Raw genomic sequence first — 113,211 nt, forward strand, 5'->3', positions numbered from 1 at the left:
CCTCTGACCCACTGGGCTATAGATGATGCGAGGTTCCCAGGACCCCACCTTACCCTCCAGTCAGATTGATTTGCTGTAGAGAGTCAGGGAAACATTTGCGTACTAGGTCACCAGTTTATTATAAAACACAGATGAAACAGATGCATAGGGCAAGGTTATGTGGGAATCGTCCATGCCTTATCTAGTAGTACTGATGAAGTTCTAGAACCTAGGTGAGGTTCGGTAGGCTGAAGTCCGGAGCCGATGACCAAGAAAGAATTCTTGAGACGTCTTTGGTGCAAAATGGTGGTTTACTAAAGCACGGGGACAGGACCCATGGGCAGGAACAGCTGCTGCCCCGGGTTGTGAGAGATGGCAGGTTATGTACTTTGCGGTTGGGGGAAGGTGAGGGGAAGGGAGGTTTCAACGGAACTTTCATATGTTAAAGAGGGCCTACAAGAAACTGAGGCCTTGCGGCTTGTAGCTTGATCAATGTTGTCTTTTGGCAAGCCATTCACATTTCTGCTATCAAGCGTCTTTGTTAGTGAGATTTGGTTTTAGAAGAAATTTAACTTTATTTAGGGCTTGAGGAACTGAGTTATTTGCCTCTGGAAATTGTGCTATTGATAAGGTAACTTCTTTGTAGATCTAGGACATTTGTAAACCAAGGGAGACTCTTGTCTTACAGGATTGTGATCTCTGCAAGTTAACTATTTGTTTTTCGCTTATGGCAGTCAGGGGTGCCTGAGGAATGTCACACACGTTACCGAGGGGAGCGGGTGGAGAGGGGGTGCGAGGTGCCAGCTTTTGCTTTGTCTTCAGCCAGCCTCCTGCTCCGTCATCAGTACCACTCTCCCAGGACCTGCATGCATTCACTAACAGAAGATCTCTGAACCCACTACTCCTGGGGTTTTACTGAAGTTTCATTATGCAGTCATGATTGATTAAATTATTGCCATTGGTGATTGAATATTTTTATCTCCAGGCCTTCTCTCTTCCCAGGAGGTCTGAGGGTGGGACTAAAGTTCCAACCTTTTAATCTCTTGGTTGGTTCCCCTGGCAACCAAGCTCCATCCTTTGGTTACCTAGGGGCCTTCCAAAAATCACTACATTAACATAACACGCCTCCATCTATCTCAGTAAATTCCAAGGATCTTAGGAGTTCTGTGCTAGGAATGGGGACAAATACCAAATACATATTTATTACCACAATATCACAGAATTATCCTAAGAAATGATAAAGGAGACATTTTATACTAAGTGCTTCTGCAGAATGACATAGGTAATTGGTGTGATGTCCCAGCAGGATCAAGGGATTTTAGGGATAGTTTGCTAAAATTTGAAGGCAAGGCTTTCAGGAAGAGGAATGAGTGTTAAAAACTGCATAAATCATAAAAGTTAAAAACTGCATAAAAGTGGGAGTTTATAAAAGGTTATTCTGATGTCGGAAAGAACATTCAGGTTCGAAGCCCACGCCAAGAAAGAATTATTGAGACATCTTTGGTGCAAAAAGGTGATTTTATTAAAGCATGGGGACAGGACCTGGGGGCAGAAAGAGCTTCAGTGGAGTCATGAGGAGTGGCCCATTATATTCTTTTAAGCTGGAAGGGGACTAGGGATAATGGAAGTCTCTAAGGAATTTTGAAAGTGAGGTTTACAGGACCTTGAGGGGGCTGGCTATTGTTGGGAAAAAGTCATTTATTACTGTCTAGCAAAACCTTAGGGGTCACCTGGGTGGCTCAGTGGGTTAAAGCATCTGCCTTCGACTCAGGTCATGATCCCAGGGTCCTGGGATAGAGCCCCACATTGGGCTCTCTGCTTGGAGGGGAGCCTGTTTCCCCCTCTTTCTCTGCCTGCCTCTCTGCCTACTTGTGATCTGTCTGTCAAATAAATAAATAAAATCTTAAAAAAAAAAAAAAAAAAAAAAACCTTAGTCATGAACCCCTTTAGTTGCATATCGGTGGGCCATATGCTTGGGGGATGATGGCCAACATGTATCTTGGGGGGGTTAGAGATAAAGGAAGTTTCCAAAGGAATTTTTATATGTTAAAGAAGGCTTACAGGATTTGGGGGTGGGGGACAGCTAAGATTGTCTTTTGCCCTTAGCAAAGAGTCAATATGGAGGCAGTTGAGTCCCTAGAGAAATGTCACTCTTCCTGTTTCAGGACTTGTCAATGGACCATAGGTAGTAAGGAAACTTAATAATTTTCCTTCTTCGTTTCCCACATCAATTCCGGTGTCAGTTATTTTGGAGTACTTCTGACTACTAGTGACTGGGGGTAGTTCGAAGTTACTAAGAAAGTAATAGGGTATTGAGATGTGGCCCACCAAAATCCCAAAAAGGTCTCTGATGCCCTGCTTTTAGCTTTAAAGTTGATGTAATATTGTACTCTATAGCATGTTTAAGAAAAAATAAAACTTTTTTAGAGTAACTGTCATCTGGTAAACTTGACTCTTAGAGATAATGCTCACTAGGTTTTGGCCCTATTGCTTCTAAACTCCCTCTGTCTCTAGCCACACACACACACTCCTAGGGAATTGAAGCCTCTGATTTAAGAAGCACCATTGAAGGAATTAGAGAGGATAAGACTCATGAAGGTAAGTCAGGGTCTGGTTGCAGAAGACTTTAAATAGCAAGGTGATACATTTAGACTTCATACTTGTAAAAAACAAAACAAAATTCAAATAAGTAAATTTGAAGATCTAATTGGCTTTTTTAAACAATTCACTCATCCCATCTAGGAAGCCAAGAGGAGCTCCACTGATTTAAACAGAAGTAAGGTTTTTGAAGAAAAAGAGGGCATTTAAAAGGAAGAAAGGAATTTGTTAGGGAGGAATGAATTGTTTAGGCAAGGTTGACCCCTACCCCAACCTCAAAGGGAGTGGAAGGGATATATCAGTAAATTTCCTGGTCATTGACCAGCAAATTCCCTGTTGACTGATTGGTTAAAGGTTAAATTCTTAGGGGTTCAAACTGCAACTAGATTAGATATTGATTCTTGGTTTACCGATTTGGCCTAAGTGACAACATTTTGGACCTATCGTCTCCTTTTTAACGTACTGTAAGCAATTCGCAAGTCACTGAAATATTTTTGAATGGAGGGACAAAATTGAAAAAGCAATGTCTTGGAAATATTAAGCCGGAAGCAATGTGGAAGTGATGCCAACAGACTAGATCCCGGGACTCAGAGGGGGATCCTGCTGGACCAGCCAGGAGGCCCCCTGGCTGCACATAGGATAGTAATCAAATGTGAGCCCAAGAGGAGGTGAAAGCCAAGTTTATTGGAGATATTAAAAGAGTACAGATACAGAGTGTCTGGGAGACTCAGAAAGGAAAAGAGAGGGTCTTGTCTATGTTTGGGGTCTGGGTTAAGTATTCTCTCAGGCATCCAGGAACCAGTTAAAACAAAGATGAGGGCCCAGTTGTTATTCCTTGGAGGCAGGGGATCTTGGTGTCAAGATGTCTAGCACCCATGGTCTGGAACACACATAGGATTGATGAAATCCCAGAACCTAAGTCAGGTTCGGTGGGGTAAGGAGGTTCGGAGCTGACGACTAAAGAAAGAATTCTTAAGACGTCGTTGGTGCAAAATGGTATTAAAGCACGGGGACAGGACCCGTGGGCAGGAAGAGCTGCTGCCCCGGGTTATGAGGGTTGGCATGTTATATACCCCACGGTTGGGGGAAGGTGGTGAAGGGATGGGAGGTTTCAACAGAGTTCTCACATGTTAGGGAGGGCCTACAAGGTGCTGGGGTGAGGTCTTGCCTTTATGGCCTGATCAATGTCGTCTTTAGGTCAGGCATTAACATCAAGATAATTGGGAGATTCTTGGTGGGGTATAATGATCCTGCTGTCATTTACATTCCCTTCTACCTCAGTCTCCTCCAGTTTATGGTGGGAGGGAGACATTAGGGCTTCAGGAACCGAGAGTTATTTGCCTCTGGAAATTTGTGCTATTGATAAGGTAACCTCCCTGTTTAGGTCTCTGGGACATCTATAGAGCAAGGGAGATTCCTGTTCTACAGGATTGCAATCCCTGCAAGTTAACTATTTATCGTTTTATGGCAGTCAGGGGTGCCTGAGGAATGCTACACATATGGAGGGGAGCGGGTGAAGAGGGGGTGCAAGGCGCCCGCTTTTGCTTTGTCCTCAGCCAGCCTCCTGCTCCCTCATCAGGATGACTTCTTCCGGTCATGTGCACCTGCTCCTTCCTTAGATGTTAATTACTCTAAAGAAGTCATAAACTCCCTGTCTCTTCCAAAGGAGGACCTACATTATTTGCACTATGAGGCGAGGGTATACTTTACCTTATACTTTAGGCCTTTACCCTACTTGCGTGCTGGTTCTAGCAAAGATAGAAGCCAGAGAAGACGCAAAAAGTAGGTTTTTTAATCAAGTCCTTCAGTTTCTCCATCTCAAATGGTGTTTTGGAAGGGAAAGAGACCAGAAACAAGCACACAAGCCAGGCTGTGCAGTAAACCTGACCATGCAATAGGGATCTGCACTTCCAAGGGTGGCAGCAATAGAAATGAGAGGATGGAGGCAGTTACTATGAGGCTATAAACCTGCAGGTCACCCTCTATCCTCCCCTCATCCCCACCCCATAGATCATCTATAAAATACACACCCCTAACATTAGACCTTGGGCTTTGTCCTGAGGGTAAAATCAAAACTGTTAGACCTATGTGATCCACCTCTGCATTTCTTATTAAACAGCCTCAGATAATGTCATTCATTGAATTAGCGCAAAGACTTTCTTAACAAACTCCTCCCTAAACTCAAGGCCAGGGAGAAAAAAAAAATATCATGTACAAATGTGCTTTCTATAACTCAACAGTGAGAGCTATTGTGATGGGTTCCAGGAGCAAACGGTCACGGAAAAATTCTTGAGATGGTTTTGGTGCAAAAAAAGGTGGGTTTTTTAAAGCACAGGGACCAGGACTTGTGCGGAGAAAAGGGGCACTGGGGTTATGAGGAGTGATGGATTGTATACTTTTAAATTGGGGTCGGGGGAAGGGGTAGAGACAAAGGAAGTCTCTAAAAGGATTTTCATTATGTTAAAGAAGATTAATGAAGATTTAGGATCCTGCAGGCCTAGCTATTGTCAAGCTAAGGTAGTTTTCCTCTCTAGGAAGGCATTAACATTAAGAGTTGGGGGTTGCTGCAAGAGTGTTAATTTCTGCCTGTCTCAAATATTTGTCAATGGGCAGCAAGTTAGAAGGAAATTTAATTGTATCTATATTTCCTTTTGCCTATGTTCTCTGCATCAAGAGCTCCTTAAGCCCATTATATGTTCCTCTTTGACTTTGCTAATAATCTCAAAACTAAATGTGTGTTGTTTTAGTTTTTCATTGGCTAGTGTTTTTTTTTTTAATTTATTGATTTATTTGAGAGAGAGAGAGAGCACAAGCTCACGTGCCCACCCATCCAAGTAGGGGGAGGGGCGAAGGGAGACAGAATCTCAAGCAGACTGCTGAGCACCCAGCCTGATGCAGGCTTGATCTCAGGACTCCTGAAATCATGACCTGAGCTGAAACAAAAAATCAGAGACAACTGACTGAGCCACCCAGCTGTCACCCCATTGGCCAGTGTTTTTTGATGCTTATTTTTTTTCCTTATTACTTCTTGATCATTTTAAGTACACGCTGTAGTAGTCAGACCATCTGGATTCAGATCCACAGTTAACAATCTCGGTGACTCTGGCAAGCTGTTTAAGGCCTATGGGCCTCAGTTTTCTCGGTTATATAATGGAGATAATAGCAAGACCAACCTTCCAGGAGTCTTCTGAGATAAATGAGATCATCTTGGTAACATTGAGGGCTTAGCTCCAGGCATCCCATGTTATAAAAGCTCAACAAAGATTAACACTAATATGAATTGGGTTTGGTTTTATTATAAGTTTTTATTTATAAAATATAAAATATAAAATGCTTTTATTATAAGTTTTCTTAGATTCCCCTTTAGATAGAGCTGTAACATAAATCTAACAAAAATAAATAAAATCTAATAATAAGTAAAGCTGGGTTCTAGCTGTGAATCAAATTTTGAGATTTAGGCCTTTAGCCATTGCAAGAGCAGAAATGAGGTCAGGAGGAATAATGCATTTTGAAGGGGGATAGGGATATTCTACCTCTGAGATATCTGAAGTTATGCAGCTTGATGGGGTACACATGAGTTACATGCCGTGTTACAAGCAGGACCAGGGCATCTCAAAGGCAACTTTTTCCAGGGTAAAGCCTGGTCATCCTATTCATTCTGATGAAATTCTAGAACCTAGGTGAGGTTCAGTGGGCTGAGGTCCGGAGCCGACGACCAAGAAAGAATTCTTGAGACCTCTTTGGTGCAAAATGGTGGTTTATTAAAGCAAGGGGAAAGGACCTGTGGGCAGGAAGAGCTACTGCCCCTGGTTGTGAGGGATGGCAGGTTATGTAACATGCAGTTGGGGGAAGGTGAGGGGAAGGGAGGTTTCAGCGGAGTTTTCATATGCTAAAGAGGGCCTACAAGGTGCCAGGATGTCCCAGGCCTACCGGAGGCCTTGCTCTTGAGACTGGATCAATGTTGTCTTTAGGCCAGCCATTAACATTAAGATACTTGGGAGACTTTTTGTTGGGTTGTCACAATCCTGCTATATCAATTGCCTTTGTTAGTGAGATTTAGAACATTTGTAAGCCAAGGGAGACTCCTATCTAGGAGGATTGTGAGCTCTGCAAGTTAACTATTTGCTTATTGTTTTTGGCAGTCAGGGCTGCCTGAGGGATGCTACACATATGACAGAGGGGGCCAGCTTTTACTTGGTCTTCAGCCAGCCCCGTGCTCCCTCATCAATTCATTCAATGGATACCAATGGAGCCTCACTCCAGCAGCTGAATTCTCTTAGTAAACTCAGAAAGTTCTTATCATACAAATGCACAATCACTAAATTTACATCCCTGTCATTGGATTCATTTATAAAGGAGCCACTTCCAGTGAGGGGAAAAAAAAAATTCATGTCTTCCTATTTGGAAAGCCAATGTGAACTGGAAGATTGCTTGGTAAGAATAGAATCAGAACAAGGAAATCGTAGGAATCTGAGTGAAATATCACCACCTAGGCACTAGGAAGCTCCATGAAATGCACCTGTCATATAAGAGAAAACCTCCAGGGGCACCATGGTGGCTCAATCCATGAAGTCCCTGAGTCTTGATTTCAGCACAGGTCTTGACCTCAAGGTTGCGAGTTCAAGCCCCATGCTGGGCTCCATAGCCAGTGTGGAGGCTACTTACAAAAAAGAGAGAGAGAGAGAGGACCTCCAGAGAGCAGATTGGTCCCATCCCCCCGACTCCATGTGCCACTCCCTGGAACAGTGCAGGATGCACTCTAGTAATACTTCTCCGAGCCCTGGTGTCTTTGAGTACTAGGTTTGGTATATATCTAGGTATAAAACTTTTCCTCACTAAGCCACACTCTAGTGAGCATAGAATACATTCTATTTCCTCATATAATAGGTTGGTCTCAGGGATACTGGGGTGGCTCAGTTGCTAAGCATCTGCTTTCAGCTCAGGCCATGATCCCAGGGTCCTGAGATTGAGCCCCACATCGGGCTCCTTGCTCAGTGGGGAGCCTGCTTCTCCCTCTGCCTGCCGCTCTCCCTGCATGTGTGCTCACTCACTCTCTTTCTGACAAATAAATAAATTAAATATTTTTATTTATTTTTTAAAGATTTTATTTATTTGACAGAGATCACAAGTAGGCAGAGAAGCAGGCAGAGAGGGGTGGGGAATCAGGCTCCCCGCTGAGCAAGGAGCCCAATGTGGGGCTCGATCCCAGGACCCTGAGATCATGACCTGAGCTGAAGACAGAGTCTTTAACCCACTGGAGCTATCCAGGCACCCATAAATGAAATATTTTTAAAAACAAAATAGGTCAATCTCATTTGTCAGACTGAATTTGCAGGCTGCCCCCCTCCCCAGTGTTTCTATGAGGTCTTCAGTGGTATTTGAAAATGGAGGACTAGAGTTCAGGAAAAAGGCAGAGGCTGGGTATATGAATTTGATCACCTCTGGGTTAAAGAATTAAAGCCATGATGAGTGATAAAATTTCTGAAGATGTGAACAATTTTTAAAAAGAGGGAGACATGCAAAAAATGAAGTCAGACCCTTACCTTATACCAAATAAAAAATTAACCTGGGGCACCTGGGTGGCTCAGTCAGTTGAGTTATCGATCTCAGCTCAGGTCTTGATCTCAGGGTCATGAGTTCAAGCCCCACATTGGACTCCATGGTGGGGATGGAGCCCACTTAAAAAAAAAAAAAGAAGAAGAAGATTAATCTAAAATGATTTAAATGTAAAAACTAAAAGTACAAAACTCTTAGAAGAAAACATAGGGGATTTGGATTTGGCAATGATTTCTTGGATAAGATTCCAAACGCATAAATGTAACAAAGGTAAAATGGATAAATTGGACAACAATAAACTTTAAAACTTCTCTGCATCAAAAGACACAATCAACTGTGAAAAAGCCTCTTAATGAATGGGAGAAAATACTGGCAAATCCTACATCTGATAAAAGGCTAATATTTAGAATACGTAAAGGTCTCCTACAACTCAACAGCATCAACAACAAAACCAGCCCAATTAAAGAATGGGCCAAGTGTCTGAATAGACATTTCTCTGAACAAAGCTATTCGCATGGCCCAAATAGCCAACAAGCCCATGAAAAGTTGCTCAGCATCACTGACATCACTCATCACTAGGGAAATGCAGCCAAAACTGCAATGAGATACCACCTTATACCCACTGGGATGGCTACTGCGAGGACATACAGAAAATAATGAGGGTTAGTAAGTACGTGGAGAAATTGGAACCTTATACACTGCTGGTGGGAAAGAAAATGGTGTAGCTACTATGGAACAGTATGATGGTTTCCGAGACAATTAGATACAGAATTACCATATGATCCAGCAATTCCACTTCTGGGTATCCACCCAAAAGCAGTGAACACAGGGACCTGAGTAGGTGTTTGTACACACATGTTTGTGGGCACATTATTCACAATAGCCGAAAGGTGGAAGGGACCCAAGTGTCCATCAATAGATGAATGAATGAACAAAATGGGATATTTACATACAACAGAATATTTTCCAGCCTTTGAATGAAAGGATATTGTGACATATGTTTCAACATGGGTGAACGAGGACATGATAGGGTTATCCAGAAAGACAGGTTCAATAGGATGTAGAGAGAGAGAGAGAGAGATTTATTTTAAGGAATTGGCTCACATAGTGGAGGTTTGGCAAGGCCAAAATATGATGAGGTAAGCAGGCAGGCTGGAGACTCAGGGAAGGGGAGAATTTCAAGTTCAAAGGCTGTGGGCTGGTACAATCTCTTCTTGCTCTGAGGAATCTCCCCTTGTCTTGTTAAAGGACCTTCACCTGATTAAATGCCGCCGACCCACATTAGGGAGCATAATCTGTTCTACTCAGAGTCCACGCATTGCAATGTCAATCACATCCAAAAACCACCTTCATGGTGCACCTAGGTGGTTCAGTCAGTTAAATATCCGACTCTTGGTCTCAGCTCAGCTAATGATCTCAAGGTTGTGAGATCGAACCCAAGTCATGCTCTGTGTGGAGTTTGCTTAAGAGTCTTTTCCACTCCCTCTTCTTTCCCCTCTACTCCTCCCACCTCTTGCACATGCTCTCTCTCAACTAAATAAATAAATAAATAAAATCTATTTTTAAAAAATCTTCATGGAAACATCCAGAAAATGTTTGACCAAATATTTGGACACCATAGCCTACTCCAATTGACACGAAAAATTAACCATCACATTGTGATAAGCAAAATAAGCCAGTCACAAAAAGACAAATACTGTAGGATTCTACTTACATGAGGTACCCAGAGTAGTCAAATTCATAGAGACAGAAAGTAGAATGGAAGTTACTAAGGGCTGAGTTGAATGGGAAATTGGGAACTGTTGTTTAATGAGCAGCGTGTTTCAGTGTTGTGAGAGGAAGGGATTCTGGACATCAGTTGCACAACAAAGTAAACACAGTTAACACTAAGCTGTACACTTAAAAATGGTTAATAGAGTTAATCTTACATCATGTATATTTTAACACAATTTAAAAAAAAAAGAGGATAAAAGCAAGGAATGACCTTTAAGAAATGACCCCAACCAGGGAAAGGAAGTGAGGAATTGACTAATTAGAGCAGCAGAGGGCAAATTAGAGTCCTCATGAGAGCAAAAGAGAAAATGATAAAAAATACTGCATATGAGGACGCCTGGTTGGCTCAGGTGGTTGAGCAGCTGCCTTCGGCTCAGGTCATGATCCCAGCGTCCTGGGATCAAGTGCCACATCAGGCTCCTTGCTCCGCAGGGAGCCTGCTTCTCCCTTTGACTCTGCCTGCCTGTGCTCTCTCTCTGACAAATAAATAAATAAAATCTTAAAAAATATTAAAAAAATAAAAAATAATAATGCATATGGCAAGGTCAGGGAGAATAATAACTAGAAAAAAATTCCCCTGGTAACTTAAGGCAGGAGAGTTGGTACAGTAGTTGGAACAAAATCACTTAGCATGGTTTAAGAAGAGCCTAAATAATGAAGAGGTTGGAGGAGCAGAAGTACTGCGTCCATTTCAAGGACCTGGAGAGGAGAAGGGGAACAAGGGAGGGATTCATGCTAGAAGGCAGGAGGAGGGGAACTGGGCAAATGAAGACAGGATGCTGACATTGGACCAAGTGAGCATGCAACTTCTCCCCCTGCCGTTGACCACTTCTTCAGCTGGGTAGCCTGATTTGGTCAAGGCCCTCCCCAAATACAAGACTAGGGGCCCTACGAGAACCTGGATCTGGAGAGGGCAGCTATCTTCGCACAGAATGTACAGCCAGGGAGCAGTGACAAGAATTAGAGGTCATGACAAGGTTGGGGGTATCCTGAGAAGTCCACGTTTGAAGGAAATTGAAGAGAAAGTCAGAAAGTCAAAGATGGAGCGTACAGCTAGGCTGAAGGCCAGTGGAGCAAATGCCAATATACAAAGCACTGGAAGTCTCAGTGCTTTGGTTTGGAAGCTGGGTCACAGTAGTGTTTCTCCTTTAAAGTTCAGCTTTCCTACCAATGCCCACCAACTCTCCCCTTTGTCATCCCAAAGAAATGACACTTCTCTGTTGACTCAGAGGAAGCAGCCTTATACCTACTGTATTAGTCAAGATTCTCCAGAGAAACAGAACCAATAGTGTGTGTGTGTGTGTGTGTGTGTGTGTGTGTGTATAGAAAGGGTAAGGGAGAAAGAGATTGATTTAAGGAATTGCCGATTATGGAGGTCAGCAAGTCCAAAATCTGCAGGTTGGACCATCAGACTAAAGACACAGGGAAGAGCTCATGTTGCAGTTCAAGTCCAAAGGTCATCTGCTGGCAGAATTCCTTCTTGCTCTCAGGAGGTCAGTTTTTTCATTCCACTCATGTCTTCAACTGATTGAATGAGGCCCACCCACATTATAGAGGGCAATCTGATCTACTTATTTATAATTGCAATGTTAATCTCATCCAAAGGCATCCCCATAGAAACATCCAGAATAAAGTTTAACCAACTATGTGGGCACTGTGGCCCATCCACCATGACACAAAATTAACTGTCATACCCAGGTAATAATGAGAGCCATTTATTAAGCCATATCTCATTTCATTCCATAAAGCCTATAAAGTGAGTTCAAACATTCTCATTTTTAAATATGAGGAAAACAGTTTTAGAAGGATTTTATATAAAAGTTCATAAAATTTAGAAGCAATCAAAACCATCCTGATCATGGTTAACTTCAAAGTTAACTTTCAAAGTTAACTTCAAAGTCAAATTAATCAGTTTGACCAAAGTGGGAACTAGTTCTTTGGTCTTTCCATCCCTTTCCCCCCATCCCAAACCTATTATGTTTTTAAGTAGGCACCATGCCCAGTGTGGAACCCAGGGTGGGGCCTGAACTCATGACCCTGAGATCAAGACCTAGGCTAAGATCAAGAGTCAGAGTTTTAACCAGCTGAGCCACCCACATCCCCCTTTCCATATCTTTCAAACTTTTCAGAATTGAGTTCCCATAGCCTAAATGTCAGGACCCTTGGGGAAAAAAAAAAAATTATTTCCCTCAGGGCACCTGAGTAGCTCAGTCCGTTGAGCGCCTGACTCTTGATTTACACTTGGGTCACATCCCTGGGACATGGGATTGAGCCCTGCACCAGGTTCCTTGCTCAGCAGAGAGTCTACTTCAGGATTCTCTCTCCCTCTCCTTCTCCCCCTTCCTCTAGAGGCTCCTTCCCTCTCTCTCTCTCTCAAATAAATAAATAAATATTTAAACATTTTTTTTAAAAAATTAGAATGGACTCAAAGTTATCTCATCAAGAATGTCATCCATCACCATCCAAATGCACTTTCTTCAGTGAGAGAGATCAGGCTGGAGTTATTGCCACTCCAGTGTTTACACCCACAGTCTGCCTTTTTCTGCTTGGACCTGAAATCTGAACGTAATGTGTCAGGCCTGGGAATTTCATCCAGTGTGTGTGTGGGAGGAGAAAAAAAGAGATTGGACACTAGGGGCCACACTGTTCTGGCACCCAATTCTGCCTCCCTCTTATCATTCAAAACTTTACCTGAAGGTTGAAGGAGATAGTTCCAGAGCTGAACCTGTCACTTGAGTTTCTCCTCAGCCCCCCAAAACCAAGATGAACATCAACTTGTCTTAGGATGAGAAAATAAGTTTTATTGACAAATGAATATGCTGGTGGCCAGAAATCCCCAAGGGAGACAAAGGACCAGAAACACACTGTTGTCTTCTAAGATCAAAAGTGCCTCCTTGGGTGTAATCCTAAAGTAGCCCATCCAGTGGGACTATGGTCGGAGAGCTACTGGGAGGCAAAGTCCTGACATCTGGACAAACAAATGGAAAAGGCTTTAGTCCCAGAGCAGTTGGAGCAACTTAGTTTAGGCGGCCCCGGCCTCTGCAGATGGACTTCCAGACATCGGGACCTGTGACCATACTGACTATTTCTCTGAATTGCCTATTATGACTGGACTATTTTTCACCCTCCTATTGGACCGCTTGCGCAGTAGATTCAGAGGGCTTTGAAGCCACTTCCAGATTTTCTGATTGTCATCTCTTTCCCGTTTGACACTCTTAAACAGCCTCTTCTTTCTTTTTGGGGTTTTCATGCCTGTGACTTTGAAGATGTTATTACTCAGCTGACTCAACCTGGAAGTAGCGACAAACCCGGGGTTAACATATTCATCAATTTTTTTCAGAGTTGTATTGACCAAAGACTGCACAGACTCCACAGGATCATTCCTCAGACTTCCAACAGCTGAAACCAGAAAGGAGGTCAACTCAGACTCTTGATCTCCAAGGACTACCTATCCAAACCCCATTATTTTCCACCCCACATACCAGGATATTCTTATATAACTTCATTTAGAATAACTTTTGTCACCGTTAAAGTAATACTTATTTTACTCTAGAAAACTGTTTACATAAAAATCATTCCAAAAGGAATGAGAGAAAAATCACTTAGCTGTCCCCCTGAGATAATATTATTAATATTTTCATACCAATCCCTGCAGTATATATATTTTTAAGTCATCTCTGTGCCCAACATAGGGCTTGAACTCACAGCCCCGAGATCAAGAGTCTCATGCTCTACTGACTGAGCCAGCCAGATGCACCTGTTGTAGTTTTTTTTAAATACCAAATATGGATACTTCTTTTTACAAAAATAAGATTTCCATTTTTTCGTCACATAAAATATTCCTCTATAGAAGGTGCTATCCAGTCATGTGATCCTATCATAATCTCTGTGATGAACCCTCTATTAGTGAATAATGAGGTTGTTTGCAGTTTTTCACTGTTAGAAACCATAACCATTAATTCATTTGACTGTGGTTATGGAGTACTTGCTAGGTGCTGGGGTTGCAGTGGTGACCAAGAAAGTTTCCCCACCCTCGAGAACTTGACATTCCAGTGGAGGAAAGTCAAAACAAACAAGGAGGGGCACTGGGTGGCTCAGTGGGTTAAGCCTCTGCCTTCAGTTCAAGTCATGATCTCAGGGTCCTGGGACCGAGCCCCACATCCGGTTCTCTGCTCGGCGGGGAGCCTGCTTCCCCCTCTCCCTCTGCCTACCTCTCTGCCTATTTGTGATCTCTTTCTCTCTGTCAAATAAATAAATAAAATCTTTAAGAAAACAAACAAACAAACAAGGAAACACAAATGAAGTACAAAGAAGGACATTTAACAGAGTAATGAGAATGAACAACCAGGAAGGACCTCCTTAGGCCGGTCAGGGAATTGCTCTCTGAGAAGGAGACATGTGAGCTAAGAGGTAAGAAGCCACGAGAAGAGCTTGGGCAGAAGCATTCCCAAAGGTCAGGGAGGAGGTTACCTACTCACAGTGTAAAAAGTAACCAGTGGGGCTACAGCTTCTCGTGAGAAGGGAGGTGTTACAGGCTCAGGGTGGAGAGAGAGTCAGAAGCTGGCTCAATCAGGGCCTTGAGGCCAAACATAAGGGACCAGACTTTGACCCAAAGAGCAGTGGAAAGCTACTGAAGGGATTTAAGTCCAGGGGTGACATGATTCAGTGTACACATTTCAAAGAGAATATGGCTGCTGTGTAGAGAAGTATAGAGAAGCAGGGCATGTAGGGATTGTTCAAGCCATCGGATTAGGGAATGGCAGCCAGGGGCTGAGATTCCGGTGGGAACAAAGGCTGCTAAATTGCTTGACATCCAAAGGATGAAGAGAAAAGGAAGAACCTTGGCTCAAAAGGGCCTTCAAGCCCATCAAAGTCTACAGTTCCATGCTGATCTCATTTATACTGATAACAGGAGAAAGCACCTGGCTTTGGCTACGCAGTGAATATGGAAATCCCACGAAGAACTATTTCTTGACCACAAGGCTTGTTAGGCACTGGATACGGATATAAACGTAACTAGAATTACCTTCCTTGGGAAAAAGTCCCTCCTGTCTAGGTAAGGTAGGCAGTCTTTCTTAGAGGCTGGGTGGGATGAGGAAGGCAAGGTGAATTCTCTGATACACTGAGGAGCCTAGGGTTTTCGTTCTAAAATACTTTTGCTGAAATTCTCTGGTTGCTGGGAACAGGGGTTCCTTACCCTGTAGAGACTTCAATTGGAAAAAATGAGGAGAAGGCAGCACAGGTACAAAATGTCAGGGTCAGAAGCAAGGATTAGAACCCCAAAGGGACAGAGGCTACTACCTAGTCACTAGAGGACTGGAGAGAGCACACCTACACTCAGCAGCAGCTAACAAATTCATTCTCCACTGACCAGAGCACCAGGTGCCCTCCCTACCTGCCACTGCCAGCACCTTGCCCCATCTTGGCCCCGAAGCTGGGTCAACTCAACACAAAGGGTTGGTGGGACACACCCATTTGTAATCGATACTTAAACAATGTTTAAGGTCAGCACTGTTATGCCCATTTTATAGACAAAGAAACTGAAGCGCGCAGAGGCAGTGATGTGCCCAAGTTCACACAGCTCATTGCGGAGAGAGCTAGTATTTCAGACCGGGCTGGCTGACACTGGAGCCCATGCTCGTCATTACACACTGACTTGGAAGAAAGGACCCTTTAAAGTCATTCACCTCTTTTTCTTTTCAAGATAAAAAGCTGTAACAAAGCATAAAGGAAACAAGAACATGTCCATCTCCAGGTGTCTGCTGGGCATTTCCTTTGAAATATGACGCCACCATTCCTTCAAAGGCAGCGTATCCAGCTTTTTAGCTTGAAGCAGGCGCCAGGAAATGAAGTGGGCTCCAACCAGAGGGTAAGTGCCTGAGGACAAGCTCGTGCAGGACCAGAACAGCCCCAACAGCGAAGCTGGAGCGTGGGCATTCTGACATACACGCCCGCTCTTTTGCCCAAAAGCACAGGCACCCACCAGCAGGGCGATAAAAGCCAGCATTCTCTCCATCATATCTCTCTATCAAAGGAAGCAAACTGTGGAGATGGTAAACAACAAATAACTCAAACATCATTTCTATTGGGCACTGGAATGAGTCACCTATCCAGCACCTATCACAGACACCCCTAACCCTTCCTGCCACCGCCCTTTAGAGAAGTGATAAGCTCTGTTTCACCAAGTACCCCTACCACCCACAGCAAAATCCTCAATCTTCACCACAGCTGAAAAGCCCAGTAGTATCCTGGCCCCACTGTGATCCTCTGAGTCGTTATCCTCCTCTTCCTTTGGTTCACTCCATGCCAATCACATTGACTTCTTGTTCTTCCTTGAACTGCTGAGTGCTCTTGTCTCAGATAATCAGCTGGTTCAAGCCCTCACTGCATCCAGGTCTCTGCTCCTGCACCCCTTCTCAGAGGGGCACCCCTTCCCTGCCCTCCGACCCCCAACCATTGGCCGTGTCTTACTTTCTCCATTGTGCCTGCTTACATATATGTACTTGGTTAGGGCCCTTTCCCTCCCCCGCTGGAAGGGGTGGAGGTGGTGGGAACGGACAACATCAGTTTTGTTTGCTGTGGTATCCCAGTGCTTAGGAGTGTGCCTGGTATACAGTAGGTTTTCAATAATTAAGAAACTCGGTTAATTGAGAGCAAGGGCAGAATTACCAAGAATAACAAACATAGGTGTGGCTGTTCGTCTCTTTGAGGGACCAAAGGGTTCTGAAGGGGAAGCAAAATTTCTCTTCTGATATACACTAGGAACACCAGCTCTTCTTCTGCCACACCCCCGATTCCCATTCCCTTTTTCTCAGGACTTTGGTCAAATTAAAGGACAATGGAGTGAGCATGAGTTAGTGCAAAGACCCCTGAAGTGGCAAGTCTAGCTCTGGCTCGCCCAGTAATTCACTTCTGTGACCTTGGACAAATGACTCAGCCTCGGAAATGAGGAGGGTTATAGTTCAGGAGGAGGAAATGCTTCTCTGAGGGACCCCTAACTTCAGAGGCAGAAGAGAGTGAATGGACAACCTCAGGGGTCTAGATGAGTTACCTCAAGTGCCATATAGTCTACAAATCCTTAGGCTCTCTTTTATCTTAAAAATTCATGCATCATTTGCCTTGTACTCCAAAACATGTCTATTATTAAAACACTTCTAATGTTTTAATTTAATTATTTTTTAATTTTATTTCTTGAAAGTAGTCTTGCCATCCACTGTGGGGCTGGAACTCACAATCCTGAGATCAAGAGTTCATGCTCTACTGACTGGCTGGCTGGCTCAGTTTTAATATTAAAGGAGTTTTAATATTTTATGTTTTAATATTAAAAGGAGTAGCATTTAGAAATGCATACTAAAATTTTATAGATGAATAATATGAAGTCTGAAGTTTGGTTCAGAATAATCTGGCAGGGAGGGGTGCAGGTAAAGAAATAGAGAAAATAAGGTAACCATTAGTTGATCCTTGTTGAATCTAGGGGGCGGGGGGAGGGGTTATTAGGTTTCTAGACTTTTATTTTTATTTATTTTTTTAAAGATTTTATTTCTTTATTTGACAGAGAGACACAGTGAGAGGGAACACAAGCAGGGGGAGCAGAAGAGGGAGAAGCAGACTTCCCGCCGAGCAGAGACCCCAACCCGATCGGGTCTCCAACCCTGACCTGAGCCAAAGACAGCTGCTTAACCAACTGACCCACCCAGGTGCCTGATATTCTAGACTTCTAACGAATGCTACAAATGAAAAATATTAAAACAGCCAGCGAAAAGGGCTAGATTACCTGCAATGGAAAAAAAAAAATAGAATGATGCAGGCTTCCTTTTAGCAACAAAGAGAACCAGAAGACAGTAGCATGGTATCTTCGAAGTGCTCGAAAAGAAATTGTGGTCTAGAATTATGTCACTAGTAGGGGCCCCTGCTGGCTCAGTCAGGGGAGCATGCGACCCTTGATCTCGGGGTTTTGGGTTTGAGTCCTACCTTGGGTGTACAGATTACTCTAAAAATACATATAAGATCTAAAAAAAAAAAAAAAAGAATTGTGTGACTAATAAAGCTACCTTGCAAGAATAGGCTTAAGAAAAAGTCATTACAAAGGAACAAAAACCAAGAGAGCATAATAGGAAGATACCCACACTAAAGAGACTTTCAAAAAGTGTACTTAAGGATGAAAAAAAAGAAGGATGGTCAGAGATACAACAAGGAATGGGGAGCATATGACATGGCAAGTAAATCTACATTGTTTGTATAAAGTAACAACAATAATCATAGTATCTAAATTGTGGGTTTAAAAAAGAGAATTGAAATATTCACTAACAAAAGCCTGTTAAGTGAGAGGGGTGGGCATCAGAATTCATGTCAATACTGGAGAGAAAGTTAAAATGTTTCCTTTAAACCCTGTTAAGCTCAAAGTGCATGATGAGGAGTCTACTTTCTGGACAGATACCATATGATGTCACTCCTGTGTGGGATTGAAGAAACAGAACAGATGAAAAGAGGGGAAGGGAAGGAAAAATAAAATAAGACAAAAACAAAGAGGGAAACAAACCAGAAGAGACTCTTAACTCTGGGAAACAAACCGAGGGTTGCTGGAGGGGTGCGGGGTGGGGAATGGGGTAACTAGGCAATGGGCATTAAGGAAGCCCCTTGATGGAATGAGTACCAGGTGCAACTGATGAATCACTAAATTCTACCCCTGAAACTAATAATACACCATGCATTAATTAAATTGAATTTAAATTTTAAATGTTTTTTAAAAGTCTACTTTCTGGCTAACTCGCCTGAAGAAATACTTACACTTATATTCTTACATACAAAGAGACATACATAAGAATGCTCACGTAGCAGTTTTTGAATAGCAAAAAACTGGAGATGATTTAAATAATGATCTACCAAGATTGTAGCAGATCTGTATGTACCAACATACGGAGTGGGGAAAAAAAGCAAGTTGCAAAAACCGTGTATCTATATCTATATATCTATCCATATGATAAATATCACAAATTATATATTACATAACATATATTCTATGTGTACAACAAAAGAATACAAGACTAGAGCAAACAGATAGGAGGAATTGGGGAGAAGAACCAGACTTGGGGGTGAATAGAACTTTACTCTAAAACCAAAAACTTTATCAATAATGTTTCTACGTTTTTTGCACAGACTATATTCATGTACTTTTTCTATAAATATAAACAAATTTTAAAATATTTTACTGCAATAAAAGAGAACACAAAACTACAAGTTCTTCAGGGGACATGAATACCATTATAGGTAGCAGCTGACAACACATGATAAATGTTGAGTGACTAGAGCATTTTTGTAAGCTGTGTTTTTCTCTAACTAGCATGATAATAGATAACTCATTTTCTTCCTCTGACTTAGTCCCATTTTCTACTTTTTAAAATTTAGTCTTTCAAGGTTTAATTTTATTTATTTTTTAAAAGATTATTTATTTATTTATTTATTTGACAGGCAGAGATCACAAGTAGGCAGAAATGCAGGCAGAGAGAGGGGTAGAGGGAGGCAGGCTCCCCGCTGAGCAGAGAGCCCGATGTGGGGCTCAATCCCAGGATCCTGAGATCATGACCTGAGCCAAAGGCAGAGTCTTAATCCACTGAGCCACTCAGGCACCCTTCAAGATTTTGTTTTTTTAAGTGATCTCTACACCCAACATGAGGGTTGAACTCAAAACCCCAAGATCAAGAGTCACACGTTCCTCCAAATGAGCAAGGAAGGTGCCCGATTTTTTACTTTTATATATAACATTTATAATAGTAAAAATATACTTTATTTGAAGTAACAAAATAGGTCCTTAAGGAATTCTTTCCCCCACTTTCTGTCTTGCCCTTTTGCCTCATGTCACCCAGATCTCAGAGACAAGGCTCAGACTCACCATTCTGTATGACCTCCACATCATCATCATATATTTGAGTCATGTTTAGCTTCTTAGTTGTTAATCCTAAAGATAGGACAGATGCAAAGTCATTCCAGAATTCCTGGGTCTTTGGGCCACCTTTACCCCTTGGTCCCAAACACGGAAGCTTGTAAACCAGTTCTAGCAAAAAACGTTTCTATGAGATGCCTTGTAGCCTACATGTCAGTGTTCTAGTTGAACAACCCTCAGAGCAGCGGTGACCCAGAAAACTGTTGTTGACAGGTGACAAGTAGGGCATGAACCCAGGACGTCAAACTCCATAGGGTTCTCACACCAACAGAAAAATGGACAAAAGGCATGAGGCAATTTATTTGCAAAAATAAAATATGCTTTGCCAATAAACGTAGGAAAAAAATATTTCACCTCACTTCCGATAAAAAAAATATATATTAATCCAAACAACAACTCTTTTCGCCTATCAAATCGGTAATGATTTTTAAACTATCACCGAGAGTTGGCAAATATCCACAAAATGGATACTTGCATATAATACTGGTTAACAATGGAAAATGATTCACTTTTTTAAAAAAGATTTATTATATTTATTTTGAAAGAGAGAGCATAGGGGAGAGAGGCAGAGGGAGACGGAGAGAGACAAGCAAGCAGATTCTGTACTGAGCATGGAGCCCGACATGGGGCTCGATCTCACAACCCAGAGATCAGATCTGAGCTGAAACCAAGAGTTGGATCCTCAACCAACTTTGCCACCCAGGGGTCCCATGACTCAAACTTTTTAGAGGGCAGCTGAAGCACCAAAATCCTTAAAATTTTACATATCCTTTGGTCCCAGCAATTCTAGTTAAGAAATTTATCTTAAAATAATCATGATGGCAGGTAGAGATTTTATCCCTGTTTATAAAAACAAAAGATGAGGTGGCCTACTTTAAAAAAAATGACACAGTCTCAATATTCAAAAATAAACACAGGTTATATAATTCCGAAATCCACCCATAGTGGAATTAATATTACACAGTGGTGAAAAGCAATGCTGGAGGGCACGTAAGGGCATGTATTTGTGACCTAGCAAAGGAAAGCAACAGTATACCAAGCCTCATGTTTTTAAAATGGCTGTATGTGTGTGAGTGTACGTGTGTGTAGAAATTCTAGAATGTTAACAGTGGTTAAATCCAAATGCTTAGAATTTCTGGCATTATTTAATTTCATCTTTTTTGCCAACCTGAATCTTTTACATCAACATCTAACATCAACACATCAATACATACTGTACTACTACCCTAGTTTAAAAGAAAAATATTTTTGTTTTAAAAATTTTTGTTTTATTTTAAAATGCACAGGATTCCCATGGAAGCAATAGTTTTTCCCCTTTCAAATGAATACGGTTCCCTTCTGAACGCTGCAAAGTGCAGACAGCTGGGGTGGACTTTCCCAGAGTGCGGCAAAGGCACATAGCCTTCTCTTACTCTTCTGGCCTAACAGGGACTCTTGAGCCTGGCCCCAGGACAACCTCTCTAATTACATCAGAGCTAAGGAAGGAGGTGACCCAGTTCACAGTACCATGTTTTTGGCTCAGTCCTTGAAGAAGGTTAAGGAGGGCTCCCCTGTTGAAGAGGGAAGGGTTGCCAGGAGGAAGCATCTTACCTATTAAGTTGATGGCAGCTGCCCTTAGGAAGGACTGAGGGCTCTTCAGGAAGTCAAAGCTCTGGGACAATAAGTCCCCCACCAGCTGGGTTTTGCTTGTGCTCACCTGTAAGGCCAAAGAGGGGGTGGTGCTGACCAGGAGCTGGGGGTGGGGAGCCCTGGGAATGCTCCTAATCCTCTCACCCTGTCCACAGTCCCCACTGTTCTGTCTTCACCCAGTGGAAGGTGCTTGAACCTATAGCCTCAGACACCCACACCCCAGCAACAAGGCAGACTTAGTAGGAAGGTCACAGAGAGAATTTTGCTCCTTCATACCTACATGGTAAGGGAAGAAACGACAGATGTGGAACCAGGAGACCCAGGATTGAATCCTGGCCCTGACACTGGCTTCAGTTTTCTGAAATAAAACCTGTCCAACCTCTTTCACCTAATTGTAAGGCTCCCATGGGATAATGGATATAGAACTGCTTTGTGAACTCTAAAGTGCTCTACCTGTGGAAGGTAATAAGCATCAAAATCCATAGTATTAAAATTATTAATGGTGGTTCCTAACCTACTTGCTTAGCCCTGAAATATTTACTTTTCCACCAGGATTCCTGATCCTGCCCTATCCTCAGCATCATAGGAGCCACAGACCCTTAATGCCATGACTGATGTAAAGCCTCAGTGACTCCTGCCACCATCTTTTCCTACCAGCTGTAACCAGAAAACCTCTGTTCCATTGCATTCTGCTCTCCTCGCTTGACCTTCCTCACCGCTGAAGGCAGAGACTGGGCTACTGCTAAGAGAATCAGATATGAAGAACGAGGGACTGGCCCAATCCATGTGCATTCCAAGAGTTTGCTGATGATAAAGAATGAGAATCAAGGAACAGAAAGAATGTATCTTCTGTCAGCCCTCCCATATTTAGCCTCTCAGCCTGCCTTTGAGCCCCTAACATGAGTACGGTGGAACTGGCTTCTCAGAGACACTCACCAGGTACTTGCACGTCTCTTCCAACACCTGGATGTGATCGCTGAGGGTGGCATGCTTGAATATCTGGGTGAGTGAGGACCAGCCGATCACAGTGGTCCACTCTGTCAGGGCCCCTCCGCAGGCCTACAGGATGGAGGGAACAGACTTCCCGAAGCCTCCTTCCTATGGCTCTACAGAGCCAGGCCATGAGGCTAAGGGGAAGACCATGAAACTAGCCCCCAAGGGCTTGGGTGAGGGTTTGAAGCTGGGATCAGGTGAAACACGGGACCTTGGGCATGACATGGGACATAAACAGTTTCAGGGAGGAGAACTGTATCAGGATACGGTGAGGGGGAAAGTGCTCAGAGCTAGCCTGGAGGATGACACCAAAGCAGTGGGTGTATAATGTACAGCCAAGGCTGGGCTCATGAAAAGAGCCCAAGGCGATGCTCTACCAGCAAGAGAAATGAATCAGGCTGATTTGCGGGACCGAGGTCATCAATACCTTGACTACCTCAGGGTTGTTATCCTGAAAGCTAAGTAGCAGCGGGACTAGGAAACTGTAGATCTCTCTTCTGGTGGAGAGTCCAGGCTTGAATTTGTAAATGTGACGCAACATGTAGCCCAGGGCAGAGGTGGCCGAGATCTTCACCTGGTCCCTCTCCTGCCATACAGAGTGACATGGAGCTAAGTCGGCTGTGGTTTCCCTCTAGCCCCGCCTGGCCTGGTTTCCATACTCCCACATCACACTCCTACGTCCAAACTACATGGATGGCATCGCGTTACGTAATGTAAAGGCATCATGGTTTGTGTATCTCCTTAGAGCCGCAGAGCTAACAAGTCCCTCTCTGTTAAGGCCCAGAGCTAGGGAAACCAAGACTGTAGTTTCAGCTCTGCCCTAGACTGTATCTACAGCTTGTAACTTAATCTATTCCTAGGGATTTAGCTTTACAATCTATGTATTTTAAAAATACATACAGTTATCCTAGTTATGCTATGCTACTGGTTTGTATTAATTATCAATGATCATGAACAGCTAAATTAGACGCTTTCAAGAGTGCATTATATAGGGGCACCTGGGTGGCTCAGGTGATAACAGTTGCCTTTGGGTCAGGTCATGATCCCAGCGTCCTGGGATCAAGCCCCACATCAGACTCCCTGCTCAGCAGGAAGCCTGCTTCTCCCTCTCCCACTCCCCCTGCTCGTGTTTCCTCTCTCTGTCTCTCTCTGTCAAATAAATAAATAAAATCTTTAGTAAACCAGAGTGTATTATATACTAATTGAACAAACGTTTACTGAGTAGCTGTCATGAGCTAGGTGTAGTGTCAAGTAACAGAGACATGGTGGGACAAACAGTTGCTGAAATTGTAGGATTTGGGAAGCAGACATTTTAACAAACTGGAGGCACACATATTTTGCCCAGTGAACATAACAACCAAACAGAGAGATGATTCAAAGTTAGTACATTAAAAAGTATCAATAGGCAGATCAGCTCAAGATCAACGATTATCACTTCAGTTATCCCTCCCTGCTCCAAATCCCTGAAAGAAATAGTAGAGATACAGTTTTTGTTTTTTTTTTAATCTGTTATGGATCTGAAATAGTAGAAGGGATACCCCTACAGAGAACTAGAATATCCCTGAAAGACAAACAGCAGACAGGATTGGAATTAAAGTTGAAACCACAGCCTGAAGTGTGGGCAAGAACAGACTGCTGGAGGAGGCAGGTGTGTTCTGGGAACGTTCCAAGCCTAACAGCTGTGAACACCGGGAGCAGAAGAGGAGGCTGGGCAACTGACAGGGTGGTCACTCGGAGTGCCGTAGCTCCTGCATATACTCTCCTTCCATCTTCTCCGTGCACTCGCCTTCCCAGGGTCCTCCTTACTGAATAGCAAGCAGCAGAGGAAGGTATCCCCCCAACAAAGCAGGGAGCATGCTCTCTAGACCAGAGAGATTGGATGGTGCCCTGGGTTTCTGGCAATACCCAGAAAGAGCAGGGAGCCCTATAGTCAAAATATTGGCTATTGGCACATCCAGCTGTCCACATAGCTCTGGCTGCTTCCCCACAGTTACTGAAGTCAGACTGCAGGAATAGGCATTACTTTCACAGAGGACTGGCCAAGAGTCAGTAGTGCAAAATCTCCAGAACTCTACCAAGACTCACCAAACATTTAGGAAATTCAGCACCATGAGAGAAACGAAAGACCCCCACCCCCACCCCGCAACATCCAAGGGAGCAATTAGTAATATAATACAAACAAGACTTTAGAGAAAGTATAATTGAATCCTAGGGAAGATTATGTAAAAAAAAGTTACCGAGTCAGAAAGTTGAAAATAGAGCTACCCTACGACCAGGCAATTGCACTACTGGGTATTTACCCTAAAGATACAAGTGTAATGATCCGAATGGGCACATGCACCCAAATGTATATAGCAGCAATGTTCACACAGTAGCCAGACTGTGGAAAGAACCTAGATGCCCATCAACAGATGAATGAATGAAGAAGGTGTGATATATAAATAAATAAATATATATATATATAGTGTGTGTGTGTGTGTGTGTATATATAGTGTGTATATACAGTGTATATATATAATATATTACATATATTATATATATAGTGTGTGTGTGTGTACACACACACAATGGAATACTATGCAGCCATCAAAACCCCCAGATAAATAATAAATAAATAAATAAATATATATATATATATATAGTGTGTGTATATATAGTGTGTATATACAGTGTATATATAATATATTATATATATTAAATATATTGTGTGTATATATAGTGTATATATACAGTGTATATATAAAATATATTATATATCATATATATGAAATATATTATATATTGTATATATATATATAGTGTGTGTGTATATACAGTGTATATATATAATATATTATATATATTATATATATATAGTGTGTGTGTGTACACACACACACACACACACACACAATGGAATACTATGCAGCCATCAAAACCCCCAGAATTCTTGCCATTTGCAATGACGTGGATGGAACTAGAGGGTATTATGCTGAGTGAAATAAGTCAATCAGAGGAAGATAATTATCATATAATCTCTCTGATATGAGGAATTTGAGAGGCAGGGCAGAAGGTCGTGGGAGGTAGGGAGGAAAATATGAAACAAGAAGTGACCGGGGAGGGAGAGAAACCATAAGAGACTCTCAATCTCACAAAACAAACTGAGGGTTGCTGGCGGGGGGGGTGTGGAGAGGGTGGTGGGGTTATGTACATTGGGGAGGTTATGTGCTATGGTGAATGCTGTGAAGTGTGTAAACCTGATGATTCACAGACTTGTACCCCTGGGGAAAATAATACCTTATATGCTAATAAAATTAATTAATTAATTAATTAAAAAGAAGTTACTGAGGACACTTTTTAAAATGGTTGAAAATCCGGGGAGGAGTCAAGATGGCGGAGAAGTAGCAGGCCGAGACTACTTCAGCTAGCCGGAGATCAGCTAGATAGCTTATCTAAAGATTGCAAACACCTGAAAATCCATCGGCAGATCGAAGAGAAGAAGAACAGCAATTCTGGAAACAGAAAACAACCAGTTCTGAAAGGTGTTTTCTTTTTTTTTAAATTCTTTTCTTTCTTTTTTTTTTCTTTCTTTCTTTTTTCTTTTTTTTTTTCTTTTTTTTTCTTTCTTCCTTTTTGAACCTCTTTTTATCCCCTTTCTCCCCCCTCACGATTTGGGATCTCTTCTAATTTGGTTAAAGCATATTTTCCTGGGGTTGTTGCCACCCTTTTAGTATTTTACTTGCCCCCTCATATACTCTTCTCTGGACAAAATGACAAGACAGAAAAATTCAACACAAAAAAAAGAACAAGAGGCAGTACCGAAGGCTAGGGACCTAATCAATACAGACATTGGTAATATGTCAGATCTAGACTTCAGAATGACAATTCTCAAGGTTCTAGCTGGGCTCGAAAAAGGCATGGAAGATATTAGAGAAACCCTCTCGAGAGATATAAAAGCCCTTTCTGGAGAAATAAAAGAACTAAAATCTAACCAAGTTGAAATCAAAAAAGCTATTAATGAGGTGCAATCAAAAATGGAGGCTCTCACTGCTAGGATAAATGAGGCAGAAGAAAGAATTAGTGATATAGAAGACCAAATGACAGAGAATAAAGAAGCTGAGCAAAAGAGGGACAAACAGATACTGGACCACGAGGGGAGAATTCGAGAGATAAGTGATACCATAAGACGAAACAACATTAGAATAATTGGGATTCCAGAAGAAGAAGAAAGAGAGAAGGGAGCAGAAAGTATACTAGAGAGAATTATTGGGGAGAATTTCCCCAATATGGCAAAGGGAACGAGCATCAAAATTCAGGAGGTTCAGAGAACACCCCTCAAAATCAATAAGAATAGGCCCACACCCCATCACCTAATAGTAAAATTTACAAGTCTCAGTGACAAAGAGAAAATCCTGAAAGCAGCCTGGGAAAAGAAGTCTGTAAAATACAATGGTAAAAATATTAGATTGGCAGCTGACTTATCCACAGAGACCTGGCAGGCCAGAAAGAGCTGGCATGATATTTTCAGAGCACTAAATGAGAAAAACATGCAGCCCAGAATACTATATCCAGCTAGGCTATCATTGAAAATAGAAGGAGAGATTAAAAGCTTTCAGGACAAACAACAACTGAAAGAATTTGCAAACACCAAACCAGCTCTACAGGAAATCTTGAAAGGGGTCCTCTAAGCAAAGAGAGAGCCTACAAGTGGTAGATCAGAAAGGAACAGAGACCATATACAGTAACAGTCACCTTACAGGCAAAACAATGGCACTAAATTCATATCTCTCAATAGTTACCCTGAATGTTAATGGGCTAAATGCCCCTGTCAAAAGACACAGGGTATCAGAATGGATAAAAAAACAAAACCCATCTATATGTTGCCTCCAAGAAACTCATTTTAAACCCGAAGACACCTCCAGATTTAAAGTGAGGGGGTGGAAAAGAATTTACCATGCTAATGGACATCAGAAGAAAGCAGGAGTGGCAATCCTTATATCAGATCAATTAGATTTTAAGCCAAAGACTATAATAAGAGATGAGGAAGGACACTATATCATACTCAAAGGGTGTGTCCAACAAGAAGATTTAACAATTTTAAATATCTATGCCCCCAACGTGGGAGCAGCCAATATATAAACCATTTAATAACAAAATCAAAGAAACACATCAACAATAATACAATAATAGTAGGGGACTTTAACACTCCCCTCACTGAAATGGACAGATCATCCAAGCAAAAGAACAGCAAGGAAATAAAGGCCTTAAACGACACACTGGACCAGATGGACATTACAGATATATTCAGAACCTTTCATCCCAAGGCAACAGCAACAGAATACACATTCTTCTCTAGTGCACATGGAACATTCTCCAGAATAGATCACATCCTGGGTCCTAAATCAGGACTCAACCGGTATCAAAAGATTGGGATCATTCCCTGCATATTTTCAGACCACAATGCTCTAAAGCTAGAACTCAACCACAAAAGGAAGTTTGAAAAGAACCAAAATACATGGAGACTAAACAGTATCCTTCTAAAGAATGAATGGGTCAACCGGGAAATTAAAGAAGAATTGAAAAAAATCATGGAATCAAATGATAATGAAAATACAACGGTTCAAAATCTGTGGGACACAACAAAGGCAGTCCTGAGAGGAAAATATATAGCGGTACAAGCCTTTCTCAAGAAACAAGAAAGGTCTCAGGTACACAATCTAACCCTACACCTAAAGGAGCTGGAGAAAGAACAAGAAAGAAACCCTAAGCCTAGCAGGAGAAGAGAAATCATAAAGATCAGAGCAGAAATCAATGAAATAGAAACCAAAAAAACAATAGAACAAATCAACGAAAGTAGGAGCTGGTTCTTTGAAAGAATTAATAAAATTGATAAACCCCTGGCCAGACTTATCAAAAAGAAAAGAGAAAGGACCCAAATAAATGAAATCATGAATGAAAGAGGAGAGATCACAACAAACACCAAAGAAATACAAACTATTATAAGAACATACTATGAGCAATTCTACGGCAATAAATTTGACAATCTGGAAGAAATGGATGCATTCCTAGAAACATATAAACTACCACAACTGAACCAGGAAGAAATAGAAAGCCTGAACAGACCCATAACCAGTAAGGAGATTGAAACAGTCATTAAAAATCTCCAAACAAACAAAAGCCCAGGGCCAGACGGCTTCCCAGGGGAATTCTACCAAACATTTAAAGAAGAACTAATTCCTATTCTCCTAAAACTGTTCCAAAAAATAGAAATGGAAGGAAAACTTCCAAACTCATTTTATGAGGCCAGCATCACCTTGATCCCCAAACCAGACAAGGATCCTACCAAAAAAGAGAGCTATAGACCAATATCCTTGATGAACACAGATGCGAAAATACTCAACAAAATACTATCCAATAGGATTCAACAGTACATTAAAAAGATTATTCACCACGACCAAGTGGGATTTATTCCAGGGCTGCAAGGTTGGTTCAACATCCGCAAATCAGTCAATGTGATACAACACATCAATAAAAGAAAGAACAAGAACCATTTGATACTCTCAATAGATGCTGAAAAAGCATTTGACAAAGTACAGCATCCCTTCCTGATCAAAACTCTTCAAAGTGTAGGGATAGAGGGCACATACCTCAATATCATCAAAGCCATCTATGAAAAACCCACCGCAAATATCATTCTCAATGGAGAAAAACTGAAAGCTTTTCCGCTAAGGTCAGGAACACGGCAGGGATGTCCATTATCACCACTGCTATTCAACATAGTACTAGAGGTCCTAGCCTCAGCAATCAGACAACAAAAGGAAATTAAAGGCATCCAAATCGGCAAAGAAGAAGTCAAATTATCACTCTTCGCAGATGACATGATACTATATGTGGAAAACCCAAAAGATTCCACTCCAAAACTGCTAGAACTTATACAGGAATTCAGTAAAGTGTCAAGATATAAAATCAATGCACAGAAATCAGTTGCATTTCTCTACACCAACAGCAAGACAGAAGAAAGGGAAATTAAGGAGTCAATCCCATTTACAATTGCACCCAAAACCATAAGATACCTAGGAATAAACCTAACCAAAGAGACACAGAATCTATACTCAGAAAACTATAAAGTACTCATAAAAGAAATTGAGGAAGACACAAAGAAATGGAAAAATGTTCCATGCTCCTGGATTGGAAGAATAAATATTGTGAAAATGTCTATGCTACCTAAAGCAATCTACACATTTAATGCAATTCCTATCAAAGTACCATCCATCTTTTTCAAAGAAATGGAACAAATAATTCTAAAATTTATATGGAACCAGAAAAGACCTCGAATAGCTAAAGGGATATTGAAGAAGAAAGCCAACGTTGGTGGCATCACAATCCCGGACTTCAAGCTCTATTACAAAGCTGTCATCATCAAGACAGCATGGTATTGGCACAAAAACAGACCCATAGTTCAATGGAACAGAATAGAGAGCCCAGAAATAGACTCTCAACTCTATGGTCAAATAATCTTTGACAAAGCAGGAAAGAATGTCCAATGGAAAAAAAGACAGCCTCTTCAATAAATGGTGCTGGGAAAATTGGACAGCCACATGCAGAAAAATGAAATTGGACCATTTCCTTACACCACACACAAAAATAGACTCAAAATGGATGAAGGACCTCAATGTGCGAAAGGAATCCATCAAAATCCTTGAGGAGAACACAGGCAGCAACCTCTTCGACCTCAGCCGCAGCAACATCTTCCTAGGAACAACGCCAAAGGCAAGGGAAGCAAGGGCAAAAATGAACTATTGGGATTTCATCAAGATCAAAAGCTTTTGCACAGCAAAGGAAACAGTTCACAAAATCAAAAGACAACTGACAGAATGGGAGAAGATATTTGCAAACGACATATCAGATAAAGGACTAGTGTCCAGAATCTATAAAGAACTTAGCAAACTCAACACCCAAAGAACAAATAATCCAATCAAGAAATGGGCAGAGGACATGAGCAGACATTTCTGCAAAGAAGACATCCAGATGGCCAACAGACACATGAAAAAGTGCTCCATATCACTCGGCATCAGGGAAATACAAATCAAAACCACAATGCGATATCACCTCACACCAGTCAGAATGGCTAAAATCAACAAGTCAGGAAATGACAGATGCTGGCGAGGATGCGGAGAAAGGGGAACCCTCCTACACTGTTGGTGGGAATGCAAGCTGGTGCAGCCACTCTGGAAAACAGCATGGAGGTTCCTCAAAATGTTGAAAATAGAACTGCCCTATGACCCAGCAATTGCACTATTGGGCATTTACCCTAAAGATACAAACGTAGTGATCCAAAGGGGCACGTGTACTCGAATGTTTATAGCAGCAATGTCCACAATAGCCAAACTATGGAAAGAACCTAGATGTCCATCAACAGATGAATGGATCAAGAAGAAGTGGTATATATACACAATGGAATACTATGCAGCCATCAAAAGAAATGAAATCTTGCCATTTGCAACAACATGGATGGAACTAGAGCGTATCATGCTTAGCGAAATAAGTCAAGCGGAGAAAGACAACTATCATATGATCTCCCTGATATGAGGAAGTGGTGATGCAACATGGGGGCTTAAGTGGGTACGAGAAGAATAAATGAAAGAAGATGGGATTGGGAGGGAGACAAACCATAAGTGACTCTTAATCTCACAAAACAAACTGAGGGTTGTTGGGGGGAGGGGATTTGGGAGAAGAGGGTGGTATTATGGACATTGGGGAGGGTATGTGTTTTGGTGAGTGCTGTGAAGTGTGTAAACCTGGTGATTCACAGACCTGTACCCCTGGGGATAAAAATATATGTTTATAAAAAATAAAAAATTATATTAAAAAAATTATAAAATGGTTGAAAATCCAAACTTTGAAATTATAGATAAATAAGTAAATAAATAACTACAGGTAAGGTAAGGCACTGTCCCTATAGAATAATGTAATAGCTATTCAGATATCACACCATCAACCAGAAGAAAAAAAAAGAGAACCTGTGTCTTTAAAAAAACCAGAAAACAAAAACCCACAAACAAGCAACAGCAAAAAAAAATCCCCTAAAAATTCAATAGGTGTGTTGAATAGCAGAATAGCCACAGCTAAAGTAAGAGGAGAATCAGCCCAGAAAATTTTCCAAGGTAGACAAAGAATGGGAGATAGAAAATAAAAATTAAGAAATACATAGAATAAATCTAAAGGCATTCCAAAGAATAGAACAGAAAGAAGAGAGAAAAGAGGATACACTAAGAAAATAGTAGAAGAAAATTTTACAAATGATAAAACTACTAAGATTTGCTTAAGTAAGTTCCTATGAGTAGGTGAGTGGTAAAGCAGAACCAGGAACCTGGAAGACTAATATCTTCTTTTCATTCAGCCAGGTTAGCATTGTGTAGATGACATTTTACTATTTCTTGATTAGAATTTCCATTCTAGCAGTATGGAAGAAAAGAAAACCTGACAACTTTCCCACTATAAATAACTTTGAATGCTAGATAAAATATACAAAATCCTTTTTCAATGCATAGCCGAGCTTTAAGAAAGTAAGATCCCCAGAGGCCAAAGACAAAGAGGTTGCTGACCCTCAGCTACTGTGGGGGCAGGCAGACGCCACTGGTCTCAGTAACCCGGATCACACGGATCTCCCCTGCTTGTCTTACAAGGCAACCAGAAGCTGAGAAGCAAGCACCATGGACAGACAGACAGCTCCAAGAGAAGCCTTATTGGGCTCCCTGCTCAGTGGAGAGACTGATTCTCCTTCTGCCCCTCCCCCAACTTGTGCACACACTCATATGCTCACTCTCTCTCAAATAAAGTCTTTAAAAAAAAAAAAGAAAGAAAGTGGAGAAATACCTCATTTCTTTTTTCTTCCCTCTATTCTCTCATATCACAGTTCCAAAAGAAGACACTGGGGAGTGTACAGAAGCCAAAACTCTTACTCTCCATTTCAAGGAGCTGAGGTCCCAAGAGGATGGACAAACCCCATTGCTCTATTTCCTCTGCCCTCATGCCACTTGGCCCAGTTGTGGGCATAGTCACAGAAGTGCCTGACATTGCAGAGTAACTAAAGCACCAGCTTTTTTGGTGGACAGTAAAACAGTAAACAGTAAAACCAGGAAAGCAATGGAGAGGGAGAAGCCAGGGAAAGTGACCCTCTAAAGTTGTTTATGAACTCCTGTGCTCACTCCATGCATATCTGACCCTAAACCACATACCACCAACTTTGAAAACTGAACTACAGCAGAGACAATGGTTCAGATCTCAGACTGGCCAGTGGGTGGCTCAAACTCAGAATGGCAAAGGCTAAGAATTCAAGACTGACATTGAAATCACAGTCCACACACAGAGAAGGCTAGTCAGGACTTGCAGCCTGAAGTTAAACAGGTCAATGGTTACTAATGCTATTTATATCAACATTCTTCATAGGATTTAGGTGACACCGGGAGTCAATACTCATAGTGTCCATGATACAATCCAAAATTACTCAGCATGCAAAGACCAAAAGCAGTTACTGTACAAAATACTCCTAAAAAGCAACAATGGGCTCTCTTGAAATAAATACAGAAATAAACATTTTCAGAAAAGAAACAGAATATATCAAAAAGAAACTTGAGAACTGAGAAATACAAGACTGGGTACATTCATTGGCAAAACAGATGTCACAGGAAATAATCAGTGAACTTGAAGACAGAGCAATAAAAAGTATCCAGTCTGAACAAAAAAAGAAAAAGTGATTGAAAATGCATACAACCTTGGGACCTATGGATGAATAACAAAAAGCCTAAACATCTGTGCTATCAGATTTCTAAAAAGAGAAGAAAAAGTATAGTGCTGAAAAAAACTTGGAAGAAATAATGGCTGAAAACCTTCCAAGTTTGGTGAAAAACATAAACAGAGATGTCAAGAAACTCAGAGAACCCCAACCAGGGTAAACCCAAAGTAGTCCACGCCAGCACCTACTAAACTACTTAAAGCTAAAGACACTTGTGAGGCAAAATAAAGACATTTCCAGACAAAGACTGAGAGTGTTTCCGATTAACAGAGCCTTGAGAAAGAAAATACAAAGGAAGAAGGAAAAAATGTATCCAGAAGGGAAGAGAGCTGGGAGAAGAAAAGGACAGCAAAGACGTTTGTCCATGTTTATAAATCAAAATAAATATTGACTGTATAAGACAATAATGATGATGCTGGTAATGACATAAAGCCCAAATCTGGGGATTTTAAAAGACTGTGGAAATGGGGTGCCTGGGTGGATCAGTGGGTTAAAGCCTCTGCCTTTGGTTCAGGTCATGATCCCAGGGTCCTGGGATCGAGCCCCACATCGGCTTCTCTGCTCACCGGGGAACCTGTTCCCCACCCCCCACCCCACTCTCTCCCTACTTGTGATCTCTGTCAAATAAATAAATAAATAAATAAATAAACAAACAAATAAATAAACTTAAAAAAAAAGACTGTGGAACTAAAATCCTAGACAATGTTAGTCTATGATATGGGAGGGTATCAGAGTTAAATCATTCTTTTTAAAAAAAACATCAGGGGGGTCTGGGTGGCTCAGTGGGTTAAAGCCTCTGCCTTCTGCTCAGGTCATGATCCCAGGGTCCTGGGATCAAGCCCCACATCGGACTCTCTGCTCAGCAGGGAGTCTGCTTCCTCCTCTCTCTCTGCCTGCCTCTCTGCCTACTTGTGATCTCTGTCTGTCAAATAAATAAATAAAATCTTAAAAAAAAAAAAAAAGACTCTGCCTTTCGCTTGGATCATGATCTCAGGGTCCTGGGATCTAGGCCCAAATCGGCTCTCTGCTCAATGGGGAGCCTGCTTCCCCTTCTCTCTCTGCCTGCCTCTCTGCCTACTTGTGACTTCTCTCTCTCTCTCTGTGAAATAAATAAGTTAAAATAAAAATAATAAAAAAATTTTTTTAAAAGAATCATTTATTTATTTTAAAGAGCTAGAGAGAGCATGTGAAATGGGGGGAAGAGTCAGGGGAGAGGGAGAGAGAGAATCTCAAGCAGACACCCATTGAGCAGAAAGCCTGACACAGGGCATGATCCCACAGTGCTGAGATCATGACTGGAGCTGAAGACAAGAGCTGGACACTTAGTGGATGAAGCTACCCAGGCACCCCAGAGTTAAATCATTCTAAGGTCCTTTAATTGTTTGGGTGGAAGATAAAGATATTATCTTCAGGCTTTGTTAAGTATACATGGTGAACTTTAAAACATGTAAAAATGGATAAATCAGGTGTTGCCTGGGCAGCTAAGTCAGGTAAGCATCTGACTCTTGGTTTTGGCCCAGGTCATGATCTCAGGGCTGTGAGATTGACTCTGGCATCCGGCTCCACTCTCAGAGGGGTGTCTGCTTGAGATTCTTTCTCTCTCCCTCTGACCCCCCCCACCTCAAATATACATATAAAATCTTTTTAAAAAAAGAAAAAAACTAGATGAATCAGACATTGACCCTGCCATCATGGAATGTCCAGGCTCACAGAAGATAAGAGACCCATACAAAACTAATTCAGATCCCAAATTAAAAAATGGAAGATGCCAGAATAGGAGCATTGAAAGCATGCATGTCTGTTGTCAAGTCTATTTTGGCTCTAAAATTCCACCATCTGTAGGGAGACCAAGACACAAGGTGGTATTGCTCTGGGCAGTTCAGATTCCTGAACCTTTGGGTCCTTTCCACAAGGCTGCTAGCCTTCTGGGGCTCCTGTGTTGTCTGGAAAGAGGGTAGAGCTGTGAGTTGTCTCCCCACTCTTTACTCCAGAACCAGTTTCACAGCAGCATGTCATTTTTTTTTCCTCCAGTGGTTCCTAGTGGGAGAATAGGTAGATGAGTGTGTCTGGGTCTGTAATAGGGAATGCATTGGGGACAATCCTATACACGGCTTCCAGTAGCCAAGTCTCCTTCTGGCTGCCCTTCCATGACCTCAGCCTTCCACCACTGCTCCACAGCCCTGCCCAGTGCCCTTGGCTCAGTTTCCAGGATTCCTCTTCAGCCCCAGCCCATACGTTCCCAAATGATGCTAGGGATTTAGGCCCATACGTCATTGATGAGTGGACGAAGTTGCTTGGAGATGCTGCAAAAAACCACCTTCGTGTCCTCTCCTTTCCCATGACAGATGATGTTCCGTAGGCTCTTGACTGCCTGCACTGTTACTCGTGCTTCATTCTTCAGCAAGTCTCGCAAAAATGGAACCTGGCTCTTCAGCGATTCTGACTGTTTGGAAGAAGCAGAGATCACTCACCCTGGGGATCGTGCAACCCTCTGGGAACAGAGTTTTGAGAAAACAGATGGGTGTTGAAGAGAAACAGATATGGGCAATCCGGGGGCTGGATGTGCCCAGGAAGTAGGAGGCCAGTGTTCACGGGGTTTTGGAGGCCCAATGACCAGTCTATGTAAGTCTTTAGGCCAGATGTTGTGCTGCCCTAGGATGAGAGGTTGGGGAACATGCTAAGCCCAAGGTCACTAAGAGACCCCAGGGAGGTAAATTAAGTGCTTCAAGGACTCAAACTTGACTCCCATTTGGTCCTCCCCACTCTTACTTGTCCTGGGTGCAGTGCCAGGTTACTGATTCCACGAAGCCCAACTTCTTTCATAATGAGGTTGGGGTCTTTGACCCACTTGATCAGATTGCTCAGAAAGTCTTGTCCCAGAGTCTGAGCCACTGACCGGTGCCAGAGGAGCTGTGGGTATGAGGAGACAACTGCTATGGATAGTGAAAGATTCATGATACCCGGCACCCACCTCAGCCCTCCCTCGGTACCCCACTCAGGTAAGGAGTATGTCCGGTTGAGAGCAATGGAAGATCTGTATAAATGGGCTGGAGACTAAGATAAGGAGGGAGGATAATGCTGGTAAAGTTTGAATCTTGAGTCAGATGCTAGGATCCACAGATCATTCTGGAGGCTGAGCTACTGGCTCCCTCCTCAGGCTTTCTTTTGCCTCCTTTAACCAAGCACCTGAAGTGCCAGAGAAGGAAATCTCAGTTTAAATGGCTCAGTCTTATTCTGTCCTCTTTCGGGGACTACTTATTTAACATTTCTGTTAAGTAGTCCTCAGCCCAGGAAATGAATGGCCCAGGCTGTGGGCCCTTCCCCAGGCTTCACCTGTGCATAGAAAGTCCTGGCCAGGATCTTCCGATGGTAGCTGGAGCTATAGAGGTAGTTCCTGACAAGGTTGAGGACCCGGTGCAGGACGGCAGGCTCACAGGTCTTCACAATGCCGCTGGGGTGGGACACAGGAAGCCAGCAGTTGCTGGGGGGCAGGGAGGTAGCAAGGGACCAGTGGGCATGAATAAGGAAGACGTGAGGGCTGAGGAATCAGGAAACCAGAGGGCTGGGAGGTGGGGAAGGGACAGCTGAAGGCTGGGACTCGGGATCTTGGGGCCAGGAGACTAGAGTGGTGCCAGGGTCACTGGGGAAATAGCCTCACCTTGTCAGGTCCATGATCCCTATGTAGTAAAACCTGGGGCAGGACAGAAGGTCCCAGCAGTGATGCTGATTTGCATAGGTCACCACTCCATCATATGCAGCAGCCAAGAACACCAACTTCACGACTTCCAGGGCACAACTGAAGGTCACAACCATTGGTGAAGAAAAGAAAGGGACAAAAGGGTGGACAAGGCATTATGCCCTCATTTGTATCCTGTGCTGGGAAGTCAGGAGACAGTTTCCGTTCTGGTTGCTATGGTCTGCTCTCCTGCTGACAAAAATCCATGGTTCTTGTGAAACCCTTCTCTGACTGCCCATCCACTCCTTCAGCTTTGGCCCTCATCCAACCACAGAGTCCTACAAAGAAAACTATAGAAAAATCTCAGTGCTTTGGTTTTCCACTTCTGCTCTCCAAGGGCAAAGAATGGGGTTAGGATATAGATTTACCTCCACACCCATCTCATCAGAAAATCTCTGCTTATTGGGTCTATTTGTTTTCATTTAACATAAGATTCCATTTGAGTAGAATATCCTGAGGTTTAATAAAAATTTTAAAAAGTGACAACCACACATTTAAGAGTCAACCCCCATTTTCGAGATGAGAAAATGGAATCCTGCTCGTTGACTTGTGCAAGGCAGCAGAACTAGTGACAAAGCCAAGCCAGAGGTCAATGAGATTCAAGTGGCCCCAACCACATGGAGAAAATGACCTAGATATGGGCTTGCCCTGCTGCCCACCATCTAGTTGACTCTCTTCCTGTGCAGTTACAAACAGGGGCATTATATGTCCAGTGAGTCAGCTGAAGTGTGCATACAACAAGAGAAATGAGAAGCTTGAATATAGGTGAGAATATTCTAGCACACGGGTTGCCCAGGACCCTCTGGAACTGGCTAGTCCCAGCCATCCATCACGAGGGGATTAGGCTTACCTCGTGGAGTCAAAGGGCTTGCTCTTGCTGCCTGGGCCCCCCTCCTTGCTATAGACCACCATCTTCTGGGGGACATTTTGCTCAATCACCCAGCAGAGATGACATAATATAGCCATCAAGAGCCGGGGGTAGAGCTCCTGGACGGCCTCCTGGCAGAGGGACCCTGAGAGCATCTCACACAGGGCACATGTCACCTGGGAGACAGCAGAGGAAGACGTAAGATGGTACCATGGCCCCATACACTGAGTCCCACCTTACCCTCCCTATCACTGCCCAAATGGCACAGTCACTCTGACTCAGGCTTGTAAGAAGCTCTCAGAGACTGAAAGCCCACCACACTTCCTTAGGGAAATGAGATTGCACACGGGCAGCCTGCTTTCTCTTCACTCTCCCGACATCAAAGAGAGAATGGGAAGCAACTCGAACTTTTTAGCCGAAAAAGTATATCCTAAGCAAAATCTCTTTTGCTTCCAACCCTCGTGCTACCCCCCCAGGCCCTGGAAAAAGGAGTGCCAGCCCCAGAATCAGGAGACAGAGAAAGCTGCTTAGCTCTAACCATCAGTTTCCTTGTCCAAAAATGGGATCAATCCTTGTTCTCTCTACATCACTCAGTTCTTAGATATACAGGCAGAAAAAGGAAGTAAAGTATAGCACTTCCTTAAAGGTTTATCTATTTATTTTAGAGACAGAGAGAAAGCATGAGCAGGAGGAGGGCCAGAGAGAGCGGAAGAGAGAGAATCCAAAGCAGATTCCCTGCAGGACATGCAGCCCAACAGGGAGCTGGATACCATAGCCCTGAAACCAGGACCTGAGCTGAAATCAAGAGTGGGACGCTCAACCAACTGAGCCACCCAGGACCCCTCGAATGTACAGTATTAGTGAATGCTCCTCTAAGACCTGCTCCCACCCTGCGGCCCTTGACCTTCAGCTCTGCCCCTGAGTCCCAGAACAGTAAGTTGTTGGGTCCCCCCTTCCCTCATGCTGACCGCCACAGGTTGGAAGGCCATCTCCTCAGTCTCCTCTCTGGAGTGGGGTTTTTCCAGGATGCCTATGAGCAGCTGCAGGACGCTGATTGTGGTCTCTCGCTGAGTGCCAAATGCCTTCCATAGGGCCAGACTGGTTCTGCAGGAACCGGGGACAGCTATGTCATGGGCCCTGGTGACCAACCTCCTAGGGCTAGTCTGGTCTTGGGCCCATGAAGGGCTGGTTCTCAGGGTCTAGACTTGGCCAGAGAACACAGAGATCAAGTTCAATTGGTGTCAGAGGGAAAGCATCCCAGAGGAAAAGTCATTTTTGTGTAGAGCTCAGGTAAGGGAGGGGAGGGTTTGCTGGGCTGGAGAATGTATTCCCAAGCCCTGGGAGAGGTACCTATCCCAAGGCAGGGACTTGCTGAGAAGCAAAGGCACAACACTCTGGGTGTTGTTGCCGGCCAGCAAGCACATGCCCCGCACAACCTCCTCCTTTGTGCTGGGCTCCAGCTGGGAGTTGAGCCGGTCCAGGATCCCCTCCACGATTTCCTCGATCTATAGGGAGGAGCCACAGGAGTCTCAGTGAGCCTACCCGCCTCCTCCCTATCTACCAACTCCCAGACTCAAGGCATCCTTGTAATCCTGCCAGTGATACTCTTCTTAAGGCTGAGTTCTAGGGTGCCAGAGGCCAGACCAGCAGGGGTCACCAAAAGAACTCCAGAAGCTCATGGAGGCCCGCTATGATGAAGGCCTGCCCACAGCCCAGAGTTCAGAGAGTCGCTCCAAGCTTACTTGGGAGACACAGGAGACTCCAGGAAGGAAGGCAAAGTCCCTGGGGACACTTCAGGTCTTTGTCTCCCCACTGAGATCAAGTTTCAACCCATGAAACTGTAGGGGCAGTTAGCACTGGAGGTGGGTGTACCACAGGACTCTGACTTGGCCCTCAAATTCCTGATATATGGGTCTCCAGGAAGTCCATTTTATTCTACTACTTCAAGGACACACCTCCATTTCTGGTACCTAGACCAGGCAAGTCATATAAATGAGTGAAGGCAATGGGTGTCTGGAGATTCAGAGAGAGGAAAGCCTGGAGAGCCCATGCCACATATAAAAGGGACCTTGGCTGCCCATAGAGTTGCCCTATGTGGCCTCATTTAAAAAAGTTTTTCAGTGGAGTGGGAAATGTGGACTTCTATATGCTATTCTGGAAGAAATTTTACTCAGCGCTCAGTCATTCCATGAGCTTACTGGTTTGTAATCCGCAGCCTTACCCTTCCCAGAAATTGAAGCCCCCTGACACCCCTAGGCAATCAGGGTGAATCCCCCCACAACGTTTTCTTGTGCTCTGGCACTAGGCCTCACAGGGCTCATACCCCCACATGTGGTGGTAGTTAATTGATGAGCCAGCCCTCCAGAGCTGTTCCAAGTACTCAAGAGTACAGCTGTCAGAGCTCAGGGAACCCCAGAGAAAATGTAGCCCAACCCTATGTTTTCTTTTTTTTTTAAAGATTTTATTTGTTTATCTGAGAGAGAAAGAGAGAGTACAAGCAAGGGAGTGGCAGAGGCAGAAGGAGAGCAGACTCCCTACTGAGCAGCGAGCCTGACAGGGGGGCTCGGTCCCAGAACTCCGGAACCATGACTTGAGCCAAAGGCAGACACTTAGCTGACTGAGCCGCCCAGGCGCCCCCCAAGTCTACATTTTAAAAGAGAGTGAGGGACTGCCCAGGACTCTTTGGCTGGTTAGGGACAGAACCAGGGGAGAGCCCAGATGGGTGTGCTGGTCAGAGCTCCCACCACAGCCCCACACTACCTTAATCATGTCTCGGCCCCGCTCTTTCATGACCGCGCTCATCAGCTGGGCCGTCGCCAGAGACACTTTGGCCCTGCTGTCGGTCAGGCCCTCCATGGCCGTCAGCACCAGGGTGGTGAGCTGCACCTGTGTGAAGTACTCTGCAAAGGCCTGCAACAGGGTGATGTCAGGCTACCTGCCCTGGGGCCTCCTGCCAGAGATAGCCTGCCCCACCTTCCTGTTAGCACAGGTGGAGAAAGCCTCTCCTGGGAACCTGGAGTGCTTTGTCCCAGGCCTGTGCCATCTGCCTAGCACCTAGAAGACCCTTTTCCTGGGAACAGAGTCTTTGGGGCTGGGAGGGAGAGAACACTGACCTCAGCTGCTCTGAGGGGCTCACAGATCAGAGGCCCCAGGGGCAGAGTGCTGGGAGAGAAGGGCTGAGACCAGGATCGGGGTGATGGGATCTTTGAGGCAGGGGCTGAATCTACACATCACTCACAAAGCATTGTTAGCATGAAGTAGATGCTTCTAGGGGAGAATGGGTAAGAAAGGCGCATTAGGGCCCAGGATGCTTAGGGGGAGGGTGGTGGGAACAAGCGGAAAACATCCCCCAAGGCAAGAGTTCACAGGCCAGGCGGCAAAAGAATAGAAAGGAAGTTGGGCTGGAAAGGACCACCACCCTCCCCACCTCGGGGTCTAGAACCTGACGCAGATGAGAGGCCCAGGCTCTTCCCACTTAGTCTCTGGCACCGCCCTCTCACCTTGGCAATCTCAAAGGTGTTGTTATAGAACACGTTGGGGCTATAGACTTCACTCGTGCCCTCTTCTTCCCACAAGCCCTGTTTTTTCCTTTCCATCTCTGAAACAAAGACACCCGACCCCACCCCTCAGACACTCAGAAGTTGTCTCAGGTTGCCCGCTTTCCCATCTGCCCAACCCAAACCACCCACTGAACTGAGTCAGCTTGGCGTAACGTACGGCCCATGGGGAAGGGGGTAGAGAAATGGGTAGCAAGATCACAAGGAACAGTGAGAGCCAGTGTCAAAGGAGCCCCCGTGTTGCCTGCCTCAGGGCAGAGACAGAGTGGGGTCAGGGTATACGGCTCAGCCAGAGGAGGACAAACTAATTCAAAAGAACTGTTTGTTTAGTAGCTATTTTGTCCCAGGAGGGAATATGCTGGGGCCTAGAGGCAGGTTCCTCGTTGGAAGGAAGATGCTCAGGGAACCACTTAGCTCTCACTCTTCTAGGACAGCGTGTGAGAGAATGACCAAACAGAGGTGGGAGGCGGGAGCAGAAGTGAAAAGAGGAGATTCTCCCTACGCTTTTGCAGCAGGAGGATACAGTAGAGGTTGTAGACAGCCTGTGCAGACAGGAAGCAGATGTTGTCCACTGGGTCCTGGCAGCGCATGGCCAGCAGCCTTACCAAACGCCCCAGCCGAGTGAACTCAATGTCCATCTGGGGAGGAGAGCTGGAAGTTACAGGTTACCCCAGCCACTCTCTCTGGCCGAGTCAAAGCAAGAAGAGAGGAAGAGGGAATGCATGAGAGATAGGAGAGGTGAGACTAGGTGAGGTTAATGGAAATGGACTTAGAGAGGTATGTTGGGTCATAGTTTTGGAATGACCTTACACTGTCCCTCTTTTTTGCCTCTGGCACGGCACTCGTTCTTGGAGCCTAGCTCAAATGTCCCCTCCTCTAGGAAGATTTCCTTTCACTTGTACTTCATTTGTGTTGTGATATTTTATTCCTACTGTATTTGGAGTTTTCGCCTTCTATTTAAGTTTATCATTATCGCCTCCTATTTAAGTTTGTTCTATGCATGCCTCTCTCCCCAGTTGGACCGTAAATGTCTCGGTCATCTATGCATCCTCTGTAACACCTGGCATGGTACCTGGCACAAGGTGAGTATTCAGTAACTGCTTGTTGAGACGAATGGAATTAAACTGAACCCAGTGGAATGGAACCAAATTGGTGAGTAGGGAAAAAGTCCAAGGGAGAAAAGAGACAATAGGATGAACAAAAGAAAATAGAGGGTGGGGCCAAGGAAATGGAGGGTAGGATGAGTAATTGAGGCTAGGTGATATGTGATGAAGTTTGAGGTAAGGGTAGGAATGAGGCCTAGACTGCAGGGCAGGCTCACACTTACTCCAATGTTATTCATTTTTGCAGTGAAGCCAAGAATATGGGCAGCACACCACATGGCCCGTTCCCTCTCATTGTCCTTTTGGGAATTCAGCCATGTGTCCAGAACCTAAAGGAAGAAGAGAATGAAATGAGGGGTGAGGGGTCTGTTCAGCTGTATTCCAGAGGGTAGAAATGTAACCTGAACTTCTGCAAAGGATCAGGACAACACTTCTGAGAATAGGATTTCTTTTGCTTATAGGCTGGTTATATATGGCTTTGACACCAGAAGCTTCATTCTTCTAGCTCCCAATTTTGCCTTATCTAGGTGCTAGAAACATCTTCAATTAGTATCTCCTTTCAAATGAAGGAAGTGGCTCTGAAATTATGTTGACTGTAATTCATTTTAATAGGTCAACATACCCCAATGCCTACCCTACTAATGTTTCCAATTCTTCAGTAGAAAGGGAACTTGGTAATAACAAATTACAAAAATAACAAATAACAAAAAAGAATCACTGTATTCACAGACTTCTGGCTGAATTATGTATAAATATGTTTAAGAAATATAATTATGGATGATTTCTATTTGGAACACAATCTGTAAGTATCTCACCATTGGTAAATTATGGGCCCTAAATACCACTGATCCAAAGATGCACTAATATGTCCACTTACAGCAATCCATCTGGCAATGACTCGTCTAACCAAACAGCAATTCATAATTGAAAAAGAAGAGGAGCAGATGAAAAGTCTACAACAAATGGAAGAGAAGACTAATGCTGCATTGATAAGAAAACACATTCTTCCTGAAGATATAAGCAATTCTAGTGGGAGGGCTGCAAGTCTTCCTCATAGCCAGACTCTGACGAAATGTCCCAATGCCAAGATTGTGATCTCTAAATGCCATTTTTCTCTAAGAGCAATCATTGCTCCTTGGAGTAAGAGTTCGTTCCAGGACTGAGACAGGAAATATACAAGATATTAAACTGGAGAACAAGTCTATGGAAGACTATGGAAGTCATGTTAAAGGGATTCAGGAGCCAACCTGAAGAGTCTCTCATTGACCAAAGATGGGATCATTAAGAATAATAGTTGTAATTGATCAAAATATATGAAGCATTTCAAAATTCATTTTAAATTCAAATGATACTAGAGAAACAACCGTTGGTAGTCATCCTTGGAGAATATTAGGAATTACTTCATTACTTTGACAAATGATAAAGAAAAATGATCCAGCATTTATCTTGTCTTTCTTAGATGAGCTATACCTCAAACTAAACAAATAACTTATAAAGGCAATTTCTCTTTATAGAAGAATTCCCGATAAAAATGAGTAAGGAGTGAAAGAACTACAATGTCATCATTTTGCAAAAATAAGTAGAGGTATGTTCATTCAACAGAATACTACATAGAAACAAAAAATGATCTGATGCTACATGTAACAACATGGGTGAGTCTCACAGATAAAATATTAAAGGGAAATAATACAGGCACAAGAAAGTACATATTATAAAATTCTATGTATGTGAAGTTTAAGAACAAGCTAAATTAATCTATGTGATAGAAGTCAGAATACTGGTTATCAGTGGTTATTCAGTGGAAGAGGAACCTTTTGAGGTATTGGAAATGTCCTATATCCTGATCTGATATTTATACATATGTAAAAATGTATCTAAGTATACACACAAGATTTTTACACTTTACGGTAGCAAGTAATATCTCAATAACAAGGTCTTTCTTTAAAAAGAATATCCCCAATTTTCAGCCATTAATGAACAAATGAATCAAAGCAGTGATCACCAAAAGTAATGAACAGTAATGATGTGATACTTTATGTGGAAAACCCAAAAGACCCCCCTCTCTCTCGCTGCGTCCTCTCTGCCTACTTCTGATCTATCTGTTAAATAAATTAATAAATTAATAAAATCTCTGGAGTGCCTAGGTAGCTCAGTGGGTTAAAGCATCTGCCTTCGGCTCAGGTCATGATCCCGGGGTCCTGGGATCGAGTCCCACATGGGGCTCTCTGCTCAGCAGGGAGCCTGCTTCCTCCTCTCTCTCTCTCTGCCTGCCTCTCTGCCTACTTGTGATCTCTGTCAAATAAATAAACAAAATCTTAAAAAAAAAAACAAAAAACAAAAGACTCAGTCCCAAAACTGTTAAAATTCATACAGGAATTCAGTAAACTGGCAGGATATAAAATCAATGCACAGAAATTAGCTGCATTTCTATACAACACCATCAAGACAGAAAAAAGAGAAATTAAGGAGTCAATGCCATTTACAGTTGCACCCAAACCCATAAGATACCTAGGAATAAATCTAACCGAAGAGGAAAAGGATCTGTACTCAGAAAACTACAGAATACTCATGAAAGAAATTGAGGAAGACACAAAGAAATGGAAAAACATTCCATGATCATAGATTGGAAGAACCAATATTGTTAAAATGTCTATGTACCTAGAGCAATTTACACATTCAATGAAATCCCTATCAAAATACCATCAACTTTTTTTCACAGGAATGGAACAAATAATCTTAAAATTTATATAAAACCAGAAAAGATCCTGAATAGCCAAAGGAATGTTGGAAAAGAAAACCAAAGCTGGAGGGATCACAATCCTGGATTTCAAGCTCTATTAGAAAGCTGTTATCATCAAGACAGTATGGTACTGCTTCAAAAACAGACAAATAGATCAATGGAACAGAACAGAAAGCCCAGAAGTGGACCTTCAACTCTATGGTCAACTCACCTTCAACAAAGCATGAAAGAATATCCAATGGAGAAAAGACAGTCTCTTAAACAAATGGTGTTGGGAAAATTGGATAGCCATGTGCAGAAGAATGAAACCAGACCTTTTCCTTATACCATATACAAAAATAGACTCAACATGGATGAAAGACCTAAATGTGAGACAGGAATCCATCAAAATCCTTCAGGAGAACACAGGCAGCAACCTCTTTGACCTCAGCGGCAGCAACTTCTTCCTAGACACATCACCAAAGGCAAGGGAGGCAAGGGCAAAAGTGAACTATTGCGACTTCTTCAGTATAAAAAGCTTTTGCACAGCAAAGGAAACAGTCGACAAAAGATAACCAATAGATAATCAATGGAATGGGAGAAGACACTTGAAATGACATATCAGATAAAGGGCTAGTGTCCAAAATCTATAAAGAACTTAGCAAACTCAATGTCCAAAGAACAAATAATCCGATCAATAAATGGGCAGAGGGAGGTCCCTGGGTGGCTCAGTGGGTTAAAACCTCTGCTTTTAGCTCAGGTCATGATCTTAGAGTCCTGGGATCGAGCCCCACATCGGCCTCTCTGCTCAGCAGGGAGCCTGCTTCCCCCTCCCTCTCTGCCTGTCTTTCTGCCTACTTGTGATCTCTGTCTCTCAAATAAATAAATAAAATCTTTTAAAAAAGAAAATTAATATTAATTATAAATATATTTTTTTAAAAGAAATGGGCAGAGACATGAATAGACATTTCCACAAGGAAGACATCCAAATGACCAACAAACACATGAAAAAGTGCTCAACACCACTCAGCATCAGGGAAACACAAATCAGGACCACAATGAGATACCACATCAAACCAGCCAGAATGGCTAAAATGAACAAGTCAGGAAATGACAGATGTTGTGAGGATGAGGGGCAAGGGGAACCCTCCTACACTGTTGGTGGGAATGCAAGCTGGTGCAGCCACTCTGGAAAACAGTTCCTCAAAAAGTTGAAAATAGAGCTATCCTATGACCTACTGAATATTTACCCAAAGATACAAATGCAGTAATTTGAAGGGGTACCTGTACCCGAATGTTTATAGCAATAATGTTCACAATAGCCAAACTATGGAAAGAGCCCAGATGTCTACTGACAGACGAACGGATGAAGATGTGGTGTATATATACAATGGAATATTATGCAGCCATCAAAAATTGAAATCTTGCCATTTGCAAAGATGTGGATGGAACTAGAGGGTATTATGCTAAGCAAAATAAGTCAATCAGGGAAAGACAATTATCTTATGATGTCACTGATAAGTGGAATTTGAGAAACAAGGCAGAGGATCATAGGGGAAGAGAGGAAAAAAACTGAATCAAGATGAAACCAGAGAGGGAGACAAACCATAAGAGACTTTTAATCTCAGCAAACAAACTGAGGGTTACTGGAGGGGAGGGGGGGGATAGGGTGACTGGGTGATGGACATTGGAGAGGGTATGTGCTATGGTGAGTGCTGTGAATTGTATAAGACTGATGAAACACAGACCTGTACCCCTGAAACAAATAATACATTACATGTTAATTCTTTTTAAAAAGTCTGAATACCACCAGAAGACAACCAGACATTGTGTGCCTCTTAAAAGAAGACAAGACTACTTCTGAAGTAATCTTGCCAAAAATTCATCAGATTCATGATCTAGGTCTGAGAATCAGAATCAGAATCTAACATATCCTAGATTTAGCAATTTATAGGAAAGATTTGGGCAGAGGAATTTGTTATGTGGCCCCTAAAGAATGTAATCAGCACATTCCAGAATGTGGAAAATTCAGAGAACAAATGTCTAGGTTTCTTCAACAAATAAATTTCAAGGAAAAAATGATAGAAGGACAATCTATAGATTAAGAGAATTAAGAGAAAAACCAATCAACTGGAATGTCTGAATAATGACATTTAGAAATGAAATTAGTTTCTTTCTTCCATGTTTTATAGTTTTCAGAGTACAAGTCTTTTTACTTCATTTGTTGTTATTTTATCATTTTTTGGTGCAATTGTAAATGAGATTGTTTTCTTAATTTCTCTTCCTGCTACTTAATTATTAGTATATAATAATGCAACAGATTTCTGTATATTAGTGCATCCTAAGACTTTACTGAATTCATTTATCTGTTCTGTAGGGTTTTTTTTTTTAAATGAAATCTTCAGGGTTTTCTATATATAGTATTATGTCACCTACAAATAGTGAAAGCTTTACTTCTTCCTTACCAATTTGGATGTCTTTTATTTATTTTTATTGTCTGATTGCTGTGGTTAGGACTTCCAATAATATGTTGAATACATGTGGTGAAAGTGGATATCCTTGGATTATATCTCACAGATACAATCAGATAACACTGACTTCATTGTAAATAACCCTGAAAATGACCCAAAGGCTGGCAGAACTACTCCACAACTACCTGTAAAGAACAGCCAGATCAAAGAGGATAGGAAAGGGAGACATATGGTGGGGACTGTCTGGGGGACTGTCTACTGGAGGAAGGGATTCCTGGACAGAGGAGGGAAAGGAATAGACTATCACACCAGGAAGCCCACACAGAGAAGGCAAATGGCATAACATTTGGGTTTGAAAACCAGAGAAGCCAAATTTCCTCAGTTCTTACAACCAGCAGACCTAAAACCTGGAATTTTAAGCATCAGCAGGACTTGCCTATGGGAGAGCTAGAAGGGTGCTCTTAAAGGGACAGCACAAAAAACTGTCCTGCAGAGATGGAGCTAGAAGCAGCAGTTTGAAAAATGCCTGGGGCACTTGGGAGGGAGCATTTACTAATCTCAGAGTGGGTCCTAGAGGGACAGAGATTGTTGGGAAATTTCTCCAGGAACAAAGGAGTGGACAGGTGCCATTTCTCTCCCCTGCCTCCCCCCACCCCAATAAACACACAGCCGTCTGTGAAAACCAGTAAGGCACCACTACCTACCTCACTTGCTAAAGTCACACATTCTGCCCCCTCCCCAATGGGTCTGCAGATCCATTATCTCCAGCCAGGCCTGCCCCAGTCCCAGTGCTGTGGGTCCCCTCCCCCAGAGGACCAGTTCACAAAATCTGTGAACACTGCACTTCCTGCCCTGAGCACATTTCAGACCCACCTCCTCCAATGTACTCTTGGCCTGACCCCATCCAAAGTAGTGACGCAAGCTTGGCAGTGTAAAAGCAGCTATGACAGGGGCCAGCACTACTCCAAAGTGACTTCAGCCCTGAGAAGAGGGAAAGATCAGCACACACACCAGTCAAACTGTTGCCCCAGCTGTGGGTGGCAGGCGGGCAGCTGGTGGGACTATAGGCCCTACCCATCAACGAAAACTTCTTAGGGACAACACAGGGAATGTACCTTGAAGTTTTATGCTATTGCATGTCTGAAAAATGGCTGGTCTGATTCAGTTCAAGGCCAAGGTGGTGCCAGACTGGTGTACTAACCACACAGGGGCCAAACCCCACCCACAACAGGCAAATACCTATCTGCCATTGCAGAGGACTGGATTGAAGGCAAAAGCAACTCAGCCACGACAAACAGGTACACACATCACACATAGGCATCTCCTATGTGTGATGTGTGCCAAACATTTATCACCAGATTCTGGTGAACAGGGGACTACAGGGCACTGCAAAACACTGCAGGACCTTTTATTCATAAGACCATTACTTTCAAGAGTAGGGGACATAGCTGACTTTCCTAACTCACAGAAACAGACATAGCAAGTTACACAAAAGGAGGGGATAGAGAAATATGTCCCAAATGAAAGAACAGGAACAATCACAGCAAGAGACCAAAGTGAAATGGTGATAAGTAATATGTCTGATAGAGAATTTAAAGTAATGCTCATGGAGCACCTGCCTGGGTGTTTCAGTCATTGGGCATCTGCCTTTGGCTCAGGTCATGATCCTAGGGTCCTGGGATTGAGCCCCACATTGGGCTCCCTGCTCAGTAGGAGGCCTGCTTCTTTCTCCCTATCCCACTCCCTCTGCTTGTGTTCTTTCTCTCACTGTTTCTCTCTCTGTCACAAAACAAATAAAATCTTTCAAAAAATGATACTAATAAAAATAAAGTAATGTTCCTAAAGATAGACTTGATGAAAGAGTGGAGGACATCAGTGAGACTCTTAACAAAGAAATAAAAAAGAATGAATTAGAGATGAATAATACAATAGATGAAATTAAAAATACACTAGATGGAATTAATAGCAGACTAGAGGAAGCAGAAGAACAAATCCATGACCTGGAGGACAGACTATTGAAAAGCAATCAAGATAACCAGGTGAAAGAAAAAAAAAATTATACAAAATGAAAGTATACTAAGGGAACTCAGTGACAATACCTAGTATAATAACATTTGCATTATAGTGATTTCAGAAGAAGAGAGAGAAAAGGGGGCAGAAAATTCGTCTGAATAAATAATAACTGAAAACTTACCAATTTGAGGAAGGAAACAGAAATCCAGATCTAGGAGGCACAAAATCAAAATCAATCCACGGAGGTCCACACCAAGAAACATGGTAATTAAAATGGCAAAAGTAGTGATAAAGAGAGAATTTTAAACACAACAATAGAAAAGTTAGATACAAGGGAAATCCCTTACGGTTCTCAGCAGACTTTTTATCTGAAACATTGCAGGCCAGAAGAGAGTGAGAGGCATGATAGACTTAAAAACGCTGAAAGGAAAAAATCTGCAGCCAATAAGAATACTCTATCTAGCAATGCTACCATCCAGATTAGAAGGAGAGATAATTTCCCAGACAAATAAGTGTTAAAGGAATTCATGGCCCCTAAATCAGTTCTATGAGAAATGTTAAAGGAAACTCTTTGAGTATAAAGGAAAAACCATAAATAAGAGCAAGAAAAGTAGGATACACAAAAGCAGTACAAATAAGCATATGTGGGAGTGCCTGGGTGGCTCAGTGGGTTAAAGCCTCTGCCTTCAGCTCAGGTCATGATCTCAGGGTCCTGGGATCAAATCCCACATCAGGAGCCTGCTTCCTCCTCTCTCTCTCTGCCTGACTCTCTGCCTACTTGTGATCTCTGTCTGTCAAATAAATAAAATCTTTTTTAAAAAAGTATATATGAAAAAAAGTATATCTGTAAAACTCAGTCAAGGGTCTCATAAAGTAAAAGGATAGAGGAGTTCAAACTTAAGCGACCATCAACTTAATATAGACTGTTATATGCAGAAGATTTTATATACAAACCTAATGGTAAACAAAAATAAAAAACCAATAATAGGCATGCAAAAATAAGGAGAGAAGAATACAAGTATATCATGAAAGAAACCCAATTTATTATGAGAGAAGAAAGGAATAGAGAACTACAAAAACAACCATTAAAAATAGTAAGTACATAACAGTCAATAATTACTTTGTATGTAAATAAACTAAATACTCCAATCAAAGACATAAGGTGATAGAACGGTTAAAAAATAAGACCCACCTATAGGCTATCCACAAGACACTCATTTCAGACCTGAAGACACATGCAGATTATAAGTGAAGAGATGGAGAAACATTTATCATGCAAATGGATGTGAGAAGAAAGCTAGACTAGCAATGCTTACATTGTACAAACGGACTTTAAAACAAAGACTGTAACAAGAGGCCAAGAAGGACCTTTTATAATCATAAAGAGGACAATCCAACAAGAGGATATAACAATTGTAAACATTTATGCACCCAACATGGCAGCACCCACATACATAAAACAATAACAAATATAAAGGAAGTAATCACTAGAGATACAATAATAGTAGGGAACTTTAACACCCCACTTATATCAATGAACAGATCATCCAAACCCAAAATCAACAGGAAACAATGGCTTTGAATAACATATTGGGCCAGATGGATTTAATAGATCTATTCAGAACATTCCATCCTAATACAGCACAATATGCACTCTTTTTAAGTGCACATGGAACATTCCCTAGAATAGATAACATTAGGCCACAGAACAAGAATCAACAAATTAAAAAAGACTGAAGTCGTACCATGCATCTTTATTTTTTTTCTTAAAGATTTTATTTATTTATCTGAAAGAGAAAGACAGAGAGAGGGTGCACAGGCCGTAGCAGGGGCAGAGGGAAAAGGAGAAGCAGACTCTCTGCTGAGCAGGAAGCCTGACATGGGGCTTGATCCCAGAACTCTGGGATAAGGCAGATGCCCAACTGAGCCACCCAGGCATCCCCCATGTATCGTTTCTGACCACAATGCTGTGAAACTAGAAATCAGTTACAAAAAAAAAATCGAAAAAGAACACAAATACATGGAGGTTAAATAACATGCTACTGGGGCACCTAGCTGGCTCAGTCGGTTAAGCATCTGCCTTCTGCTCAGGTCATGATCCCAGGGTCCTGGGATTGAGCCCCACCTTGGGCTCACTGCTCAGCAGTGAACCTGTTTCTTCCTTTCTGCCTTGCTTGTGTGCTTGCTCTCTCTCTCTCAAATAAATAAATAAAATCTTAAAAAAAAAATAACATGCTACTATGTATGACCCAATGAAAGGGTCAACCAACAAATCAAAGAAGAAATCAGAAAACACAGGGGAACAAATGAAAATGAAAACACAATGGCCCAAAATCTTTGGGATGCAGCAAAAGCTATTTTAAGAGGGAAATTTATAGCAATACAGACCTACCCCAAGAAGCAAGAAAAATCTAAAATAAACAAACAACGTAAACTCATACCTAAAGAAGTTTGAAAAAGAACAAAAAAAACCCCAAAACAGTAGAGGGAAGGAAATAATAAAGACTAGAGCAGAAATAAATGAAATAGAAATAAGAGATAGTAGAACAGATCAATGAAACCAAGTGCCAGCTTTTGACAAGATTAACAAAATTGATAAACCTTTAACCAGACTCATCAAAAATTTTTTAAGTGAGAGGATTCAAATAAACAAAATCAGAAATGAAAGAGGAGAAATACCAACCAACACCACAGAAATACAAAGGACTGTAAAAGAACATTATGAAAAATTATATGCCAATAAATTGGGACAACCTAGGAGAAAAAGGTAAATTCCTAGAAACATATAACCTCCCAAAACTGAATCAGGAAGAAATAGAAAATCTGGACAGACTGAATGCCAGCAATGATATTGAATCTGTGAAAAAACAAACAAACAAAAACAAAAACAACAACAAAAAGTCCCAACAAATGAAAGTCCGTGACCAAATGGCTTCATAGGTGAATCCTACCAAACATTTAAAGAAACTATTTTTAAAAATAGAAGAGGAAGGAAAACTTCCAAATTGATTCCCTGAGGTCAGCATTACCCTGATACCAAAACCAAGAAGGACATTACAAATACAGAGAATTACAGGCCAGAGTCACTGAACATAGATGTAAAGATCCTCAACAAATATTAGCAAATGGAATCCAACAATACCTTAAAAAAAATAATTCACCATGATCAAGTGGGATTTATTTTGGGGATGCAAGAGTGGTTCAATATTTGCAAATTAATCAACATGATATATCACATCAATAAGAAGAAGGATAAAAACTATATGATCATTTCAACAGATTCAGACAAAGCATCTGACAAAGTACAACATCGATTCATGATAAAAACCCTTCACAAAGCAGGTTTAGAGGGAACATACATCAATATAATAAAGACCATATATGAAAAACCCATAGCTAACATCATACTTAATAGTGAAAAACTGAGAGCTTTTCCCCTAAGGTCAGGAATAAGACAAGCATGTTTGCACTCACCACTTTTATTCAACATACCACTGGAAGTCATAATCACTGCAATCAGATTAGAAAAGAGAATAAAAAGCATCCAAAAAGGTAAGGAAGAAGTAAAGCTTTCACTATTTGCAGATGACATGATACTATATATAGACAAACCAAAAGACTCTACCAAAAAACAAAACAAAACAAAAAAACCTACTAGAACTGATAAATCCATTCAGTAATATTGCAGGATACAAAATCAATGTACAGAAATCTGTTGCATTTCTATACACTAACAATGAAACATCAGAAAGAGAAATTAAGAAAACAACTTAATTGATAATTGTACCAAAAAATAATTAAAAAATAGAAATAAACTTAACCAAGGAGGTTAAAGATCTGTACTCTGAAAACTATAAAACACTGATGAAAGAAATTAAAATAACACAAACAAATGGAAAGATAGTCCATACTCATGGATTGGAAAAACCAATATTGTTAAAACGTCCATATTACCCAAAGCAATCTATAGATTTTATGCAAGTATTTTTCACAGAACTAAAACGAAAGATCCTAAAATTTGTATGGAACTGCGAAAGACCATGAATACCCAAAGCAAATTTTAAAAAGAAAAAGATTGAAGTATTATAATACCAGATTTCAAGTTATACTGCAAAGCTTTAGTTATCAAAACAGTATGGTTCTGGCACAAAAACAGACACACAGATCAAAAGAACAGAATAGAAAGCCCGAAAATAAGTCCATGATCATACAGTCAGTTAATCTTCTACAAAGGAAGCAAGAATACGAATGAGGAAAAGATAGCCTCTTCAACAAATGATATTGGGAAAACTGGACAGCTACATGTGAAAGAATGAAACTGGACCACTTTATTACACCACATAGAAAAATACACTCAAAATGGATTAAGAACCTAATGTGAGACCTGAAACCATAAAAATCCTAGAAGAGAACACAAGCAGTAATGTCTCTTATATTACCCATAACAATATTCTTCTAGATATATCTCCTGAGGCAAGGGAAGCAAAAGCAGAATTAAAATATTGGAATGACATTAACAAAACAGAACAAAAAAACAAGCTTCCACACAGCAAAGGAGACAACAAAAGGAAAAGGCAACCTGTGGAATGGGAGAAGATACATGTAAATGACATATTCCATAAAGGATTAGTATCCAAATTTTATAAAGAACCTATACAACTTGACATACACAAAACAAATAATTCAATTAAAAATGGGCAGAAGAGGGGCGCCTGGGTGGCTCAGTCATTAAGCATCTGCCTTAGGTCATGATGCTCTGGTCATGATCCCAGGGTCCTGGGATCGAACCCCACATCAGAGTCTCTTCTTGGTGGGGAGCCTGCTTCTCCCTCTGCCTGCTGCTCCCCCTGCTGTGTTCCCTCTCTGGCTGTCTCTCTCTGTCAAATAAATAAATAAAATCTTAAAAAAAAAAAAAAAAGGAGGAGGGAGGAGTCAAGATGGCGGAGAAGTAGCAAGCTGAGACTGCTTCAGCTAGCCGGAGATCAGCTAGATAGCTTATCTAAAGATTGCAAACACCTGAAAATCCATCGGCAGATCGAAGAGAAGAAGAACAGCAATTCTGGAAACAGAAAAACAACCACTTTCTGAAAGGTAGGACCGGCGGAGAAGTGAATCCAAAGCGACGGGAAGATAGACCCCGGGGGGAGGGGCCGGCTCCCGAGAAGACATGAACAGACATTTCTCCAAAGAAAACATGCATATGACCAAAACAAATACAAAAAGATGCTAAAATCACTCATCAGGGAAATGCAAATTAAAACAATAATAAGATATCACCTCACACCTGTCAGAATATCTAAAATAAAAAGATAAGACACAACAAAGTGTTGGTGAGGATGTAGAGCAAAAGGAACCCTCAAGGACAGTTGGTGGGAATGCAGACTGGTGCAGTCACTTGGAAAACAGTATGAAGGTTCCTCAAAAGAATTAAAAATAGAACTACCTTATAATCCGGTATATATACTGGGTATATACCCCCCAAATACAAAAACACTAGTTGGAAAGGTTATATGGCACCCTATATTTATTGCAGCATTATTTATACTAGCCAAATTATGGAAGCAACCCAAGTGTCCACTTTTAGATGAATGGATAAAGAAAATGTGAGATACACACACACACAAACACATGCACACATGCACAGTGAAATATTCGGCTATAAAAGAGAATGAAATTTTGCTATTGGCTATTTGCTATTTGTAACAACATGGAAGGATCTAGGGCATATAACACTACGGAAAATAAGTCAGCCAAAGACAAATACCACATGATTTCACTCACATGTAGAATGGTATGTCTATAAACCAAGGGACACCAGGGGCTGCCAGGAATAACCAGAGTCTAGGAGAGAAGCTCCTTCACAGCTTCCAGTAGGAAGAAACCCTGCTGTTACCTTGATTTTGGACTTCCATCCTTTACAGCTGTTAGAAAATAGATTTTTGTTGTTTGAAGCCTCTCAGTTGTGATACTTTGTTACGGCAGCCCTAGGAAACCAATATACCGGTTTCAAGGGCTTCTTCTCACTGACCTCCAAGGAGTTCTGGATCCGAGAAGGCATCTCAAAAATAAGTGTCTCCATTAGCTTTAGAAGGGATTGCAGGGTCTCCCTGTACAAATCCTGAGGGGAGAAGAGAGAACTCAAAGAATAGTGGAGATGTCAGCCCCACCCCTCCTCCTAAACTTAGCTCAGTGCTTTAGCTCTCCCAGGAAGCTTTTCCTTGAGAAATTCTGCTCCACAGTTTCCCCTAAAATTTAAAGTGCCATTTGCCTCCTATTAACTTGAACCAATTCTTCTGTTGTTTTCAGCAGAGCACAAATGTCTACCTGATGTGCAGTTTGTCCTAGTGGACTGGGAGTTCCCAGCTTAACCCAAACATGGGCAAATCCTGTCAAAATACCTTCCCTCTCTATACCTACACTGAGGAAGGCTTCATGGGAATACAACCAGAGGAAACCCACCTCAGCCTTCTCTGTATGTACCATACAGAGAATAGTACATAATATAAATAATATAATATAAATAAATACAAACTTCATAATATAAATAAATATGAACTGACAAAGAAGGATCACCAGACAGCTGAAGAAGAGGCCCAAACAGACCAACTGACCCTCAAAAAAGCTATCCTAATTCAGAAAATAGAAACTTTTATTTTTAAAGATTCTTACTAATACCCTCAAAAAAATCAAGGGTTTGTAGCATCAATAAAACAAGTACAACCAATCAAGATAAAGGAGTAATCAGAGAACATGAAAGAATTCCTAAGAATTAAACATACAAATGCAAATTAGTAAAGTGAATTGTTCTTCCTTCCCTCAAGGAAACACTAGAGGCTCTGTGGGAAATGGATTCAGCTCTCTTGCACCTGGGATTCTCTAAACTTATTTATCCATGCACCTTTAGTAAAATCATGTCTGAACCTTTCAAACTGGTTTCAACTGTATAACAGTTAAAAATTAGATATGAGTGTCCACTTCTGGGTCAGAATTTTAAAGTATGACAGCAGTAATCAATGAGTGCTCTCAAGAAAGAAGTATATATCATGACGAACATTCAGACTATATGACCTGGTAACCTCTTCAGATGATCGCATTTTTATCAAAGAAGGTAGAAGAGTCTTATGTGTAACTGCCAAACCTATATTTCTCATCCTCTCGATAAAACAACAACAACAACAAACCACACAACCTACAAAGAGACAAACATCAAAGAGATCATTACCACAGTGCCTTCGGCCTCCTGGGAACTGGACTCCTCCTTCAGCAAAACTTCTGTGGGTGGCAGGCAGAGCACACTCTTACAGCATGTTCGAAGAAGATCTGTTCTTTCTTCCACCTCTGTGAGGGGACTGAGGTTCCTACAATCCAGGAGGAAGTAGTAAAAATGTAATGAAACAGTAATGCCCAGGAATAGCAGCTGAGGAAGGTTCAGAGAGGGACAGGTGGCAGTAAGAAGTTACCAGAAGAAAAAGAAACAAAAGAAAAAGGAAACAGTAAACAAAGTTTATCAATGCCAGAAACAGCCCTGAAAGCAGAAGAAAGCCTGAACCAGAAGCAACAGCAAATGCCTGTGAAGATGAGAGAGGTGGTCTCTGCCAGGAGCTCCAAAATCCCATCTAAAAAAAATCTTGGTGAAAGGAGGTGGCAGATATTGTACGGTGGATGTATACTACTGCCTGGGGCCCCCTGTGACTAGAAGCAGAAGCAGAAAATAAGCTGGGGACAGACTAGGGAATAAAGGACTGAAATCCACTCAAAGCACGAAGACAGAGTGGCTGGAACACCCATTACCTGAAGTCAGTGATGATATTCATCGCCCTCAGCCTAACGGAGCTGGAGATGGAATTCAATGGCTCCTCCTTGATTAACTCCTGTAATACACCCACCCAACCCCCCCACCCCAGAGACCAAGAGGATATGAACATATTTTTGTTGCCTTCTTCCCCCTCCTCTCACCCCACACTGTATTCACAAGAAACTAGAACCTAGAATTTTCAGGGACTTCCAAAAACTCAGGAGGATAGCCCTTCTCTCCTACTCCCAAGCATACCTTCCCCACAATACTCACACCCACCCTGAGGATAGGAAAGGGAACAATAAAGTAGGAAAAGGACACTAGAAAATCTGGACTTTTCTCCTCCAGGCCAAGCCCAGGAACACTGCCCATGGTTTCCCTGAGGACCCACCCTCCCTCCTCTGTGCATTTCCACCATCATTCTCCTGAGTTGTACTTACCACCATGAAAGTTACAATTTCTAGTTTCTGAACGAACTTGAACTGAAAGGCCATAGGCTGGTTGCTAATGATGTTTGTTAGCTTGCTCAAGGCGCCCAGGTACTCCAGCTTCAGGTTCTTATCCTGAATCAATCGGTATGCTCAGGGGTTTCCAAGGTAGGAATGATCTTGGGTTAAGGGAAAACTACCTACACAAAATCTGGGAGACAAGAAGCTGAGGCTTCCATAGCTTTCTCTAGGCTGAGATCTTGACTCTTCCCTCTGAGGACCGCTTAGGAAAGCAAAGCCTGTGGCCTCTTTATGGAAGAAGAGGCCACCCCTCTTACCAACCTCTTTCTGGAACTTCATACTTACTCTTAAGTTAGGACCGACCTAGCTAGATTTCTTGTCACTCAAGTTATTGTCTTTTTACCAAGTAAGTTCTCCTGAAGGATGTCTAGTTGGATGGTAAATGAACAGGAGTTGGGAAAGGCTTCTTCTCCTACCCTAGGGGCACATTCTCTGGACAAATGAAAGAGGTAGGAAAATTCTTTAGGGACTCCTTCTTACCTCCCCTAAAGGAACTGCAATAGTCCCACCCCCCCTTGTTCCATCCAAGGCCAGGCATTTTCTCGGAGGGGAAGGCTAAAGAAGGCAGGGAGGGGACACTGGAGAAGTAGAGTAAACAGGAAGTACCTTTTCAACAATGCAGTTGCGGTAGTGTTGGAGGGCCAAAGCCAGGATGTTGTCCAAATGCATGACGATGCCTCCCTTGCTCTTGAAAATAATCTTGCTATAGCTTAAGTAGATGATGTTACAGACCAACCCCCATTCCCTTTGCTGATGTTCCTGTAGGAGGAAGGGGGAAACTTGCCTTCTCTTCCTCTTAACCTCCTTGCCTGATGGGGAAATGGAGGTTCAGAGGAATGGATTGGCTAGATGGTCCAGAAGGGAAGATGGGGTTGTGGAATGGTGAACAGCTGGGAGGAAGGTGGTGCCTCTGGTGATACCAGGGCCTGAAGCATGGGCATAAGGGAGCACAGGAAAGGGAGAAGAAGATGAAACTTCCCCATGGTTGATCAGAGGGAAATACAAGCATTTATAGGTGAGTCACAAGGCCTCAGAGAAGTGGGAAGTCTGGAGTGATGGGGATGCTTCAGAAGGCTCTGTGTGGGAGGATGGCAGAGTTTCCAGGAATGCCATCACCTTCATTAGTTTGAGGATGAATGATGAGCCCTTGTCCATGAGGATAGCACTGTACTCTTGAAGTTGGTCCAGGACTATCTTCAGATACTTCATGGACACGATACTCAGTGCTGTAGCAATGCCCTGTAATGGGGATAGCCTCAACCTCATGCCACAGCTAAGAGTTAGCCAGGCACCCTTTATGCTCTCCCAAGGGATTTAGAGAGAGGAAGGGAGAGAGAGGGGAAAGAAAAGAAATGGAAGGAAAATTGGTTCCCCTGACTTGAACTACTTAAAATCCAGATGGAGAACAAAATATCCTTTCAAGAAATAATTCAAGAAGAAAATTACAAGAAACAGACTCTTAAATACAGAGAACAAACTGATGACGACCAGAGTGGAGGTTGGTGAGGCAATGGGGGAAATAGGAGATGGGGATTAAAGATCAGACTTATAATATTTTTAAAAAACCTCCAGAAAATAGATGATTAGATAGATAGACAGACAGATAAAGAGGCACAGGGTATGTCAAAATTAAAGAGTCTGATTTTTTTTATTTTTCATACTAACTGACAACAACCAGAAAAGCCTTTCCTGAGTATCATGGACCAGAGGAGAACCATACCCTGCATAACGTTTGTGAACAGTGGGTCCTCATGTATATGAATTCATCTGTGAATTCAGTAGAGATTTGTTTGGTACTTAATGCCTGGGGGTGGGAAGAAGCAAATTATCACAGACTATGAAAAATTAGAGTCACAGATTTGCAAAACCTTAGGAGTATCAAATCAAACACTGCAGAATACAGAAGATTTATATGCACTAGTAATTCAGAGAAGGGTTTTGAGGATGGGAGAGAAGGGAAGAACAAAACCAAGGCACGTTACGAACAGGATTGGATGGATAATCAGAGGAAATGGAAAAGAGAGAAGACATACAGATAATGCCAATATTTCTAACTCAGGAGAACAAGAAATAGCAGTAACTGACCAAATGGGGCAGGTGGAAAGGGCACCTGTCCAGGGCTGGGGAGAGAGGAAGGAGGGAGTTCCTGCATTTGTCTTGTGGGACATAGTAGAAGGACAACTAAGTGAAAAATACTGTAGGTGGATACTGAGCATCTCCACCTGGCTCCCTACCAGGGGCACCCTGATATCTCCCCATCAAAATCTGAATGCATCATCTTCCTCCCCATTATGTCTTCCTTTCCTGATCTCAGTGAAGGGCACCACCTCCCAGCTGAGCATGCCAGAAACCGGGGAACTATCCTGAACATCCTCTGCCCTCTTAATCATTACCCTCTGTATCCAATCTGTCCCCAGGTGTTGGCAGAGATGTCATTTGTACTTCCCTGGTATAGTCCCATTATATCACTGACTATTCTGTAGACATGCTCCCAAAAGTTCTTGTCTTGGAATATTATGTCAAGTAGAAATACCCACTTCCCTTCTCCTAATCTAGACCCAACTCGCCCAAGTCCTCACCCTTCCATACATCAGCCACTATATATCTCTGTTACCACTCATGTTGCCTTTAGTAAGGCTATTCTGTGTAGCCAGTTCTCTTCTTCCTATATAAGTCTGTCTCCTCAGTGATACTGTTCCAACCTTGGGCTTGGAATATAACTGATGATAGTCATGATGGTGATGGGTGCTTCTGTGAGAATTCTGTGAGAATCTGGCAGGGAAGGGGCTTTGGAGAGGGGATGCTTGAGAGGACAGCCACCAATTCTACCAGTAAGCAACACTTAGAGAGGGCTTGTGTCCCAGGCATTGTTCTCGGAGCTTGTATATTTTTAATACCGAAAAACACCCCATGACACACAGATTCCATAGTATTCCCACACGAAATAGATCATCTAAACCTAATCATGAAGCAATAGGAGACAAACAAAAAAATGAGCTACATTCTTCAAAACAAATGGTCCATACATTTTTAAATGTCAAGATCATGAAAAGTAAATGTTGAGTGGTCCCAGATTAAAAATATTAAAGCTAGCCAATGAGGTTTATCCGAGGCGCGATTATTGCTAATTGAAAAATATTAAAGCTAAATGATAAATTGATTCTAATTTGGATCCCAGACCAGAGGAAAAAAAAATGTCTTTCTTTTGCTCTAAAAAAACATGGGCAGGACAATTGGCCATTTTCAGATAAGGTCTATAAATTAGATAATAGTACTGTAGCAATGTTAACTTCTTAATTTTGATCACTGTGCTTTGATTATGTAAGAGAATATCATTATTTTTAGGTAGTACACCCTGAAAATGGGTAAATGCGCATAACTGCAACTTCCTGAAAATAAAATAATAATAGTAAATAGCTTGCCCAAGGGCACACAGTGAGAAAGTGGCAGACCTAGGATTCCAACAGATTTTCTAGCTTGCCAGATCTCAGCTTTTAACTACTTCGTCATCCTGCCTTTTAAAGGAAAAATGTTTCTTTCCCCTTTGTCAGTTCCTCCACCTCACCTCCCTCTCCTGCAGGTCTTCATGGACACTTTGTAGGATAGAGGAAAGCATCATCTTCACCAGTTTCATATTCCTTGAGGTCCGCAAGGTAAATCCAAAGAATTTATACAGGAAATCCTAGGAGGGGTGAAAAGGCAGGGTCATGCATAGCTTGGAATGAAGTTAGGGTAGCTTGGGGAATAGCCATTACCCAAACTGGTTTTGAAATGGTCAACCAGCATCTTCCCCACTGCCCTATCCTCCACACTGGCCCTCTGTTCTTTGGGGGTCATCTGGATAAGACAGTAACCCTAGACAGCAGGGGCTAAAGCTAGAGATAAGAGAAAGCTGTATTTATTTTTTTTTTAAGATTTTATTTATTTATTTGACAGACAGAGATCACAAGTAGGTAGAGAGGCAGGCAGAGAGAGAGAGGAAGGGAAACAGGCTCCCTGCTGAGTGGAGAGCCTGATGCGGGGCTCGATCTCAGTACTCCGGGATCATGACCTGAGCTGAAGGCAGAGGCTTTAACCCACTGAGCCACCCAAGTGCCCCGAAAGCTGTATTTCTAATTTCTCAGCATCTTAGGGTACAGATCATCCCTTTAGGAACTTTCCCTGATTCATATAATTCCTATTTCCAGCTAGGAAATAAAACGTTCCTTACATCAATGTTTTACCATTTTCAGAGTACAGATCTTTCACCTTCTTGGTGAAGTTTATTTATACGTATTTTACAAATTTTGGTGCAATTGTAAAGGAGATTATTTTTTTAATTTCTCTTTCTGATGTTTCATTAAGTGTAAAGAAATGCAACAGATTTCTGTATATTACTGTTGTATCCTTCACTGAATTCATTTATCAGTTTCATGGAGTTTTTAGGATATTCTGTATATAACATCATGTCATCTGCAAATAGTGGAAGTTTTATTTCTTCCTTGCCAATTTGAATGACTTTTCTTTCTTTTTCTTGTCTGAATGCTATGGCTAGGATTGCCACTACTATGTTGAATAAAAGTGGTGAGAATGGACCCCCTTACGTTGTTTTTTGATCTTAGGGGGAAAGCTCTCACTTTTTCTCTATTGAGTATGGTGTTAGCTCTGGGTTTTTCATGTATGGCTTTTCTTATGTTGAAGTATGTTCTCTCTAAACTTACTCAGCTGAGAGTTTTTATCATGAATGGATATTGTACTTTGTCAAATGCTTTGTCTGCATCTATTGAGATGATCATATGGTTTTTATCCTTTCTCTTGCTAATGTGACCTATCATGTTGATGAATTTGTGAATACTGAACCACCCTCACATCCCTGGATTAAATCCCACTTGTTTATGGCGAATTATTTTGGATTCTGTTTGTTAATATTTTGCCGAGCATCTTTGCATCTATGTTCATCAGAGATCTTGGCCTGTGGTTTTCTTTCTTTATAATGCCTTTATCTGACTTTGATCAGGGTCAGATACTAAAAATGACACTAAAAAATGACACTAAAAAATGGAAAGATAGTCCATGCTCATGAATTGGAACAATCAATATTGTTAAAATGTCCATATTACTCAAAGTAATCTACAAACTAAGGCAACTCCCATCAAAATACCAACAACATTTTTCACAGAACTAGAATAATCCTAAAATTTGTCTGGAATACAAAAAACAGACAAATAAAAAAACAAAAAAGTAAACAAACAAAAAATCCAAATAGCCAAAGCAGTCTTGGATAAGAAGAACAAGGCTAGAGGTATCACAGTCCCAGATTTCAAACTTTATTACAAAGCTGTAGTAATCAAAACAGTATGGTACTGGCCAAAAACAGACACATAAATCAATGTAACAGAATAGAAAGTCCATAAGCAAACCCATGCTTTTTATGGTGGGTCAATTAATCTATGACAAAGGAGGCAAGAATATATAATGGGAAAAAGACAGTCTTTTCAACAAATTGTGTTGTAAAATCTGGATAGCCACATGCAAAAAAAAAAATGAAACTAAACCACTTTCTCACACCATACACGAAACTAAACTCAAAGTGGATTGAAGACAAACATAACTGTCTCCATTTGATCCATAAATTCTTTTTTTTTTCAAGATTTTTATTTATTTGACAGACAGATCACAAGTAGTCAGAGAGGCAGGCAGAGAGAGAGAGGAGGAAGCAGGCTCCCCGCTGAGCAGAGAGCCCGATGCAGGGCTCCATCCCAGGTCCCTGAGACCATGACCAGAGATGAAGGCAGAGGCCTTAACCCACTGAGCCACCCAGGTGCCCCTGGAACCATAAATTCTTAAAAGAAAACATAGGCAGTAATTTCTTTGACTTCAGCCATAGGAACATTTTTTTTTTTTTTTTTTTTTTTTTTTTAGCTATGTCTCCTCAGGCAAGCAGAAATACACCAAAATAAAAAGCTTCTACACAGTGAAGGAAACCTCCAACAAAACAAAAATATAACCTATTGAATGGGAGAAGTATTTGAAAATGTTATATTTGATACGGAGCTAATATCCAAAATATATTTAAAAAAACAAACTTGTACAACTTGACACCAAAAAAGCAAATAATCCAATTAAAAAATGGTCAAAGGACCTGAATAGACATCTTTCCAAAGGGGACGTATAGATTGCTAGTAGACACACGAAAAGATCCCCAACATCATTAATTATCAGGAAAATGCAAATCAAAACCACAATGACATATTATTTTACACCTGTCAAAAATGGCTAAAGATAAAAACGCAAGAAATAACAAGAGTTTGTGGAGATGGAGAGAAAAAGGAAACCTGTGTCCTGTTGGTGGGAATGCAAGCTGGTACAGCCACTGTGGAAAATAGTACAAATGTTCCTCGAAAAACTAAAGATAGACTAACCACATAGTCCAGCAATTTCACTACTGGGTATTCACCCAAAGAAAATGAACACACTAATTCAAAAAGATATATGCCCTCGGTTTATTGCAGAATTATTTATTTACAATAGCCAAGAAATGGAACCAACCCAGTCCATTGACAGAGGAATGGATAAAGATATGGAATGGAATATTATCAGCCATGAAAAGAATGAAGTCTTGCTGTTTGCAACCACACGGGTCAATCTAGAGAGTATAATGCTAAGTGAAATAGAAAAAGACAAATACGACACGATTTCACTCAGATGTGGAATTTCAGATATGAAACAAACAAACAGAGAAAAAAAGAGGCCAACAACAAAAAAAAGTCTTAAACACAGAGAATAAATTGGTGGTTGCCAGAAGGAAGGTGGGTATGGGGACTTAAGAGTACACTTACTTTGATGAGTACCAAGAAATATATAAAATTGTTGAGTTACCATATTGTACATCTGAAACTAATATAACATTGTTGGTTATACTTGAATGAAAAAATAAGTTAAAACAAACAAATAAATAAATAAATAAATTTTAAGAGCAAAGATTTCACTTGAAAAAATTAAAAATAAAAAGTTCCGGGTGCCTGGGTGGCTCAATGCATTAAGCCTCTGCCTTTGGCTCAGGTCATGATCTCAAGGTCCTGGGATCAAGTCCCTCATTGGCCTCTCTGATTGGCAGGGAGCCTACTTCTTCCTCTCTCCTTCTGCCTGCCTCTCTGCCTACTTGTGATCTCTGTCAAATAAATAAATAAAATCTTTTTTTAAAAAAAAGTTCCTTAAATTTGCATAATTTAAAAATCAAAATAGCATAATCAAAAAAAGTATTTTTATGTAGTCTTTCTGTCTCCCTCTTCTGAATTTTAGCAGCCTTGATTCTTGCTTACTGTGCATTGCCCTGTCTACCTTGTAATATCCATATTTATGCACTCAAACACTTTCCTGCCTCACGATTTCCATATTTCCCATTTCCCCTGTCTGGAATCTTCCCTGGGTTCTTCAAAATGCTGTCTCACTCTCATCTTTCTGATCCTGGCTCAGTGAACCTTCCTTGACCTCCTAAATCCTCTCTAAGCTCACCATCCTGATACTTTCATTCAAGGCTTCATCACAATCACTAGTCATCTTATTTATGCATTTGTTTGGTTAATTCTTAACTCGCCCCAACCTCTCATCTCCAGTGATAAAGCAGGCTCAGGAGCAGTGTACGTCTTGTTCTTTGCTCTACTCCAGTACTTACAGAGTGCCTGACACAGTAGACAAAAAGGGTATACCACATGTTCAAGGAACGTTTCAGCTCTCGCCCTAGAACCCCCTCTCGACGGGCACTTTTTCTTCCTCTAGCAGATGCTCTTCAAGCCTTATCCAGAGTTGAAGTTTCCTTCCCTTCCCTGGCTGTGGGCACCATTGTGAGCTGTTCCCACCTGCAGTCTTTTTGGATCCCTTTGTCTGGAGACGCCTGAGAGTTATATTCTTCTCTCTCCCATCCCTGCCCCTTAACAACCATAGAAGCCTGGCACTGGTGACAGAGAGGTGGAGGGGTGGGGAGGTACAAAAGCCATCCCTTCTCACTTGTCTCTAAGCAGGATAGACTCTACAGTGTAGTTTCCATCCAGTTCTCCCCACGTCCTTTCTTGGCCTCTCCTCTTCTATCCTGCGTTCTTTACCTGACCACAGCTTCTTTCTTGCCAAATCACTTGACAAGGACCCTCACCTTAGGCTCTGCTTCTATGAAACCTGACCTGAGGCACCTGGCTCTCTGCTTAGCTGGCACATTACTCATCTTCCCAGACTTAATCATTTGTCTGTAGAGTGACAAATCTTCCCAGTTTGCCCAGTACTGAGGCATTTCCTAGTATGCTGGACTTCTGCATCTGCTTCTTCTTCTTCTTTTTTTTTTTTTTAAGATTTTATTTGTTTGACAGACAGAGATCACAAGTAGACAGAGAGGCAGACGGGGGGGCACGGTGGAAGCAGGTTGCCTGATGAGCAGACAGCCCAATGGAGGGCTCGATCCCAGGACCCTGAGATCATGATCTGAGTCAAAGGCAGACGCTTTAACCCACTGAGCCACCCAGGCGCCCCAGTATGCTGGACTTTTAAAGCTAAAACCAGGACAGTCCTAAGTGAAATGAGATGGTAGACCATCTTTGAGAAAGTTTTTCTGGCCAGCCCGATCGGGCCAAGAAAATAGCTCTCCCCTCTGCTCCCAAGCATACAGTGCACATTCCAATCTCGACAATTACCGCACTTATAATAATCCACTCTCTTCTCTGTTCACTGAAGCAGTGATTTCCTGAAGGCAGAGTCTGTGCCTTTTATGTGAGTACCCTGTGCCTAGTTCATGCCTGCTATGCCATAAGCATTTGTACATATTTTTAATAACTTAATTAATAAGATCAGGATCCCTGCTTGCTTCATTCTTCCATCCACAAAGCTTTGCACATAGCAGGTGCTTCATAAATATTTGTTAATAATTAAAGAGCTAATATTCAGTCTTGGAAATAAGGCCTCTTCTCTGGTGGTCCCTCAAAGCCCAAATAAAATGTTGCTTGGCAACAGGAAAACAAGATTAAAAATGAAGAAACCTGGATTCAGGTGCCAATTTTACCAATAAATTGCTTATCTAAATCCCTCTAGATTATGTCTCTCCATCTGGGAGTCAGGATAATGAGTTGTCTGTTACTTGGTCTTTTGACTTTTACAAAGCAACTGCACAGGTGTCTTTGTCTATCCTCACCCACTCTCCTGTGATCAGAAGTCATTTCTGCCACTGCCCAAGTGAGGTGACTAAAATCTCACAAAGGCTAAGACAGTTGACCCAGACTGCACCAGGAGTGCAGGAAAAGCCAGGACAGGAACGAGGCCTTCACCAGAACAGACCTTGAGGTCTGTGAGCAAAGGAGCCCCTTTCCTAGTCAGCTCTGCAACCCCAACATCACATATACTTCTGAATCCATAGTATGACCTCAAATATTACTTGAACTAACTTGCTTCAATCTGACCCTTAGGTCAATGATCTTTCCACTGCACCAAAATACCAGCTCTATTCTTTGACCTCTGAATGACTGGGAGGTTCAGTTAAGACAACAGATGGCAAAGCTCTTGATAAAACCTTAAATAGGGGATGCCTGGGTGGCTCAGTTGGTTGGGCAGCTGCCTTCAGCTCAGGTCATAATCCCGGCGCCCTGGGATTGAGTCCCACATTGGACTCCTTGCTCAGCAGGGAGCCTGCTTCTCCCTCTGCCTCTGCCTGCCATTCTGTCTGCCTGTGCTCACTCTCTCTCTCTCTGACAAATAAAATCTTAAAAAACAAAAACAAAAACAAAACAAGACACCTTAAACACTAAGCAAATGTTAAGATATTGATTATTTTTGCTGTTTCTGTGTGACTGCCAGCTCCTGGTACGCTCCATCCTTCCATTCCCCGGGGCCCAGAAACATGGGCTGGCTTTTCCCACAAGGCCTGTCCTTCGTGTACATTTCTGTATTCCTTCCCCACCAAACTCCTCCACACCAGCCTCCACCCCCACTTCCCTCCTTGCAACTACCACCAGCTGCCTGATATGCCCACCTGCGCACGTGCACGCACATACACACACCTTCTCCTCACCATCGCTGAAATAATTTATCCTCTCCAAGACAACCTTGATGAGTTGCTCCAGCCAGCTGTCATCATTGATGGCCACTAACGACCGACTTGAAAACTAAGAGGAAGGGAGAAGAGGACCACACAGAGCAGTGGCTGGGCTTTTCTGCCTCATGGAAGTGGGTCAGAAAGAAGCAAGAGACAAGGGGGCATGGTCTGTGAATATGAAAAAAGAGCTCAAGAAATGGGGAAGAGCTGAAATACATAGGGGGGGTTAGTTAGGGCTGGAGAATAACAATATAGGGACAATGATGGTGTTACCAACTCTATGTGTGAAACCCTTTACAGTTTGCAAGGCTCTCCTTTTCCTGTATTATCCTATTTAATTCTGGGAGATGGAAGTTATTTCCATTTTGCAGATGAAGGAGCTGAGGCTGGCAAAGGCTAAATTACTTGCCCAAGGACACAAAGCTAGGGCCCCGTTCCCATACTCTCTCCGGACAGTACAATTTTGAGGGTGTGGAATGTAAGATAAGGTCCAATGTAGAGGCCGGGAGTCCTCTCAGAACCTCAGAAAGAGGTCCTCTTGAGTAGGGAGGTCCCTTGATCATGTCTCTAGCTCAGGGGGTCTGGGGCCTCTTCTCCTTAAGGATCCTAAAGAGGGGAAGGAAGGCAAGTGTGGAGAATGGTATGTCTCTTAGAGTGCGTACCTGGAGCAGCCTGTCCTCCCACTCCTCCTGATCCAGATTCTTCTCAGTGTGATCTAGGAAAGAAGAGAGTTATAGGGACCTGCCGACCAGAAGGCCCCAGCCAGGGAAAAAGAACCAACATTGGAATACCATTCCAACGGGTTTTTGCCCATCATCTCATTTAATTTGGATTGCGATCCTACAAGATAATTGTTCCCCCTTCTTTACAGAGGCTCCAGGAAATGTATGACTTTTCAAAGGTCAAACATACCCCGCTGGCAAACGTTAGAGCAAGGATAGGAACCTGGGTCTCTGGTTCCAAAGCCCACACTCTTTCCCGATCCTCTGAGCACAAGAAAGAGCGTTCTGGGAAATCTGGAGGCACAGAACTCTGGGCTGCATATCTGTTCAGTGCAGAACATGGTCCAAACAAACAGACCTACCCAAACGGCATCTCAGAAAGACAGAGACTGGTCCTGGTGCTCCTTACACCAGGGAAGATCCATCCTGCACCTCAGGACTTCATCTCGGATTCTGCCCCAATGCCCCAGCTCCATTCCTCCCACCTCGAAGCCAACCCCTCACCATCCAGAATCTGTAACATCTGGGGGATCTCCTTCATCCACAGCTGGCCCACATTTGAGTTGATAACAGGGTGCAAGGAGGTGATAGGATGCAGGGCATGTAGTAGCCTTAGAGAGCTTATCCCAAGCTCCCTTTCTTTATAGGACTTCAGGGCAAACACCTGGGAAGCGAAAGAAGCAAGCAGGAGGCAGAGAAAGGATTGAAGGGAAGAGAAGGAAGAAAATCAGAACAAACTCATAGAATGGTGGAGCTGAGGCTGAGACCCTTCCTATTCTTTTCCACCTGTGAACTCCTACATATTCTGCATGGTACTCTCAAAATGTTGCCTCCTCTCTGAATCCTGGAGACCAAGTCTTCCCCTTGCTCTACTAAGATTCCGTCGTAACTTACGTATTCCTCTACTAACATCTATCACACTGCATTCTGGGTGGTTATTCCCAGGCTTGTCTTTCCCACTAACTCTGTGAACACTTCAAGGGAAGTTCTATACTTTGTCTTTCCAAGTTTTCATAATGTCTAGAACATTCTCACAGCATTCTTGCTGAGAAAATGAGATCCGGAAAGGCATGCAGACTTTCCCAAGATCAGCAGAGAACAGCTCACTATAAGGACACAGGTCAGACCTTCCCCAGCCTCACCACTTCCTCACTTCAGGTCTCAGCACTATGGTCCCAATTCCCTGCCCCAAGCTGTTTGATCATCTCTCCCCAAAGCCCCTATGCTCTTTGACCCTGCCCCTTATTAGATGCCCATCTCAATGCCTGGAATAACCTAGTACTCAACTATTTGTGGAATGAAGAGATGGATGGATGGATGGACAGTATTCATCCTCTACATTTATCACTTACCACAAGATGGGTCAGAAGTTTCTGTGGGGAGATGAACTGGGTAGCTAAATTAAAGAGAGAATAAAAGAAGAGGACAGAGTCAGTATCAGCTCCAGGATGCCCAACTTTCAGTCCCTTCTCCCACCCAACAGCCCACCACCCATTCTTCAGGGCAGGAGTAAAAGCAAAGTGGAGAGTGATTATTGGTGCCATTGCTCTGGGGATTGTGACATTCTGACTTACTCTAAAAACAGACCATTTTCAGTATTAAACACACACACACACACACACACACCCCTTCTACCTGCCAGAATGGCTATCATCAAAGACAAAAATAAAAAGTATTGGCAAGAATATGGAGAAAAAGGAACCCTCGTGCACTGTTGCAGGGAAAACAAACTGGTGCAGCCACTGTGGAAAGCAGTACGGAGTTTCCTCAAAAAACTAAAAATAGAAATCTCATACAGTTTAGTAATTCCACACTGGGCATTTACCGAAAGAAAACAAAAACACTAATTTGGAAAGGTACAGGTGCCCTTCTGTTTACTGCAGCCTATTTACTGCAAGAGCCACGACATGGAAGCAGCCCAAGTGTCTGTCGATAGATGAATGGCTCCAGAAGAGGTGGTTTGTACACACAGACAAACACATACAAGGAATATTACTTGGCTATAAAAAGAATATCTTGCCATTTATGACAACTTGGATGGAACTCGAAAATGTTATGCTAGGTAGAAGTTTGACAAAGAAAGACAAATACCGTATGATTTCACTTATGTGTGGAATCTACAAAACTAAATACATGAACAAACAAAAATAGAAACAAAAAACCCATAAATATGGAGAACAGACAGATGGTGGTCAGAGGGGAGGGATGGGCAAGACAGGTAGAGGGGAGTAAGAGATACAAACTTCCAATTATAAAATAAATGTCATGGGGATGAGAAGTACAGAATAGGGAATGTAATGAATAATCTTGTGATGACACTTGTGGTCACAGAGGGTGACAACACTTATCATGGTGAGCATACAGTAATGTATAGATCGTCAGATCACTAATATTTTTAAAGATTTTTTTTAAAGGTTTTATTTATTTATTTATTTATTTGAATGGGGAGAGTAGAGAGAGAGAAGAAAAGGGAGAGGCAACCTCCTTGTTGAGTCAAGAACCTGACACGGGGCTTGATCCCAGGACCCTGAGATGATGACCTGTGACAAAGGCAGACACTTAACTGAGCGAGCCACCCAGGAGCCCCCATACAGAACACTGTATGTCACTTATACCACAATAAAATGATTCAAATAAAGAGACAGACTAGGGAAGAAAGGCATTGTCCAGCGGAAGCATGGTAAACAGTCACCACTCGTGAGTGTGTCCTATTAGTTTATACCTTGAAAGGATCTCCCACTATCCTGAGAAGTTCTTATCCAGGCACACATTTTCATGCCTTTCATATTTGAAAATCCTAGGTCGACCTTTTAAATATCTATTGTTTACACTGATTATAATCAGGACTCTCAACACTGGGAAAGTCATTTGCTACCTCTCCACCTTTTAAACCCTAACAGACAATGCTTATTTTCCAAACACACAAACTCCCACACACCCCAAGTAATGTGCCAAACAGATAGCCTCACCCTGACTCTGACTCTCCCTGGAAGTAGCAGTCAGGGATTGGGTGAGCAAAGAGTGAGGCTCAGAGTCGGGGCAAAGAACTAAGGGTCAGGAATGTCTGTGTACGCATTACTTTGTAATTAACAACAAAGTTTGTGCATCTCTACTCCAGTAGAGGAATAGAGGAAAAAGGATCTGTTGGGGTGAGGGCGGGGGGTAGGGGCTCTTGCCTCTCTTCCAGAAGAATCCCTTTTCATCCATGTGAAGAGCCAAATGGAATCAAGCTGCTGCCCTAACCCTTGGCCTTCCCCCTCCGTCCAGGCCCAGGCTCACAGCTGTGCCCTTGTGGCCCTCCCAGCAGATCTGCACCCTCTCCCCACACCCCTCCAGAGTCCCAGTCCCTCTCCCACCCTCCCCTCCCACCTGTGGCAGCCTGTTTCACAACTGCCCCCTCTCCACGGTCTCCTCGACCTGTGTACTTACGACTGAGGTGGAAGCTGCTTAGATAGGGAACCTGGCCCAGGGACCGGGCCTTCAGAGCCATGTCTGTAGCTATCTTACTCAGCAGCATGAAGGCCAAGGTGTTGTTGGGCTGGCATGCCAAGGTGATCAGTTTGGGCAAGGACACCTGGCAGAAGAGGTGGCAAGGGGATTCGATGTCAAGCTCCAAATTAGTCCCAATCATAAGTTCTCTAACCCTATGACTTTGTCCTCCTTTCTAGCAGGGGCATTTGAGACCTGTATACCCAGCCCCCTCCATCTCACTGATAATCCCCCTTCCCTCTCCTCCTTCCCCCCACATGTTGGTAAAACACAACCAAGGTCCTGATGAAAATTACAACAGGATGGACTTGATTAAATAGAGGGGCTTCTTGAAATGTGGAATTGTGTGACTTGTCATCGCCTTCACAGGGGGGCATTCCGGGGGCAAAAGACATGCTAGCCGTGGGGAGACAGCTTGCTGGGAGGGAGAGGGGGGTGTCTGGGAAGAAGAGTAAATCACAGCTGTCCTTTGCTTCTCATGGCCCCTGACTCAGCTCTGACCCACACAACAACTCGTAGAGTCTCCAAGAATCCTTAGAGGCTGCTAAGAGTGGGCAGGGTGGATAATTGCCCGTCTTTTTTTTTGGGAGAAACTATAGCCTGGAGAGCAATTTACTCGAGATTTTATAGCCAGAAACCGGCTGAGCAAGACCCAGGCTCAGGCCTCCAGGTTTACCACCCAGTGACCCTCTGCTCCACTGAGCCACTCCTCAGAGGAGCCCCAGACACTCGAGTGGGAACAGACAGAGGGGGGAGGGTAGAAGGGACAGTACAGGGGGTTAGGTGGAGTGGAGGGAAGGGGGAGACAGAGAGAATGCAATCTGGGGGTCAGGGTATCTGGGCAGCCAGGAGAGGAGGAGATGAAGGAGCCTCTTTGACCCTAGCTGCTTGTACCATCTGTAGGATTTCGGAACACATTCGTTGGATGTCCTCTTCATTCTGGAATAGGAAAAGATTTAAATCTGAAACCAATGCTAGCTGAGTCTTCTGATTCAAGGCCTCCCCTGGCTCACTGCTCAGAGTTTTAGACACCAAAGCCCCTTCCCACTGTGCCAACGATACCCTCTTCTTCTTTCCCTCGTGCTCCCGAACCTGCCCTTCTCTTGCTGCCACCCTCTGTCCCCTCCCTGCCTGGCCCCTGCTCACAGAGCAGGCAGACTCGCTGAGCTTGATGACATAGTTGATGATGATATTCCCCTGGGGCACGGCCAAGTAGTCATGCCGGCCCAGCATCTCGATGAAGTGCAGGAGGGCCTTCCGTACCTGCAGGGGGTAGTTTTGAGGGGGGAGCGTCACCTGTCATGTGACTAGATAGGAAGGCACATCAGTATGACCCTTCATGTTCCAGGTGAGAACACAGAGGACAAGAGCCTGTGACAGGAGTCTTCAAGGGACTCAGATCTCCCAACTTCAAGCCCAATGTGACTCTTCACTGGTCTCTAGGTGATGACAGACAACCCTACTCGACCCTGAAGTTCTAGCCTATTTCAGTTCTTACCATTCTCCTGAAGAACTGTAAGCACTGAGCTTGCCCACGCCTTACATAAGTAATGGACAGAAGAGTTGGGTAGGGAGAAATCAGAGTCCAGGAGAAGTCCCATGTTCTGGCCTTCATAAGGAAAGTCAGAAATGAATCCCACAAGTCCGAGGGCCCAGCCCTCAAGATCCAAGTCTCTCCATCAACCTTCTGAAGATTTAGGAATTGGTTTTTAGGGATGGTGCCATAGTTGTCCACCTGGTCCAATCCAGAGCTGGGAGCAGTATTTGCTGCCTCCAATTCGGGCAAAGGTTGCTAAAAATATGGTGCCACGGACCCCATGCTAGATATGATGTTTGAGGTCTTCTTTCCCCAAGAAAACTGAATATTTAGGGGGCAGAATTAGTATGCAGGGTGCCTGGATGGCTCAGTGGGTTAAAGCCTCTGCCTTCAGCACGGGTCATTATCCCAGGGTCCTGGGATTGAGCCCCGCATCAGACTCTGCTCCGCGGGGAGCCTGCTTCCTCCTCTCTCTCCCTCTGCCCGCCTCTCTGCCTACTTGTGATCTCTGTCTGTCAAATAAATAAATAAAATCTTAAAAAAAAAAAAAAAGAATTAGTATTCCTTAGAGCTCTGTGTCCCCACTGACGAGGCTCAGAAAATAGGTAGGAACCACCTGTCCACTTCTCAAATCCTTCTCAGGCTCCGAAGAGCTCACATGTAACCCATGGGCAGAGTCTGAGGCCAGGGCGGGCTTGGTAAGGGGATGCCTAACCTCTCTCATCCATGAACAGCCTCCCCTCTCCATTTTATACAACTTCCAGGTCTCAAGAAAGCAACTGCCCTCCCGGCCCAAATATTCTGCCTTTCTACTCACTGGTTTGAGATCGTCCTGAATCATGATGATGACGGAATGCATCACTTCATTCTTCAGTTGCTCTGTCTGGGGCACTAGAGAAAAGACACACACGCAGCTGGGGATCAGTCTCCTTCCGCCTCCTCTGTCGTATTGGGAGGCACAAGACAGACAGGTGAGAGGAATTCCAGGTACTGTCCTGGTCTTTGAGGACCAGATAGAGCGCCCAAAGATTATCTCCACCATCCCTCTGCTTCAAACCAGACTGAAGAGTGACAAAAAACGGGATTTTCATCAAGCTGGCTTTGGAGCCCCAGCTCTTTCCAGTCTCCTACGAATGCCCACGAACCCAGTCAAGCTATTCCCGCAACCCCCACTGCCCCATACACCACAACCTTTAAAACTATGACAACTGTTCTTCTTTATGTAAATTCCCTCTCCTAACTCACCGTTACAATCTCCTTCCCTGCTCCAGAGCCCATCCCATCTCCCAACTGACCCCTTCTCTATATTCCTATTGCAAATAACCACGGTCACATTTGAACAACTTTTCACGTATTATCTTGCATTGTTTCACACTCTGAACGCAATAGTGAACTCTTTGAGAGCAGGGACTATGTCTTATTTGAGTGTCTGTTCTCAGTGCCTTGCATTCTGCTAGACACAGAGCAAAGGTCTAGCAAACACTGGATTGGAGTTGATGCTTGTTCCCCAAGATCATAATCACAGACTAAACCACTACAAAACTCACTGCATATTGGGGAATAGTCTAAGTACCTCACATCCATTTTCTCATCTAACCTTCACGAAAAAATCCTAAAGGAAGCATTACCTTCATTTTCAGGTGAGGAAATAGAGGCACAGACTAAAAGCAATCTGCCCCTGTTTACACAGCTAATAAGAAGTGAAGCCAAGATTTAAACCTACTGAATTTACTTTGAGTTTACATTAAGTTTAAAACTGTGACTTGAACTATACGTGGGACTGTTTCCCAGACAAAAGAACTCTCATAGGAAAGAAGATCCCCGAGATTAGGCCAATGGTCACTCACCTTCTGGGAACACATCCATGAAAACTTGAAGGGCTGATACTATCTTGGCTGGATCACTGGTTTTCATGGTCTTTTGTATTAAGAATAGCACCTGATCATTGTATAACTTGGCTATCAGAAGGGGGCAAATACAAGGGAATCAAGAGTAAGTTTAACTAGCGAGTGGTAAGTAGAAGTAAATCATGCTTACAGCAAACCATGATGTCATGAACCAGATAAATTAGGGTCTTTTAGGCTGGAGAAAAGGAAGAGGATTGGCATCTAGCTAGATGCTTTCCTAAGTTGGGCTCTGTCCCTCCCCTGCCCCACCATGTGCCCTCCCATAGGTCAGCATGCCTCACGTGATCATTAGTGCTGTAATGACAAGATCACCCTTCTAAGCTTGTATTCATTGAAGAAGAAAGGGAAGCCAACTTCAGGTGAAGGGAGTGGAGCTACATCTTTGCCCCTTAAGATTCCTTGAATTTCAAGCAAAGCTCACACGGATTATTTTGCATCTGTTCTAGAAGGATAGAAGCCCCTTATGAGAACCTAGGTCCCTGCTCTGGTCCAGGGAGACACGAAGGTTACTCTAAGTGCCCACCCACACAAATACCTAGGTTTAGGGAACTGTGTTAACTTACATAGGGTGTAGAAAGCCTTCAGGGCAAAGATATGGTTCCGTGCAGAGTGAGGCTCTGACTCCTGGACTGTTTCACTCAGCTGTGGGGAGACCAATGCCATCAGACCCAGGAGGACTGAAATTAGGGGCCATGGGTGTGGATGGAGGAACCAAGGCACCATGGAAAGTGTGGAGCTTAGCCATAAAGGGGAATAGGAAAACAGACCCCCAGGAATCCACATTCCCAGCCCCAAAGAGAAGACAGTGGCAAGCAAATTAATCATACAGAAGGTAACACCTATTTGCAAAATGTTCAATTACCTTCTTACTCTAAGCTGCAACAGAGAGGCCCTGACATTTTTCACAGACATGATGGGGTGCTTTGAACCTCTTGCCATTTAGCTAGAGATTAGGGGGAGCAACAAAGTTCTGTGACCTTCAAGGAACACACAGAACGTACCCAAATTTATCTCATGGAGAATATTCTAGTCTATGCCCAGAATCCAGACATTTATCTATTCCAGGGAAACCTGAGATGTGTATGGTTAAGGTTACCATGTGAAAGACACCTGCCTTTACAGAGGTTGTGACCTGGGCTGTGGGAGCCATCGCCTCCAAAGAAGAGAGAAAAAGCAAGCCCAGGATGCTTCTAGCCCCACAGCACTCACCTGATTGAACAGCATGTCTGTAATATTTTCCAGCTGGGATTCCAAGTTTATACCTCCACAGCCACTAAGAGCCAGAGCATCCATAAGTTGGTAAATACACTGTGTGCATAAAGACAGAGTAAGCATAAGGTAGCCCAGACTTGCCACAGCCTCTGCAGAAATCCTCTGTCCTCACATCTTCTCTTCAAGGATGGGCCAAGTCATCATGGTTTCACACTGCCCTCTTGGATCCTTCCAAAAAAGGCTCAGGGTCTAATTCTTTCATAGTCAAATACATCCATGACTTGCCCTTCCCCCTGACTGGTAAACTACACTTACTTCCAAATAATCTCATTACTCCACAGAAAACTTTAGGGAAGGTCAACATTTCGAGTATTGGCTGACTTCAAGGGAGCAGAGTAAATTAATCAGAGCCAAAGCAAGAACTGATTCCATGGTTCTATGAGTTTCAAAATTCTGAAAACTGAATCTAAAAGACTACATTTCTACTCTCTGCCTGGTGGTTTCTTTTTTTTTTTTTAAGATTTTATTTTTATTTTATTTGACACAGAGAGAGAGAGATCACAAGTAGGCAGAGAGGCAGGCAGAGAGACGGAGAGGGAAGCAGGCTCCCTGCTGGGCAGAGAGTCCAACGTGGGGTTCGATCCTAGGATCCTGAGATCATGACCTGAGCCGAAGGCAGAGGCTTAACCCACTGAGCCACCCAGGTGCCCCTACCTGGTGGTTTCTTATTATTTTGTGGGTTCTTCTTATCACTGGTATACAACAGTTCTACAGATAACCTTAGTTTTCACATGTGTAAACATGCCATTTGATTTTCTTAAAACAGGTTTATTAACATCTGATACCAAAAATGATATGTATCTAAGGTGTCCCAGGGTGTCTGGGAGGCTCAGTGGGTTAAGCCTCTGCCTTCAGCTCAGGGTCCTGGGATAGAGCCCCTCATCAGCCTGTCGGCTCAACAGGGAGCCTACTTCCCCCTCCCCCTCTGCCTGCCTCTCTGCCTACTTGTGATCTCTCTCTCTCTCTGTCAAATAAATAAATAAAATATTTTTTAAAAATAAAGTGTTCAATTTATTAAGTTTTGATAAATGTATACTCTCAGGAAACCACCACTATTAACGTAAGGAACATACCTACTACACCTGAAGTTTCCTCTTAGGTCTTTGTAATTTCTCCTTCCCTCCCCTTCCAGCACCTTTCCTTTCCCCAGGCAAATATTGATCTGCTTTCTGTCATTACAGACCTTCACTTCCTTTTTAAGAAACTGCCAAACCATTTTCCAAGGTGGTTTGCCAGTTTACATTCTGACAGATGTGTAGTGGCATCTTGTGATGATTTTAAAGTCCCTCACATCTATGCAATGTTGAGCAACTATTCCCGTGGTGGCTGTCTTGTCATCCTCATATCTTCTTTGGTGAAGCAGCTGTTCAATTTTTTGGTCTGCTTTTTAAATTTTTTTAAATGGGTTTTGTGTTTTTCATATATTCTGGGTATGTGTGTGATTTGCAAATATTTTCTTCCAGTCTGGCGCCTGTCTTTTCATTCTAACAGAACAGAAGTTACTCACTTTGATGAAGTCCACTTTATTCGTTTTGTGTTCTTTAATGGATCATGTTTCTGGTTTGTAGCTAAGACATCTTTGCCTACTCCAACTGCACACAAATTTCTCCTGTTCTCATCTAGAACTTTGATAATTTTAAGGTTTACATTTAAGTATGAGCCATTATTTTTTAAGATTTTATTTGTTTATTTGACAGACAGAGATCACAAGTAGACAGAGAGGCAGGCAGAGAGAGAGAGAGAGGGAAGCAGGCTCCCTGCTGAGCAGAGAGCCCGATGCAGGACTCGATCCCAGGACCCTGAGATCATGACCTGAGCGGAAGGCAGCAGCTTAACTCACTGAGCCACCCAAGTGCCCTAAGTATGAGCCATTTTTAAAAAAAGACTTTATTTATTTATTTGACAGACAGAGATCACAAGCAGGCAGAGAGGCAGGCAGAGAGAGAGGAGGAAGCTGGCTCCCTGCTGAGCAGAGAGCCCGATGTGGGGCTCAATCCCAGAACCCTGAGATCATGACCTGAGCCGAAGGCAAAGATTTAACCCACTGAGCCACCCAGGTGCCAACAGTATGAGCCATTTTGAGTTAATTTTTATACATGGTATGGGGCGCCTGGGTGGCTCAGTGGGTTAAGCCGCTGTCTTCGGCTCAGGTCATGATCTCAGGTCCTGGGAACGAGTCCCACATCAGGCTCTCTGCTCGGCAGGGAGCCTGCTTCCTCCTCTCTCTCTGCCTGCCTCTCTGCCTACTTGTGATCTCTCTCTGTCAAATAAATAAATAAAATCTTTAAAAAAAAAATAAAAATAAAAATTTTTATACATGGTATGAGGTATGGATTGAATTTTTCTTTTTGTGTATAGATATACAAATGTTCTAGCACCATTTGTTGAAGAGACTATCTTTTCTCCAAAGAATTGCCTTTCCACCTTTGCCAAAAAAATCACTTGGCAGTAAATATGTAGGTCTATTTCCAGAATCTCTATTCAGTTCCATTTATCCATTCATCTGTCTTAATACCAATACTACAGTCTCCATTGCTGTAGTTTTATAAGTTGTCATTCTTTCTCTAAACTGTTTTGGCTGTATTGGGTCTTTTTCATTTCCGTGTGAGTTTTAGAATCAGGTTGTCAATTCCTATTAAATAAAGCCTGCGGGGGGGCCTGGGTAGCTCACTTGGTTGGGTGACTGCCTTCGGCTCAGGTCATGATCCGGGAGTCACAGGATCAAGTCCCACATCAGACTCCCAGCTCAGTGGGGAAGTCTGCTTCTCCCTCTGACTCTCCCTCTCTCAAATAAATAAATAAATAAATAAATAAAACCAGAAAGGAAACAAGCAAGACTGCTAGGTTCTTTTTTTTTTTTTTTTTTAAAGTAGGCTCCACACCTAGTGTGGAGCATAATATGGGGACTCTGAATTGACTGACCAACCCAGGCACCACAGACTGCTAGGATTTTGGTTAAGCTTGCCATGAATCTGGGGCACCCACCTGGATCAATCAGTGGAACAGGTGGGACTCTTGATCCCAGGGTTGTAAGTACAAGCAAGCATCATATTGGGTGTAGAGATTTTTTTTTAAGATTTTATTTTTATTTTATTTGACACAGAGAGAGAGAGAGAGAGAGAGATCACAAGTAGGCAGAGAGGCAGGCAGAGAAAGAAAGGGGGAAGCCGGCTCCCCGCTGAGCAGAGTCCGACGTGGGGTTCCACCCTAGGACCCTGAGATCGTGACCTGATCTCAGTGTCCTAGAAAAAAAATAGAGACCTGAGATCAGCTCATGATCTCAGGGTTCTAGAATTGTGCCCCGCATCGGACTCTCTGCTCAGCAGGGAGCCTGCTTCCTCCTCTCTCTCTGCCTGCCTCTCTGCCTGCTTGTGATCTCTGTCTGTCAAATAAATAAATAATATCTTTATAAAAAATGTCTCATACTTAAATGTAAACCCTAAAATGATCAAAGTTCTAGATGAAAACAGGAGAAAATGTTTTTAAAAATGAGATTTTTAAAAAAGAGGATTGCAATGAATCTAGATCAACTTGGGAAGAACTGATAACTTATTAATATTGAATCTTCAACCCCTGAATACTGCACATATTTCTATTTACTTAAGTCTTCTTTAATTTCCTTTAACAATGATTAGTAGTTTCCAGTGTACAGGTATTACCTTTTTTTCAGATTTATTCATGAGTATTTCATATTTTTATGCAAATAATCATGTTGCCTATGAATAAAGACAACTGTACTTCCTTTCCAATCTGTGCGCTAATAGGGTAAAGTTGTTTGATAGTCCTCAGATCTTCTGTACACTTTCTGATCATCTACTTGTTCTATCAATTGTTGAAAGGATGTTGAAATCTGATTGAAATTATGGGTTTTTCTGTTTCTCCTTGCAGTTCTATTAGTTTTTGCTTTATATAGTTTTAAAGCTCTGTTATAATAACAGACACATAATAGCAGGTACATAAACATTTAGAATTGTTAGGTGCTGTTGATAATTGACCCTTTCATCATTATGAAATGACATTTTTTAATACTTTATGATATTCTTTGCTCTGAAATATACTTTATCTGATATTAATACTGCAGAAACAGCTTTTTTCCATAAATGTTAACATGGTACAGCCATACCTTGTTTTATTGCTTCACTTTATTATGCTTTGGAAGGTGTTTTTGTTTTTTTATAAATTCAAGGTTTGTAGTGACCCTATATCAAGCAAGTCTGTCTGCACCATTTTCCCAACAGCATTTGTTTACTTTATGTTTCTGTGTCACATTTTGGTAGTTCTTATAATATTTGAAATTTTTTCACTCTTATTATTTTTGCAATGGTGATATGTGATCACTGATTATAACTCACTAAGGTCTCCAATGATGCTTTCTTTTAACAATAAAGTATTTTTAAAGCACTTATATTGTATTTTAGATAAGTGTTATTGTACACTATACTACAGTGTAGTGTAAATATAGGTTTTATATGCACTGGGAAACCAAAAAATTCATTTTACTTGCTTTACTGCAATATTCATTTTATTGCAGTAGTCTAGAACCAAACCTGTAATAACTCCAAGATATGCCTAAATATTTTTATTTATCCTTTTACTCTTAATCTATTTGTATCTTTATCTTTGAAGTGCATTTCCTATAGGAAATATAGGATATAGGTGGGTATTGTTTTTTTAATCCATCTGACAATCTCTGCCTTTAATTGGGGTATTTAGACCACTTATATATAATATGATTATCTATTTACTTACTTATTTATTAATTATGGTTAGGCTAAAATCTATCATCTTGCTATTTGTTTCCTACTAGTCCTAATTCTTTGTTCTCCTGTCCCTCTAACTCTGCCTTCAAATTAATTGAATATTTTTTATAATTCCATTTGATATCCTTTGTTGGCCTATTAGCCATAACTCTTTATTATTTTAGTGGTTTCTAGACAGGGTTTGTAGCACACATTTTTTAAAAAGATTTTATTTATTTATTCGTCAGAGAAAGAGACAGTGTGTACAAGCAAAGGGAGCAGCAGGAAGAGAGAAAAGCAGTCTCCCCACTGAGCAAGAAGCCTGATGCACAGTCAATCCCAGGACTCTGGGATCATGACCTGAGCTAAAGGCTGGCACTCAAAGGACGGAGCCACCCAGGTGTCCCTATAGCACACATTTTTAATTTATCCTGGTTAATCTTCAAGTGATATTATACTACTTTTCGTACACTAAGTATAGGTATACTAATACTACACTTTGTGCTATTGTCGTCATAAATTTTACTTCTACATACAACAAATTCCACACTACATTGTTATGTTTGGTAAAATAGTTACCTTATAAAGAGATTGTTTAAATAAAAAAAAAAATTCGCTCACATAATTACCATTTCTAATGGTTTTCTTCATTCTTTTGTATAAATCCATAATTCCATCTGGTATCATTTTCCTTCTGCCTGAAGGACTTTAACGTTTCTTATAATATGGGTCTACTGGTGATGAATTCTTTCAGCTTTTTTTAATGTGTGAAAATGTTTTTTTCTCTTAGTCTGAAAGATATTACCACTAAGCACAGAATTCTAGGATATAGTGTTTCTCTTTCAGTACCTTGAATTCTACTATGTTTTCACTTGCATTGTTTCCAATTAGAATCTTTATTCCTCCCCCTTTGAAACGTGTTGTTTTCATTGTTTCATTTTTTGTTTTTACTTTCCGCATTTAAGATTTTCTCTTTTCCACTGGTTTTGAGAAATTTGAATATAATATGGTTTGGTGTAGTTTTATGTTTCTTGTGTTTGGGGTTTACTTAGTGCCTTGGAACTGTGAATTTATCAATTTCTTCAGATTTAGAAAATTCTCAACCACAATTTCTTCAAATATTTTTCTGTCTTTCCCCTTTTTGGTGGAACTCCAACTGAACATAAATGAGGCTGCTTGAATTTGTCCATATCTCACGAAGCTTCCTCTTTCTCCTCCTTCTCCTCCTTTCCTCCCTCCTCCTCCTACTTCTTTTTATCTTTGTGTTTCATTCTGTATACTTTTTATTGCTATGTCTTCAAGTTAATCAATCTTTTCCAATCTAGCTTTCAAACCTACAGAATACAGTTAGAATACCTGTTTTAGTGTCCTTGTCTACCATTTCTGTGTGAGTTCTGGGTCAGTTTTGATTGATTTTTCTCCCTATTATACATCATAATTTCTTACATCTTTGTGTGTCTGGTGATTTTTTACTTAATGCCACTCATTGTAAATTAACCTTATTAAGTGCTGGGTATTTTTGTATTCTTATATTCTTGAATTTCTTCTGGGATGTAGTTACTTGGAAATGGTTTGATTGTGGGGGGAGGGTCTTGCTTTTAAAATGTGTTAGACCAAAACAGTATTCAGCCTGCTCTTAATTTTGCCCCACCTTCTCAGTGCTCTACCCAATGCCTGTGAGTTATGAAGTTTTCAAGCTGGTTGGTGTGAACAGGTACTATTCCTGGTACCATGTGAACTCTGGCTACTGTTCTCTCAATTCTTTGTTCTTTTCCTCACCTGAAACAGTTTCCTCATATTCACAGACTGTTTAATATTCTGCTTTGTAAACTATAGCTTCATTGGTCTCCCTGGATTCTCACTGCCATCTTGTCACCTCAGGAAGTCCACTAGACTCTTCCTGGGTTTTCTTTCCCTATGCCACAACCTGGAAACTCTCTTAAGAAAATTAGCTGGGACAACAAGAGGGCTCACCTCATTTTTTTCCTGACTATCAGGAATCACTGTTCTTTGTTGCCTCCTACCCAATGTCTTAAAAACCATTATCTCATATACTTTGTCTAGCTTTTAGTTGTTTCAGGCAAGAGAGTAAATCTGCCCCAGTTACTCCCTCTTCACCAGAAGCAGAAATCCCTCCACTGGATTTTGGATATTCAACATTTCCTCTTTTCCTTCCCCTACCTGATGGATTCCCATTAGGGCCAGTTTGCTTAACTAGGGCTGGTTAGTGCTGGTTGATGTCCAACCAAAATTATATTATAGGCTGATAAATATCTTGATTCTCAATCACCATGCCCTGGAGTGAGAGAGGAGGAAGAAGGAGAAGGGAAAAGGGAGTAGTCAAAACATTTCCACTGTGTGACACATGAACAATCTGTGGACTAGTAGTTGGAGAAAAAATCTCGTCCTCCAACTGACTAATTGACTACATAGAGCAAACCTTTGTTCCAAATTCACAGACCCTACCCTAGGCAACATGCAGACACATGCCAGGAGGGAGATCAAACAAGAGATTGTGTGGGTGGTCCATTAATCGGAAAACTCAGAGTAGCTATGTGAGAAAGTTCATCTCTTTCTATAACAAGGGAAGTGCATTTGAGGTGGTGGTGTAATGGTAGACTGCAAACCGTAGTCCCTGGAAACTCGATGTTAATGAGTGTTGCACAAAAAAAAAAAAAAAAAAAAAAAAATTCTCATCTTGGAAATTCACAAATGTACATTAGCATATTTAGCAACCCTGAAAAATAGATCTCTCAGATGCCTATTCTGAGGTGCATAATTAACCATTATCTCCAGCTGTCATGCTCTAAAATCCATCATTGTGTTAAAACTGAAACCAGATTCCCACAGGTTTCTTCCAGCCAATGACTGAATATGGCAAGTCCACTAAGGCAGACCTACTCCTTCAAGATATGGGACTTTTCTGATGGGTGGCTTTGGTTCAGGGACTCCATGTTGGCCTTACTGAAACTTTTTTAGAACCATACTGTCATCTAAGGCCTTCCTCACTTTTTCCCTCCTTCCCTTCCCTCCCTCCTTTCCCTTCTCCTTGCCAAGGTTCAGACATACATCGCCATCTGAGTGCTCCCAGCCTCCTCTGGCTCCCTCCCTATTTTCCCTCACAGATGTTCCTCCAATAAACCTTCTCCAACTCTAACACCATGTTGGTGTTTGCTTTTTGGAGGACAAGACTAGCCTGTGTATTGAAGGCTCTAAGGAAATTCTACATTTAAGATACTAATTTTAACTCAGTATTTCCCACCCATTTTGCCAAATAACACAGGTTACTTTGTGAAATACCCATTAAAAGTTGGATGGAACTTGGTTGGAGGAATGCCACTGAAATGGAAGGACTAAAACAACAATCATAAATTTTTGGTTCCAGTACTGCATCCTTTGCTCCTAAAAATACTTAACATTAGTATAACAATTCTTAGGTAGGCAGAATTCTGTAATGGCTCCCAAATTTCAGGCCCTCTTTCCCAGTTACTGAATCAAGCAGTAATCTAGATTGATATGAAGGGATTTTCACAGATGTAACTAAGGTCCCACATTAGTTGACCTTAAAACAGATTATCCAGGTGGGCTTGGTCTCTCTCATGAGCCATTTAAGTCTGAATCTAGAGGTCAGAGACGGGAAAGTCAGAGAGATTCAAAGGGCTATTCAACAAATTAAACAAATGTGCAGAGTGGAATTCCAACAAAACCTTATTTTACAAAAACAAGCTTCAGGCTGGATTTGGCCTGTGGGCCATGCTTTGCCAAGCCTAGCATTAATTACTCAATAAATGTGGAAAGCAAAAACTAATTAAATTATCTTCTCACCCCATTCCAATCACCTGGGAAATGTAGAAAGGTGTCACTTTTGCAGATACCAAAGTCATAAGCCATCGGGTTAACCGGTTCACTTCATTCTTGAGTTTGGAGGATGGCATAAGGAAGAAGAGGTGACCAATTATTACCATAGCTTGCTCTGTCACCTGTGCCCAAGGAGACACAACAAACTTGCCTCAGCTCAGGGATGAAGACAAGACAATTCCTTAGGGGCTTTTCCTTATTCATCTTTTTATCCCCAGGGCCTAGCACAGTGCCTGGCTAATAACAGTAATCAGTAAATTTAAGTTGCTTAATTGTGTATTTAACAAATATGGAGCTTGACAGTGGCATTTTCTGACATACTCTTCTGGAGAATGGGAAACAGAGCCCAAGGAAAGTCACCCTGCTCTTTTGGAAGAGCCATTGAAGTTATCCTTCCACCATTAAATAGACAGACATGGCCCTGCCCCATCTTTGGCTCAAGACTTACTCCTGCAGCCATCCACTCAACCCCACTACTCCAAATCCCACCTTGTTGTTGGTCTTTAGGGACCAACGATTGAAGAGAAGCCTGAGGGTGAGATAAGCCTTGAAGGACACGGCCTCTTTTGTGATGTCCATTATTTCATCATCTGTAGTGGACAAATCCACATGTTTCCGGGCACTGATGACCAGTCCTTTGAGCACTGTGAGGAATGCAGGGAGTATGAGCTGCCCATCACCTTTCCCTTCCCCTGGGAAACAAACACACATGTGGGCACAGTCTTCTCATCTCCAACCCTAAAAGTGTTTCTAGGGTCCTATACTGGGAAACACCAACCCATTCACCACCACTCCAACTATTTTTCCTTTGTGACCACACCTGGAACACAGCAAGGGAAGGAAAAGTGGTTGAGGGTATCAACGCCGATAGCATCCTTATCAAACTTGGTCCTTGCCCCAATCCAGGCCAAGAAGTCAGATGCAGAAGAGCAGCTGTTCACACCTGGTCTGCTCTCAGTCATTTCCTGGCCCTCCCCAGCCTTCCTGGATCCCTACTTAGAGGGACCAGCCTCTTTATTTGCCCTTCTTTCCTCCCTCCCTGATTCCAACAGAGTCTTCCCCAGACCCTCCTGACCCTTACCATGACATAATGCCAACATATCATCCTCTGTTTGGGCCATCCTCAGAAGGCGCAGGATATATTCCCATGTGACCCCAACGTATGAAGCTGCATCTAAGAGGGAAAGTACAATAAAGACATCCCTATCCCAGGGAGGGGAACATCCTTCACTAAGGCCAGGAACATCCTTCACTAAGGCCAACATTATAGACTGGAGGCCAGGATACCCAGGTTCTGATCCTAGTTCTACCTCCAGAGTCTGGGCAACCCTGAACCTGTTATTTAACTTATCTGAGTTTCAGCTTCTTTAACTGTTAAATAGGAGTACAGTTCCTGACGTGACCACTGCGCAGGGATGCTGGGAGGATCAAGCTCGATAGTGGATATTAGCATAGCACAAAAATGCAAATTATTAGGACAGGCTAAACATGAACACTCCTTTACAAAAACCCTTAGGAAATAGAGAACTATGCTGTCTGAGATGGATGTGAAGACATTTGCCCTGATTAGATCAAGCGACATGTTTCCAGCTTCTGTTGCTGTGTCCTCTGTGCTCGCTGGGTCATGCCTTGTCATTTTGAGCCCAATGCTCAGAAGGCAAACTTACTCCCCCCAGACTCTCTTTCCCCCAGTTCCAAGTGGTAGAGAAAAGGTCACTAGTCCTGTGACTTGATTGCCTTTTCACACTTTGTGATAGAGAGAAGGGAGCAGAATGGGTAAGCGAGCCACCACCATCACCAGGAGCCACTAGGGCAGAGACTGAATGGTGAGTCTCTGCCTCCTCCTGCCTACTCTATTAACTTCCAAGCCTCTAACCAAATTCAACACTGCATGCTCCCTTAAATAAAGCCCTCCTTGCTTCCTCCTTGCCCCCACCCACCACTGCTGAATGGGTACTTTCTATTCTGCCTTCTCTCTTCACCTGGAGTCTTCTTTCCAGCTCTGTGGGTCTCCCATGCCCTAATACATCCTATCGTGCCATTCTTGGTCTCCAGAAACTCCCTCCTGAGGTCCCAGGAGCCCAGTAGGGATCCTAGTTTGTTCTCCCACCTGCACATACACACCCATGACTGAAATAAGTGGAGATGTCCAATGAGAGAAATCAGGAATATAAAGCTGATCTAGAGCATATACAATGTCTCCACGCCCTGCTGCCCCTGTTCTCTTCTCAGACTAACTCAGATTATACCCTGGCGGTGGATGAGTCTCCCCACTGCAGTCAGGAGGCAGTTTGGGGGCAAGGTGTTGTGCCATCTGTCCCACAGCTTAAAGATGACCATTCCTGGAGACTGGAACCCCAGAGCCATTAGGACCGTAGTACACAGCTCCTCCAGTTCTCCCTCGGGCTTCTGGAAAAGAAAGATGAACTATTCAAAGGCTAATCCCCAAAATGAGTCCCGTAACTTCTAAGAATCAGCTTTGGTCAATAAGTGATTCTCTTCCATCTAGAAGGCAAGAACTCCACTACCACCCCATCCAACAAATGCCTTCCCAGTGATGGAGGGCAAGACCTTCCTAGAGCATGCAAAGAACAGGTAGACAAAAAAATCTGCAAAGTCTCTGTGTTGGGGGCAGGGGGGTTGTGGGGATTGAAGATTTTAGAGCAGAGAAATTCCCACACAGCACCTAGGGAATCATCAGGAAGGTGAGTAGATTATGGAAGCAACTTTGGAAATCTCTGGCAGGTCAAGAATCTTGATCATAAGACAGGCATGCCAAAGAAGGCAGGTAAACCAGAAGAAAGATAATTCATAGGTAACCAAGAAAATAAGAAATGAGATTAACCAGTGTCAGGAACGTGCATGTAAAGTACGTGGGTAGATAGACAGGTAGACATTATGAACGTTCAGTCTAGAGGTGGGCTGGCACACGGGTAAGTGGATTTGAAAGACAGTGAGATGATTAGTTGAATTGCAGTAACAAAGCTGACTAAGGTATAGCAGGACACAGTCTGAAAACCAGGTCAGACTTGGAGCCCAACAGCCCAAATCCTTCCCCCTTTTCCGTCTCCCTTCTCCTGCCTCACCACTTTGCTTCACTGCTGTAGCTTGCAATTCTGTCTAGGTCATGGTCCTTGAGATATGCTCAGAGTATTAGGTACGGACTCCAGCAAACTATTTAGAAATGAGACACTCACATTCCAGATCCCCGTTGGTTTCCAAGTGTCATCATCCACCAGAAAGAACTCCTGGGCTCAGACCTGCTGTTTTCTTCCCCCAAAGTCCCCAGCCCAGAGGCACAGGCTCCTCACCGTGGTCCTCAGGTAGTCAACGAAGATATCGGTCACCTTCTGGCATAGTGGAGGTACCATCTTGTTGTTTAGGATTTTAACTTTCAGCAACTTGAGAGTTTTAAAGACATTATCTGTTGACAACTACAGAAGACAGGGGACTCAGGAAGAAAGGAAGGTTGAAGGGTAAAGATAATAAAGAGAATAAGGGCCCCTGGTAGAGAAAGGAAGAGGAGGAGTGAATCCAGGAAGAGGGTTAAAGCTGGATCAGGGATTGAGGAGATGGAGGGAATATGGGTCAGACTAGGGACACGGGAATCAGACCTGGAGCTATGATGGCCTGGACCAAGTAGTGCTCTGCTAACTGGTGATTTCTCCTACTCTCCTGGCACAACAGGTATGTACCCAACCAGCTCCCTGGATGGAAATGGTCCTGTGCTGGTTGGAGCCAGTAAAATGTCTAAGTTGTCCTCACCTGATCAGCAGCTTGGAGTACCTCCATAATGTCCTCAATGTTCTTTCCTGAAGTATCCCATTCCTGGCTCCTCTCAGTGATCTCTGAGGACTGTATCATAGCTATAAGTATCTCTGTAAGAAGTAAAGAGCGTGAACTGGGGGAGTTGTTTCTCTCTTGCTACAGGTGGGCATTTCATCAGAGGGAGATACCATGCTACAAACAAAAACATACAAGGGGCACTGGGTGGCTCAGTGGGTTAAGCCTCTGCCTTCAGCTCAGGTCATGATCTCAGGGTCCTGGGATGGAGCCCCGCATTGGGCTCTCTGCTCAGCAGGGAGCCTGCTTCCCCCTCTCTCTCTGCCTGCCTCTCTGCCTACTTGTCATTTCTGTCAAATGAATAAATAAAATCTTAAAAAATAAAAAAATTAAAAAAAAATTTTTTTAAATATAAAAGTTCAGATTTGTCTTTACTACAGACATTATTTAACATGCTTTACTTACTTCACTCATTTGTAAAATGGTCATCGTTGTGGTAGTGATAGCAGGAGTTGCTGTTGTACAATATCCAACTCATAGAATTGTTAGGCACATTATATGAAATAATATATGTGGAATAGTGCCTGACATATAGTAATAGCTCAGTAAATATTGACTACTATTATTCTCAATTAGAAACTGTTGGGACTGTACCCGAATCCACAGCATCCCCATATCTCTATAGGAGAAAAGATTTTTGTTGTCATTTTAAGACCAGGTCCTGGACATTAGATCAGGGTTAGGGGTAGCAAATGAGACAACCAAAAAAGCAACGAGAAAGTAAGTGTATTTAACAGGAGGGGAGAGAGAGGGAAAGGAGGAGAAATAGAGATGTTACATAAAATAAACAAGCCCAAATTCCCAAAGACATGTAGAAATCTAATGGTAGGAAAGACAACACAGCAAAACGAACAATTGGAACAGGAAATTAGTTCAGAGGAAATTAATTTTGTAAAACAGCCTCTGCAAGACTTCAATAAAATAATAGTAATGATAATAATTGTTGCCATCCTCTTCCTCCTCATCATCATCAAACAAATATGCTTCGGATGCTAAAAAATGGAGAATAAAGGGGGTCCCTAGGGGTGCAGTTGGTTGAGGGTCAGACCCTTGGTTTTGGCTCAGGTCATGATCTCAGAGTCATGAGACTGAGTCCCGCATCAGGCTCCATGCTCAATGGAGTCTGCTGGAGATTCTCTACCCCTTTTCTTCTGCCCCTTCAGCTGACCCCCTCAAATAAATAAATAAACCTTTGAAACTGATTATGTAACTATAAAGAAGAGTTATTCAAGTAACTTTTAAACATAATATTCTAAGTGTGTGCCTTTAATGGGATATCTCCTAAGGATAAAAAGACCTGCAAAGAAGTCTTGAAATTTATCTAATGAGTTTGTTATTGGTAGTGTTATTGGGGAGGTAGTTATGAAACCATTGCATATGTTGAAGTAAATATACTGTTTGTCAGCAAACAGGATTGTTAGCATGGAAGAAGGGAGCTGCAAATATAGAATGGGAGCCCATGATGTTTAAATTTTAATTAATTTTAAATAAATTAATAAAGACTTCATGATTTAAAGTATTTCTCTCTGTTGAAGATGCCCAAAAACCAATGAGCACACCTGCTACATACCATTTATACTCCACTCTTTTTTTTTTAAGATTTTATTTATTTATTTGCAAGAGAGAGTGTGTGCAAGCACAAATGCGGGGATGGGCATTTTTTTTAATGTTGATATCGTACTTATATTATTTTACACTACTTTCCCTCATTACATCCATGTCTTTGGCTCTCCAGGCCCTATGTGTCCATGAAATGGAAGCTTTTGCTTCCTTAAGAATGTCTTGTCTGTCCTAGTAATGTGATTATCTCTGAAAGTCTTCTCAGGCTATGTAATATCCATGCCACTTCTTTGCAGATGCTTGGGAAGTGGTGGTGGATCTAAAAACATTCAGTTAAGAATCAAGAAAAACATAAGGCTTCAGCCATGCAAGTTCTCTGACTCTTCTCCACATTTCTGTTACCATCACAAAGTTAATTAGATGATTATTTAATGCCCTACAGATACATTTTATTGCTAAAACGTTTAATTCTACCATTGCAATTTAAGTTTTAAAAAGTTACTTTTTTTTTGGATTTATATATATATTTTTTTTGCCTTAACTTTTTTTTTAATATAATTTTTTATTTTTTATAAACATATATTTTTATCCCCAGGGGTACAGGTCTGTGAATCACCAGGTTTACACACTTCACAGCACTCACCAAAACACATACCCTCCCCAATGTCCATAATACCACCCCTTTCTCCCAAACCCCCTCCCCCCAACAACCCTCAGTTTGTTTTGTGAGATTAAGAGTCACTTATGGTTTGTCTCCCTCCCAATCCCATCTTCTTTCATTTATTCTTCTCGTACCCACTTAAGCCCCCATGTTGCATCACCACTTCCTCATATCAGGGAGATCATATGATAGTTGTCTTTCTCCGCTTGACTTATTTCGCTAAGCATGATACGCTCTAGTTCCATCCATGTTGTTGCAAATGGCAAGATTTCATTTCTTTTGATGGCTGCATAGTATTCCATTGTGTATATATACCACATCTTCTTGATCCATTCATCTGTTGATGGACATCTAGGTTCTTTCCATAGTTTGGCTATTGTGGTAAAAAGTTACTTTTAATCTGGAGGGCTCTGGCGGGGTGGGGGATGGTGGCGTCAAGATTGCCTTGATTCAAAACTGAGATTAGCCATTCTCCAGTTAGGCGTCCTGGTGAGTTTCATCATTGCCGGATGCAATATGGGGCTAGATCTCATAACCCTGAGATCATGACCTGAGCCAGTACAAAGAGTTGGATGCTTGTCCAACTGAGCCACACAGGCATCCCTATAACCCACTCTTTTAAAAAAGGAAATAAAAAAAAAAAAAAGCCTTCTTGAAGAAATGGCAGATTTCTGGTCATAAATGATTGGGAGTAGAAAGAGTACAAGAGGGGCACCTGGGTGGCTCAGTGGGTTAAGCCTCTGCCTTCGGCTCAGGGTCATGATCTCAGCCCACATTGGGCTCGCTGCTCAGCAGGGAGCCTGGTTCCTCCTGTCTCTCTGCCTGCCTGTCTGCCTACTTGTGATCTCTGTCAAATAAATAAAATCTTTTAAAAAAAAAAAAAAAAGAAAGAGTACAAGTAGGTCCCTATACTTTTGTGCCAAAAACAGACACGTGCTCAAAAACCCAAGGCAGAAGACCCAGATGAAAGGGGTCTCTCATTGGTCAAATGAGCAACATTTTGAACATCAAAAAGAATGACAATAATAATTTAAAATCCATTGAATAAAAAATAAAGAAGAAAAAGAAAGGAACCCATGGACCCAAACTGGAACTTAAAAATGGTAGTGGTACACCTGGGTTGCTCATTCAGTTAAGCGTCTGCCTTCAGCTCAGGTCATGATCCCAGGGTCCTGGGATGGAGCCCCATGTCAGGCTCCTGCTTGGCAGGAAGCCTGCTGCTCCCTCTCCCACTGCCTCTCTCCCTGGCTTATACTCACTCTCTCTCAAATAAATAAATAACATCTTTTTAAAAAAAATAAAGATAAATTAATAAATGCATGGTAGTTATAGTGGGGGAGGAGGGATTCCACTTTAAAAGATGCCAGCTAATAAAAGAGAAGGAATGACAGAATTGCAACTATAGATGAAATAACTGTTGCAGGCAAGAAGCACCAATGATATTGACATGGCCTGAAGCATTACCACACATATTATGCATTAAGTTACAATAGGAGAAAAGCTCTTTTACAACAGAGAGATCTGATGAATACCCCCTTCACCAAACTATCAAGTGTAAAATCACCAATAACAGAACTGACCGATATTATGTTTCCTGATGATGCAATGGAAGACATGCTTCCCCACGCAGTATTTTTTTTGCCCACTACATTTAATTTAAATCTAAAATGAGGAAGCGATCAGTCAAATCCAGATTATAGGACAGTCGACATGACCACTAAAGACGAAAATGGTGGGTGGGCTATCTTAGATGAAAGGAGAACGCAATGGATCATCTTTGATTGGATCTTAGGTGGGCTGAAGAATAGCTAGAAAGGAAATTTTAGCTGGAAAGAAAATTTTGAGGACACTTGGGGAAATTTGACCACAGGCTATGTGATAATGATAATATTGTATCAATATTAAGTTCCTTGAATATAATAAGGTTATAAGAATTCTCCTGGAATACTTAAAGTCCATAATATAAGTGTGAACTTACTCTGGAATGATTCAGATCTCTGTGCATGCATCTGTATATGGATTGAGAGAGACAGAGTATGAGATGAGCACAAACATGGCAAAATATGTAGCAAATTGGAGAATGTAGGTTGAAGAATAATGGGCGCTCATTGCACTATTCTTTTAACTTTTCTATAGGTCTGGTATTTTTTCAAAATAAAATGTTAGGAAAGAAATCAAGATTCACCAGTTATCAAAAGACACCATTAGGTGAGTAAAAAATGGCAAAGCTCAGAGTGCAAAAAGATATATATGACCCATAAAATCAACAAAGTATTCATATCCAAAATATATGATAATCCCCTGCAAATCAAAGAAAAATGGGTAAGAGACCTAAAAGGAATTTATAAAAGAGTATATCCAAATGACTCATAAATACATTTAAAGGTTTGCCTCAATCTAACTAGGAATTAGGGAAGTAAAAATTAAAACCACAGAAGTATATTGCAACACACCCACCAGAATGGCTTAAACTTAAAAGGTTTACAATAACTAGTGTGGAAATGATGTGGAACAGTGGGGATTTTCATATACTAATGGGATATAAAAGAATACAGCCGCTTTGGGAGACAACTTGGTATTATCTACCAGAATGCTTAAGATATGCTTACTCTGTGATCCTTTCCCAGGTAAACACCTAACGGAATACATGCTTACTTATGATAATAGACATGTGCATGAATGTTCACAGTGCCATTATTCATAACAGCCCTAAACTGCAGTGTCAAATATCACCATAATGGAGAAATTGTTATTATTCATACAATAGGCATATTGTGGAATACTATATAGCAATGAAAAATGAACAAACTATAATGTCCTGCAACAATAGGGATAAATCTAACAAATATGAAATAAGTGAAAGATGCCAGAGACAAAATATTTCATGATTATATTTATTTTTTAAAAAAAACCTCAAAAATAAGCAAATATGAACTACTGTGTTTGGGGATTCAAACTTAGGTAGTAAAAGTTTAATGAAAAGCAAGAATATGATTTTTCTTTAAAAAATGTTTTTTGGGGGATGCCTGGGAGGCTCAGTGGGTTGAGGTCTCTGCCTTCAGCTCAGGTCATGATCCCAGGGTCCTGGGATCAAGCCCTGCTTCAGGCTCTCGCTCAGTGGGAAGCCTGCTTCTCCCTCTCCCACTCCCCCTGTTTGTGTTTCCTCTCTCATGGTGTCTTTCTCTGTCAAACATACAAATAAAAAATCTTCAAAATAGAAGAAGCTATATTTTTAAAAGATAATACAGAAAACAAAAACATAGAAATTATACAACTCATTAGATAGGTTTCAGAGTAGACTAGATGCTGCTGAAGAATGAATCAGTGAATTGGAGGACACACTGGCAAAAGTGACCCAGAATCTAGCACAGACACATGGATAAGAAAATAAAAGAGAGCCATTTAGAGACATGGATGAAAACCTCCAACATATGCTTAATGGGAATGCCAAAGGAATGTAGTGAATGGGCAAAAGGTCATAGTTGAAGTGATAGTGGCTGCAGATCTTTCAGAAATAAAGCGAACATGAATGCTCAGATTGGAAAAGCACACCAAGTCTTTCACAGGATAAAGAAAACCAATCCATTTCTAGATACACTGGAATAAAATAAAAGACCGAAGAAAACAAGAGAACTCTAAATCACTCAGAGAAAAAAAAGATTACCTGCAAGAAAAAGACCACCAGACCAACAGCAGACTTGCCATCAGCAACAGTAGAGAAGACAATGCAATAATAGTTTCCAAGTTTTAAAAGAAAGTAACTATCCATCTAGAACTTATACCCGGCTCCATCATTCAAGAGTAAGAGTTGGGGCGCCTGGGTGGGTCAGTGGGTTAAGCCTCTGTCTTTGGCTCAGGTCATGATCTCAGGATCCTGGGATCAAGTCCCGAATCAGGCTCTCTGCTCCACAGGGAGCCTGCTTCCCCCCTCTCTCTGCCTGCTTCTCTGCCTACTTGTGATCTTTCTCTATGTGTCAAATAAATAAAATCTTTTTTTAAAAAAAGAGTGAGATCAAAATGAAGACATTCCAGATAAGCTAAGAAATTTATTATTCATATGCCCCCACTGAAATAAAACTAATAATCTTCCTTCTTTCAGCAAGGAATGAAATAAATCCGTAAAGGAAAAGAAGAATGCAAGAAATGTATTAATCATGTACTCAGAATTAGTAAAACACTTGGTATCCTGAGTATCTTCTGTTGGCTCTCCAGATGCTCCCTACCTTCTTCTTCATTCTGTTAAATGTTTTGGAGGCCATATCCAATAAACCCCCTTGTCCTATGGCTTGCAGTTGGGTTTTGCATATGGGGAGCCCCAATAGGAAGCTGCAGAAAGAAAGGATGGTCAGGTCACAGTATATATTCTCCTGGTTCCTCCTGGCCATGTGATTCTTGGATGGGTGCATACCTTGAGGTCACTGCTTCTCTCAAGATAGCCCTGTATGCACAACGCTCCTTTCAGCTTTTCACGACTTCTCCCTCCCCACATCCCTTCAGGGCTAGGGATGACTCAACTCTGGCTGTTACTGGCTCCAGCATATTTACTATCTCTTGTGGGTTTCTTAATCTCTACTCACAAATACTCATCCGAAATAGTTGCTTTAAATCTGTTAAACTCTCCTCAAATATTCCAAATTTGAATGTGTAGTTTGTTTTCTGGTAAGTGCCTGGGAAGGTGGTAAGTTTAAGGGAGTATTGTCAGTGAAATATAATAATCACCACTAAATCGAGGGAGTTAAAGCCCTGATGGAATGAGACCGTTAGACAGCACAGTACAAAAGATGAACAGGCTGAGGTTGAAGGGCAGGGATGGAGTTTGATATCGTTATTTTCCTTAGAAGGAAAATAGAGAATCGGTGCACTTTAAACTTTATTTTTTAGAAAAATAAAGAGGATAAATGCTTATTATTTTTAGAGTAAAAAAAATCTCTCCAGGTGTTGAGTTGCAGAACCTTATTTCAATATTTTAGACTTCTTCATTTGTTATACTACTTAAATTCAATACATCCAACATTGAATATACTATCTTCTCTCCTTCCCTAAATTAATCCCTAAATCTGAGCAGTGCTTGAGTCTTGGTCATCTTTGACTTCTCTCTCACAACACCCATAGCCCTGCCAGGACAGAGGATTTTACTTATTCAAGGTCCCTTGAACCCAACCCTTTGCTACCCTTATACAGCCACTGTTTGACTTCATTTCTCATGTTCAGACTCACCTCCTTTTTAGGCTTGACCCTGCTCCAGTGTCTGTTTCTGTCCTTCTCACCCACACCAGACAAACGACAGCACTACAAGGAAGAGGTTGAGATGACACAGAGGTAATGTCTCCTGGGAATACGACCCAACTGTTGAGAAATAATCATATCTTAGCAACCAAACTGAGAATGCTTACATTAGAACTAACCCACCAGCTCCTCAATTCTAAAGAACCTAAGGTGGAATAGCGCTTCCCCTCCCCCAAAGACAACTCCTGGAGAGAAATGGCTTTATTACAACTTCTTCTTTAAAATACCTGCTGCAGGGGCACCTGGGTGGCTCAGAGGGTTAAGCCTCTGTGTTTGGCTCAGGTCATAATCCCAGAGTCCTTGGATCAAGTCCCGCATTGAGCTCTCTGCTCAGTGGGAAGCCTGCTTCACTTTCTCTCTCTCTCTGCCTGCTTCTCTGCCTACTTGTGATCTCTGTCTGTCAAATAAATAAAATCTTTAAAAAATAAAAATAAAATACCTTCTGCAGAGTAGCTATTCAACAAATGTGTTGAGAAAATAAATGAGTGAATGAGTTATATTTTTTAAACTTGTTATGTTGACGCAAATGTGCGCACAGGGTTTATATATAAATATATTTACCATGGCATTATTTATCTATAAGTAAAAATTCAAAATTCTTTTGACACTCAACAATACACAGATACTTACATTACAGTTCATACATATGTGCAGTTGTTAAAATTAATTTTGTAAAATATTTAATGACATGACAAAATGTTCACATAGATTGTTAAAAAAAGGCAAGTTATAAAGTGTGTATAATACTGTTTTATATATATTCAACTATATATTTTATATATATATACATATAACCAGACTATTCACACATGTCTATATACACACACACATACGAATGCACAGAAAAAACTGGAAGAACATACATCAAAGTGGTAACATATCCAGATGGTAGATTTATAAGGAATTTTTATTTTCTTCTAAGGACTTCTCTATAAGTTCCATGCGGTTTAAAATAAACATATGTTACTTTTGTCATCCAAAAAGTGTTACTTTTAAATATGTTCTTTTAAAAATGTAAACTGATGATTCAGAAAATGTTTTATTAAAAGCAAGGAGGTTTATAGAAAAAAGCCTAATTCAAGTGACATCAGCAAATTTTTTTTAGCTTTGTCTATATGATGGGTGTTGTGAGGGTATTTGAGATAAAGGTAACATGATTGCTGACCCAAAGAACTTAGAGTGAGAGTAAAGAACATATGACAGTTATAAGACAATACACACAATATTATAGGCATGTACAATGTTCTAAAAAACAGAGATAAGAGTATATAATTAAGTCTGTAAGAGCTAGCGAAGGTTTCTGAGAGAATGGGCTGGTGAGTGTGGCTTTTCAGGATGAAAGAGGGTAGAGGGCATGATGTGGAGGGAGAAGGAACCTCTCAAACAAAGAAACAGGATATACAAAAAGCACTCAGCCATGAGACAAGGCATGAGACATCATGTTAATGGACGTACACACAGAACCAAATAATGTAGTGATTTCAAGTGACGGAAGTGTCATGTAGCTGCTAAAATTAAGATTTTTTTTAAAGATTTTATTTATTTATCCGACAGACAGACATCACAAGTAGGCAGAGAAGCAGGCAGGGAGAGAGGAGGAAGCAAGCAGGCTGAGCAGAGAGCCCAATGTGGGGCTCGATCCCGGGATCATGACCTGAGGCGAAGGCAGAGGCTTAACCCACTGAGCCACCCAGGTGCCCCTAAAATTAAGTGCACTTGTGAGTTCAATATTTGGTAGAAGTGTACAGAATGCAAGTGAGGAAGAGAGGCCTTGTCACCATGCTGTGACAACAGGGAGTCCTTGAAAAGATCACATATCAGAGGGTCTGGGATTTGTGATTGAGAGGAACCACTCTGTTTGTAATGTAGAAGATGGGCCTGAAGAGGACAAGACTGCAGGCAGGGGGGAGAAATGATAGTTACCTGACCTGAGATAGTAGCACAGGAGATGAAGAGACAAGAACAGATCACAAATATACTCTGGAGATTAAAATAGGCAGAACTTGGCAATGGATTAGAAGAGGTGAGAGAAGACGCCAAGGAAAAGCAGGCACGTGGGATCTCTCCCAGGTTCAGAATTGAATATGGTAAATGGAAGAAACATTCGATATTGAAAATACAGAAAGAGGAACCCATGTGAGAGGACAGGGGATAATGGGAAGTTTTAAGAACATGATGGGTTTGAGATTTCTCTAGATATCCAAGGGTAAAACTTGGAAGCATTAGGATATACTAGAGTTTAAGGGGAACTGGAGATGTAGATTTTGTAGCTCAGAGGTGATGGTCAAAGCCATTCTTTTGCCTCAGAAGAGAAGAACAAGTGCAAATGGCCAAGAATCCTGAAGAAGATAAACATTTAACAAAATGAGCAGAAGCAGGTGAGAATATAGAGGAGGAGACCGAGTGAAAATAATAAAGTGGAAGGGTATGCTATAGAGCTAGCACAGTGATTGAGAGCTTGGTCTTTGGACAATTATCATACGATCTCACTGATGTGTCGAATTTAAGAAACAAGTCAGAGGATCATAGGGGAAGGGAGGAAAAAAGCGAAACAAGACAAAACCAGAGAGGGAGACAAACCAATAAGAGACTCTTAATCTTGGGAAACAAACTGAGGGTTGCTGGAGGGGCGGGGGTGAGGAGATGGGGTGGCTGGGAGATGGACATGGGGAGGGTCCATGATGTGGGGAGCACTGGGTGTTGCACAAGATCAATGAGTCACAGACCTATACCCCTGAAACAGTTTCCTTATTCATGAAACTGGATACAGATAACATCTACGCATTCATGAAAAAAAATCCTCAACAAACTAGCAATAGGAAGTTACTTCCTCAATATGCTAAAAAGCATCTGTGAAACCTACAGCTAGAGTATTTAATAGTGAAAGACCAAGAGTTTTCCCCCTAAGATTGGGAGGAAGGCAAGGATATACATGCTCACCAACCCTATTCAACAATGTACTGACTATTCTAGCCAGGATACGTAGGCAACAAAGGTATAAAAGGCATCCAGATTGGAAAGGAAGAAATAAACTATCTTATCCACAAATGACATGATCTTGTATACAGAAAATCTGAAGAAATCCACTAAAAAAAAAAAAAAAAGCTAGAATTAAGGAAGGAGTTAATTAATGAAGGAAATTCACAAAATCAATATCTAAAAATCAGCTGTACTTCTATACACTAGCAATGAACAATACAAAAATGAAATTTAAAAAATTATCACATTCCCAATAAGATCAAAAAGTAAAATACTTAGGCATAAACTGAACGAAATGGGTGTAAGAGTTTTACAATGAAAACTATAAAACATTGCTAAAAGAAATTAAACAAGACTTAAACAAATAAAAAGACATTCCAGGTTCACGGATGAGAAGACTAAACATAATTAAGATGGACAGTCTCCCCTCATTGGTCTACAGATCCAACACAATCCCTATCAAATTCCCTTCTGCCTTTTTTGTGGAAATCAGAAAGTTAATTGTAAAAGTTATATGGAAATGCAAAGAATCCCAAAATAATTCTAAAAAAGAAAGGATAGAGGACCTATACTTCCTGATTTCATAACTTACTACAAAGATAATCAAGACAGTGTAGTACTGTCATTAAGACAGACATACAGGTTGATGGAATATAATTGAAAGTCCACTAATAAACACTCACATTTATAGTCAATGGATTTCCTACAAAAGTACCAAGAAAATCCAGTGGGAAAGAAATTGTCTTTTCAAAAAATGGTGTTGGGGCAATCTGGATAACCCAAAGGACAAAAAAATTAATTTGGGCCCCTACCTCAGACCATACAAAAATTAGCTCAAACGGATCACTAACCTAAATGTTAGAACAAAAACTGAGAAGAAAATCTAAGAGTAAATTTTTGTGGTCTTACGTTGGGCAAAAAGCAAAAGCACAAGGAGAAATCAAAATGGCGAATTTAAAACTTCAGCACTTCAAAAGACACAATCAAGATAATGAAAAGATAACCATAGAAGAGAACATATTTACAAGTCATAGAGATATATGTGACTTACCTCTTACAATTTAGTAAAAAGCACAAATAACTCAATTTAAAAATGGGCAAAGGAGGGGCGCCTGAGTGGCTCAGTGGGTTAAAGCCTCTGCCTTTGGCTCAGGTTGTGATCTCAGGGTCCTGGGATAGAGCCCCGAGTCAGGCTCTCTGCTCGGCAGGGAGTCTGCTTCTCTCTCTGCCTGGCTCTCTGCCTACTTGTGATCTCTGTTTGTCAAATAAATAAAGAAAATCTTAAAAAAAAAAAATGGGCAAAGGATCTGAACACACATTTCCCCAAAGAAGATATATTAATGACCAATAAGCACATAAAAAGGTATTCAACATCATTTGTCACTAGAAAATGTAAACCAAAACCACAATGAGCTACTACTTCATATCCCCTAGAATAACTATAGTCAATAAGACAATTAACAAGTGTTGGAGAGGATGTGGAAAAATCCTCATACATTGCTGGTGGAAATGTAAAATGGTATGACCACTTTTTTGGAAAATAATATGACAGTTTCTTAAAAGGTTAAATATAGAATTACCATAAACTCAGAAATTTTACTTTGGTTATCTGCCAAGGGAAATGAAGACATAGGTCTTCACAAAGATTTATACATAAAATGTTCATAAAAGCACTATCCACAAGAGCTAAAAGGTGATAATAATTCAAATGCCCATCACCTGATGAATGGATAAACCAAGTGGTATTTCTATGCAATGGAAGAGTATCCAACAATACCAAAGAAGGAAGTACTGAGACATGCTGTCATAAGCTCTATGAAAGAAGTAAAACACAAGAACACACATTGCACGATTCCATTTTTAACAAATGTCCAAGATAGGCAGATACATAGAGACAGAAAGTAGGTTAGTGGCTGCCTAGGGCTGGGGGTGAGAATGAGGAGGGACTCTAGTAAGCATGAAGTTCTTTTGGGGTGATAGAAATGTTCTAAAATTAGATTTTGATGGTGGTTGCAAAATTCTGTAAATATGCTAAAAATCATTGAATTGGACACTTAAAATTGGTGAATTTTATGGTATTTAAATAATACTTTGATAAAGCTATTAATTTTTTAAAATATCCTTTTAAGATTTTATTTATTTATTTGTGAGAGAGAGAGGGTGAGCTTGAATAGGGGGAGGGGCAGAAGGAGAAGAACAAGCAGACTCCTCCCTGAGCAGGGAGACTGATCCAGGATACCCTTCCAGAACCCTGATATCATGACCTGAGCCCAAAGCAGATGCTTAACTGACTGAGCCCCCAGGTGCCTCAATTTTTAACTTAAAAAGAAATATGTCTATCACTGGCACCAAGATTGTGGCCTCCAGATACCCTTTCCCACTAAAAGGAATGAGGACTTCTTAGAGAAACTGTTGATTCCAGGTCTGGGGACAATAATGTTTAAGATGAGCCTGGAACGTATTGCTACCCTAAAGAGCAAGGAATCTATCAAAGATTATTTGTTTCAAGAGCCAATTTCAAGACTGGCCAAAGATGAGACCTTTTAAACAGTAATAAAGATAATAATTAAAATATATTGAAATATATCAAATGCATTTACACACCTGAGTTCATAATGATTTTTTTTTAATTTATTTGACAAACAGAGATCACAAGTAGGTGGAGAGGCAGGTAGAGATAGAGGAGGAAGCAGGCTCCCCGCTAAGCAGAAAGCCTGATGTAGGGCTCGAGCCCAGGACCCTGAGATCACCACCTGAGCCAAAGACAGAGGCTTTAACCCACTGAGATACCCAGGTGCCCCAGTTTATAATGATTCTTTTTTTTTTAAGATTTTATTTATTTATTTGACACAGAGAGAGAGACCACAAGCAGGCAGAGAGGCAGGCAGAAAGAGAGGGGGAAGCAGGCTCCCTGCTGAGCAGAGAGCCTAATTCGGGGCTTGATCCCAGGACCTTGAGATCATGACCTGAGCCAAAGGCAGAAGTTTAACTCACTGAGCCACTCAGGCGCCCCGCATAATGATTCTTAAAGGGGAAAAAAATTGGTCATATTTGAAAAAATGTATATTATTTTGAAAAATGATAAATAAACAGAACAAATCAAGCAATTATCCAGACTCTTCTATATAAATTGTACCACTGGATAACAAAAACAGTTTATTAAGTGGCAGTATCTCTTTACAGAAGTATGCCAGTTAATGAAAGAAGAAGCAATGATATAATAATATCATGATTTTTGAATTCATAGTTGATCAAAGGGTGCTAACGTCTCCCCGCCAAAAAAACCCCAAAAAACCTCTAATCTGAATCTGATCAAGCCTCCAGAATGAACTAGTAATTTCCAGTAAATACAAAGAACAGAGGAACATGTTAAACAATTCATGAGGCTATGGTTAGCAAAACCCAAAATGTGGGAAAACAGTCTTGTTCCTTCAATAAATAAATCTCAAGAGAGAAAAAAGAGATGAAAGGGGAAATTAAAGGTCAAAAAAGCTAAGAGACAAATAAAACAGTCATAAAGTAGGACTTCACTTGGATCTTGGTCCAAACAAACACACTATAAAAAGAAAATATGAAATAATTGTAAATTTCAAGATAGCAATATTTGATGATATTGAAGAATAATTGTGTGCGTGGTTAGTGTGATAACGGTATTTGCTTATGTTCTTTTAAAGAGATCATATCTTTTACAGATATATACTAAATATTTATGGATGAAATTATATGTCTGGGATTTGCTTCAAAATAATAATGGGGAGAAATGGTGGGAGTAGATGTGAAACAAGATTGGCTTTGAGTTAATAAATAGTGCATTTGGAGATGGGTACAGGAAAGCTCATTGTGCTATTTTCTTGACCTCTGCATATGATTAAAATTTTTTGCAACAGAAACTAAGCTCTCCCAGGCACCCTCTATTATATTCCATTTCCCCTTCTTCATAGCACTTCTTACTCTCTGAAATTATCTTATTTGTTTATTGTCTGTTTCCTCCCCGCAAACAGGTAAGCTCCGTGAGATGAGGAAACTTGCTCATCTAGCTCATTTCTGTATTTCTGGCCTAGATTAGGTCCCCAGTCCCCACGTCTTAAACGAAATGAACAAATGAATGAGTTGCCCTCTTTGCTCTGGGCTTCCTTCCCCGAACTACCCTTCTGCCTCTGCCCCTTCCAACTTCTCCCCGAAGCCTTCAGAAAAGCCTCTGCACTGCAAAAAATTCCCTCCATCCTCAACTCTTCATTTACTGCCCTTTTCATCTCGTTTCCTCGGTGGAAACTCGACACCATGGTTTCTCCTGTGTACTCTGCCGTGCAGCCTGCTTGTTTCTTCCTGTGCTGCGGGACTCAGGGTCAGGCCCCGCGCAGCCTTGTTTAAACACTTTCTCCCCATCCCCAGCCCCACTGCCACCCACTCCCGCTGCAGGCAAGCCTCTACTCATCCAGCTGACCCTTAGTGTCATTGCTCTGGGAAATGTCCTTTGGTCCTCTGGCCCATACTGCCACTGTCCAGGGTAGATGTGCCACCCCACTGAACGTCCTCACCTATGAGAGCATTTTTCACACTACATCGCAACTATCAGCTTCAGTTACATGTCTCATCCTTCATCCCCATCCCCGCCCGGACCATAAGCTCTGTGGGTGAAGGAACTTCTCACAGTGCCTGCACATAATGCGCTGTCCATAGACATGTATTAAATGAAAGAAGTCAGGAGATCTTCCAACAGTGAGAAAGACTAAACATGGAGAGACCCAACAGGAAGTCTCTGTCTCAGAACCAGTGGGAAGTGGTAAGAGTCTAGATTGGGGGAGTATGGCAGAACCAGATGGAGACCTGGACACGACGCCGCAGACTTATCAGTAACACAATCTTTCTTGCCAGATCACCGCTCCTCCCTTCCGTTCACCTCATTGGCGCCACCAGCCTCCACCCCCACCACTGGAGACAGAAACCTGGGACACTTCTGCCTTCATCCCACTCCATCTAATCAGAGACCAAACCTCATGTCCAACCTTCCTTCCTACCCCCATTGCTTCCGCTTTCATTCAGACCGCCATCATCTCACATTCTGCTTGTTTCAAGTAAATCTTATGGGGCCATCCATCTTTAGGTCTGCCCGTCCTACATCGCTATGCTATCTTTTCTCCGCACGGCTTGAAGAGTGAACTTTAAAGCGCCAATCTGTGTGTTATTCCCCCAATTAAACCCCTATGATGGCTCCTCATTGCCTTCATGGCTTTAGCCCAGGCTCCTCAGCATGGCGGCCAAAGATCGCACTCCGTGATCCATCAGCTTCCTGAGGCTCTTGCCCTGCCCCTTCTCTAGGGGCACTTCCCTTACCCACAGTGTGTGTCATGCTCATCCTGGTTTCCCTCCCTGGGATGTGTTTTCTATCTGTGTACACTGCAAAAACAAAACAAAACAAAACAAACCCATCATCTTTCTTTTTGGTTTTGTCTCATTTTGTTTTGACAGGAAGTAGGATTTATTGGTGAGCATGAATGGGAGGAGTGCAGTGCTGAGGTTCTCAAGAGCACAGAGCCTACCATTTGTCCTAGGGACCATGATTTGGGGGAGGGGGGAGAATGCACAGAACTCTCTCTTTAAAGATATTTATTTATTTATTTGACAGACAGAGATCACAACTAGGCAGAGAGAGAGAGGGAAAATCAGGCTCCCTGCTGAGCAGAGAGCCCGATGCAGGACTCAATCCCAGGACCTGGATATCATGACCTGAGCAGAAGGCAGAGGCTTAATCCACTGAGCCACCCAGGCGCCCCCCAAGGGACCATGATCAGGGATATATCTGACCCACGGCCATCTGTGATGAGCCACTTTTCAGCTCCCATGTCTTCATATTCTTCCCCATTAAACTTAGTAAGGCCACTTCTTGGAAATGTGGATCTTCTGGAGGCCAGGGAACTTGACCTTGGCCCTGCATGGGGCCTCAATCCCATGCTCCTTGTTATGCTGCTTGATATGGATGGACACAGTGACTTGGCCAACATGGACCCTGACTTTCCAAAGACACCCCGCATACCTGTCTGGAGCCTAGATGAGAGATAACATGAGGTCAGACATCAATGTCCACTAGGAAGGGCTGTGTCCAAGGTTCCTTAGGGCAATCCTTAGGGCAATGGGCTGCGTATACTACCAAGGAGGTTCCTGTTTGCAGCCATTGTGCACTGGGCCCCTATGGGGAAAGAGCACAGTCAGCTTAACTGGCTGCAGACCCAACATCTTTCAAGACACAGTTCAAGCCTCTCCTACTTTTTTTTTTTTTTAAGATTTTATTTATTTATTTGACAGAGAGAAAGACAGCTAGAGAGGGAACACCAGCAGGGGGAGGGGAGAGAGAGGGAGAAGCAGGCTCCCTGCTGAGTGCCCGACTCTCAACGGGACTCAATCTCAGGACCCTAGGACCATGACCTGAGCCGAAGGAAGACGCTTAACAACTGAGCCACCCAGGTGCTCCTTATGAGGCACTTTTTAATACCCCTATTGTCCCCATCCCCCCTCAAGACACAGCAGGGGGGGCACCTGGGTGGCTCAGTGGGTTAAAGCCTCTGCCTTCAGCTCGGGTCATGATCCCAGGGTCCTGGGATCGAGCCCCACATCGGGCTCTCTGCTCATCAGGGAACCTGCTTCCTCCTCCTCTCTCTCTGCTTGCCTCTCTACCTACTTGTGATCTCTATCTGTCAAATAAATAAATAAAATCTTAAAAAAAAAAAAAAAAAGACACAGCAGGGACCGTATCTCAGTCAGTTTTGCAATCCCAGTGCTCAACACAGAGCCTGGCATATAGGAGGCACTCAGTAACCACGGAAAACTGACTGGAATCCTAGAAGCTCGGAGGGTACACCTGAGTGGTAGGGGGAATGATCCGCTGCCCTCTCCTGGCAACGTGAGGCATTGTCCTAACCACAGGCACCACCCCTGGGAGGAAGGGGAAGCTGCAAAAAAGGAGGATGGAGAATGGACTGGATTGAGTTCTTGGGGGGACACCTTTATCAGCTCCCACACAGTTCCCAAGACCATGAAAGCTAGGATGTGGAAGCCAAGTCAGTGCATCCAAAGGACGGCATATCCTTAGAGTGGGTCTGTCCCCCACACTAACTATAAATTCCCCAAATTATACCATATTTGTCTCCCACTCTGTCCTGTTGTCCTTGTGGTTGTTCCTATTCCTGCTGCTTTCATTCACTTTAGCAGGCGATCACTAATTTCTTCCTCCAACGTTATAACATCGTGTTTTTTTTTTTTCTTGTGCATGGAAAGGCTGAATTTGACAACTAGTTTCTCTTGATTTTAACTCAGCTTCCCACTGGTAGGAGGTGGTCTCTAGTGTTCTGGGTGTCTCAGCTTTCTGCCAAAATCCAACCACCAGCTGGGATCCCACAGCCCTCACTCCCTCCACAGCTTCAATAAGCCATGTGACATCATGGCCGGCGAGGGCGGTTCTTGGCAAAGAGAATCATTACCTCACTCCTTTGGGGGCTGCAGGCTTATTGTCTGTATTTTGACATGTGGAAAATTGCCTAACACCTAACATGAGAAATGGACTTGGGAAGGAGCTTGGGGCTGGAGAGAGAGGTTTGAGAGTGACATGCCCCCAGGTAGGTAAAAACTCAGAGCAGCTAAGATAGTCCACTTGTCCTTAGTACTTCTGATTCTTCCCTTTTTTCCAGCTGAGTACAACTGAAATCCTCAAAGCCACTAGCCATGGGATGTCAGGATGCATTTGTGACATTCTGTGTAGCCTTATGTTAATTCATATGATCTCCCTGATATGAGGAAGTGGTGATACAACATGGGGGCTTAAGTGAGTAGAAGCAGAATCAATGAAACAAGATGGAATTGGGAGGGAGACAAACCATAAGTGACTCTTAATCTCACAAAACAAACTGAGGGTTGCTGGGGGGAGGGGGTTGGGAGAAGAGAGTGGGATTATGGACATTGGGGAGGGTATGTGTTTTGGTGAGTGCTGTGAAGTGTGTAAACCTGGTGATTCACAGACCTGTACCCCTGGGGATAAAAATATATGTTTATAAAAAATAAAAAATTTTTAAAAAAATTTAGATCCTTCTGCCTGCTTGATCATACCCAGAGAACATCTGATTAGAGGCAAAGTTGCAATTCCTAGTACCCTCCTGTAGAGAAGATAGCCCCAAATTGAAGTAGAGGTCAGCATTTTATTCCACTTTGTGTATTTCCTTGTTTATTTTATTTTTTTTCCTATCCTTGTTTATTTTATTGAGTTTTATCAATATATGTGGGTGAAAGTAGTGTCAACTCTAGCAGAAAGCTTGAGGCAGGTGAAACTTACCTGCAAATGCTCTTGCTGTCCTCACTATACCCTTTCTTCTTTCTAGTCCTCCTTTGCAAGTTTTCAGTGGTGATTTCAAAGTCCTCAAATGTTCTGTCCTCTCTATCCCATCAAGAAACATCCTTATGGAAAAGGATTACCTAGTAGATATTAATATGCAAGGGATCCTTTTATTTTTAAAAGATTTAATTTATTTTGACAGAGATCACAAGTAGGCAGAGAGGCAGGCAGAGAGAGAGAGGAGGAACCAGGCTCCCTGCTGAGCAGACAGCCCAATGCGGGTCTCGATCCCGGGACCCTGGGATTATGACCTGAGCCGAAGGCAGAGGCTTAACCCACTGAGCCACCCAGGTGCCCCTATGCAAGGGATTCTTGAAATTTACTTTGGTGCATGTGTCTGATATCATTTTGCATTTTAATAATAATGCCTTAACCTGGGAAAGTTTAAGTTATAACATTCTGGGTATCAAAAACAGGCTTGGAGGAAAACGATGTGTGTGTGTGCGTGTGTGTGTGTGTGTGTATACTATGTGGTGCCTCTCAAATCCTACCACATTGATTCTTAGATGCTAACTATAGAACAGATAAGTCCAGCTTATATTTTAAGCAACAGAATGTTGGCTCAATGTGTCTGTACATTTGTGTAAAATGGTTAATGAGGGAAAATGGTCTCTCAGATAATCCAGTGGAATCAAAGATAACATTGCTAATCCTGCTTCAGCTAATATCCACAACAGGTTTCCTGACTCATCGTTAAAATGCCCTGCACGAAGACTAGGAGCAGAGTATCCGGTCTATCCCATGCTATGTACAAGTAACAGGAGGACATACAAAGCCCAGAGTTGTTACAGAGGAAGGGTTGAATTCTGGTGTGGCTTCAGAGGCAACCAAAGGAGGCGACAGAGAATAGAGTATCAAAGCACAGATTGGGCGAGATAAATCAGACCTTAAGAGATGGACAAAGAAGATGGTTTGAGTTTATGCATTTAATTTTTTATGGATATTAATATGTATGAAGATGGCTTCTTTTTTTTTTTTAACAGGTGTCGGGGTTGATGATATGTTCATAATGATTTCTGCCTGGCAGAAGACCAGCCTCATGGATAACATAAAACCAGTGTCTATTCCAAAGTGGCAGTGTCGATTACAATTACCACCATCACCAACGTCCTGGCCTTCTATACAGGGATTATGACCTCTTTCAGATCCGTACAGTACTTTTGCATCTATACAGGAACAGCCCTGCTCTTTTGTTATTTCTATAACATCACCTGTTTGGGGGCATTTATGGCCCTGGATGGTAAAAGAGAAAGAGTCTGTCTATGCTAGTTGAAAAAGCCAGAAACTCCTAACCAAAACTGTTCCTCATTAAAAAGAGCCTGCTGTCTTCCATGTGATTCTCTCCCGGAAGAAGAAGAAACTGATGTCCATTAAATGAATATGTTCTTTCGAGACTATTTTGGCCCTTTTCTCACAAGAACTGAGTCCAGGGGCGCCTGGGTGGCTCAGTGGGTTAAGCCGCTGCCTTCGGCTCAGGTCATGATCCCAGGGTCCTGGGATCGAGCCCCGCATCGGGCTCTCTGCTCAGCAGGGAGCCTGCTTCCTCCTCTCTCTCTGCCTGCCTCTCTGCCTGCTTGTGATCTCTCTCTGTCAAATAAATAAATAAAATCTTTAAAAAAAAAAAAAAAAAAAAGAACTGAGTCCAAATTTTTTGTAGTGCTTGTATACATTTTGTACATCATAAGTAGCATCTATGGGTGTTTCCAAGTGCAGGAAGGTTTAGACCTTCGAAATTTGGTAAGTGACGATTCCTACATCACACCATATTTTAATGTAGAGGAAGAATATTTTTCAGATTATGGTCCTAGAGTTATGGTTATTGTTACAGAAACTCTTAACTACTGGGATAAAGGTGTTAGGCCAAAATTGGAAATATGTCTGTCAGATTTGGAAAACAGTGACTATGCAGATAAAAGTCTTACAGAGTTTTGGTTACAAGAGTATGTGCAATATACGGAAAAAAGCCAGCAAGATGTAAATGATAAGGATACTTTTATGAATAATTCACCCAATTTTTTAACATATTTTCCACTTTTTATGTATGATATTAACATTTCATCATCATATGAAATCATTTCTTCCCAGGGTTTCATTCAGACCGTGGGTGTTTCTTCTTCAATCAATAAGAAGACAGTGTTATACCAGTTACGAAGCAAAGCTGAAAAATGCGAAATTCCCCTAATGGTGTATAACCATGCATTCATATATTTTGATTAGTATACTGCAATATTAGAAAATACTGTTCGAAAAGTCATTGTTGCATCAACCGCTATGTTCATTGTTTCCTTATTGTTAATTCTTCACCAACTGTGTTCCTTGTGGGTAACTTTTGCTATTGCTTCTGTGATTGTGGGAGTCACAGGTTTCATGGCATTCTGGAATGTCAATCCTGATTCCATATCCATGATTAATCTTGTCATTTGTATAGGGCTTTCTTTTGATTTTTCTGCACATATTTCTTATGCATTTGTTTCCAGTTCTAAGCCCTCGGTAAACCAAAAAACAATTGAGGTGTTGTATCTGCTAGGCTATCCAGTGTTACGAAGTGCACTTTCAACAGTAATAGCGGTGTGTGTTTTATCTGCAGCTAAAGCATATATCTTCAGGACATTTTTTAAGATTATGTTTCTTGTTATGGTATTTGGGGCTGCTCACGGCCTAATTTTTATTCCAGTATTCTTAACCTTTTTTTGAAGGTTTGTTTGAATATCTGCTAACAAATCAAAGACCAATTTTAGAATTCCTGATTGCCAGAATCCAATCTGATAAAAATGCACTATCAGAAATAGTCAATAAACTTAAAACAAAGGCATGTTTCCTTGGCTTGGAAATCCCATTTAAAGATGTTATTTAAAATATCCTGAGAAAGGGGCAGGGGGTGGGAGGTCGGGGTACGAGGTGGTGGGTATTATAGAGGGCATGGATTGCATGGAGCACTGGGTGTGGTGCAAAAATAATGAATACTGTTATGCTGAAAATAAATAATAAATAAATTGAAAAAAAATAAAATATCCTGAGAAAAATTAATTAGTCTTACATTAAGATATCTTTACTAAATTAGGAAGTGTTGTCATCTTTATTATAGTCTATATAATCAAGCATAAGGTATGACTTTCCAATTATTTTTTCCTTTTGTTTCATTGTTAGAAGTTTATGCCTGGAATTCAAATATTTTATACGTTATAATATAAATGGAATATTATTTTCATTGTACTTCCTCTCTCATTATTATGTAAAAGTACAACTTATTATTTATTCTCCCAGTCTGGGGCTTTGTATGCATTTTCTTAATGGTATATTTTGATAAACTGAAATTTTTAAAGTTTTGAAATCCAATATATCATTTTTTTAATGACCAATGTTTTCTGTGTCCTAAGAAGTCTTTGTCTATTCCAAGATGACAAAAAAAACCCACCTATGATATCTTCTCAAAGTTCATAGTTTTAATTTTACATTGAAGTCTGTGATCCATAAATCTTTTGTTGAGAAGTGTGGATAGAAGTTCATTATCTTCCCATAATAGTTATCATCCAGTTTTCCAGCATCATTAGTAAAAAGACTGTATTTTCAGCATAGAATTAATTTGGCACCTCTGTCAAAGAATCAGCTGACAATTTATGTGTGACTGTATTTCTGTGCATTGATCTGTTTGTCTATCCTAAAGCCAATACCACAGTACCTTGATTACTGAACCTTTATATTAAATCGTGAAATTAGGTTGTATAATGTATCCAACATTTTTTTCTTTTCCAAATTATTTTGGCTATTCTTGGTTCTTAGTATTTAGATACTAATTTTAGAATCACTTGTCAATTTATCAGAAAGCTTTCTAGGTTCGTGACTTAGTTATAATGAATCTACATTTTAATTGGGAGAAAATAGGTATCTTAGCCATTTGGAATCTTCTAATCTATGAACATGGTTTATCTCTCCATTTATTTGTGTCTTCTTTAATTTTCCTCAGGACTACCTTATAGATTTAGGTAGATTTATTTCCAAGTATTTTCATCTTTATGGCTTGTAAATAAATTTAAATTCCTTTTCCATTTTGTTTTTACTACTATATAAAAATACAATTGATTTAGGTATACCTAAGTTATATTGTGTAACCTTGTTAGGTTCATTTATTAGTTCTTGTTGATCCTTGTAGTTTCTTTAGCAGTTTTTATCTGTGCAAAGGATATATAAAGGCCATTTTATTTCTTCCCATATAATTTTTCTCTCTTACTTGACTAATTGCACTGGCTTAAAACATCCAGTAAAATGTGGGGAAACACACTAACGGCAGATCTCATTGCCATGTTCCCAACTCTGAAATGTTCAAATATTTCATCACTAAATATGATGGCTACCTGGAGGTATGTCATAGCTGTTTCTATCAGATTGGGGAAGTTCCCTTTTCCTTCTAGAGTGCTGAGATGTTTTACCATGGATGCATATTGAATTCTGTCAAATAATTTTTGTTCATCTATTAAGATTATCATTTTTCTATTTTAATCTATGAACGTGACAATTTATGCTGAATGACTTTTTAGTGTATTCATCAACCTTGCATTCCTAAGATGACTCACATTAGGTCACGGCATATTATTGTCTTTGTTTTGTCATTTTTTCAATGATATTTGTTCCTGTGATCATGAGGGATATTGGTCTGCATTTCCCTTTTCTCATAATGTCTTCTTCAGGTTTTGATAGCAGGGTTATGCTTCCCTCAGGAAATGAGCTGGTAAATATTCCTCTTCTATTTTCTGAAATATATAATGTATGGTTGATACAATTTCTTACTTAAATGTTTAATAGAATTCACCAGTGAAGTCAACTGGGCATAGAGCTTTTCTGGAAAGTTTTTTTTTTTTTAATTTAAAATTCACTTTCTTTAACAAATATAAGGACATTCAGATGTTTTCTTCTTGG

General features: G+C 41.8%; 2 protein-coding genes and 1 non-coding gene across 5 annotated transcripts; 1 reads left to right on the top strand and 2 right to left on the bottom strand.

Annotated features, from left to right (window-relative positions):
- Positions 1–12,697: 12,697 nt before the first annotated feature.
- LOC101682501 (maestro heat-like repeat-containing protein family member 1) lies at positions 12,698–96,970 on the bottom strand. Of its 3 annotated transcripts, XM_045071800.1 has the most exons (41): positions 96,870–96,970; positions 89,354–89,466; positions 88,900–89,022; positions 87,838–87,997; positions 86,670–86,762; positions 86,078–86,232; positions 85,570–85,710; positions 76,929–77,027; positions 76,283–76,361; positions 75,660–75,770; positions 74,630–74,703; positions 73,422–73,538; positions 73,170–73,214; positions 72,216–72,360; positions 70,139–70,182; positions 69,291–69,450; positions 68,727–68,779; positions 68,030–68,134; positions 61,579–61,695; positions 59,130–59,252; positions 58,620–58,772; positions 57,945–58,067; positions 57,501–57,580; positions 56,932–57,067; positions 55,738–55,827; positions 42,731–42,835; positions 41,906–42,041; positions 41,347–41,444; positions 40,607–40,756; positions 39,197–39,351; positions 38,815–38,950; positions 37,829–38,022; positions 36,901–37,038; positions 36,576–36,693; positions 36,012–36,152; positions 35,512–35,685; positions 22,896–23,054; positions 22,412–22,534; positions 21,437–21,542; positions 19,796–19,861; positions 12,698–13,305 (listed from the first exon to the last, which is right to left on the bottom strand). In XM_045071800.1, the coding sequence occupies exons 2-41, from the start codon at positions 89,450–89,452 to the stop codon at positions 12,989–12,991; spliced, it is 4,941 nt and encodes a 1,646-aa protein (XP_044927735.1). In that variant the 5' UTR covers positions 89,453–89,466; positions 96,870–96,970; the 3' UTR covers positions 12,698–12,988. The 3 variants fall into 3 exon arrangements, with proteins under 3 accessions (XP_044927735.1, XP_044927737.1, XP_044927736.1); XM_045071802.1 differs by lacking the exon at positions 73,422–73,538; XM_045071801.1 differs by lacking the exon at positions 19,796–19,861.
- Positions 96,971–106,009: 9,039 nt separating this feature from the next.
- Positions 106,010–106,142, bottom strand: LOC123389678. Its single transcript, XR_006604308.1, has one exon. It is a non-coding gene; the product is annotated as a small nucleolar RNA SNORA70 (small nucleolar RNA).
- A 1,375-nt stretch (positions 106,143–107,517) lies between these two features.
- On the top strand, positions 107,518–111,157 carry LOC106004642 (patched domain-containing protein 3-like). The gene is given in 4 exon segments (XM_045071865.1): positions 107,518–107,527; positions 109,281–109,349; positions 109,352–109,721; positions 109,932–111,157. Coding segments are annotated over 4 exon segments (1,509 nt in total). The 3' UTR covers positions 110,992–111,157.
- Positions 111,158–113,211: the final 2,054 nt, after the last annotated feature.

This window comes from Mustela putorius, unplaced genomic scaffold (assembly GCF_011764305.1).
Source record: "Mustela putorius furo isolate JIRA1106 unplaced genomic scaffold, ASM1176430v1.1 tig00003988_pilon_pilon_pilon, whole genome shotgun sequence".
Classification (NCBI taxonomy): domain Eukaryota; kingdom Metazoa; phylum Chordata; class Mammalia; order Carnivora; family Mustelidae; genus Mustela; species Mustela putorius.

Coding starts and splice junctions, on each gene's coding strand:
- LOC101682501 (XM_045071800.1), bottom strand. CDS start 89,452: ATGATACAGTCCTCAGAGATCACTGAGAGGAGCCAGGAATGGGATACT. Junction 86,233..86,669: donor TATGTTGGCATTATGTCATG/GTAAGGGTCAGG, acceptor CATTCCTCACAG/TGCTCAAAGGACTGGTCATC. Junction 57,068..57,500: donor AATATCATCACTGACTTCAG/GTAATGGGTGTT, acceptor CCTGGATTGTAG/GAACCTCAGTCCCCTCACAG.